A 144,179-nucleotide genomic window follows, 5' to 3' on the forward strand; every position below is an offset into this window, starting at 1 on the left:
CAAGTTTAGATTTGACAGTAAATAGAACCAGCATATTTTGAATAAATCTACATGGGTGGCAGAAAAGGTACAACAGTTTTTCTTGGCTTATTTAACTCAGAGCAGAAGAAAGCAGTTACAATTCTGCCAGCAATTTTTAAAAAGCTCAGGAGGGCTTCCAAAAGTCAATCTTAGTCCTCTATGAAATATAACTACACATCCTTGTCCACTCCTCCTTTCAACCTCACCCATGCCACTGCATTGCTTCACGGCCCCAATTTTCTTCCTATCTTATGTCCCACTTCCAACGGGCATTCAGCTTACTACCCAGCATTTCTTCTTCACACACCTCTTTTCTCCATCTAGCAATATTCTGCTTCTCCTCCTATAGGGCTTTTAGTAGGAAAGTAAATATTCTGAGCCATTTTGGACTTCATGCTCTGGTTCTCATCATCAGAGGAAACTGGAAAACAGGTGAGTTGATGTAATTTTGTGTGAAATTCAGATTTATTTATGAAACCCTTTTTTGTGAGATGATTAGGACCTCCTCATGTTGTAAACCCATATGGTGGGTGCCACCCAATGACGCCACACCAGAGAACACAGCCAATTTTTTGGGGAAGCCTATTTTATATTTTAAAAATCAAAGGGACAGTGCCCATGTATTGAATAGAGGCGGATATTCTGTTTATATTTCTGACTTAACTAAAAACACCCTTACCTCTTGAAAATCCCACCTTCAATGTTTTTGTTTCATTTTCAGCCCATTCCAAATGTCTACGTTCCACTTATCTGAGAGCAGAGCCACACTGGAGTCCCTGTGCCATTGTCAGAGTTGGGAAGACTTCTGCAGCTGAGCTGGTTCTCTTAAAGCCTAGCAGCTGCTTCAGAAGAAACAAAGATAGTCTGCAAACATACTATAGCAGCATTTCCTTTGAAGTGGCATGAGAGGGCATTTCTCACTGGTGGGACTTTTGGCCTTTTCCTTCTGGCTTTTTAGATCTCCCTCCCCTCTCCTTGCTCCTTGGGAGGAAAGCTATGGCAAACCTAGAGAGTTTATTAAAAAGCAGAGACATCACCTTGCCGACAAAGATCCGTATAATCAAAGCTATGGTTTTCCCAGTAGTGATGTATGGCTGTGAGAGTTGGACCATAAGGAAGGCTGAGCACTAAAGAATTGATGCTTTTGAACTGTGGTGCTGGAGAAGACTCTTAAGAGTCCCTTGGACTGTAAGGAGGTTAAATCAGTCAATCCTAAAGGAAATAAACCCTGACTGCTCATTGGAAGGACAGATACTGAAGCTGAAGCTCAGATACTTTGGCCACCTAACATGAAGAGAGGACTCACTGGAAAAGACCCTGATGCTAGGAAAGACTGAAGGCAAAAGGAGAAGGGGACAGCAGAGGATGAAATGGTTAGACAGCATCACTGATGCAATGAACATGAATTTGAGTAAACTCCGGGAAACAGTGGACAGGAAAGCCCGGAGTGCTATGGTCCATGGGGTCATGAAGGGTCAGACACAACTTAACGACTGAACAACAATCCCCCTCCTGGAACTATTCTCTCTCTTGTCCCAGATCAATGCTACATGGCATATTGGGCGGTAAGGAACCATTTACTCATGATAATAAATTTAATAAATAAATCTCTTCTGTGGAGTTCAAGAACAGCTCTCTTACTCTGTTAAACACACTCCCAGGTTCACTTGCACACCCACAGCCTGTTGAGGCACATGGATCTTGTAACCCCCCCTTGCTTTCCACCTGGGTGCAGCTACAGCAGCCAAGACATACTGTACATCCCTGGTCAACAGCCAGGAAATAATTAGGAACACTTGCAAATCACTTTCAACCAAACACTGAGGCATGTCAGGTTCTTTTGGAATACACGGAGACTCAATGAATTTAAAGTAGCAGCAAAGGTTTACTAGTTAACAGTGTACAATTGCTCTTTCTCATACACACACACCTCTCCCCACTTACCCATGTCATTCTCAACTAAGCTGCCAGGCGCTAGCTAGAGAGATGGAAGCTGTCAAGTCTGGATCCAGGGTGACTCAAGAGTAGACAGGCTTCAGAATCCCTTTTATTCCCCGAAGTCCTTACCTTGTTGATTAACAAGTCTGATAGCTGTCAGCGCGATGCAGGGGGAGGTTCTGTGTGCTCAGGCCTAGTCTCCTTTGTCTGCTTCAGGTGACAATTTTCCTTTGATCCCTAACGACTTTTTCCTTTTTAACCTACCTCCCCAAAGGGTTCTTTTTGACAAGATTCCTGGCTTTTGTTCTCTCTGCTTATCTGCCTGTCCCATCTTTAAGATTATGGCAGCTTCAGTCTAGTCTCACACCTCCTCCACCGTTTGAAACATAAGTGGTCCTGGAAACTGAAGGTATGTGCTAGAGCGTGTGCTGTATGTACAGGATCCTCTGGATTAATTCTGAAGTCACTTTTCTCATCATCCTCACCACTGGTAGCACTTCTGCAAATAAGTGTGAATGAATTGTTGTAAACTGATGGACGAACACGAAGCACGGAAGTCTCCAAAGTGACTTCCTTGGAACTTAGCCCTACCAATGGCCTCCACATAATGACAATCAGGTTATGAAACAATATTAGACTCAAAGTTCATTATATCTGGTTTATTGCTTTTGACTTATGCTGCTTATGTGATTTTTAAATTATGGCTATGGCTTATCTTTATGTAGCTTAGAATTAAACCAATTGTGATTTATTTAACATCACAGTGAAACTATTGGTAACAGCAATAAGAAACTAAATGGCTTTTTCCTCTTAGTATTTGCTTGTCCATTCTTGTGAACCAGCATCACCAGATGAATTTCAAAACTATCACAACCTACATCTTGCCAGAACCCTTGGTCCAGGTTGGCTGAGATTTTACAGTCAGAGTTTAGTGGTGTAGAGGAGCATTCAGATAGCAGATAGCCTTGGAGGAGGATTTCAGTGATCCTTAAGCAAACATCAGCTTAGCCTGGTTAGAGTAAGAAAAAAAACTCAAGATTGTGCTGCCTTAATTCTCTTTAGTATGAGAAACAATCTCTGCCATGCTTTCAAGATTTCTATTATACGATCGTGATCTCGTTCAAGCAGTGTGTGTTTCCTGACCTGGTCTACTTTGAAGGCTTGACATAAAGGGTATGATACAAACCAAGTTCTGGAAAATATTTTTCACAGGTCCAACTAACCTAATCACAAATGGGCAAGGGAAATACTGTAAGGGGCAGGGGGAATACCAGAGTATGCTATTGTCTCCACAAAAACATCAAGATTTGGCCCCTCTATCTTCTCCATACAGAGACAGGGGACCAGTGCTACTTCTTACATGGAAAACTGAAGCCATATTATCACTAATGTGTAAAAGGATGACATAGACATGTTCACATTGAGTGTCCCTCCAGTTGTTTTCTTGGCAAAAAAAAAAAAAAGTGTTAAATTACAGCTTGTTCCATGTAACAGCAACACACTGGCCGTGGGAAATCTACTCATTTTCTCCCCTTTGTAGTTTTACATCTGTTAGCATTAAGACCTTGACTCCTCAAAAAATACTTCCCTCTGAAACCAAGATACATACATAGGCCCAATTGCTGAACATAAATTTATTAGGGTAAAGGTACTGAAAGTCACTCATTCCAGGTTTTCCTTAGCTGTTTATTTCCACAGTTTTCAAGATTGTTATAGTCTAAACCTTATCTCTTATATAGCTGTACTTCCTAATATGGCATTCATATTAGGATCTATGTATTTTATAACTATACCTTTTATACCTAAAACAATCAAATCCCCTTGATTCTACTTATTCCATCAATATTCTGATATATAAGCCACTTTCAAATGTTCTCCTTTAGTAGTAATTATTACATTTCAACCACTGCATGCTCCAGGCCAGAGGGAAAATGAGAGGAGAAACAAATGAAGAGAGCATGCACTTCAGAAATCAAGGAACCGAGAATTCCATATAATTCATGGGAAATTGTGACTGTTTTTTTTTACAGTTCTCAATTACATACCAAAAAAAGTAGTACACATATCTAGAAATTATAATTTATATCTAATTACATGTCCAGAGACTCCATTTAAGTAAGATCAATACAAATGTGAAGACAGAATTAAATGTTTATTGTAATAGCATAATATCTAATAAAAACATAACTTTTTGCATCATGGCTCGACCGATTCAATACAGCCAGAAGTCATCAAAAGTTTGTAGTCTATTATCTCAATCTTGCTAATTCCCCCCCCCAACTGTTTACAAGTGAAGTTATCTATGAATTTGGTTTTCACATTTGTCTGGATTGAGCTGAAACTGAACTTCAATTTGCAAAGCAAAATTTTATGGTTGGGCTGTTAAGGACGTGTGCTATTTGGATTTCTAATACAGATGAGAATTTTGGATAAAGAACTCAGGGTTATGCATTAAGGCCCTGCCTGTAGCTATGATAAAGCATCTCAAGACATTTTGGTCCATCCACTTGTAGAAATGGATGGAAGTCATGAAAACTAGAGAAAGATCAGGTTTAAATATTTCTGTAATGCTGTTCTATTAAATGCCTGTTTTAAATTTAATCCAGTTTTTAAAATGTAGTTTAAATAAACATGTTAAATCTATACTTAACATATCCTAAAACCAAGTCCATTGCTTTTTATTAGTCTTCATAAGAGAAATAATTGTTGGAAATAATATCCAATCATTATAAATTTGACATAAATCACGCATTCTTGTGGCAAATTATTATTTATAGCACTACCAATCGGCATGTTTATATTGTTTCTTGCAAAGACAACATACTGCCCTGGTAGAACTTTTTTTGTTTTGTTTTCTGAGAAATTAAATATATTTGCTTTAAAATAAATTCACTCTTGGACTGAGGATTCAAAACTCCAACAATACTATTGCATGATCCATAGCCTTTAAAAAAATAGCTGAAGCTATTCTTTTACAGAAAAATGTGATTTCAGTTTCAGGAATGCAAAGTAGATATGGACATATTTTTGCATTCTTAATTGCCTACAGGAGGACACAACTGTAGTGATAGAAAATTGCTTCTTCTCACTGTTCATATTCCTGTCATGTTTGTTTTTGTTCCTATTCTAGTATTGTACATATAACCCTAAAGGTTTATCATAAAATGATTTATCTCCATATATATACAGTAGGCAATGACTGCATTCTCCTTTTATGTAATATCTGCATCTTTTGCTAGCTAGGGGGTCTGTATAATTTAATATGAAAAGACGGCATGTAAGAGAAGATTAAATATTCTTTGCCAATGCATTGCTCCAATACTGCCTCAAACCGAAACAAAATTGTACATATGAAATTGCAAAAAAAAGTCCGAAGGAGAAAGCGTACAGCTGATTCATCATTTTGTTTACAAAAGAGGTGTAGAAAAGTTTTTTTTTAATGTAAAAACCAGAAGCCTTTATTCCAAAACCCAAATAAAATTAAAAAAAAAAAAAATCAGAAAACAAATTATGTGGAGGAGGGAGTGGGAAGGAAGAACAAATACTGAAGAATTCAGAGAAAAATACACAGGAACTCTTAACAGAATTTTGTTTTCATTCAAAGCAGGAATGGGCATTTGCTCTCCAAATCCTAGCGTTTTTTAAATAATGCTGAAATATTAAAGAATATAAATTGTCCACCTTATGCATACAATGGATACAAAAGTTGATATAGAACTAAAGGAAACAACACACATTTCCGCTTTATGTTATATGAAAATGTTAAGAGTGCAAGAACTCAAATTAAGAAATAAAGGTGCATTTCCCACTCCAAAAATACTGAGTGATTAGTGATTGGCAGGAAACCGAGATGAGGCTTGTTACAACCATTTGAGAGTTCATCTCTCTCCATACCAGAGTGCTAAGTCCCAGAGATGCTTAAGGAAGGTATAAATACATTTATTCCCACTGCCTTCCCATAAAGCCCTAGACATATTTGTTAACTCAAAAGAAATATTATTGTATGTGAATATCATAAGTACTAAATTTCTTACATTTCTGCAATAGAAAGAAAGAAAGAAAGAAAGAAAGAAAGAAAGAAAGAAAGAAAGAAAGAAAGAAAGAAAGCCTACTGAGAATGAATCTAAGCTCAGCTTTATTGGCATGAAAAACAGAACTTTTTAAAGCTGCTTGGGCTATTCTTTAAATAATTATGTAAATATCTTCACATAGCCTAACAACAATGCAAAATGATATTCCATGTTGAAATACTACATTGTCCTTTCAACTGGGAGTGGTGCAGGTCTCCCCTGTATCTTCCCTTTGCCAAAAGACGACTGGCTGGAATGCTTAGAGAACATACATTCCTATTCTTCAGTTGTACCTTGCAAATGTAGGCTAGTGTTTATCAACCTTGGCAACTTTAAGATATGTGGATTCCAACTCCCAGAATTCCCCAGCCAGCATGTTGACTGGGGAATTCTGGGAGTTGAAGTTCACGTATGTTGAAGTTGCTATGGTTGAGAAACACTGCTGTAGCAGGATGGGGAAGAGTGAGGCAGAGATACGGTATATTAAGCAAGAAAAATGCAGGAATCATTTATGCTAGAGCTAACGAGATGATAAACAAGAGAATGAATTTAGATTTTTCCACAGAAATGGGATCCAAATTCATCCTTCAGTCATGCATTTAGAATATATACTTGTTCAGTATATCCACATATTAATTCTTTTGGCCTGATAGAAGTATGCTTAAAGCTTTCTTGTGGGGGCTTATATCAATCAATTATCTAGCTGAATTACCCATAAGCAGCTCAATTTATGAGAAGAGCTGTAATTTGCATATCTCTTTTCCCCAAATATCTGTAACCTGAACAGCTATTATTCCAATGGGGCTTAAGCCCAAGTTTCTCTGTCAAGGCAAAAATGCACAAATAATGTGGGAAGAACTAAAAAATAGAACTCCTCCTTAAATTGACAACTGAATCAGATGCAGCCTCCCCCTTGTGATTTTACTTCTATTTGTTCTCTGGTTCCCAGCATTATGTAAGATGGTAGCAGGATAGCTGCAACTGTATTCTCATAAGAATCAAACCAGTATTTATTAAGCTGTACAGTATCTGTAGCTTAATGCATTCTTCGAGAATTAGCTCCTCCTGAATTTCAAAATGGCAGTGATTTAAAAGTCCGATATACTTTACCCTATTATATTGCCAAAATCTATGAAGAGGCTGATTTACACAATTAAACCACCACAAAAAAAGTGTACAGGGACAACCTTGTTCAGCCCTCAATAGAAAGCTTTTCAACATGTATCTATAGAGCAACAAATTGTATGATAAAAATGTTCTATGTGCATAATTGGATGAATGTAATATATATCCCAGCAGAGTCCCAAGCAATTTACCATTTGGTACAAGTTGTCTGCATCCAACAAATCAATAGACCAACAAATGGATAGTACATAATACTGTGAAAAATGGTTACCCCTTAAAAATATTCCAGAGTCAAACACAATTTAGTTAAGTCTAACTGTATTCAGCTGCTTAGCAGACTATATGCATGAACTTTATTCTTTTAAAAGTTCTTGCTGATTAGCACACATATATATATGTATATATGTGCAAGACAAAAGGCAATGCTTAATATAAATATTTACTAGAATGAACAGAACTGGCACTTAAGCATAAACCACTCTGTCATTCACTAAGCGGCAAAAAGGATCCTGCTTCAGATATAGTAGTCATCTTCCCCTATTCACTTGGAAGGTAATAGATTGGCTGGAAGTTCACATTGGTAAGAGAAAGGAATGTCTGGTCGGTGCAGTCTGTGAATAAAAAAGGAAGGGTTATATCACAGTATACATGAACTGGATTGAGTGGATAAACAAGAAGTTCCTAATCCACAGATGTTGTCATATATTGTAGTAATTAAAGATGCTACTTGATTATGTAAATTGTCAAGCATACACAAAGAAGCTTGAAGCTATTTCAGGGAATAGAAAGTACTTCACTAGTCTACAAGTCAAAGGGCTGCATGCTTCTCATGTTCTCCTACTTCTGTGAGTGTCAAAATAAATAAATTAAAAAAGAATCTCTTTTGGAAACTCGAACAACACCAGAAGCTTGATCAGTTAGTACTGTAGTAAGAGTTTTCAGCGGTAGCCCAACTGGAACATCCATTTATCAGGCATGCAGAATTTTGCATACTTTTCCAAAGTGCCACAAATCCCTCTGTTTAAACAAGTCTCTAGCATTAAAATGCTAAGCTCTTTGTCATCTAGAATTATATGCATGCTTTTATTTTTTATTTTTTTTTGTAATACATTTATACTGCAATTTTCTTTTTTATCTACACCATGAAGTACTTCGAAGGCTGCTGTCACAGTACTGGCTATTACAATAATTTTAAAAGATTCACTGGAATTAATTAATGTGGGGTCATGATAAATTGGTGGGCTGCAATTTCTATCTTCAAAATCCTCTTAAATAATAATCAATAGAAAATGCATTAATTTTAAACATTGATAACTATTAAGTTTGGTAAGTTAGTCCAGGGTTTTTCTCTGTCCCTTCAACTGATCTCCAATTTTATAATTGTAGCCCACTGAAGTTCCAGTTGAACTATAATCTTGAGTATGTATGTGGTCTGCTTACCTCAGCTTTTCCTTCATTCCCTTTTATAACCAAAGTTTTCCATACAATCTTTGGTTTATCTTCTCAATCTCCAATTGTAACTAAGCTTTAAGGAGGTATAACACCATTTGCCCCTTTCTTATCTCTCCTTCTCTTTGCTCTTTCCTCCCCATTATAGGATTTAAGCTCCTTGGGAGAATTCATCTAAGTTGCTTATTTAATTTCTTAAGACACCAAACAGCTGTTTTCAACCTACAATACACATATCACAGATTTGAAATAAGTGAATAACAACACTGGATTAATTTGTATTACTGCATTTCTGGCCTTAAATGTCAAGTGCTCTGAAATCTGTAAGAATACATAAACACTTTTATAATGAATATATTAAACTCTTAAAACTATCCATAAATCTCATTATCTTCTTTGAGATTTGATTATAAAATACATACATTAAACTTTTCAGATATTAATAGGGTATTTTAAGAATCTGATTTACACTATGAACACTTGAAAGAGATTTTATGCAGGGTGCTCCAATTCCTTGTAATGGCTAGGGAAAAAAATCAGGTCCTATTTCTGTGCGTGAACCCAACAGAAAAACCACAAATTACACATGTCACCAACTTTCTTTTCCACAACAGCTCTTACTGTAATAAAAACATTAAAATGTAAAATAGTCATACAGGTATTCATTTTGCATCCACTTCAGCACAGCATGCCTATACTACAGGCAGATATACATTTTAGGTATTTATTTATAAAGGGAGCAACATTGCTTACCTCTAATACAAGAAGAAAAATCTTGTTCTATGAGCAGCTGCCATACTCTCAGACATATTTCTGACTTTCAGATAATTAACAAAACCTCGGAAAAATAGAAGGAGGCCTAAAACCAGAAACAAGAGTATGAAATATTTAAAAACATTAATTTGTAACAGGACACTATAAATATCAATATCAAATTAAGAGGATTGAAATATTCAGTAACTTGCCATTTTACACTTAGGTACTGATACATTTACAGTTACATCAAAGAATCATGGAAAATGAAATGAAAGACTGCTTTCTAAGTGGGAAGCACAAGAGGAGTTGCAAACGATAATTCAGATGAAAGGTGAAAGGTCCTGTTCAGTAAAGTTTAGTCATACTTAAAAACCTTTAAAAATGAAGTTATTTTCTAAAAGGTTTGAAACAAATACTTTAGTAATTGGATCACTGATGAAATAAAGTGATTTAATTTGCATTTTATTAAATATTTGTGGTATTTTATTTTACAATGAAAGATTTAATTTCAGGAACAAGAATTTTTCATCCAAACTGTGGAGCTCTTAGAAAACAAATGACAGGAGAAAAAACTTTCACTGTAAAATTGCAATCAATATCCTTTCTCATACAAGAGGTTGTATATGCTATCTTTAAGGAGGCAATGGTTCAACCCCTTCAGAAAAAACCTTTCCCAGTGATAGACAACTATCACCCTCTTTCAGCCCTCTTTTTATAGGGATGGTTGTTTAGAAAGTAGTGGGGGGAGCAGATTATCTGGACCCCTTTCAGTCATGGTTCAGGTCTGGCCATAATATGGAAACAGCATTGGTGTCTATGGTGGTTGACCCTTGTTGGGAGCTGGATGTGCCCCTCCTGGTCCTAATGCATCCAATTTCCTCAAAATGGTAAATTTCTGGACTGTCAGCAAGAATTTTTCATGCAGTCCTTACACAAAATTATTAAGACTAAACAACTTACATACAAAAGCATACATTTCATTTCGAAGTTTAATACTCGAAAGTGTTTAACTGTTGCTACAGTTACATATTTTAGATACAATGAATTCAATTAAAAAGGACAATAAAAATGCATCAAGCCATTCAGAAAAAAAGTCTAACTTCAACACAGTTTCTAACTAAGATCATAATCAAAGGAAGATGGTCTAACATAATAACAATGAAATCCATAAACTTTAATCAAAATTCAAAAAATATTTTTGATGGTACATATGGCATAAAAAATTTCACATAAACATGTTATTTTTTCAAAAAGAATTAAATCTTCCATGGTTCACATTTTGCATTAAAGAATTATTTTGCACATGCTGACAACTCATAGCTGAATAAGTGAACGATCACTTGTGATAACTGTATAAAAATAAGTAATATTTATTTAAAAGATTTAAACACCAACTCCTCATTTAGCGATTACCTTGGTTAGTGACCATTCACAAATATGACAGTAATAAAAATTCATTTTCTGACCAATGCGCACATTCACAACCAAATTTTGTGCACCTGACAACGCACCCCAGAGTGAGAGTAATAATGGCACAGCTGTATGAGAGAACTTTATTTGAATGAGATAGCAGCAACCAGTGGTCTTCGCAGCATCTCTCTCTGTCATGTGTTCACTTGGCGACCATTTCATCATTGGAATGGGGCTTGGTCACTAAACGAGGAGCGGGTGTATACTGCTTCTCATAAAATAGCTCTAAATGGATTACAATCCAACTGTTAGAACATACTGTATATATTAAAAATAGTTGGGAAAGAAAAAATATAAACAAAACCTGTCCCTACCAAGTTACAAGATGGACTTCAAAAGGAACTTAATATAATAGGACCTGTTCTTGAGATAATATGGAAGACAGCAAAGGAAAGGCCCAACCACCAAGAAAACTAGCCTCAAGAAACCCAAAGATGACAATCTACAATTCTTGGCATCCACAGTAGAACTTTCCTTTTGTTCTTAATAATCAGAGAAATATGTAATCAGGAAGGTATTCCACAAAGCAACCTGGTTCCAAACTGTTTATTACTTTACACCCCAATTATAAAACCTTGAGCTGAGCCAGTAGCTTATTAGCAGCCAGTGTAGTTCCTTCACCACAGGTATATTAGCATGGCTGGTGACCCTCTAAGGAATTTGGCCACTGTGTTTTTCACCAGTTGCAGCTTCCAAATCAAATATAAGAACAGCCCTGCACACTGTGCATTGCAGTAATCCAAATATGAGGTTACTAGTACATGGACAATGATAGCTAGAGTATCCTTGTCTAGGTAAGAATGTAGCTGGTAAACCAAACTAAACTACTAATAGCCTTTTCTAGCCAAAGAGATTACTTGGTGCTCTAAAAAATGATGACTTTAGAAGTACTCCCAAACTACATAATGTTTCTTCTAAGGAATTGTAATCCCATTCAGCACAGTTTTATACCTGGGGAGCATGCATCCATAAGGTCTCCATCTTTGGGGGATTCAAACTCAATCTACTGGTCCTCAATCCATTATTACACATAGCACACACCCTAGGCATGCAAGCTTTTTTCCTGATTCCAGTGTTATGGTGCAGCTGAGTAACATCAACATATGACAGCTAATCTCAAACTGCTAATGACTGCTCATAGTTTCTTCATATAAATGTTAAAAGGTATCTACTATAAGAGATTGCTGTACACTGTACAGCATCCACAGTATAGTTTCAGGATGCCAAGGTAGTTAGTTACCCAGTACTACTCTCTGAAATAATACTTATAAGTAGGAATGGAACCGTTACAGAATGGTGCCTCCAATCAACATCTCATGGAGATGATTCAGAAGAGTGCTGTGAGAACAAGCAGGTGAGAACAAGCAGGGAAACAAGCAAGATCTTCTGGATTAGAATAGATCAAAATGATGTTTCTTCTAAGAACAGCTGCAGTGCACTGACAGTCTTCTCCAACACCTTGCCCCCAAAAGTTGGTAATCGTAAGTGTGTAATAGTTATCATAAGCTTTTGGATCCAAAGAAAGTTATTTAAGGAGTAGTCATATCTCTACTTTTGAACTCCCATATCCAGGCCATCCCTTTAGTGGTCCAAAGCAAACAGTAATTAAGAATGTGTCCAACCCAGTCTAAAGACAGCTTCAGATCATTCTATAACTACCACAGAGACTACAAAACCTTGAGTTACCTATCACACTTTCAGCATGGAAATCAAGTCCCTCAAAGTCATACTTTTACAATTCTCAAGCATTTTACCACACTATAAAAATTCTGCTTATAGCGTTGATTTGTGATAGACTTTTCAGGCAGTTAGATCCACTCTTGGTACTGATAAATACACATACACACACTCATAATATAGACATTCTTTCTTAAAATTGGCTTTGGATTTTATATGGAGTTAAAATTTAAAAAAAATTAAAGCTTTTGATCAGCACTTACCAAGTACAAGAAATATCCACCAAAGCCAGTACTGTCCATTGAAATAGCCAGTAAAGTAATCTGAGAACTGATAGGAAAACAAGCCAAGGTGTAAGTTAAAATGATGATTGTCACATATGAAATTACTGACATAACAGAGATACATTTTGGACATACACTATACTGTCAAATTTTAGGAAGATATCTAATGACCAAATACTCATTTTTAGTCAGCCTGACTAACTAATATAAAATATTTCATGGGGAACTGTCATTATTGGTTGTGCATACTGACTTATGGTATACCCAAACCCAACCCAAAACACGCTTAATAAAAACAAAGAACTTAGTTTGCTTATTTTAATATAGACAAAAAAGCCATGTGCTATTCCCTGAGTTTTATAAAAAGTTCTTGACCTGAACTAACATTTATGAAATGAAATGGATCACCTTTACTTTGGTTTATACTTTGTTTTAGCATTGCCTAGAACATGCCTTCTTGTCTAGTATCACCATGCAGACTAAGTAATTCTAGATTACTGTAGGAAGGAGAAATGGCAGCCACATCTTCTGGCAATGGAGATTCTTCCCCAACACACACATAAAATAAGATCTTAAAACTATCATTCCTCCTCCTACCAATGTATATGAATTAGTGAGCCAAGAAAAAAAAAATGGAATGATGAATAGGGAAAATGATTGTAAGAGATCCATAGGACAGCACTTTGACATAAGCCCCTTTCAATCCTAGAGCAGGCCCTGATCTTCTGCAAAACATAGCACTCCAAGCCACTGAAGATACTGTTCTTCTCCCATTAAGATCTGTTTAATCAACACATGTATGGGGTCATTTTACAATGATTTAATTACTGCAAGGATAAGAATCAGACAATTTTTAATAACTTTCACAATAATGAGACTTGTAATACTGTATTGTTTGATCAATGGAAATAAAGCCACAACATATAACTCAAGCTACATAATTCATAACACGTATCAAATCATATTCGTATTTCAGTAAAAAAAAAAAAAAGGTACTCAAAGCTAACTAAGGATGAAAACAGGAAGTATAAAGGCAGAAGTCCTAATAACACCACATAAAACAGCCTTTTAAATTTTGTGGCAATTTACAATAGAATTTATACTCCCATAAGTTGATTTTTTACTAGATTGGAACTAATAATCTATCAGCCATAATACACTAAAGAATATATAATTAAAGAAATCATGCTTGCATATTAAAACCAAAAAGCAAAATACAAAAATACAAAAACTCACTCGGACAATAAGAATCCATTTGATCAAAGACAATCCAAACCCACAGATAGCTCCATATCTTCCTGCTATGGTGTTAGTTATACAGAATGATAAGCAAAATCCAATCCAGTTGAAAATGAATGCCACTAAAACAAACAAAACAAAACACACATTTCTGTTAACACTCGAGTGGAAAACCAGTAACTCTTAAATCTGAGTGTTTAAATGTTTTTCAAACTTAAGGCAATTATTAACAGTTAAACTACTTAGGATAGAAGCTTGATATCAGGTGTTGGCAAGGCAGACTTTTCATACCTCTAGATCTTGCCCACGGAAACCCAAAGTGAAATAAAAAATTAATTTAAAAATGGTCTTTATCATGAGATTTTGGTGTTCCTGCATGAGATCTTATATTTCAGATAAGAAATCAACAAATTTTTAGATGAGAATTACATGATTTGAGGCTTCTAATTGAGAGGGATGGATAAAAAAATAAATATATGAGAATGATTTTTGCCATTGTTAACGTTAATGCTTAAAAGTGTTGTTGGCCCCTAATCTGACATACAGTTGTGCTGTGAATCAGCTGGACATTTAAATGCTTTCAGTGAATAATCTATAATATAAGCACCCCTTGGCCTTGCCCCATTAACTATGATGGATGACTCTCAGTCCACATGAAAACAGGCAGTGGCAACTAAAATCTCAGCTTTGGGCTTCTCTCCAGGACTACTACTCAGCATGGGATATGATCAGGCCAAAGCATTCATTACACAGTGTATAGCAGACCCAGAGTGCCAATTGGATCTAGCCAGGTCCCCAACCTTTATTGCAGTGAATCCAACTCTGCCTCCCTAATGACATGCTTGACTAAACCCGAGGTACCCAACCATTGGAAGGGGTTCATTCTGGCACAATGTCACGCCCTCCCCTCAGCTGTCCTTGAAGGCCGATACAGGAAGACTCCTTACCCTGTGACTCTGGTCACATAGAAACAACAGAGCACGTGCTCCTCCAGTGCCTGTATTACAGAGACATTCATACTAGCCTCATCTTACCATAACTGTATAAATACCCAGGGTGCTCAGGATGATTTTATACCTCCCTGCTGCTGTCAGATACAAACCCTGCTACAGCATACAACGTTGCCAGGTTCTGCACAGCAGCGCTTAAAATTTGCCAGATGATGACCGGTGCCATAAACTAGCATTTATTTTAATATACTAGAGTACTGTATTTACAGATATACTAACCTTTATGCTCCCCCACACTCATCTAATGCTCCTACCTCTCCCTCTAGATTTCCTTTCCTTTCCTTTTTCTCTAGACTTCTGTGTTTTAGCTTTTTATATCAGATTTTAATGTACTTTTGTGTTTTAGCTCCTTATATCAGATTTTAATGTACCTTCTATGCTTTTAACTAACTGTATCTGACCCTCCTTATGCTGGCCTTTGACTGTAATAAAGATTTGTTTATTTGTGATAATATAAGCTAAAGTTGTGTATCTTAAAAATATGCAAAAAAAGAACAAGGCAGCAATTACAACTCTATGTTATAAGTCTGGCTACTTTATACCTCTAATATAAAGAAAATGCATCAAGAAAAACAAGGCTCTCCTTTGAAAGATGACATGAAGATAAACCCTGGGTACATAAAAGGTTCAGAACTTCATTATTACAGCCTGCTTCAAACAGCCACAGCCTTATCATTTCTAAATGCAAGTGCAACATTCTCACATGGTTCTATGAACCAATTCCAACAGGAATGCAGTGTTCTGTCCACAAAAATGCATTTATCAAAACATCTGAAGTAGTATCTAAACTTACTTCCAAAAGCCAGTTTTAACAGAGATACTTTTCCCTCCTCCTTCTCTAACTACCATAGACAGAGTGAGATTATATCTTGTTTCAGACCTGCCTGGGGTGTGGCTGGGCTCCGGAGACCAATGGAAATGGCAGAGGTTGAACGGTTTGGGTACCCACATGCCAAATAAATGCTGCCCTGGTGTCACGGTGGGTCTGGCAGTGCACTGTGAATTTAATCGCAGTGAGCTTGTCAAAGTTGGTAGCTCAGAGTTGGTGGGCAGCAAAAGAGAAGACTAGCGGTGACAGGCTGAGAGAATCAATCTCCTAGAATAGGAAGAGGCTGGCCTTGGTGTGCTGGCCTTTGGAGGGAAGGCTGAGGGATGCAAAGTGGAGACCAGAACATCCAACCAGATGTATCCTGGCGAAAGAGTAGAAACCTGTACAGAAAGCCACTGCTTGATTGCAGCTAGAGGATGAGTTCTGTTTGGATCCTGCCTGGTACTGCAGAATCATGGAAATAGACTGTGGGAATAATTGGAGAATACTGCTGTCTATCAATTTTCCCCCATGTGAAAGATGGAGGGTTAAAAGTGGACATCTTTCCTGTAATGATGAGATCAGGCAGGGGATTCTCTTCCTTCAGCCGGGACCCTGGTTCATAAGGTTCTTGGGAAAGGGAACGGGTTGCTTTTGTGAATTTTGGTAATTGTTTTGATGACATACTGGCCTGGCTAGATGGCTTTGCTGCGAGTAAGGCTGGAGGTTGTGAGAGTGTGGGTAAGCAATAATTTGGGAGGAGGCAGATGCTCTAAGTAAGGGATGTTAGGGAGTGCCAGGCAGGAAACTGGAAAAATGAGTGTATTAATTGCAGACTCCTAGCGAGATACCCCTTTGTTCAGTTTTTCCTTTTATCTTAATCTAGATGCTTTCAACACTTGTGTTACCATAACTCTAGTGGACCTACAGTATATGTAAGTTCATTCCTGATATACAATGCTATACCACTTTGTCTCTCATGTTGCTTATTCCTGTAAAAAGTGTACCCATCAAGAAACATGGTGCATTCCACCATATTTTTGGAATTCCTAATACATTATATGTGCCTTTGTACTTTATCTTATTCATCTTGCTTGTTACCTATACTTTATGCATTAGTGTAGAGACATCTCAAGCAGTGAATAGATGTGTTGTGCTAAACCTCCCTTTTTTATGCCTGTATTTCCTTTAGTTCTTCATTAAACTAGTAATTTTGAAAACACTTTGCTTTGTGGCCATATTCAATCCATTTTTCACTTTATTTTACAACTACCTCCCCCTTGTATTATAATTTAAAGCCCTCCTGAAAGATGTACTTTCCCTCCTTACTGAGTGAAGGCAATCTCGGCAAAGCAGTTCATCCTTCCTGAGTTTGTGCTACTGCTGAAAAACCCAAATCTCTGCTACTTGCACCAACATTGGAACATCTGTTACTGTGGCTTAACAGTCACATTCACTTCTAATATACTAATATTTATCAAACTCTTGAAAATTAAGACACAGGTATCTCAAGTACTTTCTACCCCGCTTTTGTTTACCTTTGTATTAAGAACAATGTTGGATATCCTACCTAGGTTAGGCAGGTAGTGACTGGACAGTCTATGGAGTTGGCAGTTCTCTTTGTTCAGAGAACTTTCTAGTGCTGAGCTTATTGCCTTAATACTGGCCTTTCAATCTGTAATTTTAGGCCTGTCCCTAGGTGGATTTGTAGCTGCCATATTTTATAAATTGTGTTATTTTTTAAAATATGCTTTTAGCAAATCAATATGGGAATCTGCATTAAAATAAGGGCATCTGGTCTTTAAAAAAAAAAAATGTGTCCTTCATGGTTCTTGTACGTATAAATTATGGGGAACAGGGAAATGGCTGTATCCTCACTCCCAGTAAAACATTGCTCAAAAAAGGTCTTTAGAAGAAATACTCAAAAAGCTATCTTAAATATTTCAGAGGATATTTTATGCACTGCATTATGCAAATGCATAAACCTGGCTTTCTTTCAAGATATTATCTTGTTATCTTGTTAAGCTATTTTCATGATTTACTGTTTTCCCAGAATATGTAGCAGCCAACTTGCATTTACAGAAATATTAATCAGTAATATTAATACAATTTGATTCACGTACTACTTTATCTTACGTATGATAAAATACAAGCCTCTTAGAACTTTAAAGTTGTAATGAACAAATTTGTCATAAGGTGGCAGTCACATACCACAAATGGATTACAACCAGTTTAATTACAAACTACAGTTCAAAATCAGAAAGGCATACATATAGAAATACGTATAGAAATAGAAGTTCAATGTCAATCAGTAAGAGACCATGTAAGGAACTTAAGTGACCAAAAGCAGCCTAGTCTGGGATTTTATGTCAATAAAAACTAAACTTATCTGAAAATATAAGCAGTTATTCTGTACTTTGTAACCAACTATTCTGTAATAGAAAAAACAAGCCCCCCACCCTCCCAAATCTTAACTGAAATGATTAAACTTAACTGAAAGTATTTATTTTATTTTATTTTATTTATCAAACTTTATCACCGCCCATCTCCCTCCCACGGAGGGACTCTGGGTGGTTTACAATAAAAACAAAGTTAAAATCAAAAGAGTTACAAATACAATAAATACACTAAACTAAAATATGAAGTCTAGATGGCTGAGAGCATCTTACAGCATTTATAGCACAGACAACCACATTTCCTCAAACCCACTCCAAACCCATAGCCTACCAGGAATACTTCTGCCTTCTATCAGCAGTGCATGTACATGTATGTCCAACAGAGAAATAACCTGCCTGAAATGAAAATAGCTTAAAGCAGTAACAAATAGAAAAATTACTGACTGAAAAAAGCCAACATAAATATGCCATCGTTCCCCACACGCAGCTGGTCTGCGTCACTGAAGTCATCTCTTGGGGGATACTCTTCTTCCTTCAAGGAGACAAGAAACACATTTTAACAGAACTAAAATGGGTAAGATTTTGTAAATCACAACTTTTTGCAGGAGCAGGAATCCATGTATAAAACCAAGATTACTGAAGGGATGTATTTCAGTTGTCTATATTGTTAGACATAAATTATCATAAAATGTTATTAAAACCAATCAACAATACATCTTCAAAATGTATCTTATGTTGCATTTATCAGCAGTTGTGTGGCCCAGCTTTAAAGTTATATTCTAGAATAAAAATGGTAGATGGCCTTTCTCTAAGTCTACTTGACTAATCTAAAATTAGGTAGCATATAGAATTCATATGCTTGCCTGTTAGAGCATTTTAGCCTATTTTGCAAGATTACATGAAGGAGGTGGCAGAACCCGGATACTATTCAGCAGGATGTGTCATTGAATTGGAGACCGGTAAAAAAGGTCAGGATTGTAGACTAGTTTTTAAAAACCCTGGAAAAAGGCATTTGGAAACTATTTTTGTATTGCTGCCATGACCATGAAGTCTCCAGGAGTTGAACTTAACTCAAAGGAGACTTTATTTATTTATTCATTCATTCATTCCACCATTTTTTATAAATAACTCAGGGCAGCGAACATACCTACTACTCCTTCCTCTTCCTATTTTCCCCACAACAACCCTGTGAGGTGACTTGGGCTGAGAGTATCTTATGAAAAAAATAATAAGGTTTAGGGGTTTCCTTAATCAGTTCTGGTCTATAGATCTATGGCACACAGCACTTTTTACCAATTATTGTGCTAACCACAGTTATAATAGAAAGCAGCCTTTGAGGCATTACAAAATGACAAATATGAGGGTAAATACATATTATTTTATTATTAGATTTTTATCCCATCTTTGTTTTTGATCAGCTCAAGGCTCCCAAATCTTATTTTCCTCACAAATTGATTTATATTCAGTTTGTGATCAACTACAATCTGAGGATCTTTTTCTCACATACTCTTACTAAGCCACATAACTCTCATCTATTGCTGATGTATTTGATTTGTTTCCTAAGTTTATTACTTTGAATTTGTTTCTAGTAAATTTCTTCTGCTATGTTCACACCATTTCTTTATCCCATCATTTTGAATCCTAGAATATTTGCTATTCCACAAAATTTTATGCCATCATCAAACTTGATTTGCAATGTAAATGTAATAAATGAGGAGTCTCAGAATTAATGAAATATTCTCAAGTGGGCGCTATGCAACTTATTTTAAAAAGGTGTTCTGACCAGATACTTTTATATTTTAATTAAACAGATATCAGGCTTCTTTGAAGATTTATAATTAGTTTTTTAGAGACCAGAAATGTTTCCTGGGCCAGTTCTATTCCAGGTTGTCCTTGCGTTTGATAGTGTCTCTTGGTAGTAAGGAAGTCATTCTATTTCCAGAATGTTTTGTGATTCTCTGTAGGCAATTATGTTTCATTTTCATGCTTTCTTGGGAAATACCAGTCAAGAACATTATATTGTAGGGGGGAAAAAAAAGATGATGTTGATTTCCTCTTCCAATGGTAAGCCAGCCACTGGACCCTTAAGAACAACACACATTAATTGATCTCATTTCGTGACTTGAAACCTTTTCTTGTTTATAGGTGAAAGCAGAAAGGAATGTCTAACTCACAGCATAAAGGTATCATGAGTTTCATATGTTGTTGTTGTTAGTTGCCGTCGAGTCATTTACGACTCATAGCGCCCCTACGTATAACAGAACAAAATGCTATTCAGTCTTGCGCCATCTGCCTGACTGTTCCAATGTTTGCATCCATTGTTGTGGTAACTGTATCAATCCGTCGCATTGAAGGTCTTCCTCTTTTCATATATTCCATTGAAAAAAGTGCATAGACTTACAGGTGCAGTTATTGGCTGCCACTTACAGCATATTTGCCCTAATGTATGTCCATTGGCAGAGTATTTCGCTAGACATATTCAACAGAAATATTTTTCTATATTTAATAGAAAGCAAATACAAATATAAGAATATTCTTATGTGCTTTCTATTCAGATTGAAAGTTTAGTTGTGTTTCTTAATACTTGATATTTATATTTTCTGATATTGTCCAATCAATGTATCCAAAGGGAGGCTAAGATCAGTCCTAAAATTACAAAGAAAAAGATACTAGGCTGATAAGATTGTTGATCACTGAAGACACATTCATAATTCAAGGCAGTAAGGAACTCACCATGAAAGCCAAACGTTTTATCTACTCTATATGTTTGCCATGGTGGGTGCTATGCAAATGATGCATGTGGGAAGGGTATGATTTTATACTCATTACTTCAGAATTTCATAATGTTGATAAATTATAAAATATAGTAAGTATGCAACTGATATTTCACTAACAGTTTCCAGCCCCAAATTTTGAAACTATTAAGACATACAGCATAAGGCCATGCAAACATGCAACAATAATAGTAACCTACATCAACATTCAATCCACAATTAGGGCAAGTACTAAAAAGCATTCCAAAATTAATGCTTTGCTGACATTCAAACACCAGAGGGTGCTAACCTCCTAAAAATTGTTACATGAAGTTGTCTAAGCAGACACTATATATTTTTTTTTTTGCCTACAGTATTATAATTTATATAAAGCAGTTATCTGCATGCAATTTCAAAGAACTAAATTTTACAGCACAACACGGAAGTTGTCACTCTTCACAAATAATCTCTCTCAGGCCTGTTTTTTATTTTGAAATACAAATATGCACACGAACACTCAACAGAATTATGCAAGCTAATTTAGAAAGCATGTACTTATCCTTGGAAACAGGGTCAGTTTTTACACTATTTTAACTGTTACTTCAAAAAAAATCTACTCAGTGTATGTCTATTTTTTTTAAATGGTAATTATTCTTAAACATTAGGTTTATTTCTTAAAAATACTTTCAATAAGCTGAAGTATTATACTTTAAAGTATATTAATTCATGTATCACTTCCTACACTCCCAAAATATTGAAACAAACAAAATCTTTATTTACCGCTTTCAACTTGCTACTGAGATTCTCATAATTAAAAGCTACTTGCCAAAATAAGCAATTAAACAGGCTATTTCCCTGTTAAATAATTATAACCCTAGAACCTCTGAAGATTCATTTGAAGGGTGCAAATGCACAGCGGTTCACAAAGGCTGGGCTAAAAATATGGTAACTCTAAGTCCAGGCAGTCAAAATGGCATGCCAATAAATGTTAATTCTGTTACAGGAAGGAACAGAGTGATTTGGCTAGGGTGTTTTTTTTCCTTAATTAATTATTTTAATAGTCTCAGAATGGGTTAAAGCATTGAACTCTTTCTCCAATCACTGAAAATCATATCAAGCCCCATCTTGTCATGTGACCCTTTAAATCTGCTGATCCTAATCATGTGAGAAATGTATGAATAATGCACAGATACTATTACAGAAATATGAGAGAGTGAGAAACACATATGTGAACTTTACATTCAAATATACATTCATTTATCATTGAGATTATTAAGTAACCAGTTGGGTATACATCATCAGGAAAGCTATACATAATTTGACTATTTTTATATATAATTTAATTATATTACACTATTTTTCCTTGAATATTCCAGTGAGCTTCTGCTCCAAGACAAACAAGTATTTGATACATTGGCATAAAGCATTTCAGAATGGTAGAAAACCATCACTGTTTATAAAAAGTAATACACTAACTACTACCATCACATGAATAAATACTATCAGCAGCATTACCAGAGCATCTGATCCCTTGTTCTGATAAACAACTGATAAGTTATTCTCACACACACACATACAAAGCTTTATTATAAAACAACACAAAACAAAACAGAGGAATGTAATTCATTCTTCATATCATCTCCAACTAGAAAATTAATATATTGGAAACCTCATTTGCTTTCACAAACAATTTCTTTCCACAATTACATCTTGAGTTCAATTGCTCCCTGTACCGGAAACAGCATCTGAACTCTAAAACTTAAAGCTCTCCCATCGGCATGGGTACCATGCAAGTGAATACTAGGGCTGTTCAGTGCTTTGGGTTAGATCTCCAAGAGATGCCTCAAGCATCATGCAACATCTGCCTGAAACTTTTTAAAGCACCTGTGTCTTTTCCAAGAGTCACACAGTAGTTGCTGAAGGCAACCCTGTGATTCTAAAAGGAAGTGTGGCTGCTTTATGGTGTTGCTCCAAAGTAATTCTGGGAGATCAAATCCAAAGCAAAGCATATATAATACACGACTGCCTTGGCAGACAGTCTGGAATGAGGATGACCTTCCCTATCTGATTCATGGTATCTGGTCTTTTAAGCAAAATGCTTTCATAATTAATCTCCATAATAGTAAGAGCTGAACAAATATTCTTATTAACAAAATTTAATACATGTAATACTTGTTAAAAGTATGCCCTGCTATGCTCCATGAAGCTCACTTCTATATAAATCTATGTAGGACTGCCACTTCATTTTACTGGGACCGTGTCCTACTGCATGCAATAAGACACTTTCAAACAGAAATGAACAGAACTGCAATATAAGTCACTTTCTTTTACGAAAGTATTACAATTACTATAATTCATTTTGAAGGGGTAAGTTCATTTAGAGAAGGAATGGAAAAGATTTAAAAAAATATGTCTGCTTGCCATTAATAAACTTCACTGAAAAATCTAAACTTCACAGAATGGAACCATACCTCTGGTGGACTCAGGAATATTTCATCAAACAGACTCCTAGACTCCCTAAATTGGCCGTGCTAAGCATGTAAAGAAAATAAGACAGAAGAACTAAACGTGTGTTAAATCATTCTGTAAAAGTCAAACATTTAAATTCTATTTCTGTAAATTAATTTTTAAATAAAATTTAAGATACAATGAAATCAAATCAAGGACATAGAAATCCAGTAATTCAAATGCCTAAAAAAATTAACAGTAAGTGATTTCTGTTAAACACATACAAAATGAATTTTGCTCAAGCATTTGTAGCTGACACATTGTATTTTTTTATAATAAAATTATCTTCTAATAGCATTACATGAAATGCTCAACTGCTTATTGGTCTCCATACAAGATTCTATTATATTATTAAACGTGAATTGAATTGAATTGAAACATGAAACTTGAATTTCATGGACAGCATACAATACACAATAGTATCATAAAAATGATACTATTGGAACTCAATGAGCACAGTACTTAACAGATTAGAACCGGGAAGTGTCAGAGCTGAACTAAAAGGGGCTAACCCATGAAAGTTCTTCTACTACTGACAGTACACTATGTGGCACTGTAACTTGTGGCACTACCATACTGAATGCGACCCACAATATCTATAGAAATCTATCAGGAATGCCCCTCCCCCAAAAGCTGCTACTGCTGCTTGTCAATGTCTGAAAAAGCCATTATACTTACTGAGTTTCTAAATATATTGCACTTGCTTGGGTAGTCATCGTTATGCAAGACTAGGCAAGTAATTATGCAAAGCCTGAGGTCCACCTTGCAGCAATCAAGTATACAAGTAATTAAAAGACATCCACACTTAAATAACAAACAGGTATCTTTAAAAAAATATGCAAACATTAAGGAGGACAGGGAAATGATTTTATACCATAAATACAAAACACAGTCTTAACTACCATAGTTTCAAAAGGGTGCTTTTACACAGCACAAACTGCTTACTCACTCTGTGGGCTGCTGCTTCTGCTGCAACAGCTGCCATTGCTGCAGCTTTGGCCTTCTCTGCCTCATCGTAAGTGGGAAGAGAGGTAGCTACGCTGTATGGAGGTGGCACTGGGTAAAATTCATTAGGTGATTCCATTTCTGTAAAAGAACAGAGACCCTTCTGGATGGAAATAAACAAGCTGGGGCTGAATCCAGGTAAGATAAAGCTGCCGTTAGTTCAACATGGTTCCCTACCAACTCCAGTGTTGTCTCTAGAGGGGTGGTACTGTTCTTGAGAAAGCAGGTCTGTGACCTGGGGCTGTCCTGGATTAACAGCAATTCCTGGATGGACAAATGGAGGCCATGCCTAAAGGAATCTTTGCCTAGGTGCACCAGTTATGACCCTACCTGGAAGGGCAGGGAGAACCTTGCAACAGTGACTCACACCCTCATCATAATCAGTCAGAGTACTGTAATGTGCTGTACATGAAGCTCCCTTTAAAGGCCATTATGAAACTGATGTTGATTCAAAATAAATACTATAAGCACAATACATTGCATTGGGTGCCAATATGTTTCTGGGTGCAATTTAACCTATAAAGTTCTATACCGCAGGGTGCTGAGATACCTTCAGAATTATCTCCTTCAACTAGAATCCCTAATCAACTAGGGCCACAGTGGCTCAGTGGTTAAGACGCTGAGTCAGAGAACCATTAAGGTCAGCAGATCGGCAGTTCAAGACCCATGAGCACGAGCTGTGTGACAGAGTGAGCTCCCATCAACTTGTCCCAGCTCCTGCTAACCTAGCAGTTCGAAAGCATGCAAAATGCAAGTAGATAAATAGATACCACTTTGGTGGGAAAGTAACAGGGATGTGAAAGAAGCCCCTTTGGGCATCCTCCGGGCAACGGTGACATCACGGGCAAATCCTTTCAATACATAAGCACCTTGGTAGGTGCTTCTGACATAGAAAAAAAAACTAGAATCAACCAGCTGTGTTTGACAATCTGGGAAAAATGTTTGTAATTCCAGAGCACTATAAAATTGGGGAGGCAGGGGCAGAGAGGAGGCATTATGATGTCCCCCGTATTATGGAAGTCTTCCCTTGGAAGTCAAGCATGCTCCAGTGCTATTGGCCTTCTGAATGCAGGTCAAAATGAACCCTGCCTGGAGGGTTTTACTTCAAATGAAAAGACCATAGGAATGTTTCATATTGCTCTCATTACGTTTTTGATTGTTATTTCAATTTACACTTTACATTTTTATTATAAGATTGATTTTTTGTTTATATTTATATCCATGTTTTTGTATACTGGCATGGTGAGTCATATGATTGCAGCAATTAAAAATGCTAAGAAATAAATTAATTCATGATTTGGAGATTAAATATCACCCAGAATTAGAATATGTAATACTTAACACTATACCTAGATAAAGAACCATACTGGCAAAATAAATATCCACCAAACATTCCATAAGGGAACTTCTAGTTCACTGCTTCTTTATGTTTTTACATACCATATAATGGCCCTTAATTCTGTGTTGATCTCTAGGACAAGGGCTCCTCATTTAAATAACAGAACACCTTTTAAAATAAATGTTCCTACTAATTTCAACACATAAAATATAGTAATATTTAATGCCAATATTATGGATATATTTTAATGTGCACTTCTCAGGAGGAACAGCAACCTCTTCCTACAATGCTTTTTCCTGTCAAAGTCTGTTCTGAAACGACATCTATTCCTCTGAACCAGATTTTGGGGCATGTAGAAGCTACAGATGGAAAAAGTCTGCTAGAATGATACTAATTTCACACTAATAGCCAAGTATTATTTTGTGGCAGTTGGTGTATTTCCCAAGAGGAAAAAGAAGAGATGTTCAAACCACACAGAAAGGTTTGATAGCTGATCTGTTGTTGTTATCTTTTTTATTTTTTAAAAAGGAATTGCATAATAATGGTGCAACATATTTCTGTAAACTGAGTTTTAAAACAACTATTAATAGACTAATCTATACAGCATTTAAAATTGATCTAGTATATGATGATGTTTGTGCAGGTTTTTTTAAAGTTTTTTTGTTGTTGTTCAGTAAGAGCTCCTCTGCACTTGAGACTAATGGAAAACTGCATTTGTATAAATTGACCTTGATTAATTTACTTTTACTTGCCAAATTATATTTGCTCAATTTATTGAACTAACCTTGGATAGCATGCTACATGTTTTCTGCTGTTTAATCTCAGAAGTTGTAATTCCCATTTTCTACCATACAAGAAACCCATATCTTTTTTTAAAATGGTATGCACATATATGCATCACCTAAAACCAAGAAAACACACTTCTCTTCTACGTAAGTATTCTTATATAAAAATAAATCAATTAAATCAAATATTTTTTTTAATCAGATGATTATCCTACTGGATAATAGTCCAAGTTTAATCAACATCAATCAAATAAAGCCTGCTAATCTCATCATGCATGGAGACGAAGGCATGATCCAAAGGCAGGCATGAAAATCCAATCTAACTTGTTTGTATTTATGTGTGAAACAAAATCATTTGAGTTCCGTATGACAGAACTGAGCAAAGCATCTTTAAACAGGTCAGCAAAATAAGGCATAGAGTGAGGGTGGCACTGTTTCAGCCTTGCTAAAAATACCTGGGGTGGTTATATAATCATGAAAAAGACAATACCTGTTGGTGCGGCCGCTTCTGCAGCAATGCTACAATAAGGTGGAGGGGAAGTATCCACTTCAGGTAAAGATGCCTCTATTTGAAAAGCCGGTACAGGTTCCGTAGAGGTGGATGGTTGTTCAACTGATGATTCTGGAGGATCATCTTCATTATGAAGCTTTTAAGAAAAATAAATGGAACTCCTTATTCCAAGGGAATCTGTTAGACCACTATGACTGAAGGCAAATAGTAAAACTATTAAAAGTCAGCGATATGTTATATATTCCAAAGTGACATTGTGCCTGGTTAATCTCTAATGAAGTGTTTGTAATCATGGTAAACGGGAAAGTAATACTTTATCTTTCAAGCACTCAAACATATATGTTAGAACAGGGTTATATGTATGTTTCTTCCTCCTGAGTTCTGTTTTTCTCCCAACCCTTCTCCATTCATTATGTTGTATGTTTTCCCGGATATTAATAGAGGTTTCAGCAATTGTACATTGGGATGTTCCACAATTAAATACAGAAAATATTCCAAAATGATTTCTCTAATCAGAATCTGCCCTTTTCTTGCAACTGATTCCTGAATCTGATTGCAGCTCACTAGTAGAAGATGGTTCCCTTTGAAAATACTATTGTTCAGATACTATCTGCCTCCCAGTAATTATAGTAGCAGTGGTATGAAAAAGAACAGCAGGGTGAAATTATCTGAACAACAGACTTCTGTTGCTACCAAAGCAATGCAAAAAATAAGTCACACTAACCTGATGATTTTAACCATTTTTTTTTTACTTCAGTTTCCTAAGAGTATCAGGGTCAGAAATACTCAAAGTAAAAAGAGATGATAAAATAAAATAAAAAAACTATTTCATTATCTGTACCCTAACAATCACAGGTAATCAAGAACAGGCAACAGTGCAAGCTGCTGAATGTATTTTTTTAAAAAAAACTTTGTAGTCTAGCCTAGAGCCCCAAGATACAACTAGTACATTAAGATATAAGACAGAATGGGCAATATAGAATTTCAGAATGTACACGAGGGATTCATGTTTGAGTGCTCCCTCATCTTTTAGTGCACGTTATGGTACATGAGACAGAGAGAAGGATGCTAATACAGTCAACACTATGATTATATCTACAATAATGAGAAACTCAGTATGTTTATAAATGGCAATTACTCTTGCCATCTGGAGGACTTTGCAGTTTTGTAGCTTACATGTACCATCCTTTATCCCTGATACGGTAAAAGAGAATTTGGCCTTTTTCTGTGTTATATCCTTCAGCTATTTGTAAAGTTCAACTATTTCTCCATTTGGTTTTTTTTCTTTTCAAGGCTAAGCATAACTGGTTACCTTAATATCTCATTGGATTTAAATTATAGTCTCATTAATAGTCAACAATAATTTTGTATCATGGATTCTAACAGGTGTTCTAAGCAGGCTTTTCCATGCTGAATTCAAACATGAAATTCGATTTTTTCTTCTATTTCTTAGTTTTCTTGTCACTCCATCTTTGTTATTCTGTTCAATTCAAGCACATCACAGTAGTATATTTTAACTATAGTAGCCTAATTGTAACAATCACTGGGCAAAATCCAGTTGATATTATTGTTCTCTAGCATAGGAAACCTCAAGACAAAGGTAAAAGGCATGACATGACAGCTGGAACAGAACAGCACACTGGGCAGGTTGAGTCCTGTTTGGCATGTCTACATGTGAGCCCAATCCCTGCCTGGAGAACACTTCTTTGTCAGCCTGCTGCCAGAGCTCACAGTGTAAACAGTTTAAGTGTATATTTTCTGTATTCAAGTGAAATATTAGATTGATTGTAATAGTATTGTGCATGCCTATATACTATTAGCACGGCCACAAAATTCTGGAAATCATCCTGATACTTTCTGCTATTTGTGGGATGAGTTAACATTTAAACCTCAGAAACAGAATGTTATGAACTTTATTTTGGTTGTAAAGGGGACGACCAAGGCAAGGGCCCCTAACATTTGCTATGTGACATGTATTAGACTTCCAACAGGATGGTTAAAGGGTTTATGCCATTTGGCATTTGCCATTCCTATGGTTCGGAGGGAACCAAAAGACCATTCATCTGACTGCTATTGCTATTTCTGCCTAACAAACACAATGACCCTGAATTTAACGAACTCTTCTTCCAAGAAGATGAACTGGTGTTCTGTAAAGAGGTTGATTTGATGAAGCATTAAGTGAAGCTGAAAAGGCTACACAGCAATCATTCAAAAGCATCTGCAAAAACGTCTTTGGGAAATCATAAAGGAGGAAACTATTTCAAAATAATGAGTAATCTCCTGAAGTTGTACCAAGCTATGGGATATACCATGTTACTTGGATTTTATCCCTGACAACCTCGGCGCAATCAGCAACGAACACAGTGAGCAATTTCACCAGGACATTTCAGACATGGAAAAGTGGTATCAAGGCAGGCAGAGTCCCAGTATATTGGCTGACTACTGCTGGACCCTTAAGAAAGATGTTTCTGAAATGAAATTCAGCAGAAAATCAAACCATGCTTCTATTTAGGTAACACTTTTGTGCTTTAAGCAACTTGTACAATTTCCCTGTTCCTGGTTTTGGTAATAATTTTGTCCTCAAAACGTTAACCCAAAATTCCTGCTATTCCTACTTCATCAAGTAAGACTTTCCTAATGGTTAATATTAAATTAAGAACAGACAGTACTCTTGTTCCTCCTTTCATTTTGTGAAGAAAAGCTGTCAGCCAGACTGGAATTTATCGAAGAGATCAAGTCTGGCAGATGTTGGATAATTAAAACACCAGAACACTATGATTTAATATCTTCTTGAAAGATCTGCAAGCTGCTTTCAGAAAGCTTAGTTCTTATCTCCTCCTAGGTTGGGTGACTGATGGTAGACTATAGAAAGCATTCAAAAGAGGTGCTTTATGCTGCATTGCTAGAAGGCTCAGCTGCTTCAACATGCATCTCTATGTGCAAAATAATTTTGCTTCGTGCTTTATATTTTTATGTAAAATGTTCAACCCCACATCACTGATCATGCACATTTCCCTGTATAAATTATGGTAATTTGCAGAGTGCTATTTCTACAGCCACATCCAGGGATCCTGGAACTCAGCCTGAAGGGGAGTTAGTGTGAAGATCCTAGAGAAGATTCCAATAGATTGGTGTACATGTTGGTGATGGACATCCTATGAGCATGAATTTTAAGTCAATTTCCTTTCTGATTTTTCATCAAGTCTTTTAATAGGCATAGCTACATCTACTCTCTTATTTCTTCTTTCAGTTTACAAGTCTGAGGTTCTTACTACTGAATTTTCAACAGATAACAGACAAAAGGATTGAATTTAAAGCTTATGTGCTATAAAAGAAATAATGAACAAATAGAATTTTTCACTATCCTAAACATACTGACGTTCACATAGAATACTAAATAATGACAGACGCATCTAGACGCATTGTGAGAGTGCTACATGTACTCTGTTCCTTTGTTCCATTCATTTCTGTTCCTCTTACTAGCATGACCAGGTAAACAACTGCTTAGTATAACATTTAAACCAAGACTCTCATTTTAATGCTCCCAGGTAAACTAAGCCACAAGCCAGTAAAAGATTCAGGTTTATTCTTGATTTATTCCTAGTCTTGGATTGCTTGCTTGCTTCAAATTATGATCACAAGTTTAGTCTCACATAATTACCAACTTTACTCACAAGTACACACTATAAGAATAGGTAGATTGCATGCAGTTCATTTACAATAAACCAGGATTTGCCAATAGTACAGATTTGTTTTGTGCAAATTTAGGCACTATGTCAAACAAACTCCTGAGTAGCAAATTATCTAAACAGTTCAAGGTAAAACACAATTTTGAATTAAAAATATTTAATCTGATAACTTTTGCAGATAATTCATAATATGTACATAAAGTGGAACAGCTGAAAAATGTAAAAAAATTGAATATTTAAATGCACCCTAAGGATGAGTATATTCCTCTGTCATTATGCTTTAATTTATACTGCTTCCTAATAAAACAAAATATTGAAATATTGGCAAAATATTCCACATGTGCAATAAAAGGGCCATGCTTCTTCAGATGAGAAAACGATTTCTCTGTTGTACTCTGAAGCTCTATAGAGTACTTTTAGTTTTCTACTGGTGCTACAAATTAAAATGTATTAAGTGGTTTTTCTGTCCTTTCATTGAAGTTGAGATTATATTTATTAAGTTTATATGCTGTCTGACTCTCAGTGACTCTGGGTGGTTTACAAATTGTTAAAACATTTAAAAACAAGTAACAATTCAAAAAAACACACAAAACACATGAAACAAAGGAACAGAGAGGGAGAGAAAACAAGCCTGGATGGGAACAAGGAAAAAAAGAGGGGGACATCAATTGTCCTTAAAAAGTTCTGAGCAAAGAGCCATGTCTTCAGGTCCCTTCAAAATACCAGTAGGGTGGGGGCCATTCAAATCTCAGGGGAGGGGACCTCATTTCAGAGGGTAAGTGCTGCAACACAGAAGTCATGCTTCCAGGGTTCTGATATATGGCATCATTTAATCAATGGAACCTGGAGCGTTATCAACCCTGCCAGACTGAACTGGCCAGGCAGATACTATGGGAGAAAGACGGTCCCTCAAGTAAAGAGGTCATATGCCATGTAGGGCTTTACAGGTAGCAATCAGAATCACACCCAGAAGCAAGCTGGCAATCAGTGCAGCTCGTGAAGCAAAGGTTTTACATGGGCATACCAAAACATGCCCATTACCTCTCATGTCGCTGCATTCTGGTCCAGCTGAAGCTTCCAGGCAGTCTTCAAGGGCAGCCCCTTGTGGAATGCATTGCACTAGTCAAGCCACGAGGTTGCCAGGGCATGAGTGACTGTCTGAAGGGCTCTCCAATCTAGGAAGAACTCTAATGAAACCTTTATTAGCAGTTTACCATATTGTTATCTAATTATGTTACACTGAAACTGGCACAAAAATGTACAAAAGTCATAAGCCCTGCCAATAATTAGATAGTTGCCAATTCTCCACTCACAAAAATTAGGTTATCACCCATAGTTGCACTATTAAATAGAAACACATTATATTTTAACACTTCCCTAATAAAAGTCTTATGACAGGCAAGCAGAAGTCTACAAGCGTTTCTGCTGTGTTTAAGGGTGGATAGAAACTTAACTCTAACGCTTGCTAAGGTATATTCGCTTAAAGAAGATCTTAATTAGATATAAAACACATTTTTAAGTACAAAATAGATTTCACATGACAGTAAGAGCTAACAGGAAAAGATTAAACAACTATACTACAGGGTAGGCAAGTTTTTTTGGCAGCTGGGGACATTAAATATTTTTTGGAAGGGAAAATGGGCAGGTTGATTATACAAAATCAGGGCCATGTAACACACATAGAGGGAGACTATTATTTTCACCATCTGAAATGATCATATTACAGAACTAAGGAGTTGTTTTTAATCTTACATGTTTTCCTCTCTTTTCCTATGAAGTTCTCACAACATATGAGATCAGATTTTGGTAATGGATCTGGGGAAATTTCAAAACACACAGAATGAAAACAAATGAGATACAAATGAGATGTATGCAAAGTATGCGTTCTGGAATTCTTACCAATCACTTTACTAGCAGGAGCCACAGTACACGTCCATATCTTCCTCTGTGCAACAATAATGTATTACATCTGTGTTTGTGCATATGCACACCAGGGTAGCACAGATCTGGCTGCATACATTCTACTCTGATAATCTGACTAGGAAGGAAAAAGGAGGGGAACTTAGAAAGGAGCAGTCAGCAACATCCTGAACTGCAGACCAACTGCCTTTCCCATAGGGATACACTGGGAGATTTTTTTTCTTCTGGAACTGTTTTTCCTACAGCCCTCAGCCTGATCCAGGCCACTTTTAAACTCCATTTTTTCTTTTGTCAAATTGTCTATGCACACAAAATTGTGTCCATTCTGTTATTTTCAGAGTGTTATCCTGGTAAGGGGCAGAGAGCCAGATGGATTCTTAAACCCTTTAGAACAGGTTCTTTCCAACATTCTACTGGGCTTGAAAAACGAACCAGAAGTATGGCTAACCCATTCTACTTAGTTAACCCCTATGTCACAAGCAAATGCAAAGTACCTCAAATTATGATCTTCTGTACAGGTATCACCTACAGCAAACTGTAATGAAATGTAATACACATTTTTAAGAAGAATAAATACAGCAAGTGAAACAATGATCTTTAAATAAAAGTTCCTTGCAATTAAATATATTGAACGAAACTAACATAGTAAAGTTAATTAGTAAGAGACAGGGCAGAGAATAAAATAAAATTCAAAATAATGAATTGATGTAACTTGGAATGGTCAGCATTCTTGCCAACAGGTTGAAATTAAAAAGGTTTAAGAAATAAAGGAGCATTTCAAGTTCCTAGGTCAGAGGTTTTCAAATGATAATTTGCGATCCCTGAAAACATCTTCCAAATGGCCCTCAGGAAACAATGCAGAGCAGAAGAGTAAGAGTTACTCTATCAGGCCTGTACTTGAATTATTTTTTTCCTAAGATCAGAAATCAAAGCTATTTTGACCAGAATCACTTTGTCAGGCTTGTTAACAAGGCCTAAGATCTGTGATTTTCATGACATATTATTCTGCAACAACTAAGAGACAGGAATACAAAGAACAGGACTTGCAACCCCAGCCAGAATAACCTAAACCTGCTGTATTTAAGTTCACCTTCGGGAGGACCACACCTCTCACCCCTGCCATATAAAACAAAAGCTGCTTGTAGTGGAATGGCTGAGCCCATATACTGGATGGGTGGAGGTCTCATACCTCCTCTCCCAAAGCCCTCTGGGTTTTCATAAGCTGGCCCAGTCTTCAGTTTTGGGACAGCAATTGGGAAGTACCAATTGCCAAGTTTGAGAAACACAGTGTTTCTCAAACGTTGCCAAGTTTGAGAAACACTGGCTTAGAGAATTCATCTCTTTCTTGGGAGATAGATGCTATCACATGAGAGAGAAAATCAGACTTTTTTTTTTTTTATAAAAAAGAGTAAAATATAAACTCCTCTTTAATCTTTATAGAGTAAAATGCAAGTTGTCAGCATCAGTAAAGGTAAATGAACACCCTTCCAATCAGACAGCAACTTAAAAGAGAACTTTTTGCTTTAAGAGGACCCAATATTTTCCTTTATCTAGGAGAAGTAAGGGCTGGAGTATCAAACTCTCTGTGTGCATTTTTCTCTTCTGAAGTTGTGAATTATAGCTGAAATGAGGACATGTGTACTCTATGTCTGAACCTGCAGCTTGTGCTATAGCACTATAGTCTTCCATAAACTCAAGTACTTAATTATGTATACTTTACAATGAGACATTCACTAGGTAACATTCAATCTTTTTTAAAGAAGTATTTTTCCAAGATTAAAAAAAAATCCTGCAAAGAACTGTAGCTAGTGTTTTAATAACCATTCCCTTCAGTTACACTAGTATTAGTTTTTAAATGCAAGACCTACAGTAGAGATGCTTGGATTATTCTAAACTTGAAGAAACCCAATAATACAAGCAGCACTATTTAGATTATACAGCTGACAAATTTTACCATCTCTGTTTTCAATTTTACATTACTTTAATGTGCTTTACATGGGGTTTTCTATGAATACTGCTTGGAAACTGCAGTTGGTGGGAGAATGGACTGTCCTGATTGTTTTTTGCGATTTTGTTTTATTCACTATGTTACACCAATCTTGTCTCAATTGTGATAGCTGATAATTTATTTCCATATACATTTCAAGGTGCTGGTTCTACCTTGTATAGAAAAGATGAATTACTACAATTTCTCTAGAGTACCTTACATCTCCCAGCATCATCACCAAAGATGACCAATAGCCAGAGATGTTAAAGATATAATTTTGTAACTTTTTATGTCCCATATGGCTTTTAAGTTCTTTTTAATTACTTCTACTCTTAAAAAAAAAAAAAAACTGACTTAGAAGTACTGTAAAGGATAAGTAACAATACAATGCTTGAATAATTAACCAGCTGTCTCAAACCCTCCTTACTTTGTGTAGCTATATTCTACAAAGTATCTAGAATGTTGTAATAAAAGGAAAAGGCAACACAGATTACCTTCTACATCATTTGACAATTATTTTGCGGTAGCCATAGAAACTGGTCAAAGCTTTAAAAATGAGGCTGATAGGATGGAACTTAGCCTTCTGGGAAGCCTGGCAGAACAAGGCATTTGCTTCCTTCTCATAGCAACTTAATTCAATATTTAAGATTAAAATGTTTGCTTAGAAGCATAAGTAGAACTTGGAAGTCTGGTCACTGATGGTACATTTAAAGAGTTCACTGGGTTACAAGAACATATACAATTAGAACATAAAATAAGCATGAACCAAATAAAACTTTAAATAAACAAACTGGATATAAACTATACCAAACTGGATATTTTAGAAACAAGTGAAGGTGGGCTAGAATAAATCACATAATCTCAAATGATAAGATGAACTATCCAAGGTATGAATAATTATGAAGGGACAGAGTTATAATGACACTAGAAAAGACATTGTTAAATATGTACTTGATTAAAATTCAATAAACAGGATTGTATCTATTCAAAATAATGGATGTCCATTAATGTTAAAATTAGGCAACTATAATTGTCAGTTATGGATGTAATAGAAGACATTGTTGACAAATAACAACAGGTGATATATACAACAAGAAAGGAGACTGGAATGCAAAAGTTGGAGAAATGGAAGATCTTAGGATGACAAGGATATGTGGATTAGTAATGCCAAGGACACATTAATACAGTCAAGTGTAGAAAGTTCTTGTTTCTTACCAACACCTATTTCAACCTAAATAAATGCTGACTGCATCAAAATCATCACTTAGATATCTATTTTATTCTGATATTGTCTAATAGAAAACAAAAGATGGAAAAGTACTGTCTAATTCTAATTTAAGATGTGTTGACTTCAATACCCAGAATTCCCCAGCCAGCCATATTCTGGGAGTTAAATCCATGCATCTTAAAGTTGTCAAAGCTGAGAAACACTGATCTAATCAGTCAATGTACTTCCACGCACATACTCTGAAAGTTAGTGAAGTACTCTATCAAAAATGCAGGTTAAATGTAGAAAATTAAGGAAAGCAGGAGAGCCAGCATGATACCAAAATGTCAAAGATAAAAAGATCCAAGTGACTTTCAGAATAAGTTAACATCACAGGGAATGAGCAAGGATGAAAGCCTTAGGCAACACTGACAAGCAAACACACACCTCCAATATCAAGCAAGACAAGACAAGACAAGATCTCAATCACAGGTATCTTCAAATGGAGAAATATAACCAGACGAGGATAATGAGAAATATTTTGAATACGGTCAGAGTAATCTTGGATTCACAGTTAGGTAGAATCTGAACAGTTATCACAGAAGACATCCATACCCATCTCGGAGGATTGGTTGGTGAAGATGACAGAACTCATAGAGATGGCAAAATTTACTTGATTGATTAGAGAAAGATCAATAACTACATTTATTAGTGACTGGAAATTCCTTATGGACTTTTTCCTGAAAAAAGAGAAAAATGAACTTGTGATTTATGGGTTTGAAGATCAGAAAGGCTTGCTTATGGAAAAAAAGGAAATTATGATGTAACCTGAGAGGTTAAAATATAAATGTATCTATAACTGCTGTCAAAAAGATTGAAAGCCACTTCTTTAGAATCTTTCCTTTCCTCTTTTCTTTTCTATTTCTTTTTCATTTTCTTATTACTTTTCTTTATTCTTCTTTAATTCAAAATTTGTACTATTTTTAATTCAGTTGAAAAACCTCAGTAAAAATTATTAAAAAAAACACACAAAATAGATGACATCCAATGGAGGCAAATTAGATTGTAAAATAATAGAAAGATTATACTGAAACTATTTACAAACAGGATTATAGAAGTACCAAAATATCTGTAGAAAGGTAATGAATTCAGGAAGTAATTCTAATAGAAAGTGAGGTATTACCAAACCACTGCACTAATTACTCACACAGACAAAGTTTTAAGATCTTACAAAAGTAGAGCCATACATGTAGAGAGAAATGCCAAAATGAACGGGCAGATTTCTGTGTTAGTTGTAAGTGAAGACTTAAAAAAAGCTAGTAAAAGTGAAATGGAAAGAAAAAAGCCAGAATAATGGTAAATACAAAGATAGTGTCAAACTGCATGCTTAGTGAACTGGGAATGGACAGTGAAGCAAAAGTGGTCAGTAGTAATATGATGCAAGAAGATGACAGATTAGAAAAAATAATACTCTGCAAGACTGAGAGAAGTAATTACATCAGTCAGATAGAGGGTATGAAAGAAATTATTGGAAGGCCTTGGATAAGTTACAAGTTATTACCGTACTAAAGGCAAGTCAGGAGGGTGAGCTTTTGTACACACAGCCACCAGGAGTCAACTGAACTAGATTCAGTGACACCTAACCAACCTATCTCAAGAAGACATATCAAAATATAGTCCAAGGGAAAAAAAGGACCAGAGGAACAATATATTACAGGTAGCCCTAGACTTACAACTATTTAGTGACTGTTTGAAGTTACGACGGCACTGAAAAAGGTGACTTACTATCAGTCCTTGCACTTAGAACCGCCATAGCCTCCCTGCAGTCATGTGACCAAAATTTGGGTGCTTGGCAACTGGCATGTATTTACAACAGTTGCAGCATCTCGGATCCACATGATCACCATATGTGATCTTCCCAGCCAGCTTCCGACAAGCAAAATCAATGGGGGAAGCCAGACTTGCTTAACAACCAGGTGATTCGCTTAACAACCATGGCAAAAAGGTTGTAAAATCAGGCATGGTCACGTGATGCCTCACTTAACTACATCACTTAGCAACAGAAGGCCCAATCCCAATTGTGGTCATAAGTCAAGGACTACCTATAGTCCCTCGAAGACCTTAGTACATACTCTGTAAATTAAATGCTATCTCCCAATCAGCTTGCATAATCTTAAAAAATAATCACTGATTATCTTTACCCATACACATTCAATAATAAAACATTAATATAATTATAAAACCAATTCCAATACTTCTTAAATGGATGTAAGCAAGTAATTCAAATTTGTGAAGAGGATCCTAATTCCTTACCATCTCCAATTGTCTTCCTTCCTGTTTGTGCCAGACCTGAAGAATAGAATGCTACAATCCTTGGCTCTGATAAACTTTTTCAAACTTATCTGAATCTGCTTGTAGTATATTTGTTAGACACCTGTAAGATTCACCATGTAAGCACTAGTTTTATCATAGATGTGGAAAAAAAATTCAAAATGTTTTCTCTAAAAGACTTGAACAAGCAAGAACCTTATGAATTAAATATTGTTATTTATGTTATATGACATGCATATACCTATTTTATTTATATCTATACTATTTATTTATATCCCTAAATAAAAGCCTAGAATCATGAAGCAGGACTGCAGGAATCAGTGTCCCAGTATGGAAAAGCAGTAGCTACAGGTGGGGAAAAAATAAATAGTCAATCAGCCAGAGGTTAGTGAAACTGAATATACACCTTCACTTTTTCCTTTTTTTTGTACTAAAGGTGAGAGGCAAGAAAGCCATTAGGCCAGGATCTCAAATTTAGGTAGCTGCTCATTTTTAAATATGAAAACATTCAAATCATGTTTGACTTTTTCCTTTTTTTACGTCTCATCTTTTTTTATTTTTTATCATAGCTAATGGCGTCAAATGTTGCATGGACACTGGATATCTGCAGGTTTCTGAAGGGGTCTGTACAGAAATATGCAAAATACATGTACAGCATCAAATTATTTAGAAATACATAATTTATTTAGACAGGGATAGAAGTGTTTTCAGTTTTCAAATCTTGGTTTGTAGGGGAGTATTTTGTCCACGTCAAGGTGTTTTGTGAAAAAACCTCTTCCAAATGCTTTGCACAGCCATAGTAATTCACAACCATACATATCCATTGCATAGAATGATGTGTGTTAAGGTAAGGCAGTTTAAATATACCGATTATCAGAAATCTGATTTTGTATGCTGGTCTGGACATCTCTTCCTCATGATAACTGCTGGAATCTCGCAAGATCTTTAATGGAACACCATAATATCACTAGACTTTAAACAAGAACACAAATATTTTTAGATTCTAACCATTTTTAATGTTTATGTAAATGGGGCTATAATCATTGACCACAATAAAGACCGTTTTGTAGACACTATAATAATGTGACATGGACATCCTGGCCCCAGTTGGTAGGGTGTTATTAATTCATATCATAAACTATAAGTTACAAACTTCATCAGCCTGGTACAAACACTCTTAAGCCTAAACTAAACAAATTAGAATATTATATGAACCCAGTTGCTAATCACTTTGCGTTCTTATCATAATAGTGCGTAGCTAAAAAGAAATTTGGGGTAAGGCTTATACAAATTCTTAATATAGCAGTAAGCCTAAATTTGTTGGTAGCACAATATTGACCAATCATTCAGAAATACCTTTTATCCAGTACAAGTTGGAAGCAGTGCAAGTCTTATACACTTTCAAAGCCCTGTGCTTTAAATTTGAAAAATGAAATATTAAAAGATGCACTTTCATCCTCCAAGCTATGTACAGCCATGTCCCATTTGAATACAACATTTCTTCTCTTTACAAATAAACTTGCCTGCGTATTGTGCAACAGCCATAGGATTTTAAACCATGTCAGCATATGACCAACATATTTAGTTTATTTTCAGTGAACTACAACCCCAAGATAAGCAAATGAAATGGAAATATGGCATATAAAATCAGACATGGAGATATTTTCAAACTTCCTGTTCCTACTTCCTATTGAAATTAGGGTTACAAACCATGGGGGGGTTGATTTTGGGTACATATGGAAGCATTACAAGGTCAGTTTGGGGAAAGATGAGTACCAAACATCTTTTCTTTCTACTCAAAAAGACATGAAAAAGCAGTAAGAACTAAGGTGTGCATTTTCAGGTTTACTCAATGAGTAAGAACTAGTCATCTGATAAAGCAAATAAAACATGCTAAGAAATATATCGTAATATTTAAAGTTCTATCAAGATTCACCCCACCTTTTTCTTTTTTTTGAAGCACCTGTGATGTAACTATAATTGTCCCAGCTGAATCAGGAAATTACCACCTACATTTTCCCAGCAAAAACAAGTATTATCTGTTTACAGCAGCAGTTCAAGACATATTTCAACAAGCATTGAAATGTATTCTATTTATAAAATAGAAATATGGTCTGAGAGATGTTAAGGTCCAAATCTATATAAACAGAGGACTTGCTTTACACATGTTATATTACACACATGTACTGTTTACTATGTGTATAAATACAGTAAATGTATTTATTATATTTCACACATGCTGATATATATAATGTAGTCAAATTGTCCCAGACCTTGTATGTATGCAAATGTGAAAGTTTAAAAGAATGAAACTTCTAAAGAGTCAGCAGGCACTTACATGGTAGCAGTTCTATGCATTAAAGAACTTATATTTTATTACTAAGCATGATAGACTATCAAGGTCATTGGATTCAAACATTGCCCTAAAAATCATTTGGTTTGATTCTGGCTTAGCATATGTGAATTATAGTTTAGAATAATCAAGCTCCTATGGCTTGTTCAGCAAACCATACTTAACATATGAACATAGCCACAAAGTGAGCCAGCAAATACACATCGCTAAGAATTAAATGGACCTCATGGCTTGTAGTTTCCAAGAGTGGGACTAATAAAACATGGTAGGTTAGGTTGTTCAGGAAATGGGGGACCCAACCCACACTTCTTTGCAATCCAGCATACAACTGTTGTAGTAAGCATTTATGCTAGTTTACAGATTTTTCTCAAGAAGAAAAAAAACCCTGTAGAGAAAAAACTTTTGTTCCTTAAGGATTTATCCAGAATCTTAAATAATATAAATTATTTATGGACATTCTTCTCCAGTATAGAATGCTCCTTCAAATACAGAAATCCTAACTAGCATTGGGCTACCTGGAGCCTTTTAAGATGACGGAAAAACACTATACAGCTGTGGAGTTGTTTTGAGTTACCAAATAATATAAGCTGATGGATACTCAGAACAGCAATCCTTGAAACAGAGGACATTCACAAGGCTCAAGTTGCAGTTGACAGTCAATATATCAGCAACATTATTCAACGTACTGTTGAAATAAAATGTACTAACCATACTTTTCTTATAAAGCTCTTTAGGTGTGATTCTACAAGAAGAAATAAAAGTATTGATGCTGGTCCATCTCAGAGAAATCACCACTTGTTAGATTCTCGCTTTTTCCCCTCAATTCAAAACAGGACTCCATACGGAGGTTTTGCTGGCAGTATCATAAATCAACTATACAAATGCTACATAAAACTCATATAATCAATCAACTGGTAATCATACAAACCTAACTTTACACGAGCTGATAATAGGTGTGTTTGCGTGGCACTTTTTAAAAAAAAATTGTATGACACTGACGTATCAATTAGCAACATAAGTAGGTTGCACAATGCCCCAGGCTAGAACACAAGATAGTTAACAGACGGTTCACCGGGTTCAATGAGAATGCAAACGTCTCATGCAGTCCTACGCAAATTCACCCTCAACTACCTCACCCTGTTCAGCGGCAACTGCTCACAAGCAAGTGGACGGGAGCAGTAATTTACTACCGTCCCGTGCAATTGAAAGGGAAGGACCGAAAGGAAAGCAAAACACAAGAGTAAAGAAACCTGAGGGGGGAAGAAAAAGGAGGGGTAGGGGTGGGGATTAGAGCCTGAGCCGCAGCTTTCGACGCGAGGGGCTGGAAAGGAAGGAGGCCCACCCCGCGCCTCTTCCTTTCCCTCAGCTGACGAACAAAGCAGGGACCTTTGCGCCCGGAGCTGCTCAGTCCTCCAGGGGCGAGGGGTGCTTCGCCAGCAGGCCTCGACCGCACAAGGCCTGCGACCCGGCCAACCGCCTGCCCTCCGCCCACGTCTACCCCGGAGGGAGTCGCTCACCACTTGGTACCGACTAACAGGCTGCTGCTGGTCCATCCCGGCAGCAGTGGCCGAGTCCGGCCTGGCAGCCTCAGCGTTCCCCTTCAGCTCCGGGCCTGCTTCGCTCCTCCCGTCCCGGCCTGTCTCTCTCTCCTCCTTCCCCGCTCCGGCTGTCCGGCTAGCTCCTCCCCTCGGCGGCCGCCTCCTCCGAGACCTGGGCGCTCGCTTCCAGCGGCCGGGCGAAAGGGCGGAGGCAAGACTGGGCGGCCCTGCATCAGACGCGAGGACGCGGGTGAAAGTTCAGAGCAGCCGGCGGAGGGTTGAGGCGCCTCCCGCTCAGCAGCCGATGAGGGGAGGTTCTTTTCATTCTCCTCCTCTTCCTTTACAGCTCTAGTCTCGTCTACACGCTGAGCAGGTGGTGGTGTACCGTCCAGGAAAAAAGGAGGTGCAGGGGACGATCCCGCCTCAGACTCTGGGGCAGGGAAAGACTTTTAATGCTGCCCCCTAAGTAGGTCTCCGTATGTAGCAGTAGCTACAGTAGTCGACTTTGGCTGGACAGAGTTAATTCTGGTTAGGAGGCTGGATGGGATTCCTCCAAGAAATACTAGGGCTAAGAGGAGGTTGGGAAATTGAAAAACCATCCCAGAAGGCAGCGACAAACCATCTCCGTATTGCTGCTAAGTAATTAAGAAGTCTTGAAATCCAGGTAATTGAATCCTACAAGTTGTTGCAGCCCGAAAGAAGTTAAAAACAGCAATCCCTGATTCAAATCAGACTGGGTGATATTGTGTAAGGTATCGTTTGCTAACCATAATTTATTGAGTAAAGCACAACTGGATAGGTTTGCTCAACTTGCTAAAGCAAAGCAAAGGAAGCTGCATGCATTTACCTGAGATGCTGACACAAGATTAACTTAATCAGTTTCCTCAAACTAATTTTCCATATGCTTTGTAGTGAACCATTGACTAACTGTAAGGGTTAGGAGTCATAAACACAAGAAACTAAAATGTGGTTGGATAGTATGTGGGTCAATGTGGGGTACAAATGTAGTCACTAGTCCTGCACAACCTATTTAACTGGACCTGTGATCTGGCAGGCAGGGAAGGTTAGTTTTCTTGGAAGGCATCCCAGCTACCTTTGTGGTTGTCATTGGGGGGAAGGCAGTTAACAATTTGAAGGAAAAAAAGTAAAATCACTTCTGGCCCTTTTTTGCCAGCCATGCAAACCTGCAGGTAGGTGAAGGATGAACAAGAAAAACATCCTACAAATAGCATGCTTATTGTAGCCTCTGCGCCTTGGGTTCAGATGCAGCATTAATCTTTCTTTAATCATCATTTCTCAGTTTGGATGACACTACAAGATATGGGCAAGGTAAATTACAAAACACTTAATCTTGAAAGCCAAGTCCTAGATCAAGGCCAAATTTTGTTTCTGGATTTGAATCTCACACTGGCTCTTTAAATGACATTTATTTGTTTTAGAATGTACAGGTTGCCTGAGTCCCAATGACCCTGGATGGCTTACAATTAAAAAGTAAGAAAAATACCAACTCCCCCTCCCAAAAGAAAGAATAAGCAGCCCAAAGATAAACATACAAACAAACACCCTATCCAATAGGGGCTCAACCATCACTCTGTACCAAATCTTAGGGTTTTTTTTGGGGGGAGGCTTTCAGTTGTTGACTCCTGGCAACCGCCTGGACAAATCCCTGCGGTTTTCTTGGCAAGGTTTTTCAGAAGTGGTTTGCCATTGCCCCCTTCCTATGGCTGAGAGAAAGTGAGTGGCCCAAGGTCACCCAGATGGCTTTGTGCCTAAGACCGAACTAGAACTCACGGTCTCCTGGTTTCTAGCCTGCTGCCTTAACCACGGCACCAAACTAGCTCTTCTTAGGAGAATAGCCAGATCTTTAAAAGCTTCCTGAACACCATCAGGGCGAGAGCCATCCAGTTCTCTTGGGGGAATATCATTCCAGAAGACAGGTGTTGCAACAGAGAAAGCATGCCTCCTCGGTCCCACTGGATGATACTGCCTAATCAACAGGACCCAAAGTGTACCCACTCTGTTTGATCTCACCAGATGGAAAGAAACAACTGGAGACAGGAATTCATTTAAAGAGCCACACCCTATGGCATGAAGGTCTTTATAGGTGATAACCCCCACCTTGAATTGCACCACGAAGCCAACCAGTAACAAGTGCAGCTCATAGAACAGTGGAATCATATGGGCATCATGAGGCATACCTGCACCACTGTATTCTGGACCAGCTGTAGCTTCAACAGCAGTCCCATGTAGAGTACATGACAGTAACTTCAACTTGCTGCCCAGTCGTGTTTGAGATGGGCAGTGGAAAAATGTGCTAAATAAATAAACCCATTTGTGAGATGACTAAGGGTGAGTGTCTGAATGGGCTCTTGGTCTAGGAAAGGGTACAACTGGCACACTAGATGTACTTCTGCAATGGCTCTCTTGGCCACAAATGCTACCTGCTCTTTGAGCAGGAAGTGTGAATCCAAGGCAAACTCCAAATTGTGCATCACTCTAGAATGTGGAAGTACAACCCCAACCAAGACCAAAGATGGAAGATTCCCAGACCTAGGGGGCCCAAATATCCACAGCTACACAGTCTTGTCAGGATTAAGCCTCAGTCTGTTCCTCTCATCCAGACCCATACAGCCTCCAGATGCTGGGATAGCACTTCAACAGTATCACTTGGGTGAAATCAGCCAAAGCATGCTGTGACATCTTACATTACAACAAATGCTTTTTAAAATAATAATAAAAAACATTGAGACATGGACTTGCTATGAGCATGGACTGGGCATTGTCCATGTAGAGGAAATGAGGGGAAAAGAAAAGGCTGGGGAAACTATTTTATAACATAAGGACAGTGGTGAGAAAATACATTATTTTTTCTTTCCTCAGTAATAATCAGCATTCAGTACCCATTAAACGTACTTAGTCTTTACTTTTTGATGTCTCTTTTTCTCTTACAATTATTTTTTTCTAAAGCCTATGAATTTAGGACTTTCCCAAGTCCTCTGCTGTCTCCTCTGAGAATATGGTGTCATTTGGGCTACATAAGATTTATATAAACTTATATAGGGGCTCAAAACATATTTATGCTGTATTCGTATGTCTTTTAAAGCAACTGCTTCAGCTTTTGAATTTCATATCTACAGTGATTTTTAACTGGGTATTTTTACTGTAACCTATAAGTGCCCAGACCCTTTAAAAGAACAGATAGTCTATAAACTATGTAAATAGATAAATATATTGGCATTCATAGTCTTAATTTTGAATATATAGGAGAGAAAATGGCACCTATAGAAAACAGTTGCAGGTAGAAAATTTTGTTCAGGATTCATTTTATTTTATTCCATGGATTAACTATCTGGTGCCAATAAATAATATGCCTGTTGCACCTGTAGGCTGTCTGCTCCATCTGACTTTAACATTTTGTATATATATATATTTTCCTTAAGTAAAACAACTCATGAGGCTACAGTTCATGATCTGTATTTCCATAAATGTCTATAGCTCCATTTAGATGCTGTTGGCATCCAGACACCTGATTACATACGTATTGCTTTAAGATATAGTTTAACCATGGTTTATTAAATAACTACAATTGGCTGAGTTCACCCATTGCACTAAGCAATAAACTGTATGGTTTGCAAATTGTAATGATTAGGTATATACATGAAGCCAAGGTCAACATATAGTATAACTTAGCATAATGTGTGAAGCCAGTCATACAAAATTGAAAACAAAAACCAAACCCTGTAACATAAGTGCTTTGTCTGGAAGTGTGCCTACAAGTCCAGGACAAAGACAGAGGCTTAGGTGGGCTGGTGGGAAGCAATCCCTAGTTTGCCTTTGATAAATGGATGACTGGTGTGTCTCACAAAGGCGGCTAATGCCTCAGAGTGCCCATGATATGCTGCCAAATTCCCAATGTACCTCAACAATTTACTGTCTCCTAATCTATTCTATTGTACTCACTGAATGTGTTCTCTCCTCATTAGGCTATTAGGGATTCTGTGGGGAAGCAATTTTTCCCCATTCTCCTGTGTTGGGATATTTATTTCCTACAGGGGAATAAAGGCCAGAAGAGTTAAAGATGCAAAGTGGGTAGGGCTGTCATCAGTGACACATTTGGGACAGTTCACACACACACACCCTTGGGTTTCTGCAGGAGAATTTAGGATCATTTCTTCCATTTTTATATTTTGGGTCTGCTTCCTGCTTGAAAATGGCAGGCAACCTCACTGGTGGATACTTCTAAATGGGCTTCAGGAGCTATACAGAGTTTTAGGATTGCAGGTTCCTAAGCCTGCTCTAAATCTGAAGTCCTAAGGTCACATAGGCCTGTCAGAATAGGGGAAGACTGGAAATCTGAATAGTTTGCTCATTCCAAGGATTAATTATTCTTAATGCTGCTGTGTGCTTTGACGTGAATAGTTGTTTGTACCAGCCGCTATCTCTCAAATCTGTGAGGCTAATGGAGCTAATTTTCTTCTCCATCTAACTTCAGAAATCCTTATTTACAGCTAGCAACACCCTGTTTACCAGAGTCCCAAAGGTCTGTACTCAGGGAGGAAGCTATTTTATAGTCACTTAATTTGAGGTAGGAGGTGATGGAAAATTGTTAGGTCACCTCTCATAGATTTTTTTTTTGCTACCCACTCCACTGTCCTACACATTTGCTTTGTTCAAGGCTGCAAAGCACATTCATTTAGTTCTTCCTTTATAACGTGGGCATGGCTATTTCCTCCAGTTGTTTGCTGGCCTCAGTGGCATTTGAATCATAAGTCCTGAGATGTTAAAAAAAAAATCTATACTGATAGAATGAACCAATTGAAAAGTTTTTAGTGTAGGAGACAATATAACTCCTTTAATTATCTAAGCAGATAATGGTGCTCAAAGCTGAAGAATAGAGGAGAGCTATTTTTACTAGATAGCTATATAGGGTCATCAATTATAGCTCCAGTTCCTTCACAGGTGCAAATGAAATTTTCAGCCATATGTAAGGTACATAGCATTATATAAATTGTCCAGAAATTACAAGTCTGCCATGATAATCTTTGTGGAAAGTTTACAGATTACTGACTGAAGTTCATGACTTGCATCAGAAGGCCCAAGGTTTAATCCCTGACATCTCCAGATAGGACTGGGAAAGTTTTTAGTAGGCAACAGTTTTCCCCCTTTTCTGAGCAGTGACCTGGTTCACGTAACATATTATGTCATGATGTCTGACATATCAAATAGTCCAGTCCTAGAACATAGGTTAAGTTATTCAACTTTGTACCCATGATTTGTTTTAAGTTAATTATTATCTAGCATGTTATCTGAATCTGGACTAATGGCTCTAATTCACAAGAAGAAAGAGGGGAAGCAAAAATGTGATTGCAAAGCATTCATTCCTGCAGAAGCATCTTTGTTACTCCCACTGGCTTGTCAAAAGAAAAGAAAAGAAAACAAAACAGGTAATGCTGATCAACTCAGTAAAGGTAATAAAGAAACCCAGCAAACATATGGCTTAGCATACGAATATATATTCTGTGGTTAGACTGACACATCATACTAAGCTGCCATTTGATAACCATCATTTATTAATTACCACATGCGGAGCCATAAGCTGAAGTTTATAAAACACAGTAGCTGAATTGTACCACATGCTCAGCCAAAACTAAACAAATCACATCTTTCCTCACTTTTCCCCACAGCCATTTGACATAGAAAGCCTGATCAGATAGGCAGAGTTTTTCACTTCAATAGTGGCAGCTTACTTGATGCATCTGAGATGAAAAGTACAACTTGTTTATTGCCCTACAACATTTTTCAATTATGTTCTTCCTGTGTCTGAAACAAATGCAAGATACCAAAGTAATGCATGCCCTGATGTGGTACCTCTAGGAGTGCACAGCTTGGCCTTGTTGCATAGGCATTCTTTCTCAATCTCAGTGGCCTACAAGAAGTTGAAAAATAGGCTAGGTGAACTAGCCAGCCCTCAGAACCAGGAAGTAAGTCATGTGGATAAGTTTCTGTCTCAAAAGTACAGGTAGTCCTCAAATTACAATCACAATAGGGACAGAAAAATAGTTGTTAAGTGGTATGGTCATTAAGTGAGGCATCACATGACTGCACCTGATTTTATAACTCTTTTGTGGTTGTTAAGCAAATCACCATAGTCATTAAGTGAACTATGCGGTTGTTAAATGAATCACATGGTTCCCCATTGATTTTACTTGTCAGAAGCCAGCTGAGAAAGTTGAAAATGGTATGTTCCTCTCCTGCAAGGGGGAGAGGGGTTAGTGTGAAAAAGGTCTGTCACAATATCATAATGCAAGCTTCACCTCTTGTGTGTAGATGACACATGCACAAGGAAAGAGCAGAGCTTGAGTCTTGCTGTTACAATGCACATTTCATTATTTTGGCATCATCACAGTTAGGAAGAGATGCTCATGCCTCCCATAACCAGCGGAATATGAATATGTATATATGAATATGCATATATGAATATATATATATACACACATACACGCACTATACCTACATTGCTGCTAATATCATAACTACTACAGATGTTACCCAACTAAGGTTACATTATGTTGATGGGCGGTAGCAAAATTTGAATAATAAATAGCTGCAGGGCACTTCTGGTGAGAATATGGTGAGTTAGATGTCTCTGAAGGAGTGGAGATGGCATCTACGGCAGAGATTGGCAGCTGGATGCTGGATTATGGCCAGCAAAGTCTCTCCAGAGAAAGGAGAGATTGTGAGATTGCCCTCATGTATTCCAGACAGCTGCTCCTTGTGAGTAGACTGCAGAAACTGAAGTTTTTGTGGTCAGCTTATGAGTCAAGCAGCTGGGAGTCAAGGGATTCCATCTAACTTACAGTAGTAACTTAGCCTATATCGACATAAAGCTCAATCAAGCCTCATTTCTTAATCACTTCTGGAATTACTTTTTTATTGCTTTTCAAATATTAAGAACCTTCAGAATGGCAAGTTCTTACCACATTCACTGGGTGAGTCTCCCTTAGTGAAAGAAGTTTTAAGTATAAGTTTAAGGACTTAGAAAAAAATCTACTTTTTGGAATAAACAGCAAAAGGGTGTTTAGGGCATTGATTTTGGAAAGTTAAAAACAGACTAATGGTCCGGATGGATTTGAAATAAGACTTTGAAATTAATTATAAGAATCCTTCCCATGAGAAATTGCTGTTGTTTGGATTCCTTAGGCAGGGGGGAAACATAATAGGATGGGACTTTGAAGGTTAGACACTAGAGGGAACTGGAAGAAACTAAAGATTACAATTAAAGAAGAATACTTAAAGTCAACTCACTAACATAGAATGGAGCACAACACTTTAACACTGAAGAATATTTGTGAACGATGGACTCAGAAGTTAATTTTAATCATCTCCGTCATCATAGATGGTGTATAAATGATCTTACAGGAGAGGAACAAACTCTACCACACAAGACTGAAATTGATTTGAATGTAGATTTAAAAATGACAAGCTACAAGAATGATACGGAAAAAGATGATATACTGGATATACAAATGAAACCAGTTGATGTTTTAATAATCAAAAGGGATATACAAATAACAAACCAGAACAGTGATTTGGATAACTTTTCTATACTGGATTTACTAGGGACTTGTAAATCTGTAAAACTTCTTGAACGATTTTCTGAGAAGGGACAAAGAAAAAATGAAATAAAGTTCTAGGACGTTGTGGTTGTGGGGAAAATTGGAGGAGGAAGGAGTATTAGGTATGTTCGCCGCCTTGAGTTATTTATAAAAATAATAAAGGTGGGATAGAAAATAAATAAATAAAAATTTGAAGGGATTAAAAACCAAGATTTTTAAAAGTATGGGGAAGGGATATAAAGTTGGTTTATTTGATCAAGGTTAAAATAGATATGTAGTTATCTCTAGTACTGTAATTCTTAATGGACTTTTGCTGACCAGGAATGAATGACGAGGTTTTAAGATTTTGTTTATAGTTAAGAGATGAAATATGGAAGAAGAGAGCATTTGCTGAATTTTAAGAGGTGGTGGTAAGTTACTAAAATTGTTTATACTTGTGATAAAGGGGGAAGTTACTTCTTTCTATATATTTTTTTTTCTTTTTTCCTATATTTCTTTCTATTTTTTTTTTCTTTTCTGCACTTCCTATTTTTTTTACTCTTATACTTTTTTTTAGTTTGTATTAGTTTTTATCTTTTCAATTGTAATCCTTAATAAAATTATTATTAAAAAACTAAATGAACAGCTAAGTTACATTGGTTTAAATGAGAATTTCTTGCATATCTGTTGTGACTTTTTTTAAAAAATGAAGTCAGGTTTTAAAATCATGTGGATTTTATATAGGTTCTTTGATATAGCAGTTGAACCAAACACTTAAGAATATTTTTTTCAAGTATACACATGAAAGTATATGATTACATGAAAGGGCAAATCAGACACCCTTAGATATAGCAAAACATTATGGTTGACAGTGGACAGCTGGGTAGGCATCTAATTACCAAGCAACTCTGTCCTTGAAGGCTGTACAGCTATTTTCATATAAACAGAAAAGAGAGGTCTCCAGCAGTATTATTGAAGATAATTTATGTGGAGGTGTTTCCAGCTAGGATGTAGTTCCCTTGCAAACACTGATATTTTGTGTGTTAATACTCAGCTCCTTCCCAAATAGAAGATTTAAAATTCTTTATAAATTGTTCCTTGTTTACAGTACATTCAAAGTTCTTTCTCTGGTAGTACTGAAGGCAGCCTAATTAAGGCAGCCTAATTTTGTTTCTGAAACCAACTGTATCACATCAGCACCACAGTTACTTGGGAAAACACCAGAAATTACATGTAATCTGGGAAAAAAAATAAGAAATACGTTGAAATATTAAAATACAGAAAAATGCAACAATCCTCTTCAATGAAAAATGTAGAATTCAAATATACCTAAAAGTATGAGGCTAAAAAATAATGAAGGAGAAGGGATGAAATGGCCATTGACATAGAAATTTTGAAATCTAATTCTTCTTTCCTGGCATTAAAAAAAATGATACGTCTTTTTGTGAGATATATTTTGCAGATTGTAAAAAAGAAAAACATGGTATTAAACTGTAAATTATGGCAGGTCATTCTATTAGATGGTAATTGTAAAAGAACACATTGAAAATCAGTGCCAATATGCTCTTTAAGAATGTCATGTACTGTGTGTGATAAGAACTCTTGTATGTAACAGCAAGCTTGCTGTGTCATCTCCAAGGACAGCTGGGGAATCCCTTACCTTTAATTCTGGGAACTGCTGCAAGTAAGAATTAAGAAATTAGTTAACCCAGTATTCAGGCCAGGTATAAAGTGGATTCCACAGTTATAGCTCAAGGGCTATTTCACAGGGTGCGTTTAAAGTTTTTTGTAGCCATTCTACCACCTCCAGAAAACGTACTGTCAAAAGCTTACTACAAATGTTAATCTTAAAAAAAATAAAAAAAATAAAGATAAAACAAGATCTTCCAGGTAGCTCACTTGATGTGTGCCTTCTGTCTAGGAATGCAACAGCTTTCAGATACAGGGGAAAGGGGGATTAGTATTGTAGGGTAACTCTTTAGTAGCTTTTTTAAAGCTGGGTTTGCATTCTATTTCTGGGTATCTGCATAAATGAGTGCTCAGATAGGGCTGAAAATATCTGAAAGAATATCATTTTTTTTCTAAAAATCTCTAGGTTTCAGTGTCTCCAGATACTAGTGTTAAAGGCTTCTATTTGCTCTATTTGATCAGGTTCTCCCCCTGGTAAGCTTCACAGATTAGTGCTGGAATGAATTCTCTCATCTCTGGACAAAACAGGTGAGGTTCACCTCCAAAATCTTAAACCAAAATACAAACTCATGAGAAGTCCCGTTGTAATGAGGGCATACTTATTTATTATTCAGATCACCAGAGAGAGGATTCTGTATAAAGATAGGAACACAGCTAGCCTTCAACATGCAGTATTTGGTGTATGCTCTTTTGTCTCATTCATACACCAATTACAAAAGCAATGAATATATAAATCCTTGTTGTAGTTATTTTATTATTCTTCCTTTGTTTTGGTCTTATCCAAGATAAAAATCAGTTTGTGTTCTGAGAATGACCTCAGAATGATATATTGTAAAACTGAGTAAGCCAGGGGTCTAGGCCTACTGTTCTATATTGTCCCATCATCATCATTATTGCCTTGGTAACTAACATCTGCTGTAAAAAAAAGATTTATTGAAAATTACATGGACAGGTCAAAAAATTGATTTTGAGAATTACTGATAAGTTGTTGTTGAATTCCAGTTGATAAATGTTAGTGAAGGACATCTGAGAAACTAGTCTGCGGCTAAGGAATGCAGAACGCAAATGGGACCATGAGTTCTCTAACTATTATGATAAAAAACCTAGGAATGAGAAAACTGTAGTGAACACGTGAGATCTTGAGAAGCAGCAGGCCCCAACACTAGAAGGGCCTTGATTATAAGGAATTTCAGCACAGGCCCAGCAATGGAATAATCTTGGAAACCAGAGGCAACAGGAAGAAGGAAGACTGTTGCCCAGCATCTATTTTAAATGTGTGGGATTTGATTGGGTTGAGAAATCTTAATTGCTAGAGAAGGAAATCTTAAATGAAATAAGATATAACCAAGAATGTATGCTCTGTGTCCAATTGGCCTTTTACAAAGCACTGATGGTCTGGTTGCTCCCTAGGGCATCAGGATGCCAGATGAGCCCATTTTTAGGGACTTTGATAGGTATGTGAATGGTCTCTGATGTGATGACTTTTGTAGATGTTTGTTTTGATATTTTTGTGTGTTGCTTTTAATTCTGATTTTAGCCACCCAAGGTTGCATTGCAAGTTGGGAGCCATATAAATTGTGTGAATGAATTAATAAATGAATAAATCATTCCAAGTTCTTTTGGAAAATGAATACTTTGTTCTCTCCAAAAACTAATTCTAAGTAGTATCTAATTCTGTTCGCCTACAAAAGTTGTCCTTAAGGTTAAAGAAGATTATAAACACAGTTGCATTTGAAGATTTTTCTCTTCAGGAGTTATATTAAAACCATTATAGCAGGGATTTTCATAAACCTTAGCCTTAACATTTAAGTAAACCTCAGGAACATAGGGTTGGTATTAGCAGAGGGATAATCTAGCAGTGGATAAACAGGACACTGCTACTAAAGCATGGAGTCACTGGTCTGAGATGGGCGGCTATATAAATTGAATGAATGAATGAATGAATGAATGAATGAATACTTAACTATATCTTTCCAAAGACATATGAGCAGCACTTCACATCATACAATACAATATCAATATATATTATTACTCTGTACTGAACTGGTTTACTGTGATTTCATGCTTTTATTCTTTAAACCATGATTTTTTTCTACTCTATACTGCCTTCAGAGCTTCCTGAATCAAAGGAAGAAGACCAATAAAAGAATATGACTTGAAATTACAAGGGTGTTTAACTCAGTAAGTTGAAGGACATTCACATTCCAGTCCCCCCTCCCCAAAAAAGACAACTTTTGGCCAAGGGTCCACTAAGATCATAATTGGGGGAAAAATAGAGAGTTTTCTTTTGCCATTTAGTTATAAAAATCTATAAACAGGAATCATTAACCATGCTGTCCACTTTGAACTGGATTAACAGGAAAAGGAAGTCGCAACTTTGGACAATTCTGGCTTCCCCATTCATAATCCTCTGTGTTATGACACATAAAAGGAGGTGAATGCTGACAGTAATTGGGTAGGGCTGTAGCTTACTAAACTACTGTAAAGGGGAAGTGCCATCTTGGCAGCTCGACCTATTATAGATGGTTAGTGCTTGAGTGTGCATGTACCAACATGAGACAGAGATATTTTTAAAGCTAGAAAATTTGTAAATTTATTTGTAAATTTGCTCTAAATTCGTTCCTACTTTCAGTTAACAATGAACTATTGAATTCACTTAATCTAAAAAGTAGCAGTTTAATTTGCCTAGCTACTTTGTGACAGTTTTGATAGACTTATTTGCCTTGGAATCATGGAGTATCTCTGAATGTAATGTTATCTCCTCATAGAAACTAAATAAAGTTCTATAATTAGCTGAACTGCATATTTAGCTCACTGTGACCCAAGAGTTCTTATTTCAGATTTACAGTGCAGAAGATTTTTCAATAAGTGTTAATTGCTGGGACTGACAATCACTGGCTTCTTATGATAATTTAAACACATCCTCTGTTCATGTTTATGTCATCTAAACATAAGCACAGGATACAAGCACAAGCAAGTGATGCTAACAGATACAGGTCAACCTTGATTTTTGCAGATATGGAAACATTATTTAGTTTGCAAGGCAAAAAAAGTAGTTGAAAAACCCAATATTACAGAATGTCCAGAGACTTAAAAAGTGGTAATCAAATAGAAGAGTTGTAGAATGGCTCGCTGCAGTTGGAAGGGTGGACATGGCTCAGGTAAGGGGCAAAGAGATGAATCTTGCAGTTGTCTGAACAGGTAGGTTCCTGATTAAAAGTTAAAATCTCCTAAGGAATAGAACTGGGATTTTTCCATAAAAGTCAATACAATTTTTCTTCCTAATCTTTAAACAAATAGTTGCCTAATGAGAACTGTGCACATGTTAATATGAAACAAAGAGTTTCATATGAGATCAATAGCACACTGACAGATGTTTAAGAACTGGCTCTTCTGGCTCCATTGCCACTAGCTGTGGAAAAGTGGATCAGTGTACTAGGCGTAGTGGCTCAGCTCTGCTCTCAACCAGCTTGCAAAATTCCAGAAAATTCCAGAAAATTGGTTCTCACGAGCTGGTGCAAACCAGCTCCAGCATACCACTGGTTAAGAGGGACAAAAAAATAGGGCCAGGACAGCCGAAATTAGAACTAAGTGTTCAGAATGATGTGCAAAAGCAACATGCATGTAATATTGTTGCCCCAGTTGTGACAGACATGTATTCTGATCTTTATATCGTATATTTGCATTATTTGTGAAGTCTTACTTTAGAGCTTAGTCCCCAATGCATCACCTACAGATACCAATATGTCTCCTGACAGTTCCTTTTGACACTAGTGAGTAGTAGTGAAGTTTATTGTTTTAACCACAGGTCATAACACTAGAAAGATGCAATTCTCTGATTTAAAAAAAAATGAAAATAATTCAGTAACAAGCTGCAAAGCAAAGCTCAAGCCCCAAATCTTTATTTCCAAAAAGAAGTGCTTTATTTAGAAATATATCCACCTGATCCAAAACTTTTAGGAAAGAAGAAAGGAGCTAGAAGGCTCCTTTCCCCCGAAAGATACAACATTTTGATTTGTTATTGCTGTTGTTTATAACTATCACCATGACTGTTAAGATTTCAATATTAATATTTCCTGACAGAATGAACTGGCTACGGCACATTCTTCATGCAGGAAGTCATTAGGCATGAATGACACATGCAATTATTCCCTAAGTATACCTTAGCTCCTGCTCTTTACCTCTCTTCCTGTAGCCTAGTTTCCATTATATTCTTGGAAAGACAGGCAAGGATTTATCTACATATCCAGCCTGGGCCAAATTCTTGGTTATGCCTAACGACAAAGACAAGTATGATGTTACCATATCCTGAGAAGTTGCACTTTTCCTTGTTGCTCAGTCATTTCAAAACTTTAACTTACTATGGATATCCATCTATCAAAACTATAAGCCAATGATTAAGAATAAGAAACAATGTTTGAGCTCCCTCTTGTGGGAATATAGAAATGTAAGCTAAAACAACTCCCACAATTTCTATAGACTATATCATAAAGAGTTAAAACCAAGAGCAAATTTATGTACTTACACTTAAGAGATTTTTTTCTTTCATTATCACAAAACTAAGTTTCATTCAGTCATTAACATTAAAATCATAACCCTATGAGAACGAAATTGAGGATTACTGAACCATATAAACCCTGAGGATGACCACAAAAGCATACCATGTAATCAACAAGGATAAATGGTAAAAAAAATTCTTTTATATTCCCCAATAAAATTAGCTTTTTAAGGATATATTAGTCCTGTCACACAATGAGAGTTAAAACCACCTGTTCTCATGCCAATCAGAAACTAAGTCACCAATTAAAAGGTAAGGGATGAATGAGTTTACACACTGCCTAAAATGCTTTAAAAAAATGACTTAGCACATTTTGTTAAACCCAGCCATTGTCGTCTGTAAATCACATTTATGGCTTAGCATGTTGCGCACATTCAACCAAGGTTAATTAGGAAAGGAATAAAATATAAAACTACCAATATCTTGTTAGATTTGTGTAGGCTAATAATAGCATCATACTAGAAATATTATGAAAAATTCTAGCTATCAAACTTTTCCCATAATAAAGGAAAAGATGCCAGAGCTTTTTTTATTATTATTATTAACCCCTTTTCTCTTCTCTCTACCTATTTCCTGAACTCAGAAAACATGAACACTATTTTCTTGCCTGACCAAGAATCAGTAGCTTTAATTGGCTTACTCCTGGCTACCTATTATAAAACTTAATCAAGATGCTACTTAGATTGAATCCACCTAGCAATGATTCTACATTGTTTTCTCAAAATGTTTTTGGACAAGCAAACTATTTGTTTACATTTGAAACAGATTCTTTGGGTGAAACCTAAAGTACCACAATCATATAAAACAAACTTCTAAACATGTAATGAAAAAGCAGCATGATTAAAATGGCAAACCAAGTAAAAAGCAAATATAAAAATTTGATACAAAGTCATCCTGAGAGGAGGACCAACAGGCAGGTTGAGAGCATGTTATAGGCACTCTTAATAGAAAGAATGCCATAATAGGAGCCACCAGTGTTAAACCATTCATTTATGGCAAATGGATGAGGTTGCTACGCACCTTCTGTAACTACCTAAGATAATTCCTATTACCTCAACTTTTCTTTCCTAGTCGAGTGGACGCACTTCCAAAGTTCTGCAGAGCAACACCCTATAATGTTTATTTCCTAAGAATGCCTCCTGGCTATATGTAGGGCCCAGAAGCAATCTGAGAAATAAAACTTAAGCTTCAAGGTAGCTCTTTGAAGCATGTTAACTAGGCATTTATTTTTAATTAAAAGAATCTTTTAAAAAATCAAATGAGGCATGGAATTTGACAGATACTAAAGGATGTATCAGCAGGTTACAGACCATCAGTGACTATTAATCATGGTGATTCTGTTGTACTCAAAGATCAAAGAGAACAACTGAGTTCAAGTTGTGGTTTAGTAACAATCCAAGCCAACTACTACCACAGGCTTAGCATGTTGTATGAATCAGGACAATATGGATATCAGTCACTGGAAAACAAAAGTAAGAAAATGATTACTCTCATGTCTAGGGCTGCTTTTATATATTTGAGCACTCTCAAACACAGGATACTGAATAAAATGAAGCAATATGGTTCTCTCTGGCATAGATTATAGTATTATAAGGTGTGTGTGGTTTTGTTTTGTTTTTTTGTAAACCTCTTTCTTTCAATCGTATGGCACAGCAGTTCGGTGTTCATGCTGCTTTCCCTTGCTGGGAAATCCTTGTGAAGTCCAGCAGCCAGATGTGTAGACTATTTATCCGTGACAAGTCACATTGCCCAGTGTGCACCACGAGGAGGCTAGTCTACGTTGCACAGAGTTGGGCTGAGAGAGAGTGACTGGCCCAAGGTCACCCAGCCAGCTTTCAGGCCTAAGGCGGCACTAGAACTCACAGCCTCCTGGTTTCTAGCCCAGCACCTTAACCACTAGACCAAACTGGTTCTCTAAACTAGTGATTTCTATCTAATGTTTAATGCATAATATATGTGATATATTTAGATGTTTATAGTAATTTTTTTCTTTTGTTCGTAGATTTTATTAGTTCTGTGTTTTCACTGTTTACCTTTTATAATTCTGTTTATTTTTTGTAATCTTGTTATGCATTAAAATCAAAAAATCAAAATAAATAAACAGGATTCTGTATAAACCTCTGGCTTTTGTTCTCACAGATGATTATGATCTGCTGCAATATTTTGTTACAGGGTGTACATGTACTGAATTATATTTAGGATTTCTAAGTAAATACTTTAAATATTTAACTAAATTAAGATTCGATTGGTTAATTAAGGTAGTTAATATTTAATATTAACTATTTTTGTATACAACAGTATTGTATTGCAGACCAGTGTAATTATCTTTCTAATGCATGCCTTGCTTAAGTTAGCAGTGATTCACTAACTCATACCTCAGATTCATAGACCTAGTTAAGAATCTTATTGTGCCATGAGAAGGAAGCAGAAGTGAACCAGAGGTAACCTGCTAAAATGCTAGGAAAGAGAAAAGCAAGTCAGTCAATTTACTCTCTCTTTATAAACAACTATCTTTTCAGTCTAGAAGTGCTGAAGTAAAAGGAATTTTGTCAAAGAGTGAATAATTTGCTAAATTATAAAAACCCAAATATGCATTTAGTATTTGAAAGTAAGCAATATCATGTAAATACATGAGCCGTGCTATGAAGGGCCATTTTCAATATCTGGACTTCAAACACAGCCTCAATTCTATCTAGATTTCCAATTTTAAAATTCAGAATTAAGCATTTTTACTTTGAAATTCAAATACCAAAATATTTGTTTTCTGATCCCCTGAAACCATTCAACTTTGTTGAATCAATTTTAACAAACGTACATCTCTTTATATTATCGCTAAAATTACAAATTTGTTTAAATCTGCAGCAAATAAATATTTTTAGTAGTATTTTCTCCTAATACCTGTAGTTTTTATATGATCTCTTTCCCCCTTTTCTTACAATTATGGGACTCATGGGAGATGCCTTACCTGCCATCCACTCTGTCTGTATGTTATGCCAGATGCTGATGTTCCTATGTCCATTTTCATGCTTCATGGGCATAAAAATATCTGGCTAATAGAGTGTCAGATCTTAGTCTTTACACCCCAGCCACCCCATCAGATCCATAGCTTGAGTCTGATGTCACCAAGTTCTAAGCTTTGTCACTATATTCTAAACAATTGTTTAGCAGCTATTTGTTGCCAAGGATATTGATGCATTCCAGAAACATGGAGAATTTCAGCCTGAGATCTTCAGTTCAGGTCCATCCCCGGTATGTCTTTAACTCTCTGAGGACTTGCTTCACATGATTTTAGTAGCTTCATGTATTACACAATAGGATTCTTTTTATTCCATTTGACAAATTTATTATATTGATTATAGTAATAATGCCTCATAAATATGTCTAGAAATCCATGGAGAAGTTGGCATACAGAAAGCAGAAAGAGCCAAATTGCAAATGATCAAACACCACCAACAGTTGTCTCCTTAAATACCTCCCTCCAGAGAGACCTGTTGTTGTTTTTACAACAAAGATTTAATGACACACCAGACAAAGACTAACAAACTCAAGAACTCTTCATATTGTATAGTTTGGAAAAAACACAAATCACAGCTTGTAAAGAGGTATGCCCGCACAACCATTGAGAAGCAATAGTTATTTGATACTATATCCATCATGAGTATTAATACCAGTTTAGGTAAAAGCATGCTACCTTATAATACTGTATATGAATAGAATAAGAAATGTTCTGCCCGCCTGCCTTTAGTGTTACTATTAGCAAGTTAATAATTCTTTCTATAATTCTGATAAGTGTTTAGTATTCCTTATTAGAATATTCATTACTACTTAACATAATTGCCTTTACTAATTTATTTATTCTCCCATTCATCAGCGAAAAAGACTTCCAAGCAGTTTATCAACCTGTCTTTTAATTTACAAACTTAAAATCACATCATGAAAAGAAAATGGAAGGGGAGGGAGAGCAACAGAAAAGCCAACTCAGGCACTAGTTCTTAAAGTCACAATTATTTTAAGGAACAATTTGGGTAATACAATAGAATGGATATGCCCTGTGACATGAGAATGGTGTAATCAAAGGTAGCTGATCTCAATACAGTAGGAGCAATAGAATACACCTGCTTCATCTCTACCCCAGCCTGATAGTGTTACTGCTACAAGATGATTAATAAACAACTAGAAGCATTTTGTCACTTATCAGAGCTCCATTTTTTTCTGAAGCCTAACAAAATGAATAATATTTAATAAATGTATATGCCGTCCAACTCCTAACAGCTCTGGGCAGCTTACAATCCTTAAAACATTTAAAAACAAAGAACAGTTGAGTTACTTAACTCTTTACAGTCCATTACACCTAGTTACAGGACAAGCAAAAATTAGCATTAGAGTGGATTTTTTCAATATCTTGAAAGACTTCTCCTTTTGTATATGATTTAAATACAAGATAAATACAAGGAGGAGATTATTAATAGCTTTAATATTCTAGACTACCACCAGGATCAAAAATATTAACCTTTTAAATATTAGATGTATCAGGGAGAAAAGTGGAAGTTGTCACTATGTGATAAAAATGGCAATTAGGGCCTTGGCTGCTACAGAAAGTCTTTTATATGTTCCTAAATTAATAATTTTTCAGTGATTAATAATTTGTAATCACAAGTCTGTATGAAATAAGGTTAAGTATATGACTGGCAAAGTGATTTGTGTGTAAACTAGTTGCAAGTGCTTGTCCTTTTTATACATACTTAGGGCTTAATTTGAACTCAGAATGTTTCAATAAGAGGAATAAGTTCATTAAGCGTCTTTAAGAAAACCACTACCTTTGGCTTATTAATGATGCAATCATTTACACTTATTCACTAGCACAGAAGTACCATAGGCCCCACTGAACGCAGTAAACTTTCTTTCTGAACTGTGTAAAATATATTCAGACTTCTTCTGTAATTCCTCAGTCTGCCCACTGAGATGTGAAACATATTGCCTATGAACATCATAATGTATATAAAAATATTTTATAAACTTTCTATTATACAAACATTACATAAACATTGTATAAAACCAGTTTCAAGGGAGGTATTTTAAATGGAGAATGGGTGGGAGAAACCATGTTACACAAGTTGGGGAAGAGGTACTTTGTAGCTAAATCAGCACTTCTCAAGCTATATCATTTCTGGGACAGACTTCTAGGAATCTAGGTTACTATATTGTGGCAGATTTATGCCTAGAAAAAGATTAGCATCATCCATCACCAGATGAAATTGTAAACCCCTTTCCCATACCACCAGTCATATTTTGTGAGCATACATCAGTTTTACTGTACATTCCATTCCACAGAAGTGCACTTTTATTTACTCTAAGAACTGTCAGGCCAGAAGTATTTACTCTGAATGAAATAATCTTAAAATTACTCTTTGTGAGAAAACATTAAATAAAAAAGGAAAAAAGTTTGTAAAATATTCAGTTGCACTTGTACTGAAACCTTAAAGCTCAATTAGAAATGAGTTTTGCTTAAATTAACAAATTTTGCATTAACAACAAGTGGTCTATCCCTCTATTTTAGAAGCATATTTAACAATGCAATCTTATGCAGTTTAATTTGAGGACTACCTTGACTTTACATACTTTACTGGAACAGTAACATTTCCAATAAAAACAGCTACAATTTCACTCTATTATAATCCCAATAACCAGATTTTATATGCACAATTGTAGCAAGTCTCATCAAATACAGTACTAAGATTTGCTCCCACTAAATAGGGTCATTGCCTAGAAGAGACAACTAGAGACAATGATTATTAACCCTTAATGTCATGTTAATTATGTTTTAGAAACTAGTCTAGTAAAATGTAAGAATCTATAGATTTAGATTTGGACCAGAGCTCATTTCATAGAACCCGTGAAGACGGGGTGCATGTGTGCAACTGTACCATTCATTCTGTATCAATTGGACACGATTTAACTGAATGTGTATGTACATGTATTCCGTTAAATTGTGTTCGATTCTCGGAGACCGCCTGGACAAGTCCCTTCGGTTTTCTTGACAAGGCTTTTTAAGAAGTGGTTTGCCACTGCCTCCTTCCTAGGGCTGAGAGAAAGTCACTGGTCCAAGGTCACCCAGCTGGCTGTGTGCCTAAGGCAGCACTAGAACTCAGGTCTCCTGGTTTCTAGCCCGGTGCCTTAACCACTACACCAAACCGGCTCTCGTAAATAATAGAATAAAATAAAGATGGTTGTGAGATGTCCGGCTAATGGACTACAGTACTGCTCGTTTCAGCAGATACGAGAAGCGTGTATTTATTTATGCATAAGATTTACACAGAAGGAAAAAAGGTCAGGTTTTAAAACAAACACAAGACTTTTTAGGCTACCTGTTTCCCCCGCACTCTTCTTTGTTAGTCAAGAATGGTATTATTTCTAAAAGGCCATTAATCGCTCTTCCGGGGAAGCCCTGTGGGGACCCTTTATGCGGCTGCACCTTCCCTACAGAGCTTCCCGCAGCGGGGAGCAGAAGGGACCGTCCCCACCCGCTGAGCGAAAGCCCTCCGGCTGTCTTCTCCCCTCGCCCTCCCCGCGCGATTTCTCCGCTTCCTCCTGCCGGCCTCTCGTCCCGTCTCTTCCTCGCGAGGTTTTCCTAAGTCTCGCGACAGCCCCGGGTCGCCATCTTAGTTGTTCTGGCGCGGTGGTCTCCGTAGTCGCTTCTGCCGCCGCCGCACGGAAAAAAGCGCAAACGGCGGCCTTGGCGACCAGGGGTGCTCGGGCGACTGCATTGGGCCGAGCTGCGAACGGAATCTCCGGCCGGGTCGTGTGCCCTGCTCCGGACCTTGCGGTCGGCCCGCTTGCGGAGGAGTGTCGTGTCAACTGTCGTTCCTGGTCCCGCCCCTTTCCTGGCTAGGGCCCCGGGCCCTCGCGGCCACCTCTGCCATTGCTGCCTGGGGAGGCGGGGCTCGGACCGCTCTGAATGGTGGTTAAAATGATCATAGAAAACTTCGAGGCGCTGAAATCCTGGCTCAGCAAAACCTTGGAGCCCATGTGAGTAACCGAGCCACTCCCCTTTAGCCCCTTATAAGGGCTCACATGTGCACACCCGGACATACATGTGTAGGTGCATGGAGGGGGGCATCCGTGGAAATGCACGCTAGGATTCGTGCACCCTGTGTCGAATCTCTAACTGGAGAGCTACTCCTGGGTATAAACAGCCCTAAATGACCCCTACTTTCGAGTGAGGACGTTCCCCTCCTTCGGAGTGTAGTGTTTGTATTAAAACATGGTGATGTGTAACTGTTTTTCTCTCCCTTGAGATCTAGTTTCAGTGGATGCGTACGTGAAGGGGGCGGGAAAGTGATGTATGGAGGAAGGTTTTAGATACCCGCCGGCGGTCTGTAGCAATACAGCTCATTGAAAGGTTAACCGATCTATATCAAAACTAGACTGTACAGATTAATGTACGGTACTGTATTGGAGCTATGCAAGAAAATCCTTTTGTTAATCCTTTAGGTATTTCTGCATAGCATGCAAATATCCAACGTGTTCAGTGGTTTTAACACCATGGTACTGTTGCTTTCCATTACATTCAGATTTTGCTTCTTCTCATTTGTGAAACTGCATCAGTTTGCAAAGATCCATGCTGCTGCCAATACATAGAGATAATGTTCAAAATAGCAATGAATGAGTTCTTGCCTGATACCATTCCTTTGAGCAAGCCTGCTTTTGCCACTTAGGCAATCCAGGAGTGAAGGGACTATGTCATCCTTTTGGGCTCTTGCTGGCATTGTGGTAATAAGGGAATAGTTTGAGATAAAACTTAAGTCAATCAGCGTGTTTTGCTTTTTCACCTTGCTTTCCCAGTATTCATTACTTTTATTCTATTAATTTTGGTGGATCCTGCAGAGTTACTGGCTCCCTGGTAACTTTACCAAAGCCTCATAAAACCACTTTCTTTCTACTCCTCAGTAGCAAACACAGGGAATGCCCAGCGATGGAGATTTATTTCTATAGGACTAGGAATTTGTATGTGTGTGTGTGTGTAAGACTGGTTGTTGTTGTTAAAGTGGAATCTGGATTGATATATGGCTCCAGGGAGGATTTTCCAAGGACCATGAAACTAGAGTTTAAGGAGATAATTATACAATTATTTACTTTACTCTTTGGTTCTTTGATTAATAAGATTCATAGCAAAATCGGACTGCTTACAGTTATTTGGCTTACTAATTGTTTTCATCAGCAGTTATTAACTCATTACTGTTGCCTTGAATAATACAGACAGTCTTTTTGGACCTTAAAGATAATTATTGCCTATATATTTGGAGATCAAAATCCATTTAATCAAAAATACTGTTACAGCATTCAGAACCTCGTATGCAAGAATACAAGGTGTGATGTGCAGTAAAGGATGGTGGGAACTTTGCTGTGTATTATAATGGTTATTTCTCCCATTTTAACTTAGCTGCTGTACAAAAGCTATATGGAAGAATCATGGCTGGATTAGTATTCATTCATCTGTTTTAGAAACTGAACAATGGAGGAAAATTTTTGATATACTGTAATATTTTATATGGATACAGTTTGTACAAACCTGTCAATAAAGTATAGAAGAATTAATATTCTGCTCATTACTTGAAGTTCCATTATATGCTGAAATTCTACTACATGCAGAAGTCAGGCCTGCGTTCTTGAAAGCAAATACCATGTGCCTGGAGCGTATGCTGCCATAATGTATGAATTTTTCTACCATAGTACTTCAACAATTTCATATGCCCTTAATGTTTTCAATATTGATCCCACATTCAATGTCACACATTTAGAATCAAGTTGCCAGATTTTTCCTCCGTTCCTGAAAATCTTGTTTTGGCACCAGAGGTGTAACTATCATGGACAAAACATATTACTAGGGATGGTTCTTTCTTTCTTGAGAAAACCTTAACTTTATATAAACAGAAGGTATTTATCATGTATGCCCTGGATGAGCCAGCAACTTGATTCTAAAAGTGTGACCTTGAATGTGGGATCAATATTGAAAATATTAAGGGCATATTAAATTGTTGAAGGTAGCTAGGCAAACCCCTACCCACATACCCATTACTGCAGTAGTGAAGTACTGGAGTAGAAAAATGCATACATTATGGTAGCATATGCTCTAGGCACATGCACATACATGATATTTGCTTTCCAGAACATAGGCCTGAGCTCTGCATGCAGTAGAATTTCAGGACATGAAGGAGCTTCAAGCAATGGAGTTGCTTATGCAGAATATGATTCTAACCCAGCCTGTTTTTTATTGCATTAGGAACTTGCATTAAGGGAATATTAGTACATTAGTACATTTTCTTGACAGAGGAGTATTCAAAATGTGACTTCTCATCCTCTTCCCTGCACCAATATTTTGATATACAGTAATTGAGTCTGTTTCACCTTTCTCCTTCAGAACTCACTTTAATAAATGACTTGATCAGACCTTTGGGGGCAGGGCAGATATGCAGATTTAGTAAGCTTTAATTTGCTCATTATACTTTTTTTTTTAGTATCCAATATATTAAGGTGACCTTTTAAGTACCACACATGTTGAGATGACTTTTTTGTTATCAATCTTTCTTCACAACTTTTCTGTGAGGCTGCCCTGATATCATTTGTCTTTTATTAGATTGAAGGTTTTCTTGGTATATCAGCAGTAAATAAGCTACACTTACTGCAAAAATAAGTTTTGATGTATTATTCTGAACAATATTTCCTATTGTTTTCTTTTCTGTCTTTCTCCCAAGTTGGAAATGTCCCTGGAGATATTATCCATGAAGACTGGGCAAACACTGTTAGTGTTGTTACAAGTGTTGATTTACTGCACTGCTCCTTGGGGTGTTTCATGTGTATCTCATTTGAACTTGTTGCTTTGGCTTTTCTCAAATTATTTTTTAGGGCTTTCAAACTTATTGCCTTACCTTTTTTGGCATTACGTTCTTTACACAAGTTATTTGCTAATATTGGATAGTTGAACATTTTGATTATATATAGACATTGTGGAAACATAAGCTCATTAAATTACAGTGCTCTTTATGCTTGTTAAATACCCTGGGATTTTGTGAATCATTATAAAGGGAATATGAGTAAGAAGATGGTTTAATTGTAACTCCTCTTATATCTTCTGTGGCAAATAAGATTTGTATAGGTGAAATCTATAGCAATGAAAGGAAAAGCCAGCAACATTTGAATCAGAATGACACTGAAAATATGAGAAGGTATTAAAAACAAAAAAAACAGGGAACCATGAATGATGAGAATATAGCAAGCAAAAATGCTTAAAAGTAATATCTAGAGATTTCCCAAAAGATCAGGAATGGAGTTGAAATTGAGGATAAAGAGGGCAGACTTCAAAATGAAGTTTACTGTACATCATTATTAGAAAGTAAGATATGCCTAGTGCATCTTTATGGACGAAGAGATTTCTGTGTTGACTGATTCAAAGCAAGCTAATATAGCATATTCCTATTTTCAGAAAATATTCTATATCTGTACTCCAATAGCATTGTTAAGACCAAATAGTTGATACAGCTTTTAGTTGTTTGGTGGTTCTAGCAGGGGAGCATAGCTATTGTTGACTGAAGGCTGATATACTACTGTCTGGGATGGTCGCCCTCTTCCATTGAGCATGTGGCTTCGGGAAGGATGCACACGGAGCAGTAAGGGAGGAAGGCAACACCCAGCTATCAGTGATCAGTGGGGTGACAGATGTTGCAGCCATATCATTCTCACATCAGCTTTAATTTTCATTTATGAGGAAATTGTATGGCTGATCCATTCAGAAGAATTTTTATATGCTTTAGAATCCCTGAAATCACAAGAATAATCAGTCATTAGTAACTGGACTGGTTCCTTGTTACTGCCAACATTTGCACTAAATATTATAGTAATATAAAAAGTATATAGACCTGAATATTGGATACAAATACAACAGAGCCAAGGTTTACAACTATTGCCTATTTTGCTTCTGACACTTAATTTCTGCAACATTTTATTCAAATTATTAGGAGAAGCAAGTTGTCAGTGAATCAGTAAAGAAACTTCTCATGTAAATAGGTTTATGGGTTTATTTCTTACATCAGGAATAAACACATTTTCAATGTACACATCAATTCACAAACTTCAGAACTTATAGAGCAACGTACTGTGGCTGCTAAGCGCCAATTATTAAATGGACCTCCAGATCTTGCTGAATTACAATGTCCAGTATACCTAGCTAGTGGTACAAGATGTTGGAAGCTGTAGTTCAGCAAGACTTGAAGGACCACACATTTACTAATCATTACTTAGATGAAATTATATCTGTAATTGAGAGACACTTAGTTTTGAATTTATTTCAAAATTTATTTATTTATTGAATTTATTTCATGAGGCTTTTTCTAATGTATTCTACATTATTCTAATGTATTAATAGTTTAGATTTGAAAGAAGACTGTAACTGCATACAGTACAGTCTTATACTTTGTTACTTTTGAATTAAAATACATATAAGAAATGTAATAGACTGCAAATGTTACTTTTAAGGGGTAGGTAATATGACATTGCAAAATGAAGTTATTTACAAACAAAAAACATTTTTTCCCTTTTTTTTCCAGCTGAAATCAATCCTGCATTCATACATCATGCTATGGTTGGCTGTACTTATAGTTTTGCATGACTTGATTTAAAATTCATTCTGAAAATAGAGGATTTATTACTATTTTAGTTGCATTATAATATGCAAAACATGTATCAGATATGTTGGACCCTCACCAGTAAAACCTTCATTCAGTTAGAATGATTTTTTTTTTAAATTAACCTAGAAACGTTAAGACCTACAAGCTTCTGCTCTGTGGTTCTTAATTCAGCTCCCAATTAAAGTGGGGGGAAAAAGCCCTGAAGTGTATTTTTGTCATTTAGATATAGAAAGAATTTATATTAAAACCTTATGTGAAATATTTAACATAAATCTTTTGTGAAATATTTAACATAAATCTTGTGTTAAAGGTTGCTTCTTTGCAGGTAACTGTTTTTTGCTGAAGGATATGGGTCATGAGATATCACTAATGTATTGTAAAGTTAATTTTTAATTTAGAAGAACATCCAGCCTTCCAGAGATCTCTGATACTTGAAAGTATCAGCTTCCACCATTTTTCTGGAAATCACCTTTCCAAAATCCTGATGCTTGCTCATGACTTAATGTTAATGGGTTAATGGAATCTTTGCAATGAAAATTGAGATCTTTCTGTTACTCTAAGGTAAAGGTAAAGGTTTCCCTTGACATTAAGTCCAGTCGTGTCCGACTCTAGGGGGCGGTGCTCATCTCCGTTTCAAAGCCGAAGAGCTGGCGTTTGTCTGTAGACACTTCCGTGGTCATGTGGCCAGCATGACTACATGGAACACCGTTACCTGCCCGCCAAAGCAGTACCTATTAATCTACTCACATTTGCATGTTTTCAAACTGCTAGGTTGGCAGGAGCTGGGACTAGCAACGGGAGCTCACCCCATCATGCAGATTTGAACTGCCGACCTTCCGATCGGCAAGCTCAGCGGTTTAACCTGCAGTGCCACCGCGTCCCATTTCTGTTACTCTACAGAAGCATTAATATGAAACAAGATTGTTGAATCTAAACTAGGTGCTATTGTAACTATCTCATCAACATTTAAAGGAATTTCCAGTTAGAAAAATATCTGGAGATTCTGTTCTGAGCAGGCTAAACTCCTTATGAAGATTAGACAAATGCTGTGTTGCCTTTCAAATTTACAGATGATATTAATTGGATAAAAATCTTCTCCATAGTTCGGCATCCTGAAGTAATCTTTAACTGTACATCTCTTAACCTTATAACTTTCATGAAGAAGTAAAATAATTTGGGATTGTCCTTTGGAGATTTTTGATGAAAAGCTTTTATTTTTAGTATTAGCACTTTTCTTTTTCTACTGCTTTAAGAGTTTATTCACTATATCTGCAAAAATAATTGCTAGATATATAGTAATAATATATACTGGTAAAATAAATACTATAGTAGTGTTCAGTTGAAAGGAATTCACTTTAAAAAACACAGTGTTTTTTAATATAACCAGAATGTAATTTTAAGGGATAGGAAGAAGTAAGCTGTATCTGGATATATTGGAATAAAATTCTACACATGTAAGGAGTACATAGGAATTATGTTATTGTTATAAATTAAACCTGAGTTTGTTAGGTATAATTACATCAAATAAAAGATTACATATATGGGACATGTTAGACGTAATGTATTACCTGGAAGTGAGTTTTAAAAATACCTTTATGAATAAGTTGTTTTCCTCTTCATTTGTAGATGTGATGCAGATCCATCAGCCCTTGCTAAGTATGTTCTTGCTTTGGTGAAAAAAGATAAAAGTGAGAAAGAACTTAAAGCACTATGTGTTGATCAACTGGATGTGTTTCTTCAGAAGGGTAAGATCTTGTAAATTTAAAGCTTCAGCATCTTATTTCAAATTCTAATCTCCATTTAAGATTTAATTCATTTAATTTTAATTACAACTTGGAAATAACTTTACCAATGTCTTTATTTCCCATAGAAATATAAAAGTATAGTACAACATCTAGCATAAACTTTGACTGATATTCGAATGCTGTTGTTGAAGATAAGATCACCATGAGTTTTGCTTTTGGATTCTCTGAATAATATGTTTTAAAAATTTATTAGACAACTGCCTAGAATAAAATATCAAAACAACTTTCAGACAGTTAGTATGTGCTTCTTCCTTCCCTTGATTGTTTGAAATGATTCTCTTTCCCCATCTGAGCATTTTAAAAGGTTGTTCTTGCTTGAAAACATCATTGCCTGGGCAGCTGAATGTGTTGTTGTTATTTTGTTATTACCATAGGCAGTTAATGTCTCATTGCAGAACCAAAATAAGGCTATGTATGTTGTTTCCAAAGCTGTAAATCCTAGAATTGGTGCCTGAAAATAGAATTGCAACAATGATGAGCAAGTACAAAACTGCTAATTTTCCAAGTAATAATAGCCATTATGACCATTTCTCAACCGCCCGTATGTGTACTGTGTACTGTTTGGATTTCATTTCAGAGACACAGATATTTGTAGAAAAATTATTTGATGCTGTAAATACCAAGAGCTATCTACCTCCACCAGAGCAGCTATCCTCAGGAAGCCTGAAATCAGACTTCTTTCAGCATCAAGAAAAAGAAGCAAAAAAAGAAGAGGTGGTAATCAGTCATATCTTTTCTTAAGCTTATGTTATATTTGGTAACCCGGTTTACATATTTCGTTGCTATTTGTACTATCAGAACATTTAAAGTCCAGGTTGTTAAAACTATGTTTCTGATGGATGTCTTCTAGAGGATAGACTTCAGTCATAATTAATCCTAGCAACATGTATGGTAGAGATATAAAACTAAAAGAGTATCAGATAATCTAATACTATGAGAAACAGATGGTAAAGGGTATTAATAGAGCAAAGTAGCGCGAAATATCTCTAATACTTAATTTTTATGCTACTGTTGTGACATGGTATTTTCTGTAGGATAAATGTGTAAGGTTTGTGAAAAACTCAGGAGAACTCTGTAAAGGTTCATTTTTATTTGGTTGCTAGAAAAAAGATCTGTTTCATATTCCTTTTTATCAAGGTAATTAAAGAGGAAGAACGAGAGAAAAAATTCTCTAGAAGGCTTAATCATAGTCCTCCTCAGTCAAGTTCACGATACCGAGAAACCAGGTAATGCCTGTTTTTCTCATTTTTTGCAATTGACAATGTTTCTAATTTTTAGGACTCTAATATAAATGCTGAGACATTGTTTTATGTCAATATCACAAGGTTTAGAGAGGCACAAATGAACAAGTGTCTGTGCAGAATGTGTTTTAAACCAAAATTTAAAAATCAAAATTATGTTTTATTTTGAACTTACTACATTTGTAATAGACATACAAGCAAGTACATTTCATGAAGTCTCTCCACCCTTATATTTGAAATATAGCTTATTAACAATAGAATAATTACATTTTAGAAAATCACCAAAATCTGGACTTTTCTCTTTTCTACTTCTGTATCATTAACAGAATTAGCCAGTACTGTATAAGTCAAGGACCATCCAGGTACGAAAATTGCAGATTAGTTACTTTCACAATTTTGTCATAGGCAATATGTTTTTTTAATATTTGCATTGGCCTGGTAATTAGGGATGTGCATAACTCGTCAGTTTGAAAATGGAACATTGGCAAAGAACTTACATCTGGGAGACCTTGAACCACTTCTAATTTGAAGGATTTATTTCCAGAAATTGCTGAACCCCCATTGGAATAGCATGGCCCAGAGTTGGAATGGAATATTCTGAAGCTGTCTGGAAAGCTCCATTCCCAAATTGATGAATGTTGCATTCCTACCAGCAGCCTTCATCTTGCAATATTTTCTGTGCTTATCTTAAGTTTTTGTTAGATATTTCTACTAGTTTTGATATAAATAATGTCTTTATCTTTTGTATGAATTACAGGTTCCATTTTCCATTTAGGGTATAAAATTTATTCCTATAAATTTTTCTTGTCCCAAATATTTAGAAGCAGGGATGAAAGGAAGAAAGAAGAGCGTTCTCGCAAGAGAGATTATGATCGGAATCCTCCACGAAGAGAGTCCTATAGAGACCGCTACAACAGAAGAAGGGGAAGGAGCCGGAGCTACAGCAGGAGCCGTAGTCGAAGCTGGAGTAAGGAAAGGTTGCGGGATCGAGATAGAGACAGAAGTAGGAGCCGCACTAGAAGTAGAACAAGAAGCAGAGGTAACTAATGACCTAAGTATTAATGAGCACAGTGTATTTTATTTAAATAAATAAAATTGCAGATGTAGTATGTAGGCAGGTCTACTCAGATTTTCTTTGTCCTCGGGGGAGAGAGATGGAGCAGATTTTTGGCTTTTAGCTTCCTTCCATGCTTTCCCCTTCCATGCCTTTTCCTTACCCTGCACATTACAAATGGAAGGGAATTATCTGAGAGTGTAAGTTCAACATGTATTTGAATGTCCTGTCTTCTGGCTCTGTTGTCCAGAGCACTGTGTGTTCTTGGCTGTAATTAAAAATGTCTATCGCAAGGACAAATCTTTGTGCAGTCTCCAAATTAATAAAAGCTGGAGATGCCCACTCAAAATAATTTATACATATTTCAGAATTTATTACATTATTTGAAATGGTCACTGGTTGTATTGTCTGATCTGTTGTTGTTGTTGTTACATTAGTTGGGTTTTAGAGGGTGGTGTTTTTTTTCATTTTTGAGAAATTGATTAGCCTGCATAATTGTTGATGTTTTGCTTATATTACCTTGTCACCTTGCACACTTCTCAAATGTTCTTTTATAGAAAGAGATCTGGGGAAGCCAAAGTATGACTTAGACAGAACAGAGCCATTAGAAAATAATTACACTCCTGTTTCTTCTGTAACAAATATTTCATCTGGCCACTATCCTGTCCCTACGCTAAGTAGCACTATAACTGTTATTGCTCCTGCTCATCATGGAAATAGTACTACTGAAAGTTGGTCAGAATTTCATGAAGAACAATTGGACCACAATGCTTATGGAAGACCTCCACTACCAAAGAAACGGTGCAGAGACTATGATGGTAAGCTCAGAAAAATGGGCCCAAATATTGAAGATAAGATGCATATGTTACTTTTATTGTTAGTTTTTTTTCCTTGAGCTCCTCCAGTATTGATGATCAAAGATCTTAAATGTTCTCATTAAATGATTTTGTCTTTAATATTTTATATAGTATTGTGTAGAAGTATAAAAAAAGTAAGTTTACTACATTGTAATATGTTCCATTGTTATATAGCTACATTGTTAAGGTTTATTGCTCAGAATGCTACAGGCTTTCCTAATTTTATTTTGCTTTAACTTTTCAGAAAAAGGTTTTTGTATGAGGGGAGATATGTGTCCTTTTGATCATGGAAGCGACCCTGTAGTTGTAGAAGATGTGAACCTTCCAGGCATGCTGCCTTTTCCGGCACAGCCACCAGTTGTTGAAGGACCTCCTCCTCCTCCAGGACTTCCTCCTCCACCACCTATTCTTACTCCTCCTCCTGTAAATCTTAGACCACCTGTTCCACCTCCAGGCCCTTTACCACCCAGTCTTCCACCTGTTACAGGTAGGTTCTGTGAATTGTAAATCTATGTCTTGGCCGCAATATATTGTGCAAAATCAGTATGATTTCTGGTAAATGCCAGATCTGTGTGAAATAAGATCATCTTTTACTCTCTAATATGGTAGTGGACAAACATGGATCTCACTTGTCTTATGGAAACTTGATTGGTCAAAGATAGGATTTCTAGCTGCCCCAGCAGTCCTAATGCCATGGTTGGGAAGGAGGTACAGCAGTGATTTTTCTTGAGACTTTGGCTGAGACCAGATGTGCTTTCTTTGCACATGGATGGGTGAGAGAGCCTCTATGTTACATTGGGCCTTAGGGAGAGGATAAGGCTGATCAGTTCACTTTCTGATTTACATGAGGAATAGAATGCCATGAAGGTCCTAGGCTTTTGGAAGTTTCTTAACACTTTCCCATTTACTGTGTTTTTGAGACCTAATGATGTTTCAGCCACTTTATGGATAGTTATTTAGTATTAATTGCTCCTGGTTTTATGAACGCATTTTCCTAGTGTTTTGTAAATTGCCTTGAGTATGCAGAAGTTGGCAGTCTGTAAAATGTGTGAAGTAAATAGATAAATAAATACTCCTACTCTGCATTTTATAACCATTTGTTTCTCTTTAAACAGTGGAACTTACTTCAAAACAACCTAATATATTTTCATTATGAAGATATATATAAGGAGATACCCTTTTAGATATGCAGGATCCAGACTAAGCTTTAAAAAATTAAAATTAGGAGATTGATTGCAAAGAATACTTTAGTGTATTTTTTTTAAAATCTGTGATATGATCTCTGTAGTTTCCTTTAGTTACAGTTCTGACACTTGTACTATAAAATAGTTGTACATCAGGCAACAAGTTACCAGCAGTGAGAGTAATTTGCAGTTAGAACTGCTGCAACTATTTCTTCTTTTCCACATTTTATATTACATGATTAGATAAGAAAATATTTCTGTTTTATGGTGCACTAACATGGTATAATAAGTATTTCCCCTAGTGATTGTAGACCATTTTTCTTGGTAAATGATTTATATCTATCCTGAAACTATTGCCTTCCCAAAGAAATAAAAGTTAGCCATTATTTACTAAATATTGCTATCTATTTCTCAAGATGCAGAATATATTCAAAGACAAGATGTGCAGGCCTTTTATTTTGTGCAATATGTGGTTGCTCTTTCTTCATTTTTGTAATTATTTCTCATTTTGGTAGGACCACCTCCTCCACTACCACCTTTGCAGCCCTCTGGTATGGATGCTCCCCCAAATTCTGCTACCAGCTCTGTTCCTACAGTTGTAACAACGGGTATTCATCACCAACCACCACCTGCTCCACCCTCTCTCTTTACAGGTGTAGTACTGATTTTTTTTTTTTAACCAATGAAAAGGGAAAAGTGTTTTCTACACATAAAGTGTAATGGACTACTAGAATATTGGAAGGGGGAAAAAAGTCATGGGAGGAGTATTCCACCCTCACAGAGTAGCACTTCTCATTCCTTCGTCTTCTCTACAGTCTCGTTTCCCCTGTCATATTGGTCCTAAAGTATCCCCAAACTTTTAGAGCAGATTTTGAATTTATGGAGGGAAGTAAAAGATTAGGGGCTGAACGTACCTTAATTGGATGCCATCATACAGTTTACTAAAAAGAAGTCAGTTGCGAGTGGCAAAAAGAATAATTCTACCTAATGAAAATAGTATACCAGCCTATGTTTTTAATAAGCCTCTGTGTGGGATGTAGTTTTACAATCAAAGACAAGATCAAAAGAACCATCCTTGGCCCAATATTGTATTAATAATCAGTTAGAAATAAATTATCAGAAAACAAAGATAATGACCTTTGCTAAAAGGCCGAAACTTCGCTCCTGGCATATAAATGGGCACAGAATAGAGCAAGTGACAAGCTTCAAATACCTAGGGGTAGTTGTGCATGCCACTGGATCTAGGAAACCTCACTTTGAGTATGCAGCTGATTCTGGACAAAAATCAGCTAATGCCATTCTAAAGTTTTTCCGAAGCAAAGGCGGGCACTATATTCCAGCAGCTCTTAAGCTCTTCCAGGTGAAGTCATTAGCCCAGCTCCTTTACGGGTCCTGCGTTGGTGCTCCAACTTCAAGCATTACACCTCTGGAAAGAGTGCAGTCCAAATTTATTAGAGCAGTACTCCAAATGCCCAAATGTGTGACAAACGCTCAACTTCGAGTGGAAGTCGGCATGATAAAAGTCGAGGCAAGAGTGCGTCTAGCCTCCCTGAACCTTTGGCTAAAACTCAAGCATTATCCCCAAGGTTTAGCACCACTCATTTTTCAAGATTACTTCCAATCCTCTTGGTTAAAAGACATTGAATTTAGCCTCACAAAGCTAGGATTTTCTACAGATTCTATTCTTAGGATGAATTACGAACAGGCAAAATTGACCCTGAAGCAAAGGATAAAGGATATAGAGAGACAAATGGACTTACAGAAGGCCCCTCATTTCCTATCTTCAGAGCATAATAAATATATTGTCAATACTGCTAACTACCTTTCTCAACTTGAAATTCCTAGCCAGCGGAAAGCTTTCTCCCTAGCTCAAAGCCATGCACTCCCTTCTGCAGTCTTGGAAGGCAGATACAAAAAAATCCCAATAGCTGCCCTTGTAACAATGGAGAGATAGAAACTATGGACCACGTGCTTCTCTATTGTCCTTTTTATAAAGAGCTCAGGAGTAAACTAATATTACCTTTGATTAGTAAATGCCCTAGATGGAAAGATATAGATTGTATGCAAATGTTACTTATAGATGAATATCCAGCTGTCACGGTGCAAGTAGCCAGATTCTGCGCAGCTGCTATAAAGTTTGGTCAGATTATGATTGGAAAAATGTAGTAATGTATCCCTTGTAATAACTTTGTGGTCTATATAACACATTTTATATATGGTATTTTATTCTTTTTATCACTCCTTTTAATATTTTACATATATTTTTATAGACACTTATACCTGATAATATTAGTCATGATAATGCAAATTAATAAGATTGTTTTTAAACTTGATTAAGGGGCTCACTTACATTGTGATCCAAACATATTTTAACACTTAACTGGAACTTGTAAACTCAAATTTAAAATTATTTTAATTTAGATGGCTCATATTTTATGGCTAATGGCTAATGTTCATATTTTTATAGAATTGTATCTTATACTGGTCAGTGACCGTAATAAAATAAATTGAATTGAATCAAAAGAACTGTGAAAACTAGGTTTCCAAACTTAATGGAGCATTAAATGTATTTTTCCCCCAAAAGGTCAAAAGCTTTTGAAATTAAGAAAGCTCCCAAACTAGTTTATTATATATTACAAAGTTTAAAGAAAAAACATTTAAAAAAAACTTTGGGGTAGAAAAAGTTTGAGCATGAGAAAAAAATTATTTTGAGTTCTGATTAGAATTTATCACCAGAGAACAGTCTTCTATTTGATCCTATATAAATTGTATTAAGCTTATATCTATGATTAAAGTATGGAAAGTTTATTTGCATATAGTTTTAGCATAAAGCTGTTTAGTAGGGTAATCATTCAATCATTCAAAATGATTCAATTCAGCAATCCAGCTACCTTTGCATGTGTGCCAAATATCCTTTTTTCCCCAAATCAGACTGGTGATTTGAATCACTTAAGGGTTGATTTGCATGCCTGTACTATATGATTTAAGTTTCCCTATTATTGTGTGATTAGATAATGTCTTTTTTGCCAGAAACATATGACACAGATGGCTATAATCCTGAAGCACCAAGTATAACCAGCACTTCAAGACCCATGTATAGGCATAGAGTCCATGCCCAAAGACCAAATTTGATAGGACTGACCTCAGGTGATATGGACCTGCCACCAAGAGGTAAGGTGAAAGATTTCTTGTTTTAAAATATAGATGGATGGTAGCACATGATTCTTGGAGGCCGTAAGTTTAGTCTATTCACCCAAGGCTTGAATTACCTCCCACCCTCACCTTTATGTTATTCCATCTTGCTAATTGGGAAATGTGATAGTTGCAAGGATCATTTCTATTAGTGTCATCCTCCTCATCATAACTGCACTTTTCCCAGTCAAGCAAACACCTTCTTCTAAGGCTTATAGAGTATGATTTAATGGAAAAGCAACAATCCATTCACACTGTACTCTCTAATGGAATCAAATACCTTTCATCAGCTGGTGTTGGAAGCTCCTAATCAGGCAGACAGGGTACGGATAGAATATGATACCTGATGGAAGGTGTCAGTCAAGCCCACCATAGATTTGTAAATACCTGTATGGGTGGGTAAATGGTTCTGCTCTTGTATTAGGTTTAATGCATTGTCTTATTATTTAACTGATTTTTTCTATTTCTCTTCACACATGCATGTCCATTTTATTATAAAACATTTAAAATAATAGATGCTTGCTACCTTGTTTAAAAGTTAAACAAGCTCAGACTAACAGGCACAGTAGTTTCATGAGATATGAAACCAAAGGAATGAATAATGATGGAGTGGAAAAGATAATATTTTAAGTTTTGCATAATAAGGTGACCTGGAGTTCTAATCATCTCAAAGAAGATCTTTCATGTTTGGGAAAATCAGGTTTCTGGCAATCAGAGAAGTTTGTTATAATACTATGATGTCTGCAGAAATATTTCCAAATTATTTTCCCTCATTACTAAAGCTTTTTGATTTTGAATAGCCCTAATGATCTTTTCAGAATCCTTCTAGGAATTACAATCTTCAGTTAAAGTAATCTATTTATTAGAGATTGGATTCCTAGTTTCGTTGTTTGTCTTGCCTACCTACAAATGATTCTATAATGGTATCTTTCTCCAACCAGATGGCATCTAGGTATGTAAGAATTCAGTTTGCAACTTCCCCAGGCAGCATGAGGGAGGCTATATTTAACGTTTCCGCGATCCTTATAGCTCTGTTTAGTTTTTTCTCTATGTTATTTCAGTTCTTCTAAAATTACTACAACTCACCATGGTACTTTCAGTAGTTTGCAAGATACCTAGAAAATGATAAAACACCCACAGTAAATCCAATTAAAAACATATGAAGTCAATAAAAGCACGGAACAAACATAATGGCCCAGAAAAATATGCCATCATATTGAATCACGTATGTGCTTTAATTACTGCTTTTAAGTTACAAACACTCTAAGAAAGAGCCTAGTTTTTAACATTTTCCTAAATACAATCTGATTTGCGCTGGAAGGCTATTCCAAAGAGTTAATGCTGCTACTGAAAGCAGATTTTAGCTGCATTTCTTCCCAGAAGTGGGGATTTTTTTTTCTTGCTTGATGACCTTGTACCCAGGTAGAGATGGGGATTAGGATAGGTGTGAAAAAGAGATTAGTGGAAACTTGTTTCAACCTCTTTGGTGAATCATAAAATCAAGGTGCAAAGGAAAAAAAAAAAGGAAAGGAAATGTACATGCAGGTAATTCAGAGAGAATGTATGCCCTGAGAGACACTCCAGATCTCATATTAAATCTTTACTGTTTCCCTATGACATGCCCCTTTCTTATTCTTTATATTTTTCCTCAAAATGTTGAAAACTATCAAAGAAATCCCTCTTGGGCTTCGGGTCGTAAGTCATCTGCTAAATATCTATAGTTGAAAAGACATTTTATTTTCTAAGCAGTGTACTCTATAGTTGCCCTGTGGGGTTTCTTGCATTTCCTTTTGAAGCACCTGGTCTTAGTATATATTGGACCAACACTGAATCAAAGGGACCTGGGTTTAAAGAATTACTGCATTTTTGCAGCATACCAAAAGCTGTAAGTTGGTTGATGGTAATAAGGAGAGAAAATTCTACTATAAAATGCACAAACACCTTTAAAAAATTAATCGATGTACTCTTTCTTCCACACAGAAAAACCTCCAAATAAAAGCAGTATGAGGATTGTAGTGGATTCAGAGTCCCGAAAGAGAACTATTGGTGCAGGTGATGGAGTTCCAGCAAAGAAGAATTGGTTTGACAAGTAAGCAATTGTTAGCTCTATTAACAGCAGAGTGAACAGAGTGATCAAGATTGAACTGCCATGTCCTCTGCTGTGCTCAAAAGACCCCTCTCCCTACCCCCCCCGACATATTTGACTTTAAAATAATGGAATTTAGATACAGTACAAAAATATTGTCTACACTTGATTTAAAGTTTGAAGGTCAAAAACGTTAAGAAAGCAGCTGCTGCTGCAGCATAATCAAAGTCCTGCCCTTTTGTATGTGTTTTTATGTAACATACTTCTGTAAAACTGCAGGGCTTTGATCATACTGCTGCAATCACTGTCTTGACTTTTTTGATGGATGAAGATCATATGAATAATATTTTGAATTATGTTTGTATCAGCCCTATAACACTCAACACCTTTCTGTGTACCTGTATTAAAAGATAATCAGATTATATTATATGTATCACTTGAGCGATATAGGCCATTGTTGCATGGTTAATGCTGCTTTCCAAATCAGGAACAGTTTTAATACACATGTTAATAAGTTCCTCATTCCAAGCAGAATTAAACTTGTAATATACACCACAAGATTAAATCTGGTAGAGTTTAGTATGGATACATATACTGTGTGTATAGTTCATCTAATCAGCGCTGAACTATACATACAGTATCTTATATATAATCTTTGGGGAATGGTATGTTCATGCAAGTTGTGGAAATTCATGTATTTGTTAAATCTTAAACTCTAGATTGGTCAAATGTACAGTGCTGATTACTTAGGTTCACATTTGTGCTACTTTCATTGAAGAACTCCCCCCCCCCCGATGTTCTAGATTGCTGCTTTTCCCTAGGTAAGGTGACTTGATGTAAGAGCTGCTTGAAAGATTCAGCTATCAGAAAACTGGCGGGGGGGCGGGTGATAAAACATTGCAGGAAATCTTCAAACTCTTTTTTAAATACAGGTGAATTCTTAAACAAGCACTGTAGAGGTTTCTGCAGAGGAAAATATGGGAATCTAAAGGAATGGTACTCATTTATGATCATGGATATGGTATATATAGGTATATATTATAGATGCTGGCATGTGATGATGAATTAATATTTGGTTTTGCCTACTTAGGGAGCTGCTTAGTGATATTGAGGCTTTTCTTGATCCCCAAGAATGTTTAAAAGAAAAGCTTCCTAGAATTTGGTTTTAGATTATTTATCATTTAATTCCAGATTTTAATTATCCTCTTGTGAATTAAATTCTACTAGTAACTTTAGGCATTTGATTATTTTATTTCAGACAAAATTTTAATAGAACAAACAGTCCAGCTTTCCAGAAGAAGTTGCAGTTTGGGAATGAAAATACAAAACTTGAACTGAGGAGAGTTCCTCCAGAACTTAATAATATTAGCAAACTAAATGAACACTTCAGCAAATTTGGAAATTTAGTGAATTTGCAGGTACGTAATACTGTAAACTTTTTACTATATCATTAAAATAATATATTAGATGCCAGTGTTTTTCTAATAAATAAAGCTTGAAAATACAGAAAACTATAAAAGAAAGCTAAAAAAGGGAACAAAAACATAGAGGATATATATTCATGTATATACATATATAACATTTTACAGAAAATATTTCAGTGAATGGGAGCCGTAATTTGTTATGATCATCCATAGCTCATGTATATTGATTAATTCTGCAGATGAAGTCTGAGTATTTTTGATAATAGAACTTCAAGCCCTTTTAGCAGGCCTCATTCTAGTTCAGAACATTTAGAATAGCATGATTGAATAGAATTTGTTGATGTAAACAATATTCACTACTTGTGTCAAGCACACTGACCCTACTGAATGGTAATTAAAGGTCCATATCCTGTTTCTAATGTGTAGTTTATCATTTTAAGCACAAATGATTATGGTTCTATGTCAGCCCTTTGAGGTAGGCCTGGTCAGGGAATATACAATGCAAGGGCTACTGGAACTCTCTTTTACTGCTATAGGATATAATAACAGAATTCCTTCTGCCACATCTCATTCCAAACAGAATCAAGGTGGGATTATTTTGAGTCTCCTTCTTATGCTACCTCTTTTTCCAGGACTGTGTTGTTTATTTTCTTTGAATGGTTTTCCTAAAGACTCTTGTATTCCTTTGAGAAGACTATCTCTACATTGTGTTTGGCTTTCTTTGAAAATCATAGGTTGCCTACCAGGGAGATCCAGAAGGTGCTCTCATCCAGTTTGCTACCCATGAGGAGGCTAAAAAAGCGATATCGAGTACAGAAGCAGTCTTAAATAATCGATTTATCAAAGTCTATTGGCATAGAGAAGGCAGTACTCCGCCAATGACAACTTCAGTGCAGAAGGTAAAGGGATAATATTTGGTTAATTTGGGTAGCTCTTTTAAGCTAAATGTCTACTTTAGCTTGATTTTCAGGAAGAAGTTTGAATCTAGCATTTTCTAAATAAATACTAAGAAGTCAGGGTTATTTATTTTAATATTTTAATAATTTATAAATTATAAATTATATAATTTGATAATTTTGAATTTAATAATTTTGCTTCTGATGAATATAGGTCAGCTAAATATTTCATTTCACATATCTGGACATTTTTACTGTAGGAAAAGTCAGTGGATCAGAGCCGATACAGCATTTCAGTACTGACTGTTCTCCTTACTAGATTCATTTTGAAAAAAAAGGTTGTGCACATTTCAAAAATAATCCAGAGTGCTTCCAGTCTTATGCGAAAGCATCTCTGCTATACATTAAAGCACCCTCCCCCCCCCCCCGCTTCCAGACTTATGTATGAGCCTGGAAAGGATGATGGGATTGCTTTATTTAATGAATATTAGAAGGATGTTTCATGAGGTTCAACCACTTCTATGGAATAAATTTTGAAGCATGATGGCTCTAAAAATAATACTTTCAAGCTTTGAGTATGTTTTGTGATAACCTACAGCACTCATCCCCAGATTACTATCTGAAGTATTACAGAACTGTATAAATGTTTATTGGAAAGATAATCTGAGGATATTAATAAATTCCTTGCAAAAAAATGGACTTGTGAAACAATGGATCACATATATTGTGACACTGAAAACATTTTAAAGCAATTTCCAGTTTATCTGTTTCCAAAACTACTATGAATTTTGAGACAAATTAGAATCTGTAGTACAAAAAATCTTATTATATCAATTGTTCTGAGGATTTTTTTATGTTATATTTTTTAACATAATTAATTCTAATTATGTTATAAAGCAGCCCAGTAGTCTGGTTCAGACAAAGCTAAATGGTATCAAAGCAAACTTAGAGGATTTTCAAACTCTTCTCCTCCTTCTGTTAAAAAGATCAAAAGGTTTCATTTCAAAACTAACTAGAATTCTCTCTGTTGTCAAATCTGAGAACTGTGGTTTATTCTATTTATTGTTAGCAAAAAACAAAGTTGAAGAATACCTATTTTTAAAATGTTCAAGTAGCCTGTTTTTAGGTTTAAAACTTAAATCTGTTTGAGGACTACGGCCTTATAAATCATACTGAAAATATAATTATGCTAAAATAGCAATCAGGTAAGAGAGCATCATGAAAAATGGAATAATGGTAAAATGTCTAGAAGCCGGCCATACTTTGAGTTAAAATATTTATGAACTATTATGAAGATTTTATTTCTTTTTAAGGTAATACAGCCTTTAGCCCAGCAGCCCATTTTACCAGTTGTGAAGCAGTCAGTCAAGGAACGATTAGGTCCAGTACCTGCCAGTAACATTGAGCCTGCTGAAGCTCAGAGTGCCAGCGCAGAAGCCGTTCAGGTGAATATGACCCTAATCCTGCTGAACTTCCTTGATCTGTAAAACCAAACTATAGTTTCTTGTTTGTCAGAAGCATATATTCAATATAAATGGTAAACAGAACCTTTTAAAATGATTTAAATGATCTTTACATTTAATTTGCATGTTTAGTAAAACAGTGCATTTGACTTTATGAGGCCACATTACAGATTCATTACAATTCTTTCTAATTAATAGCCAAAATAGTTAAAAGGATTAATTCCTGCCTCAGAAGAATTAAAGTGTTCTAATACTCAAGTATGATTTTTTATTTATCTATGAAAAAGTATTATCATACTGTTTCCCATTGCAAAAACGCTGAAATGGTTTACAAGCTCAATAAGAACTTAATTAAAACCAGTTCATTAGTAAAACAAATCTTAGAGGAATTTGTGGCTGAGGAAGGCCAACCTAGAAAGTTGGTTATATAAAAGAAGCTTAAAACATTTCAATCTGGGATATGGCATATCATAAAAGAGAGACCGTTCTACAGGATGGGTCCCACCACAGAGAAGGTCATCTTCTGAGTTGCCACCAAGTCGCAGTCTATAAGCTGTAGCTCCTTAGTCGAACATGAGATCTTCCTGATTAGTTGACATTAAAAGGCTTTGTACGAAATACGTTGCATTCAGTATTGCCAAAGCTCATGTAGATGATAGACTTCCAAAACATTGCTCTGAGCAGCAGTGATGAGATTTAATGAACCAATTTTTCTATATAGCAAATGGGAATGATATATCTGAATACGCCCTTTCCCATTACATAATATGCTCACTAGTTTTTAAATCAGCCTGCAGCTTATTTTCCTCCAATTCTGATACTTTATCCAGCAGAAAGTTACATCGCATTTTGACGTTAGGCCTCAAAATCCTATCATTGAAGGGGATGGGATTTATTAGTATTTTGCTAAACTGTCACAGTTTTTTTATTTATCTTGGCTGAATTGGTTGGTTTTTACACAGCTATCTTAAAACTGAAAAAATGTATTTAAAATTTTTAAAAAATCCTTTTTTCCCCCTCATCTAGAATGTAACCAAACTATCTGTTAAGGATAGACTTGGGTTTGTGCCTAAACCCCCTACTCCAACTACAGAAAAGGTAAGAAACCTGTAATGCTCAGTGAACTGTCATCTTATTAACATGAATAAGCTTCAGTGCAGATGTTCACATGTTTTACATGCAAAGTAGTTGTATGCGTCTTAAGACCAGTAACAGAGCTCTGAAATGAAGACAGTTTAAATGCTGCTAACTGTGCTGTTTTCACATAGGCATCTTCAGTGAAACCTAAATTGTTGCCATTTGGGCATGAGTTTGCATGTCGGGGTGGCGGTTAACAAAAGTAGATTGAATTTGGTGCAGCAGAGCAAACAAAATTACTAGACATTAGAAAATTGATTTTTGGTGTGGTGATGCAGATAGTGGCAGCCAATTGCTAAGGTGTGCTGTCACATTCCTAAAGCTCTTTGCAACACTTCTGGATTAACATTTTAATAAGCCTCTGTCAGCATTGCTAATAGTAAGAGATTATGGAGGTTCTAGTCCAAAGCACCCAGATGATGCCTGCTAGACTATGCTATACTTTGCTTTGATGATTCCAACTCTTTGCTTAGCATCTATGGTTACGTGGCTTGCGCTATTGGAGTGATAATCCTACTCAGTGTGATTTTATTTTATCTAGTAGAATTGCATATTGGAAAATAGAGGAGGTAGACACTGAACAGTGTGGGTGTATAGTTGTAAAATGCAAATTAAAAGCTTGCTGCCTTTTATTGTGAGTTCAGATTCTTTGTCTTGATGAATTCAATGTGCATATAGTGATCCAGGATAATTTAAATTGGATAAATTGTCTATAGGCTTTAAAGCTCATAAGTATTTGGGGAAAAAAGCAGGTAAAAAGAGAATCAGTATAGGAAAAATGAGAGAGAAAAACAATAAACTAAAGCCTAATCAAAACATGCTTTTAAGACCTTTCTTGAGAGTGTTACAGATTATTTTGAAAACACCCTTATGTGTCTCAATATACCATTTAATATACAAAATTCATTAGCTTTTTCTTACAGCTCCTTCCATATATTATGATACCAAGGGTCACAAAGACTTAGTGGAAGATTACATGTCTTAGTATCAGAAAAAAACAATCTTTTTATTTTCCGTTTTTTGAATGAGGGGAGCAGGGGTTCTGAGTTTATGAAAAGCATATATTGACTCAAGAGCACTCTGTAACTGCTGCTTTTTACAGTTTTAAAATTATCCTTTAGCTTTAACAGTTAAACTGCCTTTAACTCCCAGTTTTACTACTTTTGAATTCAAAATAATTATAATAAACACCCTTTGACTTCTCAATATATGCTGAGACCTTGCTGTTCCTTAAAAGAGGGCAGATCTCATCTGTATTAGGATGGAAGACCACTAGGTAACTCCTGGATGGCAGGCTACAGCAAGAAATCAAAAACAGAGAAGTACGAGCGATGTGTTGCGTGTTATTGCTAAGAAAACACTTGGATGAGTCTTTATATCATCAGGAGTTGAGTTTGGCTTGAGAGTGTTTATACTTCATTATTTGCTAAGTGAAATTAAATGTCTACTACAGGTGTTGTCTACTTCTACTGGCTTGACCAAAACAGTATATAATCCAGCTGCTTTGAAGGCAGCTCAGAAAACTTTGCCTGTTGTTAATACTACCTTATTAGATTCTACTGAAGCACAGAAGAAAAAACAGGTACATTTAATGTGATTTTGGGCAAGGTATATTTTTCTTGTTGCAGCATAATGTTTATCATCTTCTAACTATGCTTAGAAGATTGAGAGCACTTGAAGATTTTTTTTCTTCTTACCGCTTTTCTTTTATATAAATATATGCTTGTTTAAAATATATTTATATGAAACTGAATTTACAAACTGTGGCTTAAGCTATCATATAGAATAAAAATACTGGAGTACATTTAAAGCTGCACCAGAATTTTAAAGCAAAGTCATGTAAGAGGCAGGAATTAACACAGAACAAGTACTTCTATCTCGTGACTATGATTAGGATGTTAGACTTGCCTGAATGCATATCTTTCAATGTTAGTTATGTAGAGGAAAAAAATGTCATTATGGATCATGTTTGGACTGCTGAAGCCTTTTAATGAGCATTTTAATAATCAGAAGGGCCCAAAATATGGTTTTCATGTACAGATATGAAGATTTTCATCTTTAAAAGATAAAATAGCTTTCAGGATATAATGATATTTTCATCATGTTTAATATCACTCTGTAGTTCTTAACAGATCAGGGCTGAACTTTCTAACTTCTTTGTATTACATTACAGTCATACATAATGGCTGCATTTGTATATCATTTTTAAGCTGTGGAGTTGTTGGTTAGTTTTATGTTAGTTAATGATTAAAATACGTAAGCAGCCAGATTATATAACCATGACTTGTTTTTTGGCTTACATGGCAGGGCTTTTGCTTAAAGGCAGGCTAATACTTAATACCTAGTGTACTCCCAGCCTTCGAGGAGTGGCCATAAATTGAAACTGTTCCATTCAAAATTTGCAAATACTTTTCCCTGTAGTAACTTATTGTCAGAGATACTTTCCTCAGAATCCTGTGGTGCTTAGCAGATTAATTTTTCCAAATGCAGTAGCTGACAGAAAGATTACTCTTTTCCCATCTTGTATGAGCAAATCCTGTTACAGAAGGGATCTCCATTTTGGTTAGAATTAAGCAATAGAGAACTAGACAATGCTCAAGACTCTTGCATTATTTATCTAGCCAATGGGAAGGCAACTAAAAGTACAGCTAGTCACATGTTGAACTAGAAGTTTATAAAGGAAGACAAATAGGTATATGACATCAAGGGGAAGAGGAAAGGAGACATTTAACAAAAGAAATGGGAAAGCATTATTATAAATTATTGTCCATCAAACATTATGGACATAGTATGTGAACTAGATCATTTAATCCCGCTTTTACCAAAGTACAGTTTGTTGGTTTTGGTTTTGGTTTTGGTTTTTGACACTGGCTTTTTCCTGATTTGCACTAATATAATTCTTTGTTTCCCATATTTAGCCTCCCAGTCACTGTGTGTGAGTTGGGCGGCCATATAAATTTGTTTAATAAATAAACTTTAATGCCTATCTCCCTTTTATTCACTCCTCTCTTCTAAAATTATAGTTCTGATCCTGCTATTCCTTTTTCTGGGAACGATTTATCTGTTTTTATATGTATTTTTCCTGAAAATTATCGCATTTTTATTTGATCCTTAGATATGTATTGTTCCCATTTCTATCTAGTTTGTGTGATAATGAAACACTGTCAGAATTTTCCATTCAGGTTTTAGGTTTTTTTACCACCTACTTGCAGCAAATAGAATATAATTTTGCATAGATATAATCTAAATTATATTTTATAAATAAGTTTCAAAAAGATATGTAAAGTCCTAGGAATTTTATTATCAAGCAAAAAATGGTGTATTAGTATAGGATTAAAGGAAATTTTAGAAGTTGCTAAGTTCACATAAGTGTATCTCAGTGCTTAAGTAAATGGTAAGAGCTTCAGTGCTTGAACAGATATAGGAACTTTAGATAGATAGATAGATAGATAGATAGATAGATAGATAGATAGATAGATAGATAGATAGATAGATATAAGGAGGTATTTTTTATGCTTGCTGAATATGTATTTGTTGAAATCTGTATAAGCTTTAAATTCAACATCATGGAGCTATAGTAGAATATTATAGGACGACAGAAAGTGAACCCTACCCCACCCCCCAAAAAATCAGTGCTGTAGTTTTTCCTGGAAGGGTACGCTGATTGCACCTAACAGTTCCAACTTCCTTTGTAATATCCACGAATATCAAAAATTCTGAACATCATTAAAGCTTCTTGATTTTCATAATCTGATAATGGGGAATAATCTGTTAAACGTCTATTTGTTTTCTAGAACAGGAATTAAAAAAAAGCAAACTTTTTTCATTTTTTTTCAGAAAGCAATTAATTGATACTAACAGTGTTCATATATGTGTCCTTTTCCACTTCGTTGAGTGATTGTTTTACATTTGCTACTTTTATTTATTTGCAAAAGCTAGTAATAGAAATTTCTTTCTCTTCTGCAAACTTTATATTTTATTGGAAAATTGTCCTCATAAGTGAGAAAACACTTATGAGGACTTAAGTTTTATGCAGGATTTAGCCTTTACGACCACAGAATAATCAGAAAAAAATAATTAGCATTCCACTTAGATGTAAAATAAATTCCTTTTTATTAAGTCATATTTCTTTAAGGTGATAATTTAGATATGAATGCAGTTGGACAATCTTCCTCCAATTGTACTGTGCAGCCTTTACCTCTCAGAAGTGGTTGTGAATGCTGGCAACTGGTATCCATGCTTTTGGGAGTTGATCATTACATCTGGAAGGGTCCAGATATTGGAGAAGGCTGACTTTGGCTTTCATCTACAAATGTCTAGATTTAGCTTCAGTGTTTTGTATGAGAATTATATAAAACCTCCTCATATATGGTGACTAAGTATTTACTGTTTTTATTGGAGTGCAGCAAGCCATATTAACCTGTTTGTCTCTGCATATCATCTTGTTTTTATGCATTGTTAATATAATTTGATAGGAATTCATCTAATTACCTAGTATGCCTTTTATCTCTGATGCTTATCAGATAAATTCTTACATAGTTATAGATGAGTGCATTAAGACAGCATTCTTATTTAAATCAGAGTATGTATAAGAGGTACAGGAAACAATGCACTTTAGATTTACTGAACAACAGTCTTGCTGTTTAATTTTTTATTCTCTTGGGCTACATATATTTTAATTGAAAATCCAATATATTTGGAATGACATTAATTTTGCAATATTTCAAGATTAATTTTTAGCCACCCAGTAAGATATAATTGAACTATAACATTTATATGTTCTCTAGATCCCAAACAGTGGGAAATACTCTAAAAATATCTGAGATATAAGAAGACATTAAATACCCTTACAATTCCACAATGATTCTACCTGCGGGCAACCCCATGTTGAAGAATGCATCTTTGAATTATGGACATTTTTTTCTTTTGCCAGATTTTCAGGGGTTCTTTAAAACCCAAATTAATTAAATTATAGACTCTAAAATACAATAATAGCTCTTGAACATAGTTGATTTTGTTCAGTGGATTGGCTACTTTCCTCCAATGATGCCTTTAAATTAGTGTATTTCTGCATATAAATTGAACAAATATCCATATATTGTCCAGAAAGTCTAGCACAAGTATCTGGTTCAGCTATGGTGATTGTTAGATAATTATTATAATACGTATTAATTTAGTGAAAATATAAATGGATGGCTTTGGCTTCTTTTCCCTATATAATGATGATTTCTTCAAAAAGGAAAGAATATATGCTTTAATGAATCAACATTTTAATTTTGTGTATGTATAAGTATAGTTGGAGGCATTTTAGGTTTTATAGTGTTCTAACAGTGAGAATCACACTGAGACGAGGAGTAGTTCTCTAGTGTTTATTACTGCTACATAAACAGAATCCTAACAAACTGAATAAGTGTGGGAAAAACCCAGACATATAAACCCCAAAAGCTAAGGCAGGCCTGATCTGTGTCTCTTTGAATGGCTGCTTAATTCCTCAGTACTACGCATGCGCTTGACAGTCTGGGTGGGAGCCCCTTCCTGCTCGTCATCATTACTCATGACATATAGGGTATTCAGATGCTTTCTGTGATTTTTATATTTTTAGGAGGCACTGAGACTTCAGCAAGACGTGAGGAAGAAAAAACAAGAGATCCTAGAAAAACATATTGAAACACAAAAGGTAATAGAACTCTAACATCAGTCAGATATGAAGCTTTAAGATACAAAGGTAGTTTTATGTCAGGGGAAAAAAAACCTGTATTGTGAAAGCAGTTAAATGGAGGATCAGAGGAGAGAGACAGTCAGTCCTTGTTTAGCGACTGCAGTTGGGACCACAACTCGGTCATTAAGCAAAGCAGTTACTAAGTGAAAAATGTGTCCACAACTGTGCTTACTATTTTACTTCAGCTTTCCTTTGCTTTACAGCATCAGAAGGATATGACCCCAAACAGCCGGGTGAGCCCAAACAGCGGGGAAGGTTTCCGGAACCTGGCTCACAAGAGAGCTGGGTAAAAGGGCAAATCTTACAGCCTTTTCCCCCCACTCTGCCACCCTTTGGAAGTGGCACTGCAATAATTAGCAAGAGAGGAATTGATGTTTAATCCAATGATATTTAAATTCATTGGAGAGGAAGGGATGACAAGACAAGAGAATAAGCAGGCACACAATAAGGAATAGAGATCTAAAGGGATGAGCTAGCACCAGTTCTTTGCCTAGCGCTCGCAGCTGCAAGCCACCAGCTGCTTAGGAGGCAAAAAGCAAACTCTTGTTTAGGCAATCTCTCCCCTCTGCATAGGGGGAAAAAAAATAGATCAGACACAGGACAGTGCATACTGACTGACTGTAATGGCAGATACACGAGAGAGAGAGAGATGCTGCAGAGGTAAATGCGGCCATTGGATGCAAAGTTACTTTTTCATCACCGTTGTAACTGCAAATGGTCACTGTCTGAGGCAGTTGCTTAACAAGGGCTGTCTGTATTCATATTCAGTAAGATACTATATATTTTTTTTTCAATATGAGTAATGATCTAACAGAGCTTTATAAGTTTGGGAGAATTTATAAGTTTGGGAGAAAAAAATGAGTTTCTTGGGAATGAATTTTTCAAACAGATTGTTTGAGAAAGTGGGCCAGTAAAATAGGTCTTGGTAGGGTAGTAGGTGAGCTCTTCCTCTCGTTTTTGTTGTTAATCAGTGTGAATTTTACATGGAAACATTTTTTGTTGTTAACCCATGGAATTGGATCCAGGATTTCAGTTTGAAAAACTTACAGAACATGGGTATTAGAATAAATATCATGCTTATATGCTTTATGATTTCACTGGAATAGTATGTGTGTGGAAAGTACTTAAAAAGAATTCCTAAAATGATAATTCCATTAGATGCTGATTTCAAAACTGGAGAAAAATAAAAGTATGAAGTCAGAGGACAAAGCTGAAATCATGAAAACTCTGGAGACATTAACCAACAGTATCACCAAGTTAAAGGATGAATTAAAAGGAGTTTCCTCTGCAAGCACTCCACTAAAAAACATGAAAACAAAGACACAGGTATTCAGATTTTATTCTCTTCAGATATCTTTCATCTTGTTTGTTATTTTATTAGATTTGTTTTTAACATCTACGATTGTGTCTATATGTTTGTGTGTGTGTTTACAGTTCATTCTTGCCTCCAGAGAAACAATGGGGAAAAAATCCCCTTTTCTTCCAGTGCAAATATTTGAATGTGATTTAACCCATTAGCTTTCCCATACTGTCCAGTGCTTTATAACCTGATATATTATTGAATAATTCTGCATCATAAGGTGATTTTTAATTGCTATAATTTGATTTTTTAATCAGTTTTAAATGAAAATATTTTTACGCTTCCAGATTCTGAATTACGTGTTTATGCTGAAAATTATCTCTTCAGACAATTTTTTGCTTGCTTAGCAGTATTACTACTTCACTTAGAGACCTTAATGTGCATGACCTCTGTTGGGGACTTCCCTTTCTATCTAGCAACCTTGTTATACCCGTGGGATCTAGTTATTTTATCTCGTATTTCTACATGAGACAGGAAATGCAAATTAAATTGCTTCCATAACTTTTTAGATGCAGAAAGAGCTATTGGATACAGAGCTGGACTTATATAAGAAAATGCAGGCTGGAGAAGAAGTTACTGAATTAAGGAGAAAGTATACAGAACTGCAGCTTGAAGTAAGTATCTCTCACTCTTGATGGTTAACATTGCAGAAGTTTTACTCCTTGTCAGTGTAATGCAGAAATTGTTTTAAATGAAAATAATCTTAAAGTGTCTTCAGGGGAGGTCTTGAACCTGTACACTTACATTCACTTGTCTTTCAACAGTCTTATCTGTAAATGTAAGTCATCTATGAGCAGCAGGCATTTTTACAATGTACCCATAGATGGTGCTATTGGTATTTAGAACTAGACCTATTGTATTGAAATTTCTCTACCCTATTCCCCCCCACTTTTAAGATTCACTGCCCCCTTTTCTTACTAATAATATATTAACAGAAATAGTTCTTTGTTAAATGTAGCTTGATGTGGGTTCTGCTGATATATGAAAGGAATTTAAGTGACAAACAACAGCACAATTTGGTGCTTTCATTAATTTCATAAACCATTCAATGTGCAGCAGACAAGTGTGAAAAAAGTAACACACACACACAAACACTTGCAGTTCAGTGGAGTCCTTGGTGCTCTCTGAGCCTTGTTGTTTTCTTGCAGACATTTCATTGCCAGACTAGGCAACATCTTCAGTGCAAAGAGGGAGTGGACCTTGCTCTCAGTTTATATACCGCAGCTTGCCCTGCTTCTGTTGGTGGGGGTGTTGTTCTCTCCTTGGGAGTTTTTTGATTGGGCTGTTGTTTGCTGCCTGGTTGATTGCCTGAGTTAATAGTTCCTTGATTAGGGTGTATTGTGTGTTTGATGGTTCATCTGGTGTTAATCCTAGTGTTGATTTTTGCATATCTGGGTGTTGATTGCTGGCAAGGGAGTGTACTGGTCTTTTGGCTTTTCTATTGTCTCGTTTGAATGGTATGTAAATGTTGTTTACCTCTGTGTGTCTGTTGATGGCTGCTCTGTCCGAGTGCCAGGCTTCCAGGAATTCTCTGGCGTTTTTGGATTTGGCTTGGTTTAAGATGTTCACAGTTTCCCAGTTGAAACTATGGTTGAATCTGTCCATGTGCTGTGAGATTAAGGAGTTCTCATTGTGTCTTCTGACTGCTAGTTGGTGTTCGTGGATGCGCTCTGCTAATCTTCTCCCTGTCTGTCCTACATGTGGCTGTTAGAGTCTTTGCATTGTATGTTGTAAATAACTCCTGTTTTTTCTTCTTGGGCTATTGGGTCTTTTGGCTTGCTTAATATGTTTTGAAGAGTTTTAGTTGGTTTATGTGCTACGGTGATGCCATGTGGTTGTAACAGTCTGTTGGTAGTTTCTGAGATGTTTCTGATGTATGGTAGAGTTATCCTTTTCATAGTTTCCGTTGGTTGGGTTATAGTAGGTTGGATGGTGAGGCACCTTTTGATATCCATTTTGGGTATCCATTTTGTTGGAAGATGCTGTGCAGATGTTCTTTTTCTTTTTTCTGGTGTTCTGGGTTGCTGCACTGTGTAAGTGCTTGTCTGAATAATGTTCAGTCTGGCAATGAAACGTCTGCAAGAAAACAACAAGGCTCAGAGAGCACCAAGGACTCCACAGTTCAACCCTGAGCTACAAATACTTGCTTTGATTGGTACTTGCAATTCATTCAGTTGAATTTTTGGCCAGCATCTATATTTGGTCTTATATTTTTTGAATATATTTGCTTTAGTTTCATTTTCTTTTAAGAAAACTTGTGTAATGTAGTGATCAAGGAACTAAACTATGAATTACAAAGCATGTGGTTAGATTTAGATCCTCTTCTTCCTTCAATGTGGCATACTTAATATTCCTTCCTCAAATTTTTCCACATCAAGAAACCTCTGGGAAGGTTCAGCTGAGAGGGAATGCGTGACCCAAAGTCACCCAGTGAACAGGGTCACCTTGGCCTTAATTTCATGAGCTAGCCTTGCAGCGTCTTTCTGTAAGAACCATCTACAGTTCATAGACAGTAACGCTACACTTATCATTACAAATGTCGTAATGTGGAGAATTGTTCTGAAGTTGAAAATACAGAGAGAATATATAACATACTTGGACCTCTATGACTTTTTATATATTTTGTGACTCTTTATTATTGCTAGGCAGCAAAGCGAGGAATTCTTTCTTCCGGCCGTGGGAGAGGAATACATACACGAGGTCGGGGAGTCTCTCGTGGGAGAGGCAGGGGAGTACGAGGCCGGGGTCGAGGAAGAGGTCTTTCTGTTCATGCTGTGGTAGATCATCGTCCTCGGGCACTTGAAATCTCAGCTTTTACAGAGAATGACAGGGAAGATCTCCTTCCTCATTTTGCGGTATGTACCTGCCTAGCTCTTCTTCTAGTCTTAATGAGATATATATTTGTCTTTTTACCTCCTTTGACATTTTCATTGCGGCTGATGAAATAATCAGGCCAAGTTAAATATCTTGAACTTCTTCTGATATTCCTTAGATTAGACAACTGTTGTAGCATTTTCTGCAGATGTAAAAAAGTGCAGGACAGGATAGAAAATGGCAGGCTTGCATGGTTCTCAGCAGTGAAGGAAAGGGTGAAAATAATGAAGTAGGTCTGGGTCACTGACCTGTAATAAAGGATTGGATTGGATTGTGTTCACACTCCATGATATAAAGTCTGTATGAAACTTTGGTACATACATCATGACATCACACATGCCAGAGGTGGGTCTTGCCTCATAATACCACAGTGCTTGATTGATCATTCTGCTAAAACCTTTGGATTCATTAGATACTTCTGAAGGTTTCTTCTGCAATTGTGTTTTTCTCTCTTTGGAAATGTGTCAGTTTTTTAAAGGTAAAAAGTAGTCCTTCAAACTGACAAGTCTTAACAGGTACTGCTCTATGAAATATCTCAATTGAAGGGAATGAGTATATGCCATCATGTGCAATACGTTGCAACATTTGAACATTGTGCACTGCTGCAAATCAGTTTGCAAGCTGGTATACATAACATTTCTTGCCTTTATAAAGCACAGTGCCTAGATTTCCCTGAACAGAATTTATTGCCATGTAATTATAGTTAAAGATGGTTCTAGATGATGTACTCTGAGGGTATCTTGTCTTTTGATCAAATTCCAGATCAAGAAATTTCTAAATAAGATGCTAGGTACATCTAATTTATTAAATTCTTTAGATTACTATAGTTTTTATATTCAGAAATTGAATCTATAATGTGTTAAAAACCTAAATTATTTTTCCTTGATTTATTTAAATGTGCTTAAAATTATCTGCCTTCTATTCAATTTCATTTCAGACCATTTTTAAACTTAACTTCTTTAAGGGGCAGTTCTACAGTTATTTTAGATTTGGAATCATTAGACATTGTTGGTAGACAATTACATTGTATCTAAATGCTCTAAGTTTAAAGTTAGCTCAGAGAAGAAATATTTTGCCTAGTTTAGACTTTTTTTCCTCTTAAAAGCAATATGGTGAAATTGAAGACTGCCAGATAGATGATTCTTCTCTCCACGCAGTGATTACTTTCAAGACAAGAGCAGAAGCTGAAGCTGTGAGTATATCCTCTTCTCTCCCCCACCCCGCTTCAAATAGGTAAGGTAAAGTAAAGTTCAGATGTCCCGTCTTTGGAGCACTGTATCTCCTACGGTCTGATTAACTCCCAACCTTTTCAGTTTAGGAAACATATTAAAACTTAACTTCAAGAAACATTAAAACTTAACTTCAGGAGAGCTTTGCAAATATATCTGCTTTGTGTCAGTTATCATGGGTGTTTTATACTAAGCTGGGTGTTTTATACTAAGGGGTGGGTGTGTGGGTTTGTGTGTGTGTGTGTGTGTGAGAAAATGGATGGATGGATAATATTATGTAGTGCCTTTTCGTTTCAGGCAATTGTACTTGCAATATTTGTTGTAATGAGTATTATTATTCTAGCTTAAATTATTTAATTAAATACAACAGATCAAGTTTCCTGGGGAATCTCCTCAGATGTTTGCATCAGAATCTGAGATACCAGAGGAGAGGTATAATGACTGTTGGCTATGAACACTGTCTGAATATATAATTTCCAGAATTCATTTAGCTGTTTCCTGGAGCATTGGCAGTGGGAAACAACCTCTATGAAGAGTATGGAACTATCTTTTTACTTTATTTTCTCCTTTTATTTTAACTGAAGGTCAAGAATCAAGAATGGTCAATATAAAACTTAGCAGTTCTAGGACAGCTAGTGCAAGATATTTTTGTTGCATTGTTCTCCAATTTGTGAATATTCTAAAATTGGAATATCTTAAAAAGTCATTTATCTTAATTGTATTTAATCATTTAATGCCCAAAGTTCTATTAAAAATACTGTGGAAAAAAATCTCAATTTGGAAAGATTTTTACCCTAAAGTTGGAACTGTAAAATCACAGCATATGTTCATATGAATTTAATAATTCATTTGCTAGTGTCAAATCACAGTTTGCTCAAATTTTGAACATGTGCAAGTTTATTATGCCACAGATATAATCCTATGGATAGGGTAGCCTGATTAAAAATGAAGGCTAATATGTATAAACAATATTTATACACATCAAGTCTCTACTTGTCAGTAAACTGAATAGTACTGTACAGTATATTTTTTTTGAAAATAACAGACTATAGAAATTCATTTTTCAATTAGTTTCAGGTTCATAAGATTTCTTTTAAGTAAGGGTAACTAATATTTTATTGCCTTGAATGAAAAAAGGTTACATTTTATCACATACATTTGGGTTAGGGATGATTCCCTAGTCATGAAATGTTACATTTTTTATATTGCTGTAATTTTTTCAGAAATTACCAAGTTTTTTTTTTTAACTCAAATGTCATATATACTCATTCTTTAAAATCCCACTTTGTGATGTTGTGACAAGACCATATACAAAAAAGTCTCCTCAGTTGCATTTTAATAGGTTTGTGGTATCTTTTAAAATTTATCATAAATTTATATGTACAGATTTAAAATTTATACCTGGGGACTTTAATATCACACAATTCATGTTCAGATGTCATTGGACATGTAATTGTTTCCACATTTCACATTATGCTGTACTTTCAGATTTTACTATAAATCTTTTTTGACCATGGCAGTTATTATTTCAGAATGATGCTAACACTGATTTATGCTAGTTCATGTTACTTTAATTTGGAGGTACAATTTCCAAAGCAAGCACTTAATGTATCTGATACTTATGAAGGCATGAATATCCCATAGGTTTATTTTTTTCAACAATTCAATTACCAGACCTTTGCTGAAAATAGAATGTTTTACAGCAAGATATATTAGATTCATGAAGTTTATTTTTTATTTATTTATCAACCCATTGTATTATTAGGATGCCATGTTTTGGTTGTAGTCATATTGATATTAACAAATATCAATATTTCTGGAGCAAAACACAAATAAGGAAATTATTCAGTAACAGCTGTTTAATATGGAATGATGCAGGTTTGAGAACTTGAAGGTAGATAGGTAGGTAGGTAGGTAGGTAGGTAGGTAGGTAGGTAGATAGATATAATTGCTATAAAAGTGGGGGGGTTATAAAAATGGAAAGTACTTTCATGCACTTGATTATAAACTCGGAAATAATTAAGCCTATGTTACATTTAATGAACCTCTGTAATCAGAGACAAGGGCTTATTTTAACCTCTGTTGAGACCTAGAAATGGAAGTCATAAAGCTACTAGAAGTATGCCAAAGAGCTGTGTTTGCTCCCTGGGTTTCTTACTATTCTTACTATTTTCCTTGAAGCAACAAGATCCCATGAGATACTGTAGATTGCTTGATATTTCACTTTGTTTAAAACTGCCTTGCCATTTTTGCCAGCAGTTAATTATAACAGGCATATGTGTTTTTTTTTTCTAAAAATGTTGTTGCCTCTAGGCTGCTATCCACGGATCTCGATTTAAAGGGCAAGACCTGAAGTTGGCCTGGAACAAGCCAGTAACAAATATGTCAACTGTGGAAACAGAAGAGACTGAGCCAGATGAAGAAGAAGTAAGTGTACAAGGAGGTGAAGGGTATAAATTTTTATCACTTTCTTTGTTCTGCCACAACCTACATCTTTTTTCAATCAGAAATGGTTGGAGAAGACATACTACTGATTAATTTGAGAGAGGTGCTCACATTTAAGAATGCAGTATCTCTTAAAGAAAGTGCTATCTTGATTGCAAATGGAGATGGGAAACAACAAAAGATAGCACCAGTTAGAAGGGTAATTAAAAATAGTGTCTTAAAAACAAGAGTCAGTCTTTTAATGCTTTATATCTCAGACTTGTTTAATACTAACTTGTCTTAAAGCTTCCATCATGCTAGGGACAGAAGTATAAATACTGTTTTATTTCATCATTTTGCAAATGTCATATAGACTCTATTTTGAGGAGTATATTTTTTGTCCAGGTGGTAATAATGGCTTCTGGAATACAAAGTTTTTAAACATATATTTATATTCCTACATTTCATTGATACCCCATGTATTGTGCATTGGAATGGCACACTCTTCATACTTCTCACCTGCATCTTTGCAGCTAACAGAGTTAAGCAGTAATTCTTTAAAAGACCTAAGGCTGATTCAGTGATTTGCCCATAGCCTTTTGAGTAAAAAGATATTTCAACTTGATTCTTCCAAACCATAATACTAAATTGATGGCCTCAAAAATAGCATTCTTTCTTACTGCTGGTTTAGTGCTAAATACTCATAGAAAGCTGATACTCAGATCTTATAGTTCATGATTTTTGTCTTTGTGTGGTGTAAATACAACTTTTTCATTGCAGTATGACCTTACCATCTAAGATTGTAAGTTGTGTGGTGTGTGTATAGCATTTATTGAAGTTATAACTTCACATTGATAGTTTTCAAATCCCTAAATAAACTTCTGTATAAACCTGTATATTTCTATCCTATATATATTGGTTCCTTATGGTTTACTTAAGTTGTATTAATGTACATTCTCTTAGACTATTACTAAAGTAGATCTTTCTTCTCTTCAATAAATTTGCATACATAATAGATTTCCAGTCAAAGTTTCTTCAAGCATTTAGCATGTCTTGAATGTAAGTTTTTACAAAGATAAAAATTCACCACTGATGCTAATGCAGATACTTGTGAGTATTGAAATAAAATATATGTAATAATCAGATCCTAGAAATATCAGTTGTAGGGTAAATTATGAGTGCAGAATTATACTGATTTCACCATAAATTTTATCAGAGTTGCAATTCCATTGTCAGGTCATTTATTTCATTATTTATGGTCTTCATCTCTGACCTTTGTGTAAGCATCTCCTAGAAGATGCATATTTCATTTGTGGAAATTACTTTTATAACTTTTTCTCTAAAATTGATTATTTCCGAACTAGTATTTCATATGAAATGCAGAAAGTCTACATACAATTTTTAACACATTTTTCTAAAGTTTATTTTTTGTAATAAAAGAACATTAACACACCATTCAAGATCCAGTTTTCAGATGTTTCAGGTTTTCTTCAGCCTTATCCTTACCAAAGAGTAGTGAATGTACTTTCATAGATCAATCCTTGTATCTCAAGTGTATAGTCATAAAACCAAAGAGATTGTTAGGCAGTGTGTTTTCCAGAGATATGCAGCAATATGACTGTGAGGATATAAAATGTAGGGAATTGTTTTGCAAAAGAAGGGGAAGGAGCAGGAGGAGGAGGATCTAGGTAGTCTCAGGAATGCTATAAGGATGCATAAACATGGGTGAGGCCTCATATGAATTTATGTAATTTAGTGTTCTATAAGCAAGCTTCGTTCTCTGGTACACCCATAAAGAAGGAATTGGAAGTTTTAAGCCCTTGTTCAACTATGATTTCTTATATACTAAGTTAGAATTATGATAAATGTTAACTGGGCTTTCTGAACAAGCCAGGATTGTTAACATCAGTTTGAAGTAAATTTTAGATACATGATGGTTAATAGTCACTGGCCATTTTTAATGATAGGGTTTATGGCAGGATTTATTCTGCTGCTTTATGAAAATCTAAATAAATCTAATCATTTGTTAAACAAGCCAGAAATAAACCCTGGTTTGTTTTGCTAATCATTTAAAATATCAAGTCATGGTTTATATACAAGTGAAGGCCTGGAATTCACTAACGGAAACTACAGGTAAGGCTGTAGGGAGAACACAGTCTTGAAGCTTCACACAGGTTTGTGTGTAGTTTGCCTGGTATGCCCTTCTACTTTGAGTCATATCTACGGAAATAATTTTAGCTATCAGGTATTTGACTGGGAAAACCTAAGTAATTTAGGAAAATTCAGTGCTAGGAACTGAATTGTTTTTTCCAATTTTGTTATTCCATTTACAGCAGTATAATAGCTTGACACAAATAATTGAACCTCAACCAGAAATACTTTGGTCTTCAAAGATCCTTTTTGTTTTGGTATCTTTATATTGAATAAAGTAAATAGTGATGATGTATGATGATGTTTTTTTTTTTAATTTTGTTGTGCTTGCCTGTCCTTTCAAGGTGCAGATTTGCATAGTCTTAAAAATAGTCAAATTCTAGCAGATGCATGTCTTCAGTTCTTCAAGCAGAGTCTTATTAAACCTTTCTTTTAGTTTCAGGAAGAATCCTTGGTAGATGACTCCTTGCTTCAAGATGATGACGAAGATGATGATGACAATGAATCTCGTTCTTGGAGAAGATGATTCAGATGATTACAGACAGCGCTGGAGATTTACCTATGTTGCATTAACATTTCCTAATATACTTTTGCATATTTGTACTACAAGGAAATTGGATGAAAGAGATGGATTTCACATAAGAAACAAGCAGCAGATTGATCCTGTATTTTGAGTGATTGATGTTCAAGTTGCATTTACATTTCGGTAAATGATTGCTACAGACATCGTATTAGGAACATATGCAATGTTTTTATTCTATGGAAACATTACAGAATTCTTTGGATTCTTTGTAATTTAAAATAATTGGTCATACACCAAAATGACCACGCGTTGTTATAACATAGATTATTCTTTGTTTGTTTGTTTTATTCCAAGTATGGAATGAAAATTTGCATTTAAGATCTTTGTGAATGTTTTCAGAAATGATAGATAACAGTACTAAACTGAAGTCTCTAAAGTTATGTATTCATAATATTGCATAGTAGTATGCTTAGGCTTTACTATGTACTAGCCTCTTGTTGGATTTGTGTACGTATTATACGTATGAGTTTTAATGATACAGTGTATGACTGCTTTGCATATATCTCCTTATCACCTTAAGATGTTTAAAAAATAAAGAAATGGAATGGTCTTGGGAAAAAAAAGAAAAAAAGCAATAATGAAGTTATACCCGTGGCCCATGATAATGGAGAAAAAATATTAAAAAGATAAAAAAAAGAGAGAGACCATTCCAAGTGGTAATCCCAACCCCCCAATATTCAAGAAAAGAGCTGAATCACTGTCATTTTTCCACTTCATAATGAATAAAACAATATAGAAAACAAGGCATTGAAGCCATATGCTTAGTTTACATATATGCAGTGCGCTAACTTCTTTTGAAACACACTTTAAATGGCTAAACTGGCAACCTAACCTCGGATGGAGTTCATGCATTGAAACACGTTCTCAAGCCTGGGGAATCGAAGGGGACTTTTCTCATGTGACCAAGGCTCAAGTTGAAAGATTCGTCTAGCAGAATGAGTTACAAAACTGGTAGGTATTTTATTAAAAATATTTCAAAGAATTCAGACAGAATTTCCTATCAAAATGATACATAGTTTTAGGTTCTTTAGACCAAATATACCACCTCCTAATTTTGTTAAATATTGTGTTTATTAAACAGTTTAAGCAGATGGTTAAGAAAACAAAGCAGGAAATTGCTCTCTTTTGCTCTTTCCTAAGCCTTTTTGATTTGTATGTTATATTACAATGGCACTTACTAGAAAGACATGTCAGCTTGGAAACCCAGAGATCCTGTCAGTTGAGTGTGTTTTGTTTGGTGTGTTTTTTACCTGCAGCTTCCTGTCCCTTTCTTCTTCCCAAAAGGTGCCAAATTATATAGAATAAAATACAGGGGTAGGAGGGATGGTGTGATCCAATATTGGATTGAGACCCTAAAACAGGTTAGAGAAGTTTGTAAAAAAGCAAAGTGCCTTGCTTTTCTGCTGCAGTGTCCTATGTCCTCTTGCATATAGTTCAGGAACATTTCCTGACTTACCCTAGCACTTTTTCTAAAGATCAGAAGAAACTAAACTGGAAGGAATGGCAATAATGGTACTTCCATTAATCATCTTAAAATATTTTACCTAGGTTCCAAGCCATTGAATTTTATCCTAGAGGGGTATTTGGTATATCCAAAGATTAGAATTTCAAATTGCCCTAATATTACTGAAGATTAGTTTACTGAAGCTAAGCAAGAATGGGTCCGAGCGTTGATGTGATAGGAGATTTAAGAACCTTGCCTATGCCAATGTTTTAAGAGAAGTTGGCTATAATAATTATAATTACAAAAATGTGATGTGTTTCATAGAATACATTGAGTGTTTCATTACAATAGAAGACTATACTTTTGTTTTCTTTTTGGCAACACAAAAAGAATCACTAAATAATGCAAACTTTAATATTTCAAGATTTACAGTGAAGACTGAAACACAGTACTGCATTCTTAATGGAAGTAGATTCTAGAATCTCTTAAATGAATTTTTATGGAGTCTGACCCATAGATCACTGCTAACCAAGGATGTTATATTGTTACGCAATTTAGCAGTTCCTAAGTTACCTCTTGGAAAGTATTTCATTCTGCCTAGAGATGAAAACAATTTGACCACAGCTATGTAAAATTTGGGAAAGTAGGAAACATCTCTTTATAGAATAATAAAAAACCACCATGATAAATCACTATGTGGACAATGATAACCTGAACTGACTCTGTTTGTTTCTTGGTGAAGTTCTGAATGCTTTTAGAAGCCAGATTTGTTGTGTTTTGTTGCAAACAACACCGAAATAAATGAGACATCAATATAAGATTTTTTGTTCTTCAGGTAATTTTGGCACAGAAGTACTGGAAAGACTCAGCTGCAAAAGTTTCTCATACTTTGAATCTTCCCTAAGCAATGTTGGGAAAATGGAAAGTCACTGCAGTTTACCGTGGATAATTCAGGCTATATTATCTGAGAAATGCTGAACCAAATATTGCTTCAACATTGCAAACAATATTTTGAAATTTCTAAATAAATGGGTGGCCATGCGCTCCTGGAAAAAAAAAGTATGAAGGTAGGCTTGATTTTTAATTAATCAGGTATGTATAATTAATACTCCTTTTGTGGGAAAACGCATTATTTTGAAAGAGCAGTAATATTAAATAGCATCTCTTGGCAGTATACTGTGTATGACAAATAGGGCGAATAACACATGTTTAGCCTCACGTTGGAAACAGCAGTGAGCTAAAGCAGCATAGCGGCATTTCATATTTTTGTTAATGGATTGTTTGTTTAGATCCTAACAAAAGTTTCTCATCCCCTCTTCCTTCCTGCAGCAGCCACTCTAGAGGATCAGGACTGGTCTCAAAATCAAATTGCTGATGGAGGAGGAAAGAATGGCTTCAAAATCATATCTGAATCCTAAGGTAGGCTAAGGATGTCTGCTGAAAGAAGTTTCACGATTCTTCAAGATCCTTGAAGAAGGCATAGGAAATTTTACCTTCATGAACTTTCAGTTCATTCTCTTAGGAACTAAGCCAAAGAGTTGAGCAGTGGATGAATCCTTATTTCATAACTCAAAGAGGTTTTTTTTAAAAGCCTTCTGTGATACATTAGATTGTAGCACTGCTTCGTCCAAATAAAGAAACTGTGTACCGTGATGTCTTAAAATCGTGAGCTGAACATTAAAGACTGTGATCTGTGTATAAAAATGAAGTTGACATCTTGCAAATTCAAATAGCAGTCTTAACAGGACACAACATGTGAACTTGTTCAAAAGTTATTCTGTATGCAGCTGAGTAGTATTGCAGCATTTATAATGCCAGCATTAAAATACATAGGTTTGGATTAACAATTACAAATGTTTTTGGGAGGGAACTGTGATCCAAAAGAGACTTCCCACTTTGGGGAAAGGATAGGGCAGTGATTTATCCTGAAAACTTTCTTGGAACTTTAATGCCGGTTCCTATGTTCTACAAACTTCTGTTTTGTTCAGAGATAGCACTCTTCATTGCAAAACAAACAGGGAATGGAGAAAATTGTCACTCCTCCCTCTTTTTGTACAGCAAGGATTTTCTAAATGCAATGCTGTATTCAAACCATTCATTGTGTGCGTGTGTGCGTGCGTGTGTGTGTGTGTTTATTTTTATAGAGCTTTCCCATATTTGAGTAATATTAACAGCAACGCAGTGACAAATGAGGAAGAAAGGCAGTAGAAGCAGAGCCAATAATCTTCAGGTAAGTGTGCTGTAAGGAGCAATATCTGTAGCTTCTGATGTCTGTATACTAATGCACAGCATATGGGAAACCAGGTTTTTTTTTAATTCCTCAAATTTTCCTAAAGACCTAGGATTTCCTAGTGGTCTTCTACCCATATATTAGCTGGATCTGACCTCATTTAGTTTTCTCAAGAGTCTTCAAGATCAGCTTCATTCTGCCATATGTTATAATGGGCCTGAATAAGTATGATTAAGTCTAGTTTATTGTCCAGTATAAATTTATCAATCTATATACAGTACAAATCTGTATATTGTCCACATCAATTGATAGTTTGTAAAATTTAGGCCTGACCCTGAGTTTTCCAATATAAGCACAAAATCAGTCAGAGTTCCTGGGCAGCATGACAGAGAATGAGAAAGACGTTGCCCTTGTCAATGTTATCAGTCAACATTAATTGTTCCTTCCCAATATTCATTTGCAGAACTCTTGCTCATAATATTATTTATACATTCTTTTTATTGAATACACTACCCCATTGACACCTTCTGAACAGTAAATTAGCTCTGTTTGATCTGATTGCATACTTTTGCTCTATTTCAATAGGTAAAGGTAAAGGTTTCCCTTGACATTAAGTCCAGTCATGTCTGACTCTAGGGGGCGGTGCTCATCTCCGTTTCAAAGCCGAAGAGCCAGCGTTTGTCCGTAGACACTTCCGTGGTCATGTGGCTGGCATGACTACACGGAACGCCGTTACCTGCCCGCCGAAGCGGTACCTATTAATCTACTCACATTTGCATGTTTTCGAACTTCTAGGTTGGCAGGAGCTGGGACTAGCAACAGGAGCTTACCCCGTCGCGCGGATTCGAACCGCCGACCTTCCAATCGGCAAGCTCAGCAGCTCAGCGGTTTAACCCACAGCGCCACCAAGTCCCTATTTCAATACATAAACTAAACACAAAAAACCCTGAACAGGAAACAATATAGAACAATGGAATTTTCCTAAATTTCAAAAAAAGTACTAGTGCTATTTCTTCTCAGTTTCATGATATCCAAGTAAAGCATCCAAATGAGAACAAAAACACACCCTTGAAAATAGCAATTTGTTAAAAGTTGTGAACCCTGATTGGGTTTGTTTGTTTTTTTGGATCCACTTGACTGCAAAACTGTTTCTGGTACCTCTTGTTTCCCTTAATAGTGATGAAGCCAATCATAAAACTTAGGCAGTTTCATCTGAGACTACAGGTAGTCCTCAATTTACAATAGCAGTTGGGACCAGAATTTCCATCGCTAAGAAATGCGGTCATAAAATGCAACCACATTGCTTAACAACAACAGTCCCTGCAATCCCGGTTGCTATTGTTAACTGAATCCCACAGTTGTTAGGCAAGGCAACTTCCTGCTGGCTTGACACAACCAAAGTCAGTGGGGAAGCTGACAGGAAGTTGCAAGTCCCAGGCTGGCAGGCATGTAAGTGGGTGGTGCCAGATGGAGGAAGGTGTGAGGGGGTGCATGAAAGGCACAATCAGGGAGGGTATGAGGGGTGCATGAGTGGCCAACATGGCGCAAGCACAGAAGGGCTGGGGGAGGGTGTGCAGGTGTGGGAGACTTACCCCAGCGACTTGTGACCTTCCCTGCTGGCTTCCCCATTGACTTTCTGGGAAAGCCAGCAGGTAAGGTTGCATATGGCGATCATGTGAACACAGGGCACTGCAACCGGTCATAAGTGTAAACTGGTTGCCAAGTGCCCAGATCATGATCACATGTCTACGGGGGTGCTGGAGTGGCCAGAACTCCAAGGACCGATTGTAACCACCATTGGCTTAGTGCTGTCATAACTTTGAACAATCGCTGAACAAATGGTCATAGGTTGAAGGCTATCTGTAATAATAATAATAATAATAATAATCAGTGCTCAGGCTGATCACTTAATCAGGGCTATGCAGTGTTTCAGATTTGGCGGGAAAAAACCCTTCAGAGAGATTTATGAATGAACGAATGACTTGGAGAAAAAAAGATCCTTCAGATATAGATATAGATACTCACACACATATATCATCTTTGTAAGAATCTGACACTTTTAATCCCAATAATAGTCCAACTCATGCACAGGTAAAATATGCAGATTTCAGATTTATTGAGAAGGTGTACAGACCAAGGGAAAAAGCTGCGATTGAAGATTCCCACCTAAACATCCTAATTAAAATCAAGCAATTACCCCACTCCCCACCCCCCACTCTTCCCGCCTAGTTCCAACTGCCAGGCATGTCAAGCACAGATGTCTTCTGATGGTACGACCTTGACTTTCCCAACTAGCCCAAACAACATACTTCCACACTGCTTGATGTTTCCCCCTCTCCACTGGTTCTTGACACATGGACTCAACATGGCAGATGAACATGGTCAAACTATTCATCAATCATTTGAACATGGATTCTGACAATCATATTTTTATTTGTTTAAAATATTTATATACCAGTTGGCAGATTCTTAACTGTCTTTTCCCATGAATGTGCTGCAGCTGTGGAGGGTAGCCAGGTGATCCCAGGAAAAGAAATAGCTCCTTTAAGGAGTTGCTGATAAGTAACTGATAAGTAGTTCCCTTTCTCCACGTGCACCAAAGCTCCCTTTCCCCTTTGAATCCAAAGCATGGCCCAGTCCTGATGCTAAGATCTTAAAAAGATAAGTAATAGAAGTTCACCAACTTTAAACATTATTGTGATAGAAAAACAAAAGTTTAATTTATGTTGTAAATTTACATAGAGTTGGATTTATATCGGCAGATTGTACATGGCCTCCAGTAAAAATCTTGACATACCTCATTTGGTATCAGATGGTTTCTGATCCATCTTTAAAGTTTTGAGCCAGTCTGGTCTAGTGGTTAAGGTGCTGGGCTAGAAACCAGGAGTCTGTGAGTTCTAGTCCCACCTTAGGCATGAAAGCCGGCTGGGTGACCTTGGGCCAGTCCCTCTCTCTCAGCCCAACTCACCACACAGGGTTGTTGTGGGGAAAATAGGAGGAGGAAGAAATATTAGGTATTTTAGCCACCTTGAGTTATTCATAAAAATAATAAAGGTGGGATAAAAATTAAATAAATAAATAGATGAGAAAGACATAATTAATCAAGTCCAGTTAGAATTTATTAGGAAAGGTGTTAGCAATCTAGTGAAGTTTTTTCTTTTGAATTCTTGGCAACCACATTTTTGGTTTTGCTTATTTAATGCTAATTTACCTTACAGAGTTCCTTGTTTTAACTCTAATAATCTACTGTGTTTTTTTCTTTCAAAATACTCAAGACTCAACTATCTTTGTCCATAAACCTTTTCACAATAACTTTAAGGAGAGAAAAAGGGACACTTGTAATGTTAATAGAAGTGGTTTTGTAAACTTTGAAGTCTAGTATATCTGACTGAATTGCGTTTTACTAGCTGAATATAAAAACACATGTGTTGAATGAAATGTGTGAAATTGGTCTAAAAGTATATATTTTTGTATTGCTGAAGCAATATTTTTTTCAAATGTGTTTTTAATCTTTTCAGCTTGCTGCTAAACTTTTGTGTGCCTGGCAGAAACATTCAAAATGTTTTTTAAAAAATGCAAACATAGGATGAAGGGTTATCTACGCTCAGTCTATTTCTGGATTAAAGGCATAAAACAAATTATTTACTCCCAGCCTATTTTGAGTCTACTGTTTGTACTGATATTAAAGATAAATTAAATTGCTAAAGGTTATTGACAAGTAAATGGAAAGATCTTAATTTTTAAAGACATCCTCAGTTCTTTTTTGCATGGCAGATTTCAAAAATAGAATGCAAAATATACTTGAATGATAAAGTCGTATTAATGCATGTAGTAGTAGATTTTCATCACTGGCTAATATACACCTTTAATTAGGAAAAAAAGCTTTTCTGTTATAGCAAAAATAATAATTGTTAGCAATATATTTGAGAATGAAGCAAAAAGTCTACACTTTATAAATAGTACATGTATTTTTTAAATAAATACTACATGTTGAAGGCTAGGGGGCACTCTGTTTACATAACTGAAAATAATTTAATTTTCTTGTATGTATCGATTTGTCATCAGACCACTGAAATCTAACAAATGTCTTGCTATGCAAAATACTATGCACATTCCTACAAAGGACTCCTTTAAAAACTGTTTTTATCTAAGCCAACGTATTGCTCTCAGGGATCCATCATTGTTTATGATCACGATCACAAAATCATTAACGGAACTCATACTATTATCTAATAGCAAAGTCTACAACTTTCACCTGCATTATACCATGTACAGTACTTTTCATTAATTAGTGAAAGAAGTTAATGAAAGAAGTTCAGGACAGAAAAACAATTTGGTGAATAATAGAAAAACATTTCATCCTGGAAAGAGCCTACAACTACTTTCCTTTTTGAAAAATAAAAGTTTTCCAATTAATTTTAACAGTTTTATTGTTCACAGTCTCCAGATTACCACAAACCTGTCTTTCTATCTTACCAGCTGCTTCCAATATTTTATTCCTTTTTCCTGCTTTTTCCATATAATCCATATGGAAACTTTTTCCATATTTTTGGATGTTCATATTAAAATCTTAGTTTTGGAGCTGCACAGAATGGTTACCAGCATGCAGGTTGATGCAGTTGTTGAATTAAAAAGAAGGAAAACAAAATGTGCATGTTCATGTTTTGAGGGGAAATGACACAAATTTAACAGTCAAGAGAATTGCTGTCTAATCTGCAAGATTATATGGATAGTCCATATGTTTTCTGACTAAATTTACCACAGGGTGCTTTCTTGCTTGTTTGCAATAGATTAAGATGGTTACCTCTCTTCTGATTAAAAAGATTTCCTTGTACCCTTACAGTTCTCTTTAGCGTTCTGTGTTTTCATTCCACCTAACCGTAAGAAAACTCCATAGTTGTCAACATTTGGCAATAAAGATTAGTTACTTATGTTGTAATACCCTTTAAATATTTTTTTGATTTTAATGTAAAAATCTAAGTGTATGTTATAAAATTTTTCTACTTGTTAACATATTGTACGATTTCTTTCCTTCTTTCTATTTTATCTAGTACAGTAATGCTTTCAACATCCAACTTAACAGAACTGTGGCATACTTAGAACATAAAGTTGAAATATAAACTGCAATCTGAGAGATTAAATATTTAATTAAAATCTCAGAGAGAAATATGTTGACTGATTTTCTTGTCTTATGTTTACTTCCTAATTCTTGCTTCATTATTATACTTATTTTCTCATTTAATATTTCTACTTCCCTTTTGTTCTTTTCCTTTTTAAAAAAGTTAAAATCTCTGCTGTAAATTTCAACTTGACATAAGGGAAAACTATATTTCCAGTATATAATGTGTGTGTGTGTGTATTTTATTATGGCTATAGCAAGGAACAATACAACTAATATCATATAAATCATTTTTCTTGAAATCACACTTGATAAGATATGAACAAATAAGAATAATAATTGATACTGAACAAAAATAACTACTTTAAGGTGGTAAAATGTGGGCCAGGGATAGTGTGTTGCTAAGAGGTGTCTGCAAACTTCCAACTATTACGTTTGTTTGTTTTTTTGGTGGGGGTGGATTTCAGTTGGGCAAACCAAACCCTCAACCAGTGTTCAGTGATTTAATTTAGAAATAGTAGCTTAACCCTAATTTAGGTAGTAACAAATAAAGAGGGAGCCATTTTCTAGGGATAGTTCAGTGTACATAGAATTATAAACTATCATATTTTTAAAATTACATAAGGTATACCTATAGGAATCTTGGACTTGACCAAATCTGACACTTTTATTTAAAAGGTAACTGTTTGTTTATCTCTGAATTCTAGAACTGGGCAGCAAGAGATAAAATCCCTCTCGATTCTAGAAGTCAGGAAAAGATCAGCATGCATTGTTCAAAGAAATGCTATTTCTGCTAAAACAAAAAACAAAAAATCTAGATTGAATGTGTGTGTGTGTGTGTGTGTGTCTTACGAACTACTTGACTGTTTGCAAACGTAGCCCAAAATGATATTCTAGTGATTTGCTTTATCAGAATCCTCCCTCCCACTCCACCTCCAATCCTGAGCAAATCAGAGGTGGATTTTGTAGCTAATCATCCAGTCAGGCTAAGGACCTTTTGAATAATACTTTGTTTTTTTAAATTTTCACACCGACACACCCACATCCTTTTTCCAGGATGTTTCTTGTCTTGTCAGACCAAACCCCATTAAACATGCACTGATGTTTATTTGTCGCCCATGTAGTTTGCTTACCATTTGCTTACCACTTTCAGGAGCAGAATCATCTTTGTTTTGTTTCATCAAAGCCCACTAAACCTTTGCTTTTTTGTTTTTGTTTGTTTGGAAACACTGCAACCAAAAGTAGGATTTTATTATTCTGTGACCATTCTAAAACTTTTGAAGTTCTAAGATCATTTTTTGAGCCTTTGAGAGATTCTTTAACCTTAACAGTGAAATAGTACAAAATATTGTTTATTGGATCCTTTGTGATGCAGTGAGAACTACCTCACTGGTTAGCTATAGAGGAAATTCTCCATTTGTTTTCTTAATATTATTTAAAATCATAGCTGCGTCCTGCCCAAAAGGCCTCTCATTTAGAGGAATAAATAAATGATGAGGGGAAATTTCTTGAAAGCTACCATTTAATGTCTTGCTGTAGCAGTGAAGTCTCTCATCCCAGCTGACAGACTGGGCATAGCATGGCTACTTTATTTTAAACTTTTCTGAATTTTGTGAACTAGACCTAGGATGCCTCCACTTTCCAGATGTACTCTAGTTATTCCATTGGGTCTTTTGGGAGATTGATTTATTTTGATTGATTGATTATGTGCCATCAAGTCAATTTGCTTTTAGCCACCATAGAAATAGATTACCTCCAGGATGATTGTCCCCGACATAGTCCTTCCAATCTTCTAATGGTGTAGTCATCACTGCTGTAATTGAGTCCATCTACCTCACTTGGCCTTCCATCTCTCCCAGCATTATAGACTTCTCGGGAGAGCTAGGTCTTCGCGTAATGTGTCCAAAATATGTTAATTGAACCTGGTCATTTGTGCTTCAAGTGAGAACTCTGGATTGATTTGTTCTATGATCCATTTGTTTGTTTGTTGGCTATGCATGTTACTCTCAGGAGTATTCTCCAAATCCAGAATTCAAAAGTGTCAATACTCTTTCTGTCCTCCCCCTTCAAATTCCAATTTTCACTTCCATAGGGTGTCACAGGTAAAATGATTCCCTGCACAATTTTAATATATGTAGGTATAGATACATCATGGTATCCAAATATCTTTTCAAGATCTTTACTGCTGTTCTATCAAATGCTAATCTAAATCATGTTTTTGACTGTACTGTTGACAGTCATTCCTAAAAGACAGATATCAATATCTTCACTGTCAGTTGTAAGGCTGCTTTATGTACCTGTTGTCATTAGTTTGGTTGTCTTTATCTTTAATCTTAGTCCCATTTTTCAGTGTTCTCCTGGATGTCATTACCAGAGGTTGCAGAACATTTGCATCATCAGCTATCAGAGTAATGTCATCAGCACAGGTTATTGATGCTTCTTTCTCCAATTTTAAAAACATACTCATCTTCTTCTGTAATACTGCTTCTTGTGTCTTCTTCTTGTCTCTTCTAAGAGTTCTCTGATATTCTTTCTTAAGTTCCTTCCTGAGAACATTTTCTTTATATGATATGAAGAGAAACCAGATTGTCTGTCTTGGCTTTGGCTTTTCTTCTTGGCACTGTCCACAGTTTGTTATGATATTCAGTTTGTTCCCATTGTAATTCTTTCATTGCAGGTTTGGATTATCTTTTCCTACATAGTAACTAGCTGTCCCAAAGGTTTTAATCTAGCCACATTGTAAACTCCTTTAGTACTTCAAAGGATCCTCAGCTCTTTCTCAACATCCATCTGACTTGAGGGGCCCACCATCTGGAACTTTATCATCAGTTATCTTATATTGTCTATCCATGTGGTTTTCTTGTTAAAATATAGGAGTGGTTTACCATTGCCTTCTCCCACACAGTATAAAAAGACCCTTTGCTCTTGTCACTAAAGTGATAATTAGCCTAAAGGATTGTCTTTTATCACTGCTACCCAATATAGATGCCTGCTTGCTTTAGCTTGACATCTGGGATTACCTTCATTTTCTTGGGTTACCCTGTTAGGATTATATAGTCTTGGTATACATTCCCTGTGTTCTTCACTCATCCCTCCCAGGAACATGGCCCACCACAATGAAGCAGCATAGCAAGATTTTGGACATAGAATCTCCAAATTAGGGCCTCCTCATTCTTCAACCTATTTCCTTTGTACTGAGTGTATGTGTACATTATTATTTTTCTAAATGTTATTTTGATCAAGTAGAACAAGGCCAGTAAATGCAATCTTGCCTAGTGTTCCAGAAGTAAGGATCTCTTTGGAATCTATTTTCTCTCCATCACTCTCTCTCTTTCTCTCTCCAGTTCCAATTCAATATCCAAATACCTGTCATATTCAAGAAACAGTATATCTGGACTTAAATATTGATGCAATCTCAGAACTGCTGTGCTCCTATTTCACACTCTCTCTAAATCTTTAGCAAGAGTTTGCTAACAACAAAATAATTTGCTTGTGCTTCTAATTCTTTTCCTCCTTCCCTGTCTTCTCTTCTGCTTTCTAATCCTGTGACTTTATCTTTGCCTACCAGTTGCTGCCTAATAGTAAGATAGAAACTCCCTGTGGAGTTTGTAAAATTCCATTCTTTATTACCCTGTTCAGGACTTTTTCTCCACTTTTCCATTTTCCTGGAATTCCTGCCTCCCAGTTTGTCTATGGTCAATTATCTATAGGAGACTCAGCTTCTGTCCCATTTCAAATAGTCCCAGTAAGATTTACTGTAAGCCCGAGACACCAAAACCATCTAACCCACCAGCAAGCTCCTCACTGTAGACAAGCCTCAACTCTAAAACACACTCTTTGGCTGGTTATATTTTAAGTTGTTTGACTTGAATGCTACTTGTTATATTTGGTATTTTGAATTGAATTCTAGTCATTATAATTTACATTCCTGCTATATTTCTATTCCTGAAAGAAATCACGTGTACCTCAATTTTTTATATAAATGCTTTATGGGTATTTGCCAATATTTTCAGCTGAAAAAATGCAAATTTCAAGCATTGCTATATTCATGAAAACTGTGTTTAATTCAATAGTAGGCACTTGTTACATTGTTTAAAATACTATCAGTGGATAGGTATTAGGTAATGGTCCCAATTTTGAGTCATATTCCTGTACCTATCTGATAGAAACAGCTTTTCTTTTACAAATGTTACCTCAGTGGCATACAATAAACCAAAATTTGCCATTATAGTCACATACTTCGTAGTTCTTCCTATAGTCAGTCACTCCTGCTCCAATCTTTTCTAGATCAACATCAGTTACAACTTTCCTATTTCACAGGTTTGCATTTTTTAATTATATCACAAATAATGCAACTATATATGAAGTAATGGATTTGTGATCATTTTTGTGCTAAATACATCCTTTCTAACAGTTGACAGTCCAAGATGTAGGCATGTTTGGGTACTAAAGTCAACTCTGTCGTTTTATCTTAAGATATGAATTGATTCTGTTCTCTACTTTTGATTTTTCAATGAATGCTTATCATATTGCTGTGAATTATACTCTTCCCACTGTCCTTTCCAAACAAAACAACCTGCTTTTTGTAAAATAAACACATTGATAAGTTGTCATAATTGATATTTATGGTTATGTTATTTGCCTAGATCTTTTCCTGTTTGAGTCTTCATTTAAAATAATTAAATATTCTCCTTTCCATAAATAGTTTTTATATTGCTGGTCCTTCATCTTTAAGGATACTATAGTTATATTTGTCCAGCAAATAACAATAAATTTAAAATTCAGCCACTCTTTCTTCCTTTGTTTAATTATTTTGATGATGAGGACAACTCCCAGATGATTCAAGAGCAGTCAGGTAGTTGTGATTTTGCTTACCTCCTGTTTCCTACAGAATAATTTATATTAAATGGCTGCTCAGGCTGATGAGGTCCAAAACCTGGTGTGTAAACAAATAGTTATACGTTTTGTTCTTTGTAATTTGGTAAATGTCATTCATTTTTTATATAAAGGATTTGTTGCTATTTACGTATATTCACCTATCCAGATTACTTCCTTTGGGCTAGTAGTCTTACTTGTGTAGGTGATTATGGCTAAATACTAGTTAAATGGAGGAAGGATGGGCTGCAAGTAAGATAGGGAACTAACCATGGGAAGACTTCTCTTGTAGAAATCATTTCAATTCTATGTGTTTTTAAAAAGTAGTAATAGGTATTCATATCTATTGCTGCTGACTTCCAGAAATCAAAGAGAAGCCAAAATTTGACTGAATTAATATAAGTCTGTGTTTTGCAGATGAACCCATAGAGGTTCTGTCCTACCCAGCAACATTAGATGACTTTTCACTCCTCACTCTGAACCTCTTTCCTCATTTCTCATTGTTCTAATCATACTTCTACGATCCCTTTGATTGTTGAAGTGGGGCTTAAGATGCCATCATTTTTACTCCTTAACTAACTGAAAAGAAACACTTTCTTAGCACACTCCAAAGCTCTATGGATGTCCAAGAAAGAAGCTCTTCTTTTCTTCCTCTGAAACTTCCATTGATAACCATGCTGCTGAAAGATAAACTATCATAACCTGACCCTGCAAAAGCATATTTACTAGAAGAAGAGAAATTAACTTTTGGCTGATGATGGTTGTCTATTCATTCTCATGAGACAGATTATCATCTCAATATTGGAAGAAATCAATATCTGTGGTAGAAAATGGCAGAAAAAGGCAGAGTTGTACAAAACTTGCTCAGATTCATTAAAGGAGAACACAGATCAAAATACCTAAGATAACCATAAATATACAGCGACATGTTGAGGAACTCAAAGTTCATGTGCTTAAATACTTGTTTCTAATGTGGCTTGGATTTTCCTTAGGGAAGTGTTAAAACATGTTCCCTTCTCTTCCAGGGAAATAAATAACAAGGGTCAGAACTTAATTGTAGGTTGGCTTGATTTTTTGCAATGTAGGAAAATTACTGATCCCAGTTTTATGGGCTATTACTTCAAGTCAGTATATCTTCAGATTATTTTTTTCATTTTTAATATGCATCCTATAGGAGAATATTTTACGTAATTTTAAAGAATGAAAATGGGCAGACTCAGGCATCCTTTCATTCTCATTTCTGCCTGTAATTTCCAGCTCAAAGAATTGCTCTGTCCTTGTGTACTCTGTAAAGATTCATAGTAGCATAGAAAGACCACAGTGTCTTCCAATATTTGTCATATTGTTGATTTCACAAGTATAATAAATCCGCTTGTTTTTCTGTGCACATTGCTTGAGCCTGTCCTAGAAATGGCTCAATAGTTTCATTTAAATACAGAAGTCTTTAAATTGATTTTATATTATTTTATAAAACTACTCTTCTGTTAATGTTTGTGCTATATGCACACACACACACACACACACACAATTGGTATCACATAAGTTATAATAGCAAACATTGTTTTCCAGTGGATTATTAAAACATTACTTATTAAATTAAATCCAAATTTGTCTATATTGTCCTAATTTGGGTTGTGTAATTATTCTTAAGGCAAGCTCAGGGTCAGAAAACTGTGTACAGTTTGAATTGTCAGTTCTCCAGTCAATTCTCAAGTGATGATAAACAAATCAAAATGTTGGAGAAGCAATGGAAGATGAAAATGGTTGTTGGTATTCAAGCCAATGTCTTAGCAATGAATATGGGAGCGGTCATGAGATGCATTCAGGATGCACTTAGAACTCCCAAAGCTTCTCTGCTGGAGAAACAGGCAGTGGCTGGTCATCCATTTCTGAAGTTGTCTCTGCCCCAGTAATATTGTACCTTCTGAAACGGTCAGTTCCTCTCTTTAGAACATATTTGAGTTGGTGGCCACATGGAAGGATATGTAAATTGATACTGACAAATAGACTTCTTCTGCATTCCCCGAGAGAATTTGTTATTAAATAAAAGAATACAAGTAATGAGCTTGTAATCTTCACAAAATTGCATCAGCTTTTCTAAACTCATATATATATATATACACACACACACAAACACGCATACATGCATATACATGCGCACATACATAGATTCCCCACCCCTACCCCTCTCCTTATGGTAAATGTTGCAGTTCTTAGTTAAATTTCTGGGCTTCGTTCCTGAAGAGAGAGGTTTCACACTGGAAGTATTATTCCCAACTTAATTGGATCTTGCAGCGATTGTGTTCTCTTGAGTGCTGTTAAGATTTATTTGGCAAATTCTATGTGTATGTACATAGAGGAAAGTTAAATCTTAAGGTGAATTGCTCTACAAGCTGTAGTTCAGTAAATCTTGCGTTACCATGTTTCTCTTTGTTCACAATCTTTTTTTCCCACTCATCCTCCATTTTTTAGGAATTGATATCTAATGCTACTCTTAAAGCAATGCATAACCCAATTATTATAATTTTTCATTACAATGCATTGGTTTTAATGAAGAAAACACATTAACTAATATTCATTTGCTGCTTATCTGTTTTTGACATACCGGAATACAAATGTTAAAGATGGTAATTGTAGGTTCTGTGTCTCTTTTTTTTTTTTTTTTAAGAAGTTTTAAATGAGTTCATGAGATTTCCAGGACTGTTTCTTGTCACTTCTCCATCAGCTCTCAGTCCATTTAATCCAAGCTTCTCAGCTGTATGGCTCCAGCTCCTGTTGTGAGTGATCGGCCTGCTTGAGTGCTCTCAGCTTCTCCTGTCACATCACATTTGCATAAAAGAGGACAGATAACCAAATTTGAGTGCACAAATGAAAATGCTAAGCGCCAAACCTGTCACAGTTGTTGTTCAACTAATTGTGAAAAATTTGATTTGCTAGCTTTTTGCTGTTTATCATGCAGGCCCCCATCTCAAATTCGCTGTAGCTTTCTGCTACTGTGCATGTACCTTCTAAACTATATGCGCAAGTGGGCCACCCAAGGGATTACTTACCTCTCCTACCAGCTTTTAATGTTGCCTCATCTACTTGACTAAATTAGGCCACCATGGCAAACAAACACATAATTAAAAACCTGGTAAGACAACTGCAGTCACATCCCCCTAAATTGATTTTTTTTCCTTGCAGTTGTGTGCTGAAATCCAACTGCTTCTCTACCTCCACCCCTCAAGTCCTACCTTACATTCTTTTGATATAAATAGAGTGGTTTTCCTCTATGAATTTATTTTGTATTCAAATTGGCTTGACATTACAGATTATTTTCTATAGAAATGTGACAGATCTTTTTAAGTCATCGCCAAAATGTTTTGCTATAAAAAAATACAGCATAAAAATTGTTGATGAGTCTGTAAATTTCCAAACGATTTTATTTTATTAGTATATTTGTGGCTCTTTCACTCATATTAAGTTAAAAGGAATCACTGCCAAACTGCTTCTTTGAGCAAACTTTAAGGAATGCTGTTTTCCAGCCAGTGACGTCATTTCCTAAGTTCCATATCTAGAGCCCTCTTTACACCTTCCTTAGAAAATGTAATAAAGCATTCACAAGCCCAAGAAGACTTAGTATGTTCAACTGAATACAGGTTGAAACTCTTGTCTTGATTATGTTACTTTTTAATTGAGTTCGCTGTGTAAACAGAATCCATTAGACACATATGAAAACATCGAAACTTGTATGAAAAATACTCTGTAATTACTGATGGTTATTCACAAGTACAAGTTAATCGCTTCTAGGTACAATTGGTAAGTAATAGAATTGCATGCTAGCTATAAGAAGCAGGTTACGTCCTCTCCCTTTTTTTATCTTGATTTCCTGTCCATCTTACTCTTTTTCTCAATTATTCTGGACTTTGTTTTTCTCTTTAAACTAGCATCTACATTATATAATCAAGGTATCTCCCCTGCCAGGTATGTATTACGTTATATAATTTTTAAAAATTACTTCAGTATACTATTTAATTATTATTTGATGTTTCAGTAATGTGAGTTGAAACTTTTATTTTTTCATCAACTGCTTGTTTGTATTACGTCAGCAGTAAATAACAATTTAAAAAAGCAAAAAAATCTATTGCTAATCAGAGCTACAGTGTCAATAAATACGTAATCAGAAAAATTCCATAAGCATTAATAAAACAAGGTAAATGAACTGCCTCAATCTAACAGTTTTACATTAAGCGGGAATAAGAATAAATCTTAATATTGAAATATAAATATATCACATATGGACCAAATAAATCTCAATTCCCTAAAGGCAATATAAGGGCTTCCACAATTAACCTGCAAACATTTGCAACTACATTTCTCGCAGAAACCTTTCTTCTACCATTCACTCAGAATTGGTTTATTAATGAAATAAGACAAATTACTGCTTTTTTTATATATATATAATCTCAAAGCTGTATTACCAATCTGGTAACCTAAATATATTTCTGGCCTATTGCATATGGCCATAAAATTCTAACAACTTCTCACATTTTTTTCTGCCTCTTGCTGAATACGTTTTAAAAGGGAAAGATTGTTGGATCTTACCCTCTGGTTTCAGTAGTGACAGCTGCTGGGAAGTTTTTTCACTGGCCTGAAAGTCATGTATGGAGAAATTTCATAATTACCGTATGCCACATAAGGATCCAGAAGGTACAAGTGCTGCTTACATAGATTCAAAGTGGTTGGGAAAAACAGCAGATAAATGACAAATCAATCTTATGAAAAGATTCTGAAAACTGAAGTTCTAGGAATGACTATTTGTGGTCCATATTACTTTCTAAATTATTCACCCATCTGCTTATTTTGTCTTCTACAGTCATCTGCAATTATAAAAGCATCTCCATCTACTTTTGCATTTAAATACATATTTTGATAATGTTTTGAATTTGGAATTATAACAAAATACTAAGGAAATATAGAACCTAGTAGAAAGTTAAGCTCCAATTCTTGTGTTCAGAAATCATGGATTATGTCTATTTGATTCACAAGAAACATTACCTTAATCATATTATCTCTTACTTTGACTGATACTGGTAGTATCTCTGCCTGCAGATTTCATTAAAGCAGAATAGTATGTATTAAATTAAACAGATGATAAATGCCCAATTTGCTTTTCCTTTGCTGAATTTTTGTAACTTCTTCTATTTTTTTGACAAAATCAAGTTTTTGGGAGGTATTTTAATAATATAATTGTACATTATATATGTGGTTTAATTTATACAGTTGTTTCCCACATCCAAACAAGGTATCTTGAAGTAATAGTCATCAATATCTATTTTTAACTACATAACATACTATAAAGCAGTTGTTCTCAAACATTTTGATCTCAGGACTCCTTTACATTGTTAAAAATGATTGAAGATGCCAAAGAGCATTGGTTTATGTGGGTTATATCTATCAATATTTACTAAATTACAAATTAAAACAGAGAATTTTAAAAATATTTATTTTACTTTGCAGATCCCCTGAAAGGGTCTTGAGGACCCCCAGGGGTGATTAGACCACACTTTTAAGAACCATTGCTGTAGAGAATAAACAATATTAGAAGAAACTTGTCTCTTTTCTATTAGTCCAAAACCCATAGTTAAATGACAGAACTTAATTAAAATAGAGATGGTATACCTATATCTATAGAATCTTAACTGTGTCTTTCAGAGACAGGTGATGATATTGTTTAAGTTGTGTGTGCATCTACTTTCCAGCTCAGATAGCAGGATTTTAATTCCTATAATGAATTGAGTTTCTGAATGCTAATGAGTCAGGTTTACCTTTAGATGGGATCTTTTTTCTTGCCCAGATTGTGAAATTGTCTGACAGTGTTTGTACAGAAGTGACATAAGATATGTACCAAGTCTAGCAATCTATTTATTTTTTGAACAAATATTAGTGAGCAACTGTTTTGTTCAGTTCCCTTAGGTCTCAAACATGCAGCTTCCTCTTATCCTCCTATTAGACAACTATTGACATTTGATTAACAACAGTCCTTTCTCTCGCTTCCATTAGTACCTCTGTGCATTGTGCTGGGATTTTTCTCATTTTCCCCTGTCCACTTGGGCAAATATTCTCCTTCCCCAATGCTTACTCTCTCTGACTGTGTATGGAAATGGAAAGCCTCCACACACATGCAGCTTGATTGCTACAAAACATGCATGATTCTTTGTTAGAAATCTATTCACTGGTTAAAAACCTGAAGTTCCACCAAGTTACATTAAAGTTTTTGCTTGTTTGCTTGCTTGCAAATATCTCCTAGTTAATCTATTGCTAATACCAATGAAAAACTTGGTCCAGCTGACCAGATAAAAATAGTAATGTCACATTTTTGCTTTGAATTACATAGCAGGCAAATAAACAGTTATGGTCCCTGTTTACAAAATATGACTGCATCTGGAAGCACCTGTTCAGATTTTTCATAATGCATCAGTGTGAATAGAATAGAATTTTTATTACAGTCACTGACCAGAATGCATCAGAGTGTCATTGTGCTGGTGTTCCACTTGTAGAATAAAGCTTTGCCATGTCCATCCTGCTGTAATCCTGTGTGTTATGCTTAAAGTTTGGATAATTCCAGAAAACTGAAATTGTGAAGAGTATTGTAAATTGGGGGAGGTGGTTGGAATACAAAAAGACACTTGGTTTTGCTTACACTAGAGCTCAGAAGAATCCATAATCCACCTGGCATGCTGAGTATCAATTACAGCATAAGAAGTCTTTAGCCAACCATAGACTGAATTCTAAGGGCTCGATCTAGATTAAGTTAACTGACTGAAATGGGAATTAAAAACTCATGACAATTTTGCCCTATTTATTTCAAAGGCATCCATATTCAAATAACTTAAACTACAGCAGATGTGCTGTCAGGAACTAACCCTAACTCAAAGATTTTTTTCTGAAAAGAGGGGCTTCTACAGACAATCACATACCCATTAGAGGTTCTGAGACCTTAGCACTCCAACAACTGTCAGACCTCCCATTTCAGGAAGCCTCACTGGATCTTAGTAACTTCCTTAATAACTCTTCAGACTCAGCTGAGCTGGCTGGTTTTCTTTCCTCATCCTACAACTCTCCAGATGGCAGCAGATCTGATGGGAATCTCTGCTGTCATAGGAACAGCCACCTGGTTGCTAGAAAACCTTATTGTGAAGAACATACTCATGATTACTCAAAAAACAGGGAAGAGACCCAGTTACTGTACAAACAGTAAACTACCAAAGGTGAAAGAGGAAGGAGTGTTGTATCTTCTCTGGCATTTTGTGGAGGTAATAGTGCTAACTCGTAAACTCAGTTTGGGTCCTGGAAAATGTGGCACAAACCAGATACCAAAAGTATGAAGGTTATAATCCAATTGGATAAGAAGTCACGAAACCTTTACACATTTAATTTAGTTCACATACACGTGGATGCTATCACAAAGATTTATATAATATGATCTAGGCTTACACGGTGAGTTAATTTATCTGAAGAGAGATTTTTTTATTATTATGCACCCTGTTTGAAGGGATATTGAAGAAACTAACTGCAAAAATTGTATTCATAACAAGTGTCCTTTTATAAATGTTTGACTTGGCAACGTTCATTTTTTCCAAGTTTTGCTAAAATACTCCAACATGAACATGGCTCATACACTGCAATAAGCTGCAGTTTGTTTAATCATCGTTTGTTGAGTAAGCCACAGTTGGCTGCCTTCATGATCGTAATGAGCTATAAATGATTATTTGAAATTATTGATTATTTGAAATTATAATGCATGGATTCACAGTAGACTAAACTAAACCAAAACAAGCTGTATAAGTGCAATGTGTGAACCCAAATGTGTATATGTGTATGCAGTTTAGCATTATCTGTCCCTTGGCTAACCACACAGAATAATTTATTCAAAGACAGAATATACATCTTCAAAATTATCTGTGATTACCCTTCAGAAAAATTCCAAGTTCTATCAGTCTCTCTGTTTTGGCATGTTAGAGAGTATATAAAGATTATGGACAGGAAAGGTGGGGATAAAAACCCAAACTGTTACTTCTGGGAGCCTCACTCGCAGTGAAGAGGAAGATTATAGGGCTGTTTTGGAGGCTATGGTAGTGGGTAGAATCTTTCATTAACCTAGATAGTAATTCAAGGCAGGATAGTGAAGGCACCAGACTGAGAAAGGCTGAAATAGCATGCTAAATCCCTCCCTCCCTCACACATACACCTTTCTCTCATAGGTGATTAAGTTCGTAGTGCAAGCTTCCATCTGCAGTTAGTAGTGCAGTTCCACAAGGACTATATTGTATGGTTCAAATGTGGAAAGGCATCTCTTCCTTGAGTCAGAAGCAATCCAATAGACATTTGATGGACCCTGTCTTGAGTAGATGATCTGGATTTGAATCCAGCAATGCCAAAAGGTAAACAAGCTTCAGCACTATGCTCAGGTTCGATCCACAGTGCAAGCCCAGAAGAGCAGGAGCTGAGCAGCCTCAAGTTACAATCTTCTGGTCCATTGTTATGGAACTGGCTTGGTCCCCTGAGGAATCAACCCCCTGCATGACATAGATTTCCAGGCTTGTGTAACCTCAACAACATAAGCAACCTTCTCAGAGGGACCTCTCAAAAGGGAGAGGGCTTCATGCTGTAGAATGTGATTTGTCAAAAGGAGCTAATATTCTGTCTCATAGGAAGGAGCAAAGCCGGCTCCCTGCAGTGGCTTTTTCCCCTGTTCAGTGAAAGATGCCAGGTTGGTCTTCCATTTGATACCATGTTCTTGGGAGTGAGAGGTTACAGTCTCCTAGGCCCCTTATTCTTTTGGCCAGAATGTTAGTTTGGCGAGCTTTAAGACTTTTCTTAAAAAGCTAGCCAGTTACAATGGAGATGGCATATGAGGAGGGATAAAGAGACCAATTAACCAATTTTTCTTGTCTATTCTCACATACCCAGACATGTTCTGTACAATCCCCAGTTTTGATGTATTATTTTAATTAATCCAAGTCTCTGATTTCTGGGGGGAGAAAAAGCAGGTTAGCAAATGTAACAATGCTCGGGAGTTTCTTTATCGTAAAAGACACATAATTTCAACCATTTAATAAGGTAGATTTATTCTGGGTAGTTTAGTTTGCCCATGCACTCAAGCAACCCTCCCCAAAGACAACATTAAAAATGTGATTAGTTAGCTGCCATCAATAACACAAAATAGAAAAACACTCTCTGAAGGGACAGCTTAGTGGAGGGCACTGCACAGTGTGTAGTAAAAATATATAGCCTAATAAGTTTACATTTGCAGGCTCATTTGTTAAAACTCTTGAATTTCTAATTTGTGTCTGAAAGATAAATGGATGGCGCCTCAGTAAAGTGTGAGATTAATACTGATAGATGGGGATTCAGTTTTTTGCTAGGCTCTGACTTCCATGCTACCCAGTAGGCAGTTTAGGGGGGAAACCAGATGTAAATAAAAAGGACAGGCATTATTTACATTGGTCAAGACCAATTAGTTGGAATATTTTCTTTGCAACTTTATAACAGCAATGTAAATTACCTTTATCTAATTATTATTTTAGAACATTTGGTAATCAAGTATTTGGCTACCATAAAGTCCACTAAAAGGATTGAAGTCATCAGGTGTTGTTGTTGTTGTTGTTTTGAGAGCAAAATGTTCTTTTGGGGTACTTTTGGGAGGAAGATATAGAGCAGGCAGGACCAGAAAGATAAAGTAGTTAAAATCAGCCCAATTATGTTCAATCTCTTGATCAATAGGTGTAACTAAAAAGGATATATGATAACATAATCAAAACTTTAAAGAATTTATGTGAAGTTTGCCTTTTAAACAAGTATAAATTAGGAAATACTCTAAATGAGGAAATACATACAGCTTTTATAGAAAAAGCTGTATGTCAGGAAACCACTATAAATACTGGTATCCTAGTCTTTTTCTGTTGGGTTCAGGATGTCAGCCCCATATCACTGAAGGTATATTAAACAGAATAAATTATTCAACAAGATTAACAGATTAATGGGGATTTGAATTCATGTCTCTCCAGTCTAAAGCCAATGTCCTATTTTATATTGGTTTTCTAGGGAAAACTATAGAAAGGAAGCTGCATCTGTATTTTGTATTTTAGATGAATGGTAGTCTGCTTATGAGAAGGCTGGGTCATGCAGGTTTATAAACTTGTCTAACAAACCAGTTTGAAGAAATCTGAATATTTGAGCCATACTTCCCACTTATCTCTTCTGTCTCATCCATAGGTCATGACTCTAAAGGTCAGAATTCTGCTGCTTTATTTAGGGCAACTCAAACGTTGATGTTCTTGTTACAAATCGCCTTGAAGACAGAATCCCTCCTAATGTAAGCAGTCACAAATTAGGTTGAGTTCCTGAGGTTTAATTTCTCAGACAATGCCTCTGACTTTTATTTTACAGTACTTGGGAAGCATGATGGATTCAGGCAATCTGATTAAAATGTTCCAACTTCCTTTGGCATATATTTTGAATACTGGTCTTCATTTTTGCATTGCATTGCAAAATACATTGCAAGGATATTCCCTGGAAAATAATTTCTTCTTAATTAAGAAAGCACTAACATGAATGAGCAAGAAGAATTGTATGGTGGCCATTAATAAATGGTGAACAATTGTAATTATACAAAAGAGAGAATGAAGGGATTTTATTTCATATCTTGAAACTGCTTACGGATTTCTGATAGCTGCATCACTCAACAAGAGAGATTTGGTTAAGTACTTTTCATGCTTCCAGGCAAGGCTTTTTATACTGTACTCACTCTACTTCTTCCACAGAATTTTATGCATGGTCCAGTTAATATTTTGTGTTCATGATGCATATGACAATATTCGTATTTCTTTGATTTTTCTTTCAGAAAGGAAGACAATATCACAGTATGTGGAAGTACTTTTTTTTTTTTTTTTGTATAAGAATTCCCCTTAGTTTTAGGTCATCCTGCACTGGCAAAAAAAAAGTTCTATGGCTATTTTTATTTAAATATTTCCATTCAAAATATCAGAAGGCATTTTGCAAATGTTTATGGCATCCATATTTCAGAATAAAACATTAAAGTTTGGTGGTGGTGGGGGGGCAGACTTTTAGATTTCACAGTGTAAAGGCAGATATATTCCCAATGTAACTACATCAGGTTGGCCCATTTAAAACAGTAGGTATAAAATCCTTTTCTGTGGTGTACCCATACAAGAGCATACTTAATTTTCATAATTTGCCTTTTGAAGCAAAATCTCTATTTTTATTGAGGAGGTGGTGGTGGTGGTGGTAATTGCTACTGCTGCTGCTCTAAAGGAATACTGTATGTCAGGATTTTTCTCCTCCCAAATTAAAAGTGATCCAAGGAGTGGTTTGCAGCAAAGTTTGCTGAATCTACCGCATTTTGTTTCAAAAAGAACATTTATCTGTTACAGCATACTATAAAAAATGTTCTGGATTATGCCTCACAGTTTTATCAGCATGAACTGTATGTGACACTTTTCTTTAAACTTAAAAAAGTATTTTTCTTTCAGCTTATTGACCTTTGTTTTAAAATTAAATTGCCTTAATATTTCAGTAAATTAAAGGTTTAGATTCAGTTCCATGGATCACACTCAGCTGGATCAAAGCCTAATTCAACTCTCTTGAATGAATGTACAAGGCAGGGTTTCTCACCCACAATTTTTTTCATGTATATTTCATAGAATATGTGATTTCTGTGCCTCCATCTGTTGCAAAGCAATGTGATATCTGTTTACAAGGTACAGTACATGATTAAGGTGTTAGAAAAGTGCCCAAATGAGAAAAACTTCCTTGTAATGGAAAGGACAAATTGACTCCATAACTGCCCATTGGATCAAGAGCCACTTAGTAATAGCACAATTTTCTCTTCAGCAAAAACAGAAAGAAGGAACACTCTGCTCTCAGGTAGGACCAAAACAATTCATCTCTTCATCTTCTACTTTTTCTCTTCAGTTTGCTCTGTGTGTTTGAGTGAGTGTGAGTGTGTGTGTGTGTGAGAGAGAGAGAGAGAGAAAGAAGCCTAGGGACAAAGCCTGCATTTATATGTTGAATTATGTATAGCACTTAGTCCATCTAAATGCTCTAGCAAAAAAATGTCTTTCTGCCTTTGTTTAATACTGTTAACGAACAACACAGAATCAGAGATATAGGTTCAAATCTATCCATATCAACCTTTTATATACATGGGTGCCATGACTCTTGATACATCCTCTATCTAAAAATTAGTAATATATACTGGATGAGTTACTTTGTGGGTGCTCTACCATTTGGGAAAAAGGCAAAAATCTTAGATCGACATATGTAAGAGATCCAAGTTGGTTGAGTCTTATGATGCAATAGCAGAAATAGAAAACAAGTATTTCAGGAAGACAGGTTCTAACATGCCTCCTTTGCTGTATTATTGTTTGTCTATTTACTGGTCTGGTGATGTTATACTCCACATTAGAAAGCAAAAAGAAAATAAACAAGTTGTTTAAATTCATATTAAAGCAAGGAAACCTCATAGGCATATTGGCTGCTATCTGTAAATGGGTATATCTCTACCATATAACTGGAGTTCTACCTGAAGTTATCCCTGAACTCCATTGTGAAAAGGAAATTAATTGCCAGGCCTTTCTTTGTGGGGCTCTTCTGCAATAAGCATAATTGACTTTGCCTGGTAATCAATAGAACAATTAGCAAGCAAATAGAATCATTAAGAAGCAATTCCTTCATTTGCACATAAATTCCCATTCACAGGCTTAATATTGCTACCTCCAGTATGCATTTGGAAAAGCCCTACTGTTAGGTTTATATTCCTAAAACTGCTGAATGGAGATGTTGCTACCCTTCAGGCCATGGTCACATATGTTTGCCAATATGTATCACCTCTTCTTAAAGAGTACCACAGAAACTTCCATAACACATTCTTCAACTGCCTCACCACAGACTGAAATATTGGCATAAAGCTGAGAGACTTCACAAAGAGAAACATCCAGCATTTGTAAAGGTAATGGCCTCAAAGAATAGACTGAGGATCAACACAACCTGAGATATGGGGTCCCACCTGTGCCTGTTGAGTGGCACACTGATACCAATCTTTCCATATAAGGCCAACTAATGGATTGCCTGTTGTTTGTTGTTTAACTTTCAAGTATCCAGATGTGGAGTTCTTCCAAGTCATGACATCCTGAAAGAATCAGTCTGCAGGAGGCCCACTGCCACCCCTGTCTCCTGTAGGAGCTTACTATCTCCATCAGAGTGAATGGAATTAAAAATGGGATGAAACTAAAATGTGGGAATTTCTAAGAGTTGTATGGGACTAATAGTAATACACCAAGAAGTACAATATATATATATATATATATTAATGTTAGTGTTTGAGAAAAAAAATGATGAAAAGTCATAAATACTGTGGGAGTGTTGGAAAAAGGTAAGGCTGTAGTTGTAATGTTAAACTGGTGTAACTGAGAATAATTGGGAAATTATACTGAGAATGTTAAAGTGGTGTAACTGGAATAATTGGGGAAAAGTCATTATTGTTCCCCTATACAGTGGAAAAGATAGCAAGAAACAACGGAAACTGCAAAAAGGTTGCCTTAGATGTGCCTGGGAAGGTGTTTTGTAGAATTCTGATTGAAATGGCATGAAAGGTGACATTGAGGAAAATTTGGGAAGAACAATTTGGCTTTTTGGGTGGGGTGCAGGCCAGATCATTGATGTAGAAATCCAAGAAAGAATGTTTATTATATTTTTGCTGATTTAGTGACAGCACATGGTAAGGAGAATAGACCTGAATAATGGAATATTTTCCATGACTATAAATGTGGTAAGCATGTGTAAGAATAAATGGAATGCTTAGCAAATGGTTAAATGCTAAGCAGGCAACAGACAAGGATGTGTGATGTCCCCTTGGTTATTTATTGTGTTTGTAGATAAATGTACTGTATAAGGGGTGCTTGTGGTAATGTTAAAGGTATGTTGATTGGGGACATGAATGAACAAATGCTATTTTTATCCAGGTGATGCTTTGTTGTTGGCTAAGAGCCACAAAGATTTCTAAAAAATGTTAGATAGATTGTATGGAGCTGATAAACTGTATGAACTGAAAATTAATCTATCAAAGACCCAGGTTGGTGTGTGAACAATTGCAAATCATATTGTATTTTATTGGTGAAAAATTTGAACAAGGAGATGAGTCTGTTTACTTTGATAGTGTGTATGATTACTAAAAATGGAAAAAAATAATGAAGAAATTTAAGGAAATGTAAATGTTTGATAGAAAATAGTGGGTCTGTTCTGAGGAATGAAAATAAGTAAAATGGCTTGGTGTGTAAGTATGCTTCTACCCACTCTATAAGTTAGAGGTGGGCATGCCAAGATAAAAGCATATTCATAAAAGTGGGACTTGGCTACTTAAGAAATGTAAACAAAAAAGAGATAGGATCAAGAATGCACTATAAATGAATACGGGTTAAGTACAAAAATGAGTGGCTAGTATGGAAAGTACATGGTCCATATAGAGAAAATGAATTATGATTAATTTTTTAAAAGGATGAAATCGACAAGATCTGCCAAAATAGAGATGAGAAGTTTAAAGAACAAAAGAAAATATATGAAGAAGTGTATGGATGTGTTTCAAGCAAGGATGGTTTGTAAGACTAGAAAGGAAGATAGAGTTGTAATGGATAGTGCTGGTGTAAATTAACTATGTTAACTATGTTTCCTTTTCTTAATTCATACCTTCAAATTACTTTGGCTTACTATTTCTTACACCTTTCCTGCATGTTGTATAATGATGTTTACCCCAAAAAGAAACTATTGTGTGATAGTTATGTATGTATGCAACAAGCTTAAACAAACTGATATATGTGTGCATTATCACTATAATACAATACAGAATTCTGTCTGTCTGTTCTATAAACAATGTAACACTAAACACACACTCTACCCACTCATCTGGAATAGTACTACATGAGTAGCACACAGTAGAGGATTTATGTATTTTGGAAAGTGAAAATTAGGAGAATTAAAATGGGGACTGAAAGAACTGAGATCTGACACAGATATACTAGCAGGATGTGATCAGACAAATAGAAGCATTTCAATGATATATGGACTTCCATATTTAGGATCACACCCAAATTCCCCTACCTCCTATGCAAAGCAAGAAACCCTAAGTTGAAGGGGTTGAGGGGAGAGACAAGACAAGATGAACAGAAAGCAAAAGAATGTCCCATACCAAAATTGCTCTGGTAGACCACATTTAATGAGCTGCAATATCCTGGGAAGCAGCTGCCAAACAGAGTAAACCATACTTGGCTCTAGGGATAAATAACCTGATACAGCATTAAGGCACTTCCTATTTAAATTGCTTAAAATAGTAGTCCATTGTTTTGACCATCCAAGAAAGAGGCATTTCTATGGAGATAAATAGCATTCTTTCCACTTAAAAAAAACCAATACTACCTTGAGAAATCTCTTTGCCTCCCTTTTTCTGATGATGATCTCTCCTAGAACAGTTTATTTTACTTAGCTAATGTAGCAGTGTAAGAACCAGTTTGGTGTGGTAGTTAAGGCATCAGGCTAGAAACCAGGAGTCCGTGAGTTGTAGACATATTTCGGTCATTGACCAATAAAATACATTCTATAAAACAAGCAAAATTATCCCCTAATATCTATAACTGTTGGCAACCATTTATGGGCAAAGCTTACACATAAGGTAGCAGAATTTTGCTACTTTCAAAGGAATACATTTATCTTGGTTGTTTAACAGATAATGTAAGTAAAAATTATCAGAGTGCCCCAGGAATTTAAATAAAGGGGGGGGGGTAATCAACTGGTGCCGAATGTCCCTGTAAAACTGACAATACAAAAGGATGTAGGCCGTGGTTTCTATGGCACCCGTGTCACGGGCAATATCAGGTTTCATATGGGATTTCCTATATATCCCGTCCAAAGCAGATGTGGGGAGGGCATTAATTAGGGCTAGAGATAGGGCTCTCCTAAATTTGGGAACCGTAACAATATAAATACGAAGCTGGTTTGGACACTAGGATTTCGGTTATTGACAAATACACTGTACTATGAGAAAAAGCAGCAATTTCTGTTTGGCCATCTGTGTCTAAGATCCTTTGCCTTACTATTGATCTAGCTTGGCCTGACTTGAAGGCTAAGATGGCATCACTGGAGAAACCATAGAGGCTCAGTCTCTTTTGAACAGCTATTTCCCAGGAAGATTTGAAATTATCTGCCAATATTAGATGGGTCAGTCCACTGGGGTTGTGATATAATTTTAACCACTAGGTAAGGATATTTATCCAGAGATTAGATTCATGTTTACTGACTCCTGCTTCCCATTGAAGTAAAGTATTTGGAACACAGTGGGTAACCTGGAAGATATTTCTTAGAAATTTTGTTTGGATTCTTTCTAAGGCAATCATGTTGTTATATGGTCCCAACTGACCCCTGTATAGCAGTTGTGCTCAGGCTTTAGCTGCAAACAAATGAATTCTAGTCCCACCTTAGGCATGAAGCCAACTGGGTGAGCTTGGGCCAGTGACTCTCTCTCAGCCCTGGGAAGAAGGCAGTGGCAAACCACTTTGAAATCTTGCCAAGAAAACTGCAGGGACTGACTCAAAATCACAAACAAACAAACAAACAAAACTAATGTAGTGTTTGGGAAAAAGATTTTTCCAGTGGGTTCAGAAGCAAGCATGTAGATGACATCTTCACTTGCTTCTTACTTTAGTTATGATTGAAGCTGGGTGTAACGATTGCCTAAACCCAAATACTCAGTCTCACAAGCTCGGGCTTAAAGATAACTGATTTATTAAAGGAATAGTATGCAAATACAGAGAAAGCTGAGAATGAGCAAAAGCGCGCCAAATACAAACTTAAAAGCCTTGCTTGTGAGCAGGTCCCGCCCCGTCGCCCGTCAGGACGCTCCCCCTCCCAGGTGCTGGAAGCCGTTAGACGCGCCTGGGAAAGTAACCTTGAACAGGAGCGCAAACCCAAACATGCATTCCAAGCCCTCAAAACAAGAGAGGGCGAAAGAATGGAAAAACCCCGGGTAAAAGAACACGGAACAGAGAATGACATGTGAAACGTTACAATGTTAACCATACATTAGAATGAGAACATGACATATTGCCCCCCCAAAAGAAATTAGGGAGCCGGTTTGTCAGGATAGGCAGAGTGAAATTGGGCTACGAGACGAGGAGAATGCACGTCTGGAGCAGCAACCCATTCAGGATGAGGGAAATGTTTCCAGCGGATGAGGTATTGTAGAGTGGAGCGGTGGCGTCTGGAATCAAGGATAGATGCCACCTCGAAGTGTTGCTGGTTGTCAATCATGAGGGGAGGTGGAGGAATGGGTTGCGGATGCCAACGGTCCGACGACAGGCAGGGTTTGAGTAAACTACAATGGAAAACAGGATGCAAACGTTTAAGGTTGTGAGGTAAATCAAGTTTAAACGTAACAGGGTTGAGTTGAGCAACAATTGGAAAAGGGCCGACAAATTTAGGACCAAGTTTTTTAGAGGGTTGTGGGGACTTGATAAACTTAGTTGACAAGTAGACTTTATCTCCGACCGCAAAAGATGGTTCCGGGGAACGCTTTGCATCGGCATGGCGTTTGTAGGTAGCCTGGGCATGGTGGAGAGCGAGTAGAATATTAGACCATGAGTCTTTGAGAGAGTCTGCCCAGCCAGCGAGGGTGGCTGGGAGCGGTTGAGGATGAGGAAGTTCAGGAATCGGAACGAATTCACGTCCAAAAACTGTTTTAAAGGGAACTTGACCAGTGGTTTGATGAATGGAATTGTTGTAAGCGACCTCAGCAAATGGGAGTAAGTCGACCCAGTTGTCTTGCTGGTAGTTAACAAAAGCTCTGAGGTATTGTTCCAATGTAGAATTAACCGCCTCTGTAGATCCGTCCGTTTCCGGATGCCAGGCGGTAGAAAGCGATTGTTTTGTACCCAAAAGTTTCAAAAATGCCCGCCAAAATTGTGACGTAAATTGTGTGCCTCTGTCACTCACCAAACGGGCGGGGATACCGTGGAGGCGGTACACGTGGATGAGGAAGAGGCGTGCCAGCTGTTGTGCGGTGGGGATAGAAGCGCATGGGATAAAGTGGGCTTGTTTGGAGAAAAAGTCTTTGACGACCCAAATGACAGTTTTGCGTTGACTAGGGGGTAGATCAACGATAAAATCCATGGAGATATCCTGCCAAGGGACAGATGGAGTGGCCACAGGTTGAAGGAGACCTTGGGGTTTGCCCGGTTTGCGCTTTATCGCCGCACATACAGGGCACGCAGTGACATATTCCTTCAAGTCTTTGAGTAAAGTTGGCCACCAGAATTGGCGGCGAACGAGGTGCAAAGTTTTCACGTAGCCGAAATGCCCAGCTAGCTTGTCATCGTGGCAGCGCTGGAGTATGGTTTTTCGCATTGATTCGGGTACATAGAGACGATCGTTGCGCCAGGCAAGATCATCGGTGAAAGTTAAAATGTGTCTATTGGCTTGCAACCAAGTATCTGTTTTAAGGTGGGAGAGCAACTGTTGTTGCAAATCGGAGGGAATTGACAAGGGAGGCGGGCGGCTGGAAGGCGGAGCGGCTGGAGGCGGAGTTGATTGCGCTCGGGTCTGGCTGCGAGTCACCGCTGCCAAACCTAATTGTTTGTCGGTCCAGACGGTGCCTTGGACCGTTGGCCCTGGGCCAGCATCTTGGGGTCTGCGCGAGAGTGCATCAGCTAAGAAATTTTTCCTGCCTGGTATAAATTTAAGGGTGAAGTCAAAGCGGTTGAAAAACTCAGCCCAGCGCAGCTGTTTGGGACTGAGTTTTCGACTGGTGCTTAAAGCTTCCAGATTTTTATGGTCAGTCCAGACTTCAAAAGGGTTTGAAGTGCCTTCCAATAGGTGTCGCCACGTCTCTAACGCTGTTTTTACAGCAAAAGCCTCCTTTTCCCAAACATGCCATCTTCTCTCTGTTTCCGTGAATTTGCGAGAGAGGTAGGCACAGGGTTTTAAAGCGCCAGATTGGTCAGCTTGTAATAGAATTGCGCCTATGGAAAAATCAGAAGCATCGACTTGTACCACGAAGGGTTTAGAGGGGTTTGGATGCTGTAAAATCGGTTCTGTGGTAAAGATTTGTTTCAGCGCTTCAAACGCTTGCTGACAGGCGGGAGTCCATTTAAGGAGCGCGCCTGGGTTCTTTGAACGTCGCGTATCCCCCTGTCCTTTAGTTTTTAACAGTTCAGTAAGGGGGAGGGCGATTTCCGCAAAATTTTGGGCGAATGTTCGATAGAAATTAGAGAATCCAAGGAAACTCTGTAATTGTCTCCTGGTACGGGGAGGTTCCCATGCCACGATGGCTTCTACTTTTGCAGGGTCCATTTCAATGCCCTGAGCTGAAATCCGGTACCCTAGGTAATCAATTTGCGACTGATGAAAGGTACATTTTGACAGTTTTGCATACAGCTGTGCTTTTTGCAATTTAGCTAGTACCTGACGCACCAGGTGGATATGTTCTGACATGGTTTCAGTATAAATCAATACATCATCCAAATATACCAGTACCCCTTTAAATAGGTGGTCATGCAAGACCTCATTGATTAGTTGCATAAAAACCCCAGGTGCCCCAGATAACCCGAATGGTAAGACTTTATATTGGAAAGCCCCAAGAGGACAGTTGAACGCTGTCTTCCACTCATCCCCTTCCCTTATGCGAATGCGAAAGTAGGCTTCTCTCAAATCCAGTTTTGAAAAGATTTTGCCTCTGGCCAGATGTGATAACATATCTTTGATCAGGGGCAAAGGATATTTATTTAATATTGAGACCGCATTGAGCCCGCGGAAATCGGTACAAAGCCTTAATGACCCATCCTTTTTTGGCCTGAAGAGGACAGGCGCTCCTACCGGGGAATTTGCCGGCTCAATGAAACCTCTAGCTAGATTTTTGTCAATGAACTCCCTTAGCGTGGTAAGCTCTTTGGGAGACATGGGGTATATTTTTGGGTGAGGCAATTTTACATTTGGTAAAAACTCAATGGCACAGTCCGTTTTTCGGTGGGGTGGCAAGCGATCTGCTTCCTTTTCCCCAAATACTTCAGCAAAATCTTGGTACTGATTGGGTAGCCCCTCAAGAGGTTGAAGCGTTTGCACAGTGGTATACGCTACCCCACCACCCTCCATGTCCTCCAGTAGGTCCTTTTCGGGTACTTTGTAAAATCCATCTGCAAACGTCACAGTTCTATGCAGCCAGTTGATAAAAGGGTTTTGCTTCACAAACCAAGGCATCCCCAAGATTACCAGAGGACCCCCCACTGGAGCTACCACAAATGGCAGCTTTTCCTGATGGGAGCCCATCTGCAAGGCGACCAGTCCCGTGGAAAGATTGACTGCTTTCCCTCCCGCCATAGTTCCATCCAATTGGGTGAAAATCATGGGTCTTGGCAAAGGGAACGTGGGCAGTTCCAGAGCCGCTACGACATCAGGGTGCATCAGGGAACGGGAGCAACCCGAGTCTAGCATGGCCCACACTTCCACCGTTTTGGTTTTTGAGCTTAGTTTAACTTTAACAGTCAGTGTGGGGAAGTTTCCACTCACCGAATCATGGTTACGCCCGGTTTCTTCCACCTGCCCTAGGGCGCCCTTCAGGGCAGGTGGTAGGCTTTTCCCGCCGGCTGCTCGAATTGCAACTCTTCCTCCTCTTCACCGAAGGGAAGGTCTGGGGGGTCCAGTTCCGCGAGGGCTGCCTTCAGTTTTCGCGGTGGAGCAGGAGCAGGCGTCTTTACCGCGGGTTTCGTCTGTCGTTCCTCTGGACGGCGTCTTGGGCACGAAGTGGCTCGATGTCCTTCTTTCCCACATCTGAGGCACTGACCCTTGGAGAACCGTTGCTCCCTCTCTTCTTCCCAGGTTTTTGGTTTGGGGCGGCTGGCAAGTCCAGATGTGCGCGCCCCTCTAGCGAGACGTGTTTGTCGAAGCTCCTTGGTATGGGCATAGGTTCGTAGGGCATTTTCTGCGCTTCCCGCCAACTGAATCCACCCATATAGCGTTTTGGGATCGTCTCTGCCTAGCGCCCATCGAAGGATTTCGGGTTCTAGCCCCTGCTTGAACAATTCGATGATTGTTGGCTCAGACCAGTCTTCCACTTTTCCTGCTAAAGCTTTAAACTCCAACGCATATTTAGCAACTGAGAGGGACCCTTGGTAGAGTTTGCGCAGGTCATTTTTGGCCGTTTCTTGAGCTAGGGGGTCTTCGAAATGCTCCTTGAGTGCCCACAAAAATTCATCAAAGTCCTCTAACTCAGTTGCCTCAGCTTGGCATAGTTGCACATACCAATCTGCTGCCCTTCCTCTCAGCTTGTTGGCAATGAAATTGACCTTGCCGTGTTCAGACTGAAAGTTCCGACCCCAATCTTCTATATAATGCTTGGCATTCGTAATAAAGAAGGAGAGCGTTGCGGGATCCCCATCAAACTTCACTCCAAATGGTGGGAAGGTTCTTGCCGGCTCAGCTGGCTGTGGCGGTGCCGCGAATGACAGCGTACGCCGAGCCCCCACAGGTGGTCGATCCCTAGGAGGTCTTGCCTCTCGCTCTCCCCTTTGATGGGCTGATCGAGTCTTACTTCTCCCCCGGGTCGACAGGGTGCTGTGCCTGGGGTACTGTGACGGCTCTTCCTCCCAATCCTCCGGGGTGGGCTCTGCCTCTCTGGGCTGATCCTCTCTGGGTAGATCCTTGAGGATCGTCACTATTAAATCCATTTTATCTTCCAATGCCCTCATACGGGCCGGAGTGACCGGCTCCTCCTGGGGTTGGTTGGTTATCACCACCTTTGGTGACAAGGGGACTTCGTGCTCCCAGGCCAATTGGGGAGACCCCCTCCCCGTGGTTCTTTCCATAACAGATCTCTGTTCACTCCTAAGACTCTCCTGTATGGATGTTAGCAGCTCGTCCAATTGGGTATCTCGCAACTCCCGACGTGCTGCTCTTTGCGCTCTCGAGGTTAGCGCTGGCCGGCTTTTGGCCACCTCCCGCTCTTCTTCGCCTCCCTCACTTATGCGAAGTTGAGGTTCTGTCATCGCTAGCGTTCCCTCTTATCCAAGGATTGGATGGGGCCAGCGGAAAATGAAAAAAAATGATTCTCAGCTTTATGTAACGATTGCCTAAACCCAAATACTCAGTCTCACAAGCTCGGGCTTAAAGATAACTGATTTATTAAAGGAATAGTATGCAAATACAGAGAAAGCTGAGAATGAGCAAAAGCGCGCCAAATACAAACTTAAAAGCCTTGCTTGTGAGCAGGTCCCGCCCCGTCGCCCGTCAGGACGCTCCCCCTCCCAGGTGCTGGAAGCCGTTAGACGCGCCTGGGAAAGTAACCTTGAACAGGAGCGCAAACCCAAACATGCATTCCAAGCCCTCAAAACAAGAGAGGGCGAAAGAATGGAAAAACCCCGGGTAAAAGAACACGGAACAGAGAATGACATGTGAAACGTTACAATGTTAACCATACATTAGAATGAGAACATGACACTGGGATGCATATCTGAGTAATCAGGATAACTTGCCCATATAATTCTTGTACAACTTTACATACAATATTATTTCTGATCAATGTAAATTATATGATTGATGCACAATATGCTATAGAAATAACTCACTAGTAGGATGTATATATCTGATCATTGTATATTAAATCCACAGAAGAATAAATTATTCTAATTTTCTCCTTCTTGTGCCTACTGGCCCTTGCCCTCCAACCCTTTTCAGTGAGTTAAGAAGCTTTGGAAGGATATGGAGAATGTACATAATATAAAATGTTGTGACAAAGAAGCAAAAACTTCCCAATGATGAACTTTCTCAAATATATTTATCCTAGGACATCTATCCAGTTTTGATTGATCTCCCACCTTCTATTAGCCTTTATCCCCATCTCATGCCAGGGAAGATTCCTGATCTTGTACAGTACTTTTGGGGAAGAACACATATACCTTCAGGAAAGCAGAGAATTCCCAGGGCATGTAATTTGGGAGATACTCTCTTGGTCTCTTCAAAGTAAATAGCTACTATGAATTTTACCATATTAAAACTTACTGAACAATTGTGCAAGGAAGCACATCAGAACTTAGTCATACCTGAAAAATAAGAATGCCATAATAAAAATAGGAAAACCACCTAACCTAACACTAAGATTGTGGAGTCTTATGAATGAACCAAGTACATTAATTTCCATTTTAAACTTTACATTTGGAGTCCCAGTAGGGATCAAAGGCATTCTTTAGTTTGATGTAAAGACTTGGTACCAATGAATCTTTTATTCACAAGATAATGGTTACTAATTAAACAGTTTTATTTTAAGCTGCCTCCAAAAATAGTGCACTTTATCATCTCAAGACACAATTACTTCCAGTAAATATATATTGTCACAGGTTAGTACAGTGGGAATGTTGCTTTCTAATTGACTCCTCAACTTTTGGGGAGTTATAAATTGTGGTTTGTTTCTTGCTTAGTAATTATGTTTAAGCTTATTCATATTTCAACAAAGCCGGGTAGCACACAAAACAAGTCAAAGCCTGCTGAATTTAATGGAATGTTGATTATGCTACTGTGAAAGAACACGGGGGGAAAATTGTGGCTGGATATTCTACATTTATAAAAGAGCAGGCATAATGATATAAACCTTCCCCCACCCCCATTCCATGAGGAAAGGGTTTTAACCTTTTGTCCCTATCAGGTTTTTCTAATTGGCATCACCATTTGTGGTGCACTTTGCAGAGCAAAAATACAGATGCCCTATGGAGCAGGAGACAGGGACAGCTGTTTTATTATTGTTCACCTTTTCTATAACAGTTACTCTTACATATATAAACATAGGCAGAAGTGTAAATGAAATAGGAGGTTGACAATGAGCTTCTGATAAACCTAAATGATTTTTTTTATTTTAAGATTAGTTAATTAACATTATGGTCAGTGACCAACATTTTCCGCAATAATTATTATATGTTGTTACAAAGAACAGATGAAAAAGCATGGGTGTTTTCTAAAATCAATAGAAACAAGTGAAACCACTGTGATCCTATGAGTGCAGATAATAAGATACAAAGAAATGTAAATGTTAAAACTAATTAATAGTATTATAGGATTACTTGGCAATAAAAGACTAAAATGTTGTTGTTAGTTGCTGTCGAGTCATAATGCTTATGTCTAAATACTAAGGTGCTGAGCAAGTATGTATTATACATATCTGTCTGTCTCTGTCTGTCTGTCTGTCTGTCTAACTATCTATCTATTGTCAGTGACTGGTTAATACACAAAAGATACCTAAAACGAAGCAGCATAAAAAATACTTTGGGGAAAAAATGAATTGCATATTAATAGGACCCTAAAGTTAAGGGAGTTGTTTCCTATATAAAGTAATGGCAACTGAAATTTTACAACTTTCTTCTATAGACTTTGAGGCTCTTGTCTGACATGGATAAGGTCACCAAGACTTGAGCTAGACTTGAGGGCATCTTTACATTATTTTTATAGCTTTTATAGGCCTCTGGCTTGCGCCCATCTAGTGTCTAATGGAAAGCCAGCCCAAAGTCAATACCTTTTTACCACACCAATATCTCAGCCATCCTAGCCAAACCATCAACTAAACATAGAACACAAATTAGTGGCATTATCAAACTATTATGAATTCTATGTATTTGAATTTGTTTTAAAAGCCTCTTTTCCATCTATCTATGATTACTGGAGGACAAATTCTATTGAGTAAAAGCACATAATCAAACTGAGATTAACATAGCAATGCTACACATGAATACTCCAAAGTAAATTGGGGCATGCTCTCATATAGATGAATATAGCTAAATTGAATGTAAGAATTTAATCTAATTGAACTAATTGGTCATTAAATCATGACTAATCTTATTTCAGTTAACAAACTACTAGCCAGGGAGCAAGGAATCCTGTGTATTAACATTGGGTATCCAGAACTATTTCATATGACAAAATTAGCATGTTGATGATAAGGGGTGGATGGAGCCAGACATAATTTAGCAAGGAATAAAATTTTGGCTACCATTTCTGGGCTGCAAAACTCTAGATGGCCAGTTTTCGGTATCTCTTTGCTGCCATCTCAAGGGTTTTTGCAGCCTGGGTATGGTAGGCTTAGGTAAAATTGTTAGGTCTGTCACATTATTATGTGGGCTAACGCTTACACATGCATTTGCCATTCTACTGTTTAACATTAACATTACTGTTTAACATTCTTAGATGGCTCTGCTATGACTGACATTCTAGCTCTCTCCACAGGGTTGGTATATTTTATAATTTTGTGATAATATTCTTTTAATACTCATTTTATCTTTTTTATAAAGATTGTTTTTATTTATTCACTGTTTTTATCTCATTATTGTACACCGCCCAGAATTGCCTTGTGTCAGATGGGTGGCCATATAAATGCAACAAATAAATAAATAAACAAACTTGCTACCGAGTATAGTTGTTGTTGTTGTTATTCCAAGTAGCAGAATTTGCATATTTAAATGGTAGCCATACATTCCTAAGCATTTCTAAAAGTCAAAGCAGATTTTTTTTTATCCTAGAAAGCAAGTTTTATGGAGTAAGAGGTACAGTTACCTAAGGCTTATTTGCAAGAATTTGTTAGAGCTGCACTAACTTATTCTCCTGTTAGTTAATTAGACAGTTGCTTGCTTGCTTTTCTACCTCTCTGCTTAAACACACTTTTGGTTTAGGCAAATCAATACCATAAGCCATTTGATCTGGGTTTACAGTGAGTAAATATCTTTAATAGATACCCTCAACTAATATTACTAACATGCAAGTATAGTTATGTATTTGGCTTCATATGTTCCAAACTCTACAGTGGATTCATATTGCCTCCAATGTCCACAAAAGCCATGCAGCCTGAGCCAGAATTAATTAGGGCTGGTAATTCTAGATTATCCAGGTAGAGGTAGGTGGTCAGATCTTGGCTGCTTAAAAAATAAATGTGGTTAGTGCAATAATAAAACTGAAGCATTTGAGGGCTTGCACACTAAATAGAATTGCAATATTATATACACAATGGGGGATAGGTATGGAATTTACAAAGTAGTTCTCTAATTAAACACAACACAGAGAGACATGAATATCACTGAAAATAAAATACTGGAAATCCATTATACGGTACATATTAGGAGAAATATATACAGTACAAAATTCGTAACAATACAATTACTTGTGCAGATACTTTTTAAAGTCTGATTCACTGATGGAAAAGGTTAGGTCTCAAATTTAAGACTGGGAAAGGGAGAAATGCAAACAAATGAACATATCTGTCCACTCGAATATACAAGTAGAAGAGAAGGAATTGGCAAATAAATTGACCCATCTCCCACCTTTCTATTCACTTGAATGCTCAAGGCAGCTTACAACTAAAGTACAAAATATACTTTTACAAAATGTAGTGCAAGAACAAAGAATAACAACATTGCTAATGCTTCCACTCAGTGATAGTTTATGTGAGGGCAGATTCATTTTCCATTTTGAGCCCATACAGCCCGCTTAAATTTTCTTACCATTTTTACCATCTCTTCCCCCCACCCTTTTTTTTTTTGCAAAGACAGGAGTCATATGTAACCAAAATGTAAGAACATTAAACCTTTATTATCTCATCTTCTATATGTGCGCATTCTTATGGTGATCCGTTTTGTTTGCACAGTTGGCTGCTTGAACAACTTTTGCCAGCAACAATTTGCCAGCCCTTTTAAACTTTTCCTATTGTTGTACACAGTTTAATCAGGAGCTGTAAAAACCTCCCAATTAAGCTTTCTGAATAAAATATAAACATCTAAAAGCAGCTCTCATGGAGTGTCTGTGAAACAAAGCACACTGGAGACTTTAACGATGCCTTTACTTGCCTGTTGAAAATGCTTCCTGCTCACTCGGTGGGGTTATGTGGAGGAAGTGGGGCCAAGGAAGGATATTAAAAAGAACCACTGCAAACATTCCTTCCAAATTCTGTTTATTTCCACCACTGCTGCTTCCCTGAAATTTCTCAATTAGTCTCAGCATTTGTTCTGAATTCTCCATAACCAGCTCTGCTTGCATGTTTGTACTGGCCTGCCCCAACGTTTTCTGACTTACACTTACTCCCTGATGTCCTGGCAACCTCCTTTTCCTCCCCAGGCAATTTTCATGATGTCACCTTCTTCCCATCCGCAGTCCATACCACAGGGAACAACCTTGTGTTATCCTTAGCTCTTATGTTTTTTAGAGTAGCGTTTTACCCCGTAAGCAGGCAACCAGTTGTGGCAGTTTTGCCATGGTTAAAATCTAACACACTTGACCATTCAGTTAGCATCTGAATGGTCAAGTGCGTTGACCTCACGCCCTTCCAATCCCACGGCACTGTCCTCTCAAGGGCATTCTGCTTTGGGCAGTGGGAGAATCTAGATCTTTCAGACAAGGTCTTTTTTGTACCTGCCAGGTAATTTAGTTGATCTCCAGCTGAGACACCTGGTCCTGCCCACATAACAACAGCACAGAGGGCTGTGTGACTATGCTTATCAGTGGTTATTTGGGCTGCTTTCAAACACATGTTTACTGCTCTTTCAGACTGTCAAACCTGTGGCTAAAAATAAGTGACTTACAGCTAACAGGTGGATGGGGAAGATACGTGGTAAAGTAGGAGGGAGAGCTACCTTTGCACTATGTTTGGTGGAGTAGTTAAGGCATCAGGCTAGAAACTGGAAGACTATGAGTTCTACTCCTGCCTTGGGCATAAAGCCAGCTGGGTGACCTTGGGCCAGTGACTCACTCTCAACCCTAGGAAGGAGGCAAAGGCAAACCACTTCTGAAATCTTGCCAAGAAAACTGCAGGGACTAGTCCAGGCAGTCACTGAGAATTGGACATGATTAAAGAGCCAAAACAACAACAACAACTTCTAACTACCACTGTTAGAAGGAGCCTTAGCATACATTCAGCACTCTTTCGTAGCATTTAACCCATGTTTAAAAGTAACTTGAAAAGCAGCTGACAGGTGCTGCGTGGGTAGGTGGGTGGGTGGGGTTCAGTGAGCAAGTTCACTGCTCAGCCTTTCTCCATACCTGTCAGCTACATTTTGGGCTTTGATCCCCGGGCTGCGAGAAAAGTCGGATGAAGTGGACAGAACCAGCTTTTTATCTGTCTGATCTCTGTTCCTACAGAGCTGATCCATGCCTTCCCCCTGCCTTCTCTTGCCACCTCTCCCAGCTGCCAGGTGAAAAGTCTGGAGTGATAACTTGACAGATGACTAAACTTGGTAGTCTAGTTATCTGTCAAAACTCACATCTTCCCCAGCCCCAACCCAGTTAAGGAGATAGATTGGTGGATGTTTTCCTGCCAGCTGCTGGCATTTGGTAGGAGAGGAGGGGAAAAAAACAAAACCATCCCTTTCCTTAAGTTTTTCTGCACATAGTAAATAAGGAAACCACCATCTGACCGCATACTTCCTATGGGAGGATTGACATTGGCAGTGGAGGCAGTAAAATCTGTATCAGTATAGTTTTCTGCTAGCTGCAGGACTGATGGGAACACTATAACTCCGCTGTTGGGAAGAACTCTAAAGCACCATTGCCATGCTATTTAAGAAACAAAAAAAGATTGTTATACTTTAGTTTTCAAAGACATACAGTTACTGAATGATTGCAGAGACTTGCCCATTCTATAGGAGGAAAGAGACAAACCCCATCAGATTTCATAATCAGTTATGTTATGTTCCAGGTTTCAGTTAAACTGTGCTTTGATTTTACAACTGCCTGGGTAAAATTTTCATTGCTGGGGTTGGTTAATGCTATTAGTGTTTTATGTTTTATTAATTTATGATCTTTATTATATGGGATTCTATTATTCTGAGTCCCTTTGGGAGAGTTTCTTTAAAAACAACTAAGATATGTTTTAAATAAATAACAATGTAATGCAATGCGCTCTCTCTCTCTCTCTCTCTGTATTCAGGAGGGGAGGGAGAATCCAATATGATATTCCCATTCCCACTTGTCTTCTGGTCTCCAAATCTAACTCTGAACTTGGAAAGTCCCAAAAGGGTTTGTAGCAAAGGCTATTCCAGTCACAGCCAAGGACTGGCTGAATTCTGAACTCTTCTCCCATTCCCAAATTTGTGATGTCCATTTAAACCAGCTGAAAAATTGGTCCATGCCTTCCCCATGCTACAATAGGAAGGATTCCTCCCTCCCATAGAGAAGCAATTTTTGCCCCTTTCTGCTTCAGCTGTGCTAGTCAGATGTTAAACAGTATCTCAGTAAGGTGTTTTCTTGAATATATTTAGGATAAAAATAACAACAATGATAATAAACCATTGAGTATTCGGTGTGATTGTCATGTGAATAAGCCAATGGTGAGATTAGCAAAAAAAGGTAAGAAACCTGTTTGAACATTGCAGGACAGTAGTTCAGCAGCATTGCAGCCCCCAGTTATCTTCAGCCTCATCTAGAAATAACAACCTCTGGTCCATGATCCTGTTTTAGCTCCCAATGAACCCACCAAATCTTTGTCAAGACCAAGTTTGCTCAGAGCTGAACTCATGTGGGAGAATAAAATATTGAGAAGATTGTTGATGTTTTATATTTTACGTTTCACCTGTCTGCTCCATACCTCTGAAGCACTGACTTTCAGACAGCACCATCTTCTATAAGAACCGAACTGGTTGTTTTGACTACACCGAGGGTTCCTAGCTCAGCCCTCTTCAGTATCTGGAGATACACTTTCCATGTGCATTTCTTTTCTTCCTAGAAATTCCCACTCTTTCTTCTAATGGTGTTACTAGCCTGCTCGTTGTCATTGCATCAAAGCATTTAGTCATGGCCAGACTCATAACAGTAACTGGCAGGTGCCAGTTGAAGTGGACTTTCTATCTGATGTGCTATAGATGCTGAGCTTGGCTAGTTGCACTGTGTGAAATTGGCAGGATAATAATCCCTCCCTTTTTTTCTTCATTTTATGCCACCATTAAAACTATCCATGACCAAATCAGAAACAGCACAGCTGTTTCAATAGCAGCAGAAGTGCTTCGAACCAGGAGCCCCAAGTGTAGGGAAAGAGGCCTTGGTGAATTGAACGTTCTCTCAACTAACTTGTTTGTGAAGCCCAT

General features: G+C 36.6%; 2 protein-coding genes and 2 long non-coding RNA genes across 6 annotated transcripts; 3 read left to right on the forward strand and 1 right to left on the reverse strand.

Moving 5' to 3' along the window:
- Nucleotides 1–4,092: 4,092 nt before the first annotated feature.
- On the reverse strand, nucleotides 4,093–42,427 carry NDFIP2 (Nedd4 family interacting protein 2). Of its 2 annotated transcripts, XM_063304669.1 has the most exons (9): nucleotides 42,149–42,427; nucleotides 27,124–27,280; nucleotides 24,454–24,590; nucleotides 23,468–23,527; nucleotides 18,688–18,775; nucleotides 14,027–14,151; nucleotides 12,770–12,836; nucleotides 9,357–9,462; nucleotides 4,093–7,765 (listed from the first exon to the last, which is right to left on the reverse strand). In XM_063304669.1, exons 1-8 carry the CDS (start codon nucleotides 42,182–42,184, stop codon nucleotides 9,359–9,361), a joined length of 774 nt encoding a protein of 257 aa, XP_063160739.1. In that variant the 5' UTR covers nucleotides 42,185–42,427; the 3' UTR covers nucleotides 4,093–7,765; nucleotides 9,357–9,358. The 2 variants fall into 2 exon arrangements, with proteins under 2 accessions (XP_063160739.1, XP_063160738.1); XM_063304668.1 differs by lacking the exon at nucleotides 23,468–23,527 and having other exon boundaries at nucleotides 42,149–42,351.
- A 20,267-nt stretch (nucleotides 42,428–62,694) lies between these two features.
- Nucleotides 62,695–101,114, forward strand: RBM26 (RNA binding motif protein 26). 2 transcript variants are annotated; one of them, XM_063304666.1, is made up of 22 exons: nucleotides 62,695–63,037; nucleotides 69,319–69,437; nucleotides 70,075–70,214; nucleotides 70,635–70,723; nucleotides 71,560–71,777; nucleotides 72,350–72,610; nucleotides 72,894–73,136; nucleotides 74,349–74,486; nucleotides 76,864–77,004; nucleotides 79,006–79,114; nucleotides 80,370–80,529; nucleotides 81,270–81,434; nucleotides 82,745–82,876; nucleotides 83,921–83,992; nucleotides 85,485–85,613; nucleotides 89,634–89,708; nucleotides 90,909–91,076; nucleotides 91,620–91,724; nucleotides 93,756–93,965; nucleotides 95,090–95,176; nucleotides 97,527–97,640; nucleotides 100,225–101,114. In XM_063304666.1, exons 1-22 carry the CDS (start codon nucleotides 62,967–62,969, stop codon nucleotides 100,312–100,314), a joined length of 3,036 nt encoding a protein of 1,011 aa, XP_063160736.1. In that variant the 5' UTR covers nucleotides 62,695–62,966; the 3' UTR covers nucleotides 100,315–101,114. The 2 variants fall into 2 exon arrangements, with proteins under 2 accessions (XP_063160736.1, XP_063160737.1); XM_063304667.1 differs by having other exon boundaries at nucleotides 62,696–63,037; nucleotides 70,075–70,211.
- A 2,482-nt stretch (nucleotides 101,115–103,596) lies between these two features.
- Nucleotides 103,597–109,212, forward strand: LOC134498524 (uncharacterized). The gene is made up of 2 exons (XR_010068048.1): nucleotides 103,597–104,045; nucleotides 104,152–109,212. It is a non-coding gene; the product is annotated as an uncharacterized LOC134498524 (long non-coding RNA).
- Nucleotides 109,213–120,788: 11,576 nt separating this feature from the next.
- LOC134498525 (uncharacterized) lies at nucleotides 120,789–137,397 on the forward strand. Its single transcript, XR_010068049.1, has 4 exons — nucleotides 120,789–121,334; nucleotides 124,297–124,396; nucleotides 125,745–125,967; nucleotides 136,814–137,397. It is a non-coding gene; the product is annotated as an uncharacterized LOC134498525 (long non-coding RNA).
- The last annotated feature ends 6,782 nt before the right edge of the window (nucleotides 137,398–144,179 follow it).

This window comes from Candoia aspera, chromosome 5 (genome assembly GCF_035149785.1).
Source record: "Candoia aspera isolate rCanAsp1 chromosome 5, rCanAsp1.hap2, whole genome shotgun sequence".
Taxonomy (NCBI): domain Eukaryota; kingdom Metazoa; phylum Chordata; class Lepidosauria; order Squamata; family Boidae; genus Candoia; species Candoia aspera.

Coding starts and splice junctions, on each gene's coding strand:
- NDFIP2 (XM_063304669.1), bottom strand. CDS start 42,184: ATGGACCAGCAGCAGCCTGTTAGTCGGTACCAAGTG. Junction 24,591..27,123: donor AGAAGCGGCCGCACCAACAG/GTATTGTCTTTT, acceptor GTTCTTTTACAG/AAATGGAATCACCTAATGAA. Junction 23,528..24,453: donor CAGAAGCAGCAGCCCACAGA/GTGAGTAAGCAG, acceptor TTACATGCTTAG/CACGGCCAATTTAGGGAGTC.
- RBM26 (XM_063304666.1), top strand. CDS start 62,967: ATGGTGGTTAAAATGATCATAGAAAACTTCGAGGCGCTGAAATCCTGG. Junction 81,435..82,744: donor TGACAACTTCAGTGCAGAAG/GTAAAGGGATAA, acceptor TTTCTTTTTAAG/GTAATACAGCCTTTAGCCCA. Junction 83,993..85,484: donor CTACTCCAACTACAGAAAAG/GTAAGAAACCTG, acceptor TGTCTACTACAG/GTGTTGTCTACTTCTACTGG.